The 144,179-nt window shown below is 40.0% G+C and overlaps 2 protein-coding genes and 1 pseudogene across 3 annotated transcripts; 1 reads left to right on the top strand and 2 right to left on the bottom strand.

The window, feature by feature from the left end:
* Positions 1-56,101: 56,101 nt before the first annotated feature.
* Positions 56,102-56,999, top strand: LOC307054195 (inorganic pyrophosphatase 2, mitochondrial-like; annotated as a pseudogene). The gene has a single exon. The product of its transcript is annotated as an inorganic pyrophosphatase 2, mitochondrial-like (transcript).
* A 22,432-nt stretch (positions 57,000-79,431) lies between these two features.
* On the bottom strand, positions 79,432-95,149 carry LOC307054847 (spermatogenesis-associated protein 31D3-like; the record flags this gene model as incomplete). Its single annotated transcript, XM_079706721.1, is given in 15 exon segments — positions 79,432-79,494; positions 79,498-79,674; positions 79,678-80,112; positions 80,116-80,985; positions 80,989-81,534; positions 81,538-81,981; positions 81,985-82,128; positions 82,132-82,383; positions 82,385-82,597; positions 82,601-83,065; positions 83,069-83,844; positions 84,638-84,683; positions 94,419-94,505; positions 94,785-94,889; positions 95,027-95,149. Coding segments are annotated over 15 exon segments (4,746 nt in total).
* A 1,040-nt stretch (positions 95,150-96,189) lies between these two features.
* SPATA31D1 (SPATA31 subfamily D member 1) lies at positions 96,190-143,945 on the bottom strand (the record flags this gene model as incomplete). The annotated part of the gene is given in 11 exon segments (XM_079706720.1): positions 96,190-96,224; positions 96,227-97,394; positions 97,871-99,002; positions 99,004-99,026; positions 99,029-99,593; positions 99,877-99,937; positions 100,514-100,559; positions 101,307-101,458; positions 101,461-101,462; positions 143,851-143,885; positions 143,889-143,945. Coding segments are annotated over 11 exon segments (3,276 nt in total), but the record flags the coding sequence as incomplete, so codon positions are not given.
* Between the last annotated feature and the right edge of the window lie 234 nt (positions 143,946-144,179).

Raw genomic sequence — 144,179 nt, 5'->3', positions numbered from 1 at the left:
GTGGAACTGAAATGTCTTTTAGAATTTTGGTTATATCATTTTAAAACAGGGAGAGGGCTTCCCTGGTGGCGCAGTGGTTGAGAGTCCGCCTGCCGATGCAGGGGACACGGGTTTGTGCCCCGGTCCGGGAAGATCCCACATGCCGCGGAGCAGCTGGGCCCGTAAGCCACGGCCGCTGAGCCTGTGCGTCCGGAGCCTGTGCTCCACGGCGGGAGAGGCCACAGCGATGAGAGGCCCGCGTACCACGAAAAAAAAAAAAAAAAAACAGGGAGAAAGAGTCCTACTTTTAGACCCTTACAGACCATGCTTAATAAGCTTAACTGATTGAAGTCCAACAGGGGCTTTGATAGAAAAAGGAAAAATGGTTTCTTTCCTCCCACCAAAGGAAGCAAGGAAAATCTTTCTCCCACTGCTATGTGTTCTGTCTATCTGAAAGTTCTCATATAAAGGGCTTAGACACCCTTGGTATTCCAGGATTAAGCTCTGGAGAACAAGTGGAAGACCTGGCAGAACCCAGAAATGGTAAATTTCAAGAGAAATAAGTAAGATTCTCCTTTGTAAAAAAAAAAAAAAAAAAAAAAAAGAACATCATGTGACTGCTCTCTAAAGCCCTGTTCTTGTTGGAGCACCATCAGATGAAGGAAGCAAGTAAGTCAATCAGTTCCCTGTTTAAACCTCTTCAAATTGCATTTCTGTCATTTGCAACCTAAAGAGATCTGATAAATACACTGCACAAGAAAGCAGAAGTTAAGAATCATGAAAAATGGAATGGGTGCCCAGAAAGTAAACCAACCAACTAGCTGAGATTAATTTTATGACATTGTAACATGACTGCAAATTCATTTCAGAAAATTAGTAAACAGGAACACAAGAATGATAAGTCATTAATTCAGGGTCATATAAGGCTTTGTGCTCTGGCATCTAAGGTGAATTTACGACCCAGAAATCCTGAAGCCATTTTTCCTAGCCATTATGTATTAACAATGAGTCCTGATTCAAGAAGAAAAAAAAAGAGGAAGCTGATTATGGGCATTACTCCCTTGACATGAAATATTTGAAACAGCCCACTGGTCCCTATTTTTAGATTAAAAACCAATCACTGGAAAAAGCCCATAACCAGCACAGTAATGAGCACATGGCCATTTATTTATAGTTAGCTCTAGCTGATTCATGAGCTGCAACTCAATGTCTGGTACGTGTAATGTGACTCCTGGACTTTATCAACTTATTTATGTGTGGCCGAGACTTCTCTCACAGAGCATGTATATATGCAAACACACTGCCTTATGTGTGGGTATAGAGGAAGGAGAAAGAAATATATGTTCACTAGTGTACAACCTGACTACAATTTATGAATCTGTCCACTCACATTTGGCTTTTCCATAACTTACTTAGACCATCCATGCTGAGTTTACGGCAAGCTGAATGCAAAACTAGCAGTGCAGGCAAGATGGTAATGAGAGCCTAAGAGAGACACATGCATTTTCATATATATTAATAGTTTATATAAGGAAAAAAACTGAAGGATAAAAGAGGCATCAAATACTGCCAGAATGACAGATGAAATGCTGAAATTATAGTCCTTTGAAGGAGGCTCTGGGTAAACTAACTACACAGCACATGGTAAGAAATGTGTGGCAACAGTTGTGGTGGAATTTGTCTTGATTAATGCCCCCCAGTGAAAAGATAAATCTTGCTAAGGAAGTTCTGGAGGTTCAATGAAAGGAAGCCAAATATTCATGCTGCCATTTGAGTTCAAAAAGAGAGGTAAGCCTAATACTAACCTTGCATTTGCATATACAAATCTTCCCTCTAATGCCTGAAGGAAACGTGCATTATGTATCCACCTTCTTTTCATGTTCTTTATGAATGACTGTTCTGTATGTTGCCCATTCCATTCTTGAAGCTAAAGCTTACAAATGTATGTGTTTTATAAAATGTTTGATGTCTATTAGTTCTTATAATGTTTATTACTATAATCAAAAGTCATTTTTCTACAAGATTATTTTTAGAAGATGAGAGGGAGAGAAAAAGTGGTTCTAGAATCATGTCAATGGATTGCAAGAATATCTAGAAGCCAGTAAAAGCTGGTATTTGCTGTAAACAACTGAAAATATTACATTTAACACTTTTATTAAAGAATGTATATGATAACAACTAGAACTCCATCATAATTAGACACTGTACCCAAGAGGTAAAGGATAAATACTCCACTTTGAGGCCAAGTCTCCTAAAAGTGAGTTAGGCTGGGAAACCTGCAAATTCATTGGGCAAGATTCCTCTACTCAGGAAAATTAAAAACATGATCTCCTTTCTTAGGCCTCATCACAGTCAGTAAAATACGGATGGTACTAAATATCTTTCATTTGTATAAGGATTTACAGTATAAAAAATCCATTCTCATTAACTATTATGTTTGATCCTCACTCTTGATCTCATTTTACAGAAAACTAAAGTCGAGTTGTTTGTCCACAACTATACATCTTATAAATGTGGGAGCTAAGGTTAAAATTCATCTTTCACACAGAATATTATTTAAAACTGGAGCAGAAGGAAGATGAAATGCCTGCTATATGTTATACAGTATTCTAGTGGTTCCTCATTAGCTCATGTAATTATCTTAATTACTCTATAAAACAGGAATTATTATTCCCATTCAAAGGTAACAAAACTGATGCTCTGAGTATTATAAAACTCACCCAAAGCCCCATAGGTATTTAAGTGCTGAGAAGGGATGAAAACCTAGTTGTGTCTGATATCAAAAACTACGTTTCTCCCATAACAGACAAACTCATATCTCTAAGGCATGTACAACTTTTATGCAATGACAGACATGAACAAAATTAAGGAGAATAATTTGCTTTCTTTTCATATAATTACTCCATCATCCGGTACTTATTAAGCTAATTAACGCAGCCTCTCTGCACATGGCCCCTGGCTGCCATCTTGGATTGCAGTATCGTTCGCCCCACTTCTGTACACAGCCCGCCTGAGCTGAGGTGTTGGTGGCAGCCATTCTGCACTAGGAACTCCGATCGGAAGAGCCTGGTGCGAGGCCTATGCACATGGCCACCTGTGAGCAAGTGAAACCCAAATAAGCGCAAAGAGGAAAGAAAAGCCATCTCAGAGCTGTGACTATTTTCAAGGCTACTGTTTTTCTCTGTGGAACACTGCCTTTGGGGCAAAACAAGGAAGAAGCAGGTGATTCTAATGTGCAGCACAGACGGACAGCCACTGCAGGCTGCTTCTCCAACTGTGAAGGCACTCCAGTCATGTGGCTGACAGGGTCTTGGTGCTCTGGCTGGGTGTCAGGCCTGAGCCTCTGAGGTGGGAGAGCCGAGTTCAGGACACTGGACCAGCAGAGACCTCCTGCCCCACGTAATATCAATCAGTGAGAGTTCTCCCAGAGACCTCCATCTCAACGCTAAGACCCAGGTGCACCCAATGGCCAGCAAGCTCCAGTGCTGGACGCCCCATGCCAAACAACTAGCAAGACAGGAACACAACCCCACCCCTTAGCAGAGAGGCTGCCTAGAATCACACTAAGTTCATACACACTCCAAAACACACCACCAGACATGGCCCTGCCCACCAGAAAGACAAGAACCAGCCTCATCCACTAGAACACAGGCACCAGTCGCCTCCACCAGGAAGCCTACGCAAGCCACTGAACCAAACTTACCCACTGGGGGAAAACAGCAAAAACAACGGGAACTACGAACCTACAGCCTGCATAAAGGAGACCCCAAACACAGTACGTTAGGCAAAATGAGAAGACAGAGAAATACGGCGCAGATAAAGGAGCAAGGAAAAAACCCACCAGACCAAACAAATGAAAAGTAAATAGGGAGTATACCCGAAAAAGAATTCAGAGTAACGATAGTAAAGATGATCCAAAATCTTGGAAATAGAATGGAGAAAATACAAGAAGCATTTAACAAGGACCTAGAAGAACTAAAGAGCACACAAACAATAATGAACAACACAATAAGTGAAATTAAAAATTCTCTAAAAGGAATCAATAGCAGAGTAACTGAGGGAAAAGAATAAGTGACAAGGAAGATAAAGAGTGGAAATTACTACCGCAGAGCAGATTAAAGAAAAAAGAATGAAAAGAATTATGGACCATCTCAGAGACCTCTGAGACAACATTAAATGCACCAACATTCGAATTACAGGGATCCCAGAAGAAGAAGAGAAAAAGAAAGGGACTGAGAAAATATTTGAAGAGATTATAGTTGAAAACTTCCCTAATATGGGAAAGGAAATAGTCAATCAAGTCCAGGAAGCGAGAAGAGTCCCATACAGGATAAATCCAAGGAGAAACACGCCAAGAAACGTATTAAACGCTCTATGAAAAATTAAATACAAAATTGAAACCAAGATGGCAGAGTAGAAGAACGTGCTCTCACTCACTCTTCAGAGAACACCAGAATAACAGTGTCCAGTCCTAGCTGCTGGACAGTCATCGACAGGAAGACTGGAACTCACCAAAAAAGATACCCCACATCCAAAGACAAAGAAGAAACCACAATGAGATGGTAGTAGGGGCACAATCACAGTAAAATCAAATCCTATAACTGCTGGGTGGGTGACTCACAGACTGGAGAACACTTATACCACAAAAGTCCACCCACTGGAGTGAAAGTTCTGAGCCCCACATCAGGCTTCCCAACCTGGGGGTCTGGCAACAGGAGGAGGAATTCCTAGAGAATCAGACTTTGAAGTAAACTGGGATTTGATTGCAGGACTTCAACAGAACTGGCAGAAACAGAGACTCCACTCTTGGAGAGCACACACAAAGTAGTTTGCGCATCGGAACCAGGGCAAGGAGCAGTGACCCAAGGTGAGACAGAACCAGACCTACCTGCTAGTGTTGGGGGATCTCCTGCAGAGGCAGAGGGTAGCTGTGGCTCACCATGGGGACAAGGACACTGGCAGCAGAAGTTCTGGGAAGTACTCCTTGGCATGAGCCCTCCCAAAGTCCACCATTAGCCCCACCAAAGAGCCCAGGTAGGCTCCAGTGTTGGGTTGCCTCAGGCCAAACAACCAACAGGGAGGGAACCCAGCCCCTCCCATCAGCAGTCAAGGGGATTAAAGTTTACTGAGCTCTGCCCACCAAAGCAACAGTCAGTTCAAACCACCACCAGTCCCTCCCATCAGAAAACTTGCACAAGCCTCTTAGATACCCTCATCCACCAGAGGGCAGACAGCAGAAGCAAGAAGAACTACAATCCTGCAGCCTGTGGAACAAAAACCACATTCACAGAGAGACAGACAAGATGAAAAGGCAGAGGGCTATATACCAGATGAAGGAACAAGATAAAACCCCAGAAAAACAACTAAATGAAGTAGAGATAGGCAACCTTCCAGAAAAGGAATTCAGAATAGTGATAGTGAAGATGATCCAGGACCTTGGAAAAAGAATGGAGGCAAAGATCGAGAAGGTGCAAGAAATGCTTAACAAAGATACAGAAGAATTAAAGAACAAACAAACGGATAAACAATACAATAACTGAAATGAAAACTACACTAGAAGGAATCAATAGCAGAATAACTGAGGCAGAAGAACGGATAAGTGACATGGAAGACAGAATGGTGGAATTCACTGCTGTGGAACAGAATAAAGATAAAAGAATGAAAAGAAATGAAGACAGCCTAAGAGAACTCTGGGACAACATTAAACGCAACAACATTCGCATTATAGCGGTACCAGAAGGAGAAGAGAGAGAGAAAGGACCCGAGAAAATATTTGAAGAGATTATAGTCGAAAACTTCCCTAACATGGGAAAGGAAATAGCCACCCAAGTCAAGGAAGCACAGAGAGTCCCAACTGGTTAAACCCAAAGAGAAACATGCCAAGACACATAGTAATCAAATTGGCAAAAATCATAAAGATCACAGCAGAAATAAATGAAATAGAAACAAAGAAAACAATAGCAAAGATCAATGAAACTAAAAAATGGTTCTTTGAGAAGATAAACAATATTGATAAACCATTAGCCAGGCTCATCAAGAAAAAGAGGGAGAGGACTCAAATCAATAAAGTTCAAAATGAAAAAGGAGAAGTTACAACAGACACCACAGAAATACAAAGCATCCTAAGAGACTACTACAAGCAACTCTATGCCAATAAAAATGAACAACCTCGAAGAAATGGACAATTTCTTAGAAGGGTATAACCTTCCAAGACTGAACCAGAAAGAAATGGAAAATATGAACAGACCAATCACAAGTAATGAAATTGAAACTATAATTAAAAATCTTCCAACAAAAAGAAGTCCAGGACCAGGTGACTTCACAGGAGAATTCTATCCAACATTTAGAGAAGACCTAACACCCATCGTTCTCAAAGTCTTCCAAAAAATTGCAGAGTAAGGAACACTCCCAAACACATTCTGTGAGGCCACAATCATGCTGATACCAAAACTACACAAAAATACAAAAAAAAAGAAATTTGCAAAAAAAAGAAAATTAGAGATCAATATCACTGATGAATACAGATGCAAAAGTCCTCAACAAAATACTAGCAAACTGAATCCAACAACACATTAAAAGCATCATACACCATGATCAAGTGGAATTCACCTCAGGGATGCAAGGATTCTTCAATATACACAAATCAATCAATGTGATACACCATATTAACAAATTGAAGAATAAAAACCATATGATCATCTCAATAGATGCAGAAAAATCTTTCAACATAATTCAACACCGATTTATGATAAAAACTCTCCAGAAAGTGGGCATAGAGGGGACCTACTTCGACATAATAAAAGTCATATATGACAAACCCATTCTCAATGGTGAAAAACTGAAAGCATTTCCTCTAAGATCAGGAACAAGACAAGGATGTCCACCCTCGCCACTATCATTCAACATAGTTTTGGAAGTCCTAGCCACAGCAATCAGAGAAGAAAAAGAAATAAAATGAATACAAATTGGAAAAGAAGAGGTAAAACTGTCACTCTTTGCAGATGACATGGTACTATACATAGAGAATCCTAAAGATGCCACCAGAAAACTACTGGAGCTAATCAATGAATTTGGTAAAGTTGCAGGATACAAAATTTATGCACAGAAATCTTTTGCATTCCTATACTATAATGATGAAAAATCTGAAAGAGAAATTAAGGAAACACTCCCATTTACCATTGCAACAAAAAAAATAAAATACTTAGGAATAAATCTACCTAGGGAGAAAAAAGACCTCTATGCAGAAAACTATAAGACACTGATGAAAGAAATTAAAGATGATACCAACAGTTGGAGAGATATACCATGTTCTGGGATTGGAAGAATCAATATTGTAAAAATGACTATACTACCCAAAGCAATCTACAGATTCAATGCAATCCCTATCAAATTACCAATGGCATTTTGTGTGTGTGTGTGTGGTATGCGGGCCTCTCACTGTTGTGGCCTCTCCCGTTGCTGAGCACAGGCTCCGAACGCGCAGGCTCAGCGGCCATGGCTCAAGGGCCCAGCCGCTCCGCGGCATGTGGGATCCTCCCGGACCAGGGCTCGAACCTGCATCCCCTGCATTCACAGGCAGATTCTTAACCACTGCGCCACCAGGGAAGCCCACCAATGGCATTTTTTACGGAACTAGAACAAAAAAATCTGAAAATTTCTATGGAGACACAAACGACCCGAAATAGCCAAAGCAAACTTAAGGGAAAAAAGTGGAGGTGGAGGAATCAGACTCCCTGACTTCAGACTATACTATAAAGCTACAGTAATCAAGACAATATGGTACTGGCACAAAAACAGAAACATAGATCAATGGAACAAGATAGAAAGCCCAGAGATAAACCCACGCACCTATGGTCAACTGATCTATGACAAAGGAGGCAAGGATATACAGTGGAGAAAAGACACTCTCTTCAATAAGTGGTGATGGAAAAACTGGACAGCTACATGTAAAAGAATGAAATTAGAACACTCCCAAAAACCATACACAAAAATAAACTCAAAATGGATTAGAGACCTAAATGTAAGACTGGACACTATAAAACTCTTAGAGGAAAACATAGGAAGAACACTCTTTGACATAAATCACAGCAAGATCTTTTTTAATCCACCTCCTAGAGTAATGGAAATAAAAACAAAAATAAACAAATGGGACCTAATGAAACTTAAAAGCTTTTGCACAGCAAAGGAAACCATAAACAATACGAAAAGGCAACCCTCAGAATGGAAGAAAATATTTGCAAACGAATCAACGGATAAGGGATTAATCTCCAAAATATATAAACAGCTCATGCAGCTCAATATTAAAAAAACAAACAACCCAATAGAAAAATGGGCAGAAGACCTAAACAGACATTTCTCCAAAGAAGACATACAGATGGCCAAGAAGCACAGGAAAACCTGCTCAAAATCACTAATTATTAGAGAAATGCAAATTAAAACTACAGTGAGCTATCACCTCACACCAGTTAGAATGGGCATCACCAGAAAACCTACAAACAACAAATGCTGGAGAGGGTGTGGAGAAAAAGGAACCCTCTTGCACTGTTGGTGGGAATGTAAATTGATACAGCCGCTATGGAGAACAGTATGGAGGTTCCTTAAAAAACTAAAAAGAGAATTACCATATGACACAGCAATCCCACTACTGGGCATATACCCAGAGAAAACCATAATTCAAAAAGACACATGCACCCCAATGTTCATTGCAGCACTATTTACAATAGCCAGGTCATGGAAGCAACCTAAATGCCCATCAACAGACGAATGTATTAAGGAAATGTGGTACATATCTACAATGCAATATTACTCAGCCATAAAAACGAACGAAATTGGGTCATTTGTTGAGATGTGGATGGATCTAGAGACTGTCATACAGAGCGAAGTAAGTCAGAAAGACAAAAACAAATATCGTATATTAACGCATATATGTGGAACCTAGAAAAATGGTACAGATGAACCGGTTTGCAGGGCAGAAATTGAGACACAGATGTAGAGGACAAACGTATGGACACTGAGAGGGGAAAGTGGCGGGGTGGTGGGGGTGGTGGTGTGATGAATTTGGTGATTGGGATTGACATGTATACACTGATGTGTATAAAACTGATGACTAATAAGAACCTGTTGTATTAAAAAAAATTAAATACAGAGGAAAAATATTAAAAGGAGCAAGGAAAACCAACAAATAGCATACAAGAGAATCCCCATAAGGATAACAGCTGATCTTTCAGCAGAAACTCTGGAAGCCAGAAGGGAGTGTCAGGACATATTTAAAGTGATGAAAGGGAGAGCGACCTTCAAGATGGCAGAGCACTAAGACGTGGAGATCACCTTCCTCCCCACAAATACAGCAAAAATACATCTACATGTGGAACAACTCCTACAGAACACCTACTGAACGCTGGCGAAAGACCTTAGACTTCCCAAAAGGCAACAAACTACCCATGTACCTGACCGTGTGGCTGACAGTGTCTTCATGCTCCGGCCGGGTGTCAGGCCTGTGCCTCTGAGGTGCAAGAGCCGAGTTCAGGACATTGGTCCACCAGAGACTTCCCAGATCCATGTAATATCAAAGGGTGAAAGCTCTCCCAGAGATCTCCATCTCAACGCTAAGACCCAGCTCCACTCAACGACCAGCAAGCTACAGTGCTGGACACCCTATGCCAAACAACTAGTAAGACAGGAACACAACCCCACCCATAAGGAGAGAGGCTACCTAAAATCATATTAAGTTCACACACACCACAAAACACACCACCGGACATGGTCCTGCCCACCAGAAAGACAAGATCCAGCCTCATCCACCAGAATACAAGCACCAGTCCCCTCCACCAGGAAGCCTACACAAACCACTGAACCAACCTTAGCCGATGGGGGCAGACACCAAAAACAATGGGAACTACGAACATGCAGCCTGCAAAAGGAGACCCCAAACACTGTAAGTTAAGCAAAATGAGAAGACAGAGAAACACACAGCAGATGAAGGAGCAAGGTAAAAACCTACCAGAGCAGATAAAGAGGAAATAGGCAGTCTACCTGGAAAAGAATTCAGAGTAATGATAATAAAGATGATCTAAAATCTTGGAAATAGAATGGAGAAAATACAAGAAATGTTTAACGAGGACCTGAAAGAATTAAAGAGCAAACAAACAATGATGAACAACACAATAAATGAAATTTAAAATTCTCCAGAAGGAATGAACAGCAGAATAACTGAGGCAGAAGAATGGATAAGTGACCTGGAAGATAAAATAGTGGAAATAACTACCACAGAGCAAAACAAAGAAAAAAGAATGAAAAGAATTGAGGAAAGTCTCAGAGATCTCTGGGACAACATTAAACGCACCAACATTCAAACTATAGGGGTCACTGAAGAAGAGGAGAAAAAGAAAGGGACTGAGAAAATATTTGAAGACATTATAATTGAAAACTTCCCTAATATTGAAAAGGAAATAGTCAATCAAGTCCAGGAAGCATAGATTGTCCCATACGGGATAAATCCAACGAGCAACACACCAAGACACATATTAATCAAACTATCAAAAATTAAATAAAAGAAAAAATAATAAAAGCAGCAAGGGAAAAACAACAAATGAAATACAAGGGAATCCGCATAAGGTTAACAGCTGATCTTTCAGCAGAAATTCTAGAGTCCAGAAGGGAGTCGCAGGACATATTTAAAGTGAGGAAAGGGAAAAACATACAACCAAGATTACTCTACCCAGCAAGGATCTCATTCAGAATCAATGGAGAAATTAAAACCTTTACAGACAGACAAAAGTTAAGAGAATTCAGCACCACCAAACCAGCTTTACAACATATGCTAAAGGAACTTCTCTAGACAGGAAACACAAAAGAAGGAAAAGACCTACAATAACAAAACCAAAACAATTAAGAAAATTGTAACAGGAACATTTTGATAATTACCTTAAATTTAAATGGATTAAATGCTCCAACCAAAAGACATAGACTGGCTGAACGGATACAAAAACAAGAGCCGTATATATGCTGTCTACAAGAGACCTACTTCAGACCTAGGCACACATACAGACTGAAAGTGAGGGGATGGAAAAAGATATTCTATGCAAATGGAAATCAAAACAAAGCTGGAGTAGCAATTCTCATATCAGACAAAATAGACTCTAAAGACTACTACAAGAGAAAAAGAAGGACACTACATAATGATCAAGGGATCAGTCCAAGAAGAAGATATAACAATTCTAAATATTTATGCACCCAACATGCGAGCACCTCAATACATAAGGCAAATGCTAACAGCCATAAAAGGGGAAATCGACAGTAACACAATAATAGTAGGGACTTTAACACCCCACTTTCACCAATGGACAGATCAACAAAAATGAAAATAAAGAAGGAAACACAGCTTTAAATGTCACATTAAACAAGATGGACTTAATTGATATTTATAGGTCATTCAATCAAAAACAACGGAATACACTTTCTTCTCAAATGCTCATGGAACATTCTCCAGGATAGATCATATCTTGGGTCACAAATCAAGCCTTGTTAAATTTAAGAGAATTAAAATCACATCAAGTATCTTTTCTGACCATAATGCTATGAGACTAGGTATCAATTACAGGAAAAAATTTGGAAAAAATACAAACACATGGAGGCTAAACAATACACGACTAAATAACCAAGAGATCACTGAAGAAATCAAAGAGGAAACCAAAAAATACCTAGAAATAAATGACAATGAAAACACGACAACCCAAAACCTATGGGAGGCAGCAAAAGCAGTTCCAACAGGGAAGTTTATAGCTTACCTCAAGAAACAAGAAAAATCTCAAATAAACAACCCAGCCGTACACCTAAAGCAATTAGAGAAAGAAGAACAAAAAAACCCCAAAGTTAGCAGAAGGAAAGAAATCATAAAGATCAGATCAGAAATAAATGAAAAAGAAATGAAGAAAACAATAGCAAAGATCAATAAAACTAAAAGGTGGTTCTTTGAGAAGATAAACAAAATTGATAAACCATTTGCCAGACTCATCAAGAAAAAAAGGGAGAAGACTCAACTAGAAATGAAAAAGGAGAAGTAACAACTGACACTGCAAAAATACAAAGGATAATGAGAGATTACTACACGCAATGATATGCCAATAAAATGGACAACCTGGAAGAAATGGATCAATTCTTAGAAAAGCACAAACCACTGGAGACTGAACCAGGAAGAAATAGATAATATAAACAGACCAATCACAAGCACTGAAATTGAGACTGTGATTAACAACCCTCCAACAAACAAAAGCCCAGGACCAGGTGGCTTCCCAGGCAACTTCTATCAAACATTTAGAGAAGAGCTTAAACCTATCCTTCTCAAACTCTTCCAAAACATAGCAGAGGGAGGAACACTCCCAAACTCATTCTACGAGGCCAATATCACCCTGATACCAAAACTGCACAAAGAAAGAAAACTACAGGCCAATATCACTGATGAACACAGATGCAAAAATCCTCAACAAAATACTAGCAAACATAATCCAACAGCATGTTAAAAGGATCATACACCATGATCAAGTGGGGTTATTCCCAGCAATGCAAGATGTTTTAAAAAAAAAAAAGCTAATTTAGTGCTTAGCATTGTATTCAGAATTGTGGAAGAAACGAAGCAGCAGAAAACAGGCTTCTTTTTCCCAAGGAGATTTCAAAACAACTTTAAAATGCTAAAAATATGTGTACTATTATACAATAACATTAAGGAGTATTTAACGCAAACAAAACAGGAGAAAAGTATTAGTAAAATAAATAAATCTATCACTCTACTTCACTGAGATTGGGGAAGGAGGAAAAAAACCAAAAATATTATATAAGCTGGCAGATATTCTACATCAGTGGTGTTTAATGAAGGAAGGATAATGTTGATCCATGATGTGGTTTACTACAGGCTAACATTTAACCCCAAATCTGAGGCAGGTACTAGTTGAACTTTGGATTAGTTGTCCATACCCCTCCTTGTGTTTTCTTTCACATTGTAACTGAAAAGGAAAGGGTCAGGTAGCCAACAGTGGGTGGTAGATGAAAAGGCACTATCTCTAGTACTGGAGTTTACTAGAGCAAATGTCTAGTAAATGTCACATCATCACTAAACATCATTACATTTCTCACCCCATTTTTTTTTTATTCTTCCCTAAAACATATGTACTGAGAACCTACCACATGCCAGGCATCAGACTAGGTGCAATGTTTACAGTGGTGATCAAGATTGCAATGGCCCTGGGCAAGACCATTCCAGAGCAATGCTCAGACTTCTCTGGAGTGAACCTGTAAAATCTGAGAGGGAAAACTCAGAATTGGGAATCGAAAGACCTGAGCTTAGTCCCTGATTCAGTATGTGCATGGCCTTGGATGACATATACATGACTCTGAGGCTCAACATCCTCATCATTCATCTATAATGAAATAAAATTATATCTTTTCACATGTTCTGCCCAAGGAAGAATAAAGAAAGCATATGAAAACAACTGTAAACACCAAAAGCCCACACAAGTGTAATGAATTATTACTTTTATGTTATGTGCCCAGTCTCACAATTTTGGCTCCTTTCTCACAGGAAAGTCATATATATGTGCCACTTCTACTCAAAAATATATGCTCCTGCCTGAGCTAGAGCTCAGCTACCTCTGAATATGAGTAGCAGCTGCCTTCTAGTTGTTCACTCCTCTTCCATTACCCTCATCCACCTCACTCCATAGCAGTTGGACTGCCATTACTACTTTCTCTCTTTGTGCATAGTTTTCTTTTGTATTTCAAAAATTCATACCTTCCCACAAGATCCCAACTCAGGTGACCTCATAAACAGTAGCCATGATAACCTCAAACCAAAACGTTTCAGGATTATTATTTGTACTATATAGTCAGTTCCCATAGTACCATAGCCATATCTTAGCTATTTGGCATGAATACCTGTGTCATAACCCCACCCTAGAACCAGCTAGGAACCTGGTGAAGTAGCCTAGCAGTATGCCACACAAGCAGCAAGACTGGAATGAGTTTACTGCTTCTGGCTGAAAGAGGGATGGCCAGGCACTCTCAAGATACCATCCAGTGAAAGCCAACCCAAAGCACTATTCCCTAAGAGGTGTTCTAACTTGTTTCCCAGTTTTCTGTCTAGAATCAATTTACCCATCCCATTCTTATTCTCTTTTATTGGCCTGAAATAAATTTCCCTGGCTAATGCAACCCACTCAAATCCCTTCTCTCTACTGAGCATCTTCAAGATTGTATCTCCCTTTCCTCTTTGCAAGAATTAAAGCCGACAGATCTTTAAAAATGCTCTAGATTAGCCTCATTCCTTCTTGGATTTTATGTTCAATGGTCAGTCCCCTTCTCTGGGGTTCCATTTTTACCCTCATTTTGTCCCATATTCTTCCTGACTTATCTCTAGTGCTGCCTTCTCCTGGCTCATGGCCTCTTCTCTCCCAGCAAGCCAAGCCACATGACTACAGTGTTTCCAACCTTTTGACTGAAGCCAGCAATGACAGTTGCAGAGTAGGAGGAGGTGTGACTCACTCCTCTGAGAATTGGTTGCCACACATGTCAAAGCCCCAACACATTTTCATGCAACATTTTCATGCAAGACGCAAGTATAAGCTCTAGGACTCAGCCAACTCAAGTTATTTTTCCTGAAATGTGATGCCAGCTAACATCTGCCACATTTGATTATCCTGTTTTGCTTAAGGAAGTTTCTCCAGGGTTAAGATCTTTATCTAGGGTGATATAATTTCACCTTGACGTCTAAAGGCTAAAGTATAAAACAAAGAATCACTATCTTGAAGTGCTCCTCACACATTGTCATAGTGATAAGATGATCAGAGATCTGACACTCTTAAAACCTGGGGTAAGTCCCAGATCTACTGCATGACAACTGCGGGACCATAGGTGATCCCCTTAATTTTTCTAGCCTCACTCGAAAGGCAGGAGAGACTTTCCTAGTTGATTACTAAGACACTCACATCTCTAATATTCTTTTCCAAGTTTTCTACCAAAGATAACTGTGGAGTTTAACAAATGAATATGTATAAAATTAATTTCATTTTAAGGCCCAATTTGCCCTTCCTCCTAATAAATTACAGAAAAAATTTCCTTTTTCGGTCTTTAAAATATATAAAATTGAGTAATTCTCCATGGACTGTCAACTCATTTAACCAACAATTATTTATTAAGTGACAGTATCAGGAACAAGACACAGGAGAAACAAAACAAACACGCTCTCTACCTTCATAATATGTACAGTCTAGTAGGAAAACAGGCCCCTGGAGTTAAACAACTAACTAAACAAAACAGGACCTCTCTCATTTATCAATGTGTCTTCAGAGCCCTGCAGAAATGCCTGGTACTAAGTATGCAACAGTAACTGTTTGTGATGGGAGACTGACTGAATGAATATATGAATGAATGTAAGAAATCTACATGACAGAAACTCCAGAGTTTGTTCCAGATGCAAAAATAAATGTAAGGCAAAACCTAATGATCTAATTCTTCACTGCCATTAATATCCCAGTAAGAAATAGCATTAGGTACACAAACACTTGTTGAGAATTGACTTAACATGATCATTGTAAAATTAGCCTTTGGACAAGGAAAGAAAAAATGTCATAGGAAATGATGTCCGGGTGAATAAGAACATCCTGAGAGCAAAGAGACTAGGGACCTAAATGTGTACGTGAGTGAGCATGAGTAGCAGAAGAGGGAGTAAATGAATCTTCACTTACACTGCTTATACCACTCACAAGATTCAAGCTCCCAGTGGTGTGGTACTGTAGGAGAGTATAAGCTCAACTGGTTTACACAAATACAATCTATAAGTTATAGCCCATGTGGCCCTAGCAAACTACAAAGGTGTAAGACTAGTGTCCTAGTTTTTACAAAAATATGGACCAAAAAAATGGTGGACAAATGTTTATCTATGTTTACTGAATTCATGAATACATTGGACATGCTACTTTGAAATTTGCTTCCAAACTCAAAGTTGTTTGAGGTGATTTCTAAAGTACATGTTGCATAACATTTGTAGCACATAATGCTAAGACCCCTTTTGGCACATTCTTATGGTATACTGTCCAAAAAACAGGCAAAGTCATTTTTAATAGCTCTTAGTATAAATCACACACAGTCAGTATAAATCAAAAATATTTTATAAATGAGCTTAATTGGTTATAATTTTTGCAGGAACTTGCTCATCTGCACAGCGACATAGAAAATCTTCTTAGGTCTTGAGTTTACTGAAAAAATGAGATGATTATTAAACCAGGAAAGAAATTTGATTTTCTTTATGAAAAGGTACATTTTCCAATACACTTTCAAATTATTTGCTCTTGAGAAAATTCTAAGAATTTTATATCTATGGCTCTTTACTTAAATTATCATCACAAGTTTTAATCTCACTGTACCTATGGTACTACTAGGTGCTAAGGTATTCATGGAAAGTGAATATTACTCAGAACTAGACCTCAAAGCATTTATACTCTGTAGATTTTACTGGCTTATACTAGCCATTTGAATTCTCAGTACAGCGGATAATTAAAAAATCAACAAATTGTAGCATAAAAGTATATTTAATTAAAGAGCAATGATTTCCAAGAAGGCAGCTCTCAGAGGATGGCTGGAAAAGCTTGACATTTGGCTTATGATAAGGTAATTGGGTATTATCCTGATACTTTAATTAGAAAAGAAATGCATTTGATGTTCTCCTTCAAGACTGAGTTCCAGGATTAGGAAGCAAGATGGCGGAGTAGAAGGACATACTCTCACTCCCTCTTGCAAGAACACCAGAATCACAACTAGCTGCTGGACAATCATTGACAAAAAGACACCGGAATTCACCAAAAAAGATAAGCCACATCCAAAGACAAAGGAGAAGCCACAATGAGATGGTAGGAGGGGCGCAAACACAGCAAAATCAAATCCCATAACTGGTGGGTAGGTGACTCAAAGACTGGAGAACACTTACACCACAAAAGTCCACCCACTGGAGGGGAGGGTCTGAGCCCCACGTCAGGCTTCCCAACCTGGGGGTGCGGCAACGGGAGGAGGCATTCCTAAAGAATCACACTTTGAAGGCTACTGGGATTTGATTGCAGGACTTCGACAGGACTGCGGGAAACAGAGTCTCCAATCTTGGAGGGCACACACAAAGTAGTGTGCGCATCGGGACCCAGGGGAAGGAGCAATGACCCCAGGGGAGACTGAACCAGACCTACCTTCTAGTGTTGGAGGGTCTCCTGCAGAGGCGGGGGGTGGCTGTGGCTCACTGTGGGGACAAGGACACTGGCAGCAGAAGTTCTGGGAAGTACTCCTGGGCGTGAGCCCTCCCAGAGTCTGCCATTAGCCCCACAAAACAGCCCAGGTAGGCTCCAGTGTTCAGTTGCCTCAGGCCAAACAACCAACAGGGAGGGAAGCCAACCATACCCATCAGCAGACAAGCGGATTAAACTTTTACTGAGCTCTGCCCACCAGAGCAACAGTCAGCTCTAACCACCACCGGTCCCTCCCATCAGGAAACTTGCACAAGCCTCTTAGAGAGCCTCATCCACCAGAGGGCAGACAGCAGAAGCAAGAAGAACTACAATCCTGCAGCCTGTGGAACAAAAACCACATTCAGAGAAAGACAGACAAGATGAAAATGCACAGGGTTATGTACCAGATGAAAGAACAAGATAAAACCCATGAAAAAGAACTAAATGAAGTGGAGATAGGCAACCTTACAGAAAAAGAATTCAGAATAATGATAGTGAAGATGATCCAGGACCTCAGAAAAAGAATGGAGGCAAAGATTGAGAAGGTGCAAGAAATGTTTAACAAAGATATAGAAGAACTAAAGAACAAACAAACAGAGATGAACAATACAATAACTGAAATGAGAACTACACTAAAAGGAATCAATAGCAGAATAACTGAGGCAGAAGAACGGATAAGTGACATGGAAGACAGAATGGTGGAATTCACTGCTGTGGAACAGAATAAAGATAAAAGAATGAAAAGAAATGAAGACAGCCTAAGAGACCTCTGGGACAACATTAAACGCAACAACATTCACATTATAGGGGTCCCAGAAGGAGAAGAGAGAGAGAAAGGACCTGAGAAAATATATGAAGAGATTATAGTCAAAAACTTCCCTAACATGGGAAATGAAATAGCCACCCAAGTCCAGGAAGCACAGAGAGTCCCATACAGGATAAACCCAAGGAGAAAAATGCCAAGACACATAGCAATCCAAGTGGCAAAAATTAAAGACACAGAAAAATTATTGACAGCAGCAAGGGAAAAATGACAAATAACATACAAGGGAACTCCCATAAGGTTAACAGCTGATTTCTCAGCAGAAACCCTACAAGCCAGAAGGGAGTGGCATGATACATTTAAAGTGATGAAAGGGAAGAACCTACAACAAAGATTACTCTACCCAGCACGATCTTATTCAGATTCGATGGAGAAGTCCAAAGCTTTACAGACAAGCAAAAGCTAAGAGAATTCAGCACCACCAAACCAGCTCTACAACAAACGCTAAAGGAACTTCTCTAAGTGGCAAACACAAGAGAAAAGGACAAACCCAAACAATTAAGCAAATGGTCATAGGAACATACATATCAATAATTACCTTAAACGTGAATGGATTAAATGCTCCAACCAAAATACACAGGCTTGATGAATGGATACAAAAACAAGACCCATCTATATGCTGTCTACAAGAGACCCACTTCAGACCTGGGGACACATACAGACTGAAAGTGAGAGGATGGAAAAAGATATTCCATGCAAATGGAAATCAAAAGAAAGCTGGAGTAGCTATACTCATATCAGATAAAATAGACTTTAAAATAAAGAATGTGATAACAGACAAGGAAGGACACTACATAATGATCAAGGGATCAATCCAAGAAGAAGATATAACAGTTATAAATATATATGCACCCAACATAGGAGCACTTCAATACATAAGGCAACTGCTATCAGCTATAAAAGAGGAAATCGACAGTAACACAGTAATACTGGGGGACTTTAACACCTCACTTACACCAATGGACAGATCATCCAAAATGAAAACAAATAAGGAAACAGAAACTTTAAACGACATAATAGACCAAATAGATTTAATTGATATTTATAGGACATTCCATCCAAAAACAGCAGATTACACTTTCCTCTCAAGTGAGCACGGAACATTCTACAGGATAGATCACATCTTGGGTCATAAATTAAGCCACAGTAATCTTAAGAAAATTGAAATTATACCAAGCATCTTTTCACAATGCTATGAGTTAGAAATGAAATACAGGGAAAAAAACATAAAAAACACAAACACATGGAGGCTAAACAATACGTTACTAAATAACTAAGAGATCACTGAAGAAATCAAAGAGGAAATCAAAAAATACCTGGAGACAAATGACAATGAAAACACGACAATCCAAAACCTATGGGATGCAGCAAAAGCAGTTCTAAGAGGGAAGTTTATAGCTACACAAGCCTACCTCAAGAAACAAAAAAAATCTCAAATAAACAATCTAACCTTACACCTAGAGGAACTAGACAAAGAAGAACAGACAAAACCTAAAGTTGGCAGAAGGAAAGAAATCATAAAGATCAGAGCACAAATAAATGAAATAGAAACAAAGAAAACAATAGCAAAGATCAATGAAACTAAAAAATGGTTCTTTGAGAAGATAAACGAAATTGCTAACCATTAGCCAGACTTACCAAGAAAAAGAGGGAGAGGACTCAAATCAATAAAATTAGAAATGAAAAAGGAGAAGTTACAACAGACACCACAGAAATACAAAGCATCCTAAGAAACTACTACAAGCAACTCTATGCCAAAAAAATAGATGACCTGGAAGAAATGGACAAATTCTTAGAAAGGTATAACCTTCCAAGATTGAATCAGGAAGAAATAGAAAATATGAACAGATCAATCACAAGTAATGAAATTGAAACTGTGATTAAAAATCTTCCAACAAACAAAAGTCCAGGACCTGATGGCTTCACAGGCGAATTCTATCAAACATTTAGAGAAGAGCTAACACCCATCCTTCTCAAACTCTTCAAAAAATTTGCAGTGGAAGGAACACTCCCAAACTCTTTCCATGAGGCCACCAACACCCTGATACCAAAAGCAGGCAAAGGTACTACAAGAAAAGAAAATTACAGACCAATATCACTGATGAATACAGATGCAAAAATCCTCAACAAAATGCTAGCAAACAGAATCCAACAATACATTAAAAGGATCATACACCATGATCAAGTGGGATTAATCCCAGGGATGCAAGGATTCTTCAATATTCATAAATCAATCAATGTGATACACCATATTAATAAACTGAAGAAGAAAACCCATATGATCATCTCAATAGATGCAGAAAAAGCTTTTGACAAAATTCAACACCCATTTCTGGTAAAAACTCTCCAGAAAGTGGGCATAGAGGGAACCTACCTCAACATAATAAAGGCCATATGACAAAATTCAACACCCATTTCTGGTAAAAACTCTCCAGAAAGTGGGCGTAGAGGGAACCTACCTCAACATAATAAAGGCCATATATGACAAACCCACAGCAAACATCATTCTCAATGGTGAAAAACTGAAAGCATTTCCTCTAAGATCAGGAACAAGACAAGGTTGTCCACTCTCACCACTACTATTCAACATAGTTTTGGAAGTCGTACCCACAGCAATCAGAGAAGAAAAAGAAATAAAAAGAATACAAATTAGAAAAGAAGAAGTAAAACTGCCACTGTTTGCAGATGACATGATATGATACATAGAGAATTCTAAAGATGCCACCAGAAAACTACTAGAGCTAATCAATGAATTTGGTAAAGTTGCAGGATACAAAATTAATGCACAGAAATCTCCTGCATTCCTGTACACTAATGATGAAAAATCTGAAAGAGAAATAAAGGAAACACTCCCATTTACCACTGCAACAAAAAAAATAAAATACCTAGCAATAAACCTACCTAAGGAGACAAAAGACCTGTATGCAGAAAACTACAAGACACTGATGAAAGAAATTAAAGATGATACCAAAAGATGGAGAGATGTACCATGTTCTGGGATTGGAAGAATCAATACTGTAAAAATGACTATACTACCCAAAGCAATCTACAGATTCAATGCAATCCCTATCAAATTTCCAATGGCATTTTTTATGGAACTAGAACAAAAAATCTTAAAAATTTGTATGGAGACACAAAAGACCCTGAATAGCCAAAGCAGTCTTGAGGGAAAAAAAACGGAGCTGGAGGAATCAGACTCCCTGGCTTCAGACTATACTATAAAGCTACAGTAATCAAGACAATACGGTACTGGCACAAAAACTGAAACATAGATCAATGGAACAAGATAGAAAGCCCAGAGATAAACCCACGCACCTATGGTCAACTAATCTATGACAAAGGAGGGAAGGATATACAATGGAGAAAAGACACTCTCTTCAATAAGTGGTGCTGGGAAAACTGGACAGCTACATGTAAAAGAATGAAATTAGAACACTCCCTAACACCATACACAAAAATAAACTCAAAATGGATTAGAGACCTAAATGTAAGACTGGACACTATAAAACTCTTAGAGGAAAACATAGGAAGAACACTCTTTGACATAAATCACAGCAAGATCTTTTTTGATCCACCTCCTAGAGTAATGGAAATAAAAACAAAAATAAACAAATGGGACCTAATGAAACTTGAAAGCTTTTGCACAGCAAAGGAAACCATAAACAAGACGAAAAGACAACCCTAAGAATGGGAAAAAATATTCACAAACGAATCAATGGATAAGGGATTAATCTCCAAAATATATAAACAGCTCATGCAGCTCAATATTAAAGAAACAAACAACCCAATCCAAAAATGGGCAGAAGACCTAAATAGACATATCTCCAAAGAAGACATACAGGTGGCCAAGAAGCACATGAGAACCTGCTCAACATCACTAATTATTAGAGAAATGCAAATCAAAACTACAATGAGCTATCACCTCACACCAGTTAGAATGGGCATCATCAGAAAATCTACAAACAACAAATGCTGGAGAGGGTGTGGAGAAAAGGGAACCTCTTGCACTGTTGGTGGGAATGTAAATTGACACAGCTACTATGGAGAACAGTATGGAGGTTCCTTAAAAAACTAAAAAGAGAATTACCATATGACCCAGCAATCCCACTACTGGGCATATACCCAGAGAAAACCATAATTCAAAAAGACACATGCACCCCAATGTTCATTGCAGCACTATTTAGAATAGTCAGGTCATGGAAGCAACCTAAATGCTCATCGACAGACGAACGGCTAAAGAAGATGTGGTACATATATACGATGGAGTATTACTCAGCCATAAAAACGAACTAAATTGGGTCATTTGTTGAGACGTGGATGGATCTAGGGACTGTCATACAGAGTGAAGTAAGTCAGAAAGAGAAAAACAAATATCATATATTAACGCATATATATGGAACCCAGAAAAATGGTACAGATGAACCAGTTTGCAGGGCAGAAACTGAGACACAGATGTAGAGAACAAACGTATGGACACCAAGGAGGAAAGCGGCGCAGGGGTGGGTGGGGTGGTGTGATGAACTGGGCGATTGGGATTGACATATATACACGGATGTGTATAAAATTGATGACTAATAAGGACCTGCTGTGTAAAATAATAAATAAAATTAAATTTAAAAATTAAAAAAAAAAAGACTGAGTTCCAGCTGAAATATCTGCCACTATAACTGCTACCATAACCATCGCCATGGCTTTTCCAGTTACAAATATTTATCAAGCACAGTTTATACGAACAGTATGGATTGGTGAAAATAGCATGGGTTTCAGAAATGTGTAGATATAATAATTAGGACTTACTATGGGCCAGGAACTGTTCTAAGTGCTTTACCTATATTAACACATATAATACTCTCAACAGCCCGTGAAGTAAGGTAATTTGATTCAAGAAGTGCACACCTTTCCCTCATTTAATAGATAAGAAAACTGAGGTTCAGCGAGGTTAAGTAGTTGCCCAAAAATCAAAGGTGATAGTAGAAATGGGATTTGGACCCACTTCTACTGTGTCTGATCAAAAATCAATCCTCTTAACCACTGAACTAGGCTACCTTAATACTCATATTTGATTTTTTTTAAAACCCATAATCCACTTCTAATTCCTTTGTCCTTTCTTTAAATAAAGAAAAATAGTGGAAAGAATCATAGAATCCTTTATAAGAGCAAGAACTAAATCTTGAGCGACACATAAGAATTCAACAGTGAGACTGGGGGTGGGGAGATTTTCCAAGCTGAGGGAATAGTATTTTTGAGGGTCTAGAGGCATAAAACAACAGGGCATGATTAAGATATTATAAACAATTAAGAATGGATGGACTGCAATGAACAATTGGGAAATGGAATTTTTAAATATATTTAGGAATAAATTTAATAAGTGTAAAACTTATATACTAAAAATTCTAAAACAGTGCTGAAAGATAGTAAAAAAAAAATCTAGGTAAATGGAGAAAATATCCCATGTTCATGAATAGGAAGACTCAACATTGTTAAGATGGTAATACTCCCCAAATTGCTTTACAGGTTCAGTGCAATCCTCATCAGAATCCCAGCTGACTTCTTTGTAAATTGACAAGCTGATTCTAAAATTCATATGGAATTTCATGGTACCCAGGATAGCCAAAATAATCTTAAATAAAAAGAACAAAGTAGGATTTGTGCTTCCTGATTTCAAAACTTACTACAAAGCAACAGTAAATAAGACATTTTGGTACTGGCATAAGAATAAACATATGTATCAATGGAAAAGAACTGAGAGTTCAGAAATGAACCCTTACATTTATGGTCTACTGATCTTCAGCAACAGTGTCAAGAGCATTCAATGGGGAAAGAATAGTCTTTACAAACAAAGGGTGTGGAACAACTGGATAACCACACACAAAAGGATGAAACTGAACCCTTACTTTACATCATATCAAAAAATTAACTCAAAATGGATCAAAGACCTAAATGTAGGAGCTAAAACTATAAAACTCTTAGAAGAAAACATGGGGGTAAAATCTTTATGGCCTTGAATTTGGCAAAGGATTCTTAGATATGACACCAAAAGCATGAGCAATAAAAGAAAAAAAATAGACTGGACTCCATCAAAATCAAAAACAATTATGCTTTAAAGCACACCATCAGGAAAATGAAAAAGCGACCCACAGAAAGAGAGAAAATATATTCTATTCTCATTATTCGCAGTAATTATGTTCTATAAAGTCACCACAATTACTAAATTGGCAAATACTGAACCATTGCCCCTAAGGAAAATACAGGATTAGGTTACTGTGAGCCTCTGGTCACAACATTTTTGTCAACCAATCAACATATAACCTTGTTTTACGTCTGTTATTGCTTAAAGATACCTTATTTAATACATACGGTATTGTTGATTCACTAATGTTGAACTCATGACCAACAGGACTATAACTTATGCCTGAATGAGGCTCACCTAACATATGTATTTTCTCCATAAGGCACATCACAGCCTTCTTGTGCTTAGGGACACTAGACAGCATTTCAGCACTATGCTTGGGAGAATTTTAACAGCAAACTGACCAATGAAAAGCACTTTACAAAAGAACATTCTATCCTACCAAGAGAGTGCTAGTTTTCAATCCTTAGCATAACCACATGAAACCCCCTTTATAACACATTTCCCCCTCCGTGTCCACTTCAGTGAATTTTTTCACTGGTGGTGTTCTCTGTCTGACAAACAGACTCATTTTTGTTTTTTAAAGTCCTTTTGATCTTTATTTTATTATTTGGCAACCCTTACCCACACTCTTGGGCTCCCATTCCTCTCATTTCTTATCACATTTGCCTCTCTTCTTGCACCTTCATTCTTTCCTTCCTTCTAATTTATAATCCACTCCTAGAATTCCCAAACAAGGGATCTCAGGACTGCTATCATCACAAACTATAGTTCTCTTTCTTTTGCTCAACACCTTCACCTACTGAGCTCTATTCACATCCATCCCAGTGTCTGGAATGTCTTCCTACCTCCCATTGGCATCTTCACCTGTTGAAATCCAGCCAGTACTTAGAAGCCCACTTTAAATTGCCACAAAGAAGCCCTCCCGGGACTTCCCTGGTGGCACAGTGGTTAAGAATCCACCTGTCAATGCAGGGGACACAGGTTCGAGACCTGGTCTGGGAAGATCCCACATGCCACAGAGCAACTAAGCCCCTGCACCACAACTACTGAGCCTGCGCTGTAGAGCCCACGAGCCACAACTACTGAGCCCACGTGCCACAACCACTGAAGCCTGCACACCTAGAGCCCGTGCTCCGCAACAAGAGAAGCCACCACAATGAGAAGCCCACGCACCACAACAAAGAGTAGCCCCTGCTTGCTGCAATTAGAGAGAGCCCGCGTGCAGCAATGAAGACCCAATGCAGCCAAAAATAAATAAATAAATAAATAAAATTTATTTTAAAAAAATACAGTGTAAGAAGCCCTCCCAATAACCTTGGTTCTCTGAACTCCTAAAATCTTTGCTTGTAATTTTCTCATGTCATTCGTTACTTTCCATCAGGGGCTTCAGCTATTCATAGTATTCAATTAATATTCATATAAGACAGAAAGCTCTTTGAAATTCAGAATATTTATGAGCAAAAGATAAGTTCACCATAGCCATCCCAGAGTAAACTTCAGTTACATTTATTTGGCCTTTGAGCTCTTCTACTTTTTGCATTTTATATATATAGCACTTCATATTTAAAAACATTTTTCAATGTAATTTCTCATTTAGTCCTCAGAAGAATTCTGAAAGATATTTTTATTTGTTCTATTTTACAGGAACTTAGAGTTAAGGGGCCTGATGAATGTCATACAATGATAACTAGTTGATCCAGTTTGCAAACCCCACTCACTACTTTCTGCTGATGGAGTAATCAATAAAAACTGGGGGCATTCTATGGGATACCTTACTAAGTGGCGGCAAAGCCATGCACTCAGTATTTCTTCCTCATTGTGCTACAGAATTTGACAATATTATAGTCTTTAGCACCCTAGATTTCCCTATTAACAAACCACCTAGTAATATCCTGCACTCTGGTTGGTTGAAATCAGCTCACATTTCCTCAAGTTGACATTTATTTATTTATTTTTTTACTCAAAGAAAGGGAGGTTTATTATTAGGATGCAAAGAGAGCTCATGGAAACTAGGACCAGGAAACAGAACCAGGCCCCGAGAAGGAACTTCCAGATTAGGGACAATTATGAACCATCTCTCGGGATCTGGATCTCTCAGTTCAAATTCTCAAAAGTGAAGATCTGACTAAGTCGACATTTAATATCTACATAATTCTAGTGAGTTGTCTAGTCTATTGATGAATCCATCTCAAAGTCACAGGATGCTGAAAACTAACAAAGAAGAGACAGAGGCAATCTCCAAAAACAAACATCTCTATTTCATGGGCAAAGGTCATACAGACAGGCTGATAATTCCTTGATAATATCCCATCTGATAATGATGGGAAGAGACAAAGAAGGAAGACATGGCAAAACACTATAATGACAGAACAGATTTTTCCTCTAATTTATGAAAACCTATTCAAAATGTGTCATTCTGAGGATCTTGAATACACATATGGCCTCATTTCTATGAGTCCAGCCTGGAATCATGGAATCAACAAATCAACTCTGCGATTCTTAACCCAGATAGGCCTTTATCTTCTTATAAACTTCTCTAAGATTCTAAAGGAACACAAGTTCCCATAAATAGGGTCCTGGTAAGAACAATACCTCCCATTTAAGAAATTCTGTCCTTCTCAGCTATACTTTAAGTTTCCTGTGGTTGGGGACTAGTTTGTAAATCTTCTAATATCTCTCCTTAGCATCTCACTGCCTTGTACAGACAATGCCTAGTGAATGTTCCTTGCCTTGAATTAGATTAATTCAAACAGAAAAGTTGACAAAGAAGACAATTCTACATTCAGCATAGATATGACAATGTACTTACCAAGAAGTTAGGTCTAAACAGTGCTCTGTATTAAAGAGGGAAGATTTGATTCTTGTTCTGATCCCTTCACCTATTCCTGTGTATTTGCAGGTAGCAGATTAACAGAAATCCCTTTCACATATGAGAAAACTAATGCACATGATTTAATTTCAAAAACTTTCATACAGAAAAATATTTAACAGCTTATCAGAATATTAGTTATCCTATACATGGTACATTTAGACTACTTGCTTAATTTGTGACAAATAATTTTTAAATAAGAATTATTCATACATACTTTAAAAAAAGAAATGTTATGTTTTCCTTCTGGGATTTTTAAAAATTATTTAATTTACTAAACAATAAAATGCCCTAATGGTTTAAGCCAAACACTCTTCTTTGGCTCCCAAATGTTTTCAGAAATAACTTTTTCCTCGTTAATTTCTAAATCTTGGCTACATTTCCCACTAATTTCAAACATATGTCATATACGAAATACGTTATTTTTCCAAGCCTAATTTTGGCAGGAGGGGATTTTTGGAACTGGCGTAGAAAGATTCGGGGACAAACAAACAGGACAGCTTGAAGCTGCCACAACTCCATAACGACTTTATGTTTTTCATCTATCTCCAGATCCACAAAGGCAAGGGCAATTATGAGGGGTGAGTGGGCTCTGATAAAATTTCAACATGAGGTAAAACATACCTTGAAGCTTTATATCTTACACTATAACTTGCTTTCCAAAAAGAATCACTCACTCATAGTAATAACTTCTGTAGGATATAAGATGTGAAGTGAACCTAAGACCCTGATAACTAGAGTAACACAATCCTGATATTATCACTCTGGTTCCCTGAGACTTACAGTCAAAAGGAATAAACAGGTAAAGCAATGTAAAAAGTTCTTCTTAACCTTCAAAAGATTCACTAAACTGATATCATTTGGAAAGCAACAGACATTTCCTATTGCATAACATCTATTTACTCTAAAACTGATTTTGTGAAGAACTACTAAGTACTCAATAGATAAAAAGAATGTGAATTCATCAGAACTATCTAGATCAGTACTTGAGGACTAAGACATACCCTAAGGCACAAATGTTTTTTCCCTTATAAACAATGATTCTTCCATACACCAGGTAAGTAGGAAGAAAGCTAGTGTAATAAAAAGAAACCTTGTCTGGAGGCATGAAACAGGGTCCTAGTCCCAATTCCACCCTGTTCTAAAAGAGTTGATTGAGTGCAATGGCCATAATTATACACCCCTCCCTATATCTACAACATTTTAAATGTTACTTTGTATTTCATCAATAGACAGAGTCTATTTTGTCAACCCTTGTGACTTGCTTAGCTAATAAAATGCAAAGGAAGAGACATCTTTGCCAGTTCCAAACCAAGGCCTCCAGAGATATGGGACACTTTCTGTGCTCTGCTCCCCCACACCCGCTTCATCACAAGAACATGCCTGAGCTACTCTGCTGGAGGAGGAGACACATGGAACAGAGGTAAACCAGCGCAGTGACCCAGGTGAGGCCCTAGACACATGAGCGAGCAGGGCCAAGATTAGCAAAGTCAAACAGCCAATTCACAGCTGACCGTAGACATGTGAGTGAGCCTCACCAGGCCCAGTTCAAATCAGCAGGAAACACCAGCTGAGTTACAGACAGCTATTCTAAGCTTCTGGTTGCCGTTCTAAGATTCTAAATTTGAATTTTTTTTAAATGTAGCAATATCTAACTGGCACCTCTAGCCTACTCAAGGGACCCCCTTGCTAAACTGACAGAATAGTGCAGCTAATTAATAGCAAGTATCTTTGAGAAATCTATCTATGTAAATTACTAATAAATCTAAGTTTTAGGAAAGTGTTAAAATAAAAGTCTACAAATGGTTTGTTGCTTATAAAGACCTGCATGTTCTCTATCAGAATTAAGTATTAAATTTAGGCCCAAATGTGAAAACTGGCTCAGTTACAGATCAGCACATGGCATGTATTCAAATACCAAGAGGAGGTTGATTCAAAGATTTGAAAAGGTTTAAAAATTCAAACAATAAAATTATTTTTGTATGTCATTGATTTTTAAATGAAGAGATTATTCTAGCAACTTAATTATTCAATTCAATTTTTTAAAACTTGCTTTCACTTAGACTTATTGTACTTTTAAATTTCCCTTAAGACTTTGTCTGGGAGATTTTAGTTTTAAATGGCATCTAGCTGGCTGCTGCTCCCTTCTCCAAAAATATGTAAAAGGACCCAGAAAAAAAGATTAAAAACAGCAACACTAAAAACTGACTAACTGGGCTTCCCTGGTGGCGCAGTGGTTGAGAGTCTGCCTGCCAATGCAGGGGACACGGGTTCGAGCCCTGGTCTGGGAGGATCCCACATGCCGCGGAGCAACTAAGCCCGTGCGCCACAGCTACTGAGCCTGCGCGTCTGAAGCCTGTGCTCCTCAACAAGAGAAGGCCGCGGCAGTGAGAGGCCTGCGCACCGCAATGAAGAGTGGCCCCCGCTCGCCGCAACTAGAGAAAGCCCTAGCACAGAAACGAAGACCCAACACAGCCAAAAATAAATAAATAAATTTATAAAAAAAAAAAAAAAAAAAAAAAAAACAGATAAAACTGACTAACTATTGCCTAAATTTGGAGGGAATTTCCTTTAACTATTAAACCAATGGAGCTTAAATGAGCAAAGCAGGCAATGACTGATCCATGCATCGCTCTGAAAACAAGGATGACCCACCTAAAGGGTGAAGAATTTTCTTTCTCACCCACTCTCTGACCCTCTGGCTTGGAGAGGCATGCTTATATCCAACCAGAAAAAAATGATTAACTACATCTCAACTGAGTGAAAAAAGATATGATAAAACCATAATACTGTTTCCACTTTCCCTCCTCACACTCCCCAACGTCTTTTTATATCCTGCAACACCCAAAAAATATGAAGACAGAGAAGGCAAAGAGCACATGAGGATCAGAAGTCACACATTATATCTAGGTGGTGTGACCCACCTAGTTTTATCTGGAAGGGAGAAGAGACTAGAAGAACTACTTCTAGTACTACTACTTTTACAAGTTTCATTTAGGGGCTTCTCTGGTGGCGCAGTGGTTGAGAGTCCGCCTGCCGATGCAGGGGACACGGGTTCGTGCCCCGGTCTGGGAAGATCCCACATGCCGCAGAGCGGCTGGGCCCGTGAGCCATGGCCGCTGAGCCTGCATGTCCAGAGCCTGTGCTCTGCAACGGGAGAGGCCACAACAGTGAGAGGCCCGCGTACCGCAAAAAAAAAAAAAGTTTCATCTAGAAGACTAATATATACTTTATTAACTCAGATTGCCAGAGAATCAGACTTGGGGCTAAGAGGTGATACTATCATGATTTAGTTAGAACCAATTTGGTAAATGCCTACCATCTAGACACTAGAATTTACACCAGAACTAAGTATATCTAGCCACCATGTAGTTAAATATGAGTCAGTTAACTCCCAAGTCAACAATAAGAAAATCTATCTTTACATATACTGTATTAACAGATACTAGATTAGATATTATATATCAAGAAGAAATTTTTAAAAAGAAAATAATTATTGAAATAAAGCCAGTAGACTTCCACTTCAGGGAATGTGGAGTAGACGTACTTTTCCCTATTTCTCCGGCTAATAGGTACAAGTAAAATATCCAGGATACGTTTTATACAAAACAAATATAAAAGCACTCGGAAAGAGAAGAGAAAACAAGACAGACCAGCTAGGGACCTCAGGATTGAAGGAAAGACCTGATGGTGAGTGAGCTTCCTTGGTTCTCCTATTGCCTCATATATCCCAAATTTGGAGCTGAAGAATCTGAAAGCCAGAGAATGCCAAAAGAAATCCATACCAAGACAAAACATAGTTAAACTTCTGAAAACTAAAGACAAAACAAAAATCTTCAAAGCAGCTGGGAAATGATACAGCTATAGGAGGGAAACAATTCAAATGACAGTGGTTTTCTTATCAGAAATCATGGAGACCACAAGGAAGTGGCACATTTTTTCAAGAATCAAAATAACATAGTTTTGAAATCAGAATTCTATATTCAGTGAAAATATCTTTCAGGAATGAAGGGAAAATCAATATATTCTCAAAGGAAAGAAAACTAAAAGAATTTGTTGCCAACAGATACACCCTTTAAAAATGGCTAAAAGACATTATCTAAATGAAATCAAATGATTAAAGTAGAAATCATGAAACATCAGGAATGTCTTCTTGAAAATAGACAGTAAGTAAAAATATTGATAAATAGAATTGACTCTCCTTCTCCTCTTGAGTCTCCTAAAGTATGTTTGATGGTTGAAACAAAATTGTAACACTATCTGATGTGGTTTTAAATGTATGTCTCAGAAATATTTAGGCCAACTTTATTATAAATGGTGAAGGGCAAAAGGAGGTAAAGGGAGATAAGGTTTCTACACTTCATGAAAATCGGTTGAATAACCACATCACTAGAATGATAATTATGTCTAGGTAATGTAATAGCTAGAACAACCATTCAAAAGCTATGTAAAAAGATATACTCAAAAGCACTATAAATATCATGTTCACAGCACCAAAAAACAAAATAAAAACACCATAAATAAATCAAAATTAAATTCTCAAAATATTTTAAGTAACCTACAGGAAGACAGGAAAAAGAAAAAGGAGGGGGAAAAAAAAAGAACAATAGAAAAAAAGTAAAATAGCAGACTTAAGTCCTAATATATTAAAATTATATTAATGTGAATGGTCTAAATACATTAATTAAAAGCCAGAGACTAGGATGGTAGATTAAGAAACAATACCCAACTATATGCTATCTACAAGAAATTCACTTCAAATATAACAATGTAGGCAGGTTGAAAGTGAAACGATGGGAAAAGATGTAACAGGCAAATATTAATCTAAAGAAAACAGAGGCGGCTACATTAATATCAGATAAAATAAACTTCAGAGCAAAGGAAATTACCAGAAACAGGGAGGAACATTATATGATATAAGGATCAATCCACCAAGATTAGCAATCTTAAATGTGTATATACCGAACAACAGAGCTGCAATACATGTAAAGCAAAAATTGTTAGAACTGAAAAAGAAATAGAAAAATGTACAATTATAGTTGAAGACTTCAACAATCCTCTCTCAATAATTGACAGAACAACTAGACAGAAAAGCAGCAAGGATACAAAAGAACTCACCAACACCATCAACCAATAGGACCTGATCAACATTTATAGAACATTCCACCCAACCAGAGCAGAATATCCATTCTTTTCAAGTACCCACAGAAAATATACCAAGATAAACTATGTCCAGGACCATAAAATAAACTGCAACAAATTTAAGATAATTGAAATCATACACAGTGTGTTCTCTGATCACAACAGAATCAAACTAGAAATCAATAAAAGATAACAGGAAAATCTCCAAGCACTTAGAATCTAAATAACACACTTCTGAATAAACTGTGGATTAAAAGGAAGTCTCAAAGGGAATGATAAAAAATAAACTGAATGAAAGAAAATAAAAATGTCTAAAAATTTATGAGAGAAAATTAAAGCACTGCTGTGAGGGAAAATGATAGTACTAAATGCACACATCAGAAAAGACAAAAAGTCCAAATCAATTATCTAAGTTCCCAACCCAAGAACCTAGAAAAAGAAGAGCAAAAGAAACCAAAGCAACCATAGGAAGAAAACAATAAAAATAAGAGCAAAAAATCAATGAAATAGAAAACAGAAAAAAAAAATAGAGAAGATCAGTGAAACGAAGAGCTGGTCCTTTGAAAAGATCAATAACATTGCCAATGTACTAACAGGAATGATAAAGAAAAGAAAGATGACACAAATTTTAATATCATTAACGAAACAGAGGACATAAGTACATATCCTATAGATATCAAACAGATAATAAGGAAATACTATAAATAACTCTACACACATAAATATGACAATTTAGATGAATGGACCAGTTCCTCAAAGATCACAAATTATTACAACTTATTCAATATGAAATAATAGATGAATAACCCTATAACTAATAAGGAACTTGAATTATAATTTTTAAATTTCCATAAAAGAAATCTCCAGGCCCAGATGATTGCTCTGGAGAACTCAATAAAACATGTAAAGAAGAATTAATACCAATTCTACACAAGCTTTTACAGAAAACAGCAGAGGAGAGAGCACTTCTCAGTTCACTTTATGAAGCTAGTATTACTCTGATACAAAACCACACAGACCAAGCACACAAAAAGGAAGACTACAGACCAATACCCCTCATGAGTATAGGAGCAAAAATCCTTAACAAAATATTAACAAATAGAATTCAGCAGTTAAGAAAAAAAAAGAATTGTACTTCATGACTAAGTGGGAATTATTCCAAGAATGAAAGCCTGGCTCAATATTTTTAAAATCTATAACAGGCTAATAAAAATCACAGTATCAGATTAGTCAATGCAGAAAAACATTTGACAAAATTCACATCCATTCATGTTTTCAAAAAAAACTCTCAGAAAAACAGACAAATGAGGGAACTTCCTTAACTTGATAAAGAGCATCTCCCAAAAACTACTAACATAACACTTATGGTGAAAGACTAAGATCAGGAGCAAAGGATATCCACATACTTCACTCTTACTCAACATAGTAAAGGAAACTCCAACCAGTGCAGGAAGCAAAAACAGTGAAGAGAGATCAGAAAGAAAGAAAGAAATTATCTATATTTGCAGATGATATGATTGTGTACACAGAAAATCCCAATGAACCAAAAGAAAACTCCTAGAATGAATAAATGAGCTCAGCAAGGTCACAGGATTCAAAATAAACATTTTTTGGTATTTTTACATAAGAGCAGTTAGTATGTGAATCCCAAAATTAAAAGCAGAATTCTACTTACAGTTTCTCAAGAAAAAAATACACGACTTGCAGGCTGAAAACACTGATGAGAGAATTCAAAGAATATCTGAATAAATGAAAAGACATAACATGGAAGCTCACTGTAGTAAAGATGTTATTTCTCTCTGACTTGATGCACTAGTGTAACACAATTCCTATCAAAATCCCAGCAAGATTTCTTATAGACAATATTATTCTAAAATATATATGGAAAAGTAAAAGAACTAGAATAGCTAAAATAATTTTGAAAAAGAAGAAAAAAGTGGTAGGGATCAGTCTACCTGATTGCAAATTTTGTTACACACTTTTACAATTAACCCTTAAACAATGTGGGGGTTAAAGGTGTCGATCCCCATACAGTTGAAAGTCTGCATATAATTTGCAGTTAGCCCTCTGTATCTTTGGTTCTTCATTCTCAGATCTGCAGATCATGTAGTATTGTAGTACATATTTATTGAAAAAATCCATGTATAAGTGGACCAGTGCAATTCAAACTTGTGTTGTTCAAAGATCAACTGTATATATGTATGTATACACACGTGTGTATGTATATACATATATGTGTGTGTGTGTGTGTATGTGTGTATATATATATATATAACCATATACAACATTCAAGACTGTGTGTGGCATTGATGGAGGAAGAAACACACAGATCAATGATGCAGAATAGAGAACCCAGAAATAAACTCACACAAATATGTCCAATTGATTTTGACAAAGTATAAGAACAATTCAGTGGAGTAAAAACAGCCTTTCAACAACAAATGGTGCTGGAACAAGTGGACATTCATGAGTAAAAAAACATAAACAAAACATACAAACCAAAAAAGCAGAACCTTAACATAAGTCTCATACCTTATATAAAACTTACTCAAGGGCTTCCCTGGTGGCGCAGTGGTTGAGAGTCCGCCTGCCGATGCAGGGGACACGGGTTCGTGCCCCGGTCCGGGAAGATCCCACGTGCCGCGGAGCAGCTAGGCCCGTGAGCCCTGGCCGCTGAGCCTGTGCGCCCGGAGCCTGTGCTCCGCAACGGGAGAGGCCACAACAGTGAGAAGCCCACGTACCACAAAAAAAAAAAAAAAAAAACAAAACAAAACTTACTCAAAATGGATCACAGACTTAAAATGTAAAATATACAACTATAGGGACTTCCCTGGTGGTCCAGTGGGTAAGACTCTGTGCTCCCAATGCAGGGGGCCTCGGTTTGATCCCTGGTCAGGGAACTAGATCCCACATGCATGCCACAACTAAGAATCCACATGCTGCAACTATGAAGGCTGCATGCCACCACTAAGAAGCCCACATGTTGGGACTTACCTGGTGGCGCAGTAGTTAAGAATCTGCCTGCCAATGCAGGCAGGGGACATGGGTTCAAGCCCTGGTCTGGGAACTAAGCCCATGCACCACAACTACTGAGCCTGCGCTATAGAGCCCACGAGCCACAACAACTGAAGCTCACATGCCTAGAGCCCATGCTCCACAAGAGAAGCCACCGCAATGAGAAGGCCGCAGGCCACAATGAAGAGAAGTCCCAGCTTACCACAACTAGAGAAAGCCCATGCGCAGCAACAAAGACCCAATGCAGCCAAAAATAAAAATAAATAAATAAATTTATAAAAACAAAAGAAGCCCACATGCCACAACTAAGACCCAGTGCAACCAAAATAAATAAATAAATAATAGATAGATACATAGATAAATAAGTACATAAAATATTTAAATATATATATAAAACTTTTAGGAATAAAAATAGGAGAGTCTTTGGAATCTAAAGATAGGCAAAGAGTTCACACATTTGACATGAAGGGCATGATCAATAACAGAAAAAAAATAAGTTGAACTTCCATTAAAATTAAAAAACTTTTGCTCTGCAAAAGAACCTATTGAAAAGATAAAAAGACAAGGTACAGATAGGATGAAAATATCTACAAACTACATATGTAACACAGAAGTAGTATCTAAAATATATAAAGAACTCAGAAAACTCAACAATAAAAAATTAAATAATCCAATTAGAACATGGGCAAAAGACATGAAGAAACTTTTCACAAAAGAGATATACAGATGGCTAATAAGCATATGAAAAGATGTTCAACATTATTAGTCACTCAAAAAATAAAAATTGAAATCACAATGAGATATCACTATACACCATCAGAGAAAATAGTGACAACATCAAATGCTGACCAGGATGCAGAGGAGGTGGACTAATGCATTGCTGGTGGAAACGTAAAATGGTACAAACACTTTGAAAAAGAAATAACATGCAACTACCATACAACCTAGCAATTGCATTCCTGGGGATTTATCCCAGAGAAATGAAGATTATGTTCACCCAAAAACCTATACACAAATGTTCATAGCAGCTTTATAGCTCAAAACTGGAAACAACCCAAATGTCTTTCAAAAGGTGAACAGATAAGCAATCTGTGATTTATTTACCATGGAATACTATTCAGCAATAAAAAGGATCAAACTACTGATACAACATTTTGGATGAATCTCCATAGAATTAAGATGAGTGAAAAAAAAAAGTCAATCCCAAAAGGTTACATATTATATGACTCCATTTATATAACAGACTTGAAATGACAAAATTACAGAAATTATAGTAGTTGCTAAGAGTTAACAGTGCTGAGCGAGATGGAAGTGGGTATGTATATAAAAGGGCAACCTGAGAGATACTCGTGGTGATGAAAATGATCTGTATATTGAGTGTATCAATGTCAATATCCTGGTTGTGGTACTGTACTATAGTTTTGCAAGATATTATCACTGGGTCAAACTTGGCAAAGTATATACATGGACGATCTGGACACTATAAAACTCTTATAGGAAACATAGGAAGAACACTCTTTGACATAAATCACAGCAAGATCTTTTTTAATCCACCTCCTACAGTAGTGGAAATAAAAACAAAAATAAACAAATGGGACCTAATGAAACTTAAAAGCTTTTGCACAGCAAAGGAAACCATAAACAAGACGAAAAGACAACCCTCAGAATGGGAAGAATATTCTCAAAAAAATTAATGGACAAAGGATTAATCTCCAAAATATATAAACAGCTCATGCCGCTCAATATTAAAAAAATAAACAACCCAATCCAAAAATGGGCAGAAGACCTAAATAGACATTTCTCCAAAGAAGACATACAGATGGCCAAGAAGCACATGAAAAGCTGCTCAACATCACTAATTATTAGAGAAATGAAAATCAAAACTACAATGAGCTATCACCTCACACCAGTTAGAAGGGACATCATCAGAAAATCTACAAACAGCAAATGCTGGAGAGGGTGAGGAGAAAAGGGAACCCTCTTGCACTGTTGGTGGGAATGTAAATTGATACAGCCACTGTGGAGAACAGTATGGAGGTTCCTTACAGAACTTAAAATAGAATTACCATATGACCCAGCAATCCCACTACTGGGCATATACCCAAAGCAAATCATACTTCAAAAAGACACATGCACCACAATGTTCACTGCAGCACTATTTACAATAGCCAGGTCATGGAAACAACATAAATGCCCATCGACAGACAAATGGATAAAGAAGGTATGGTACATATATACAATGCACTATTACTCAGCCATAAAAAGTAATGAAATTGGGTCATTTGTAGAGACGTGGATGCATCTAGAGACTGTCATACAGAGTGAAGTAAGTCAGAAAGACAAAAACAAGTATCGTATATTAACGCATATATGTGGAACCTAGAAAATGGTATAGATGAATCGGTTTTCAGAGCAGAAATTGAGACACAGCAGTAGAGAAAAAACGTATGGACACCAAGGGTGGAAAGCAGCGGTGGGTGGGGATTGTGGTGTGATGAATTGGGAGATCGGGGCTGACATGTATACACTGATGTGCATAAAATGAACGACTAATAAGACAATAAATAAATAAATAAACAAACAAGAAAATTACTGCAAAACCAGATGATTTTACTGTAAATTATTTGAAATGTCTAAGCAATCAGTGATCCCCTTGTAGAAATTATACACAAATATTTTAAGATGCCAAGTGAACCAATTAATCTTATGAAATTAACATTAAAAAGATACAAAATCTAATTTTTAAAAATAGCAAACCATTCAAAACATGCTAAGTAAAAAAAGCCAGTCACAAAGGCCTACACATTGTATGATTCCATTTATATGAAAGGTCTAGAACAGGCAAATATAAAAAGATAGATATTAAATTAGTGGTTGGTGGGTATGAAAGGAGATAGTAGAGTAGGAAAACCCTGAGCTCTTCTCTCACAGGAACACCAAAATTACAACTATTTACAGAGTAACTATTGATGAGAAAGACTGGAATCTACCAGAAAAGTTCTTCTACAACTAAAGATCTAAAGAAGGAACCACAACAAGACAGGTAGAAGGGGTAGAGTCACCCATGCTCCCAGGTGGGCAACCCACAAATGGGAGAATAATTACAACTGCAGAGGTTCTCCCAAAGGAGCAAGGGGTCTGAGCTCCACATTGGGCTTCCCAGCCCGGGGGTCCTGCATCAGGAACACGAGCCCCCAGAACATTTGACTTTGAAGGACAGTGGGGCTTATTTTCAGAAGACCCAGAAAGCTGTGGGAAATAGACTCCACTCTTAAAAGGCACACACAATATCACGCATACTCCAGGATCCAGGGCAGAAGCAGTAAATTGAAAGGGACCTGGTTCAGAACCACCCAACCAGCTGATCTTGGAGAGTCTCATGAAGACGCAGGAGGTAACTGGCGCTCACCCTGGGGACATAGATACTGGCAGCAGATATTTTTAGTGAGCTCCTTCTACCACGTGGACACTGGTGCTGCCAAGCGCCATTTTGGAATCCTCCCTCGAGCATATTAGCCTCAGGACTGAGCCCCGCCCCAGCCCATCAGTCTGTACACACCAGAACTGGAGTGCAGCAGGCCAAGCAACTAGCCAGGCAGGAACATAGCCCCATCCTCAGCAGGTAGGGTCCCTTAAAACATCCTGAGCCCACAGCCACACCTGGACACAGCCCTGTCCACCAGAGGGCTCAGGACTTGGCCCCACACACCACTGTGCAGACACTAGACCCAGGACACTCAGGGCCCTGCATCCATAGATCTCAGGACCCAGCTCCACCCACCAGCGGTCAGACACCAATCCTAAGACACCCTGGTCCTCAGCCCTGCTCACCAGTAAGGTGACTCTAGCCTCAGGAACAGCCTCACCCACCAGTAGGGAGGCACCAGCCTCAGGACAACCTGGCCCTGATCCCACCCACCTAAAGGCCAACACCAGCTCTGAGATACTTTGTGTCCCTCAGCCAGCCATACTGGGATTCGGCCCCACTCACCAGCAGGCAAGCACAAGCTTCAGTACAAGCCAGACCCTGCAGCCAGCTGTGTCATGAAAGCAGCCCCACTCACCAACAGTCCGACACCAGGTCTGGGACCGCTGGGCCCATTTACAATCACGTCAAAAAGAATAAAATACCTAAGAATAAATCTAACTAAGGAAGTGAAACACCTGTACTATGAAAACTAAAAGAAAGTAATGAAAGAAATTGAAGAAGACACAAACAAATGCAAAGACATACCACATTCATGGATAAAAGAATTAATACTGTTAAAATGACCCAAGGCAATCTACAGATTCAATATAACCTCTATCATAATACCAATGGCATTTTTCACAGAACTACAACAAATAATTTGAAATTTTGTATGGAAGACCCCAAATAGCCAAAACTATCTTGAGGATGAAGTACAGAGCTGAAGGTATCACACTCCCTGACTTCAGACTATATTTCAAAGCTACAGTAATCAAAACAGCATGGTACTGGCACAAAAACAAACTCACAGAGCAATGGGACAGAATAGAGAGCCAAGAAATAAACCAGCGCACTTACAGTCAATCTACAAGAAAAGAAGTAAGGATATACAATGGAGAAAAGACAGTCTCTTCAATAAGCGGCACTGGGAAAACTGGACAGCTACATGGAAAAGAATGAAATTAGAACATTTCTCACACATTATACAAAAATAAACTTAAAATGGATTAAAGACCTAAATGCAAGACTGAAAACCATAAAAATCCTGGAAGAAAACATAGAACACACTTTGATATAAATCATAACAATGTTTTTTGGATCTATGTCCTAAGGCAAAGAAAACAAAAGCATAATACCATATGATATCACTTATATATGAAATCTAAAATGTGACACAAATGAACTTATCTGTGAAACAGAAACAGACTCACAAACAAGTGAGTGGTCTCCAAGGGGGAGGGGGATGAGGGAGGGATGGATTGGGAGTTCGGGATTAGCAGATGCAAACTATTCTATAGAGAATGGATAAACAACAAGGTCCTACTGTATAGTACAGGGAACTATATTCAATATCCTGTGATAAACCATAATGGAAAAGAATGTGAAAAAGGATGTGTGTGTGTGTGTGTGCATGTGTGTGTATAACTGAATCACTTTGTTGTACAGCAGAAATTAACAGAACATTGTAAATTAACTATACTCCAATAAAATAAATTGTTTTAAAAACCATAAATTTAAAAATGGGGCCTAATTAAATGTAAAAGCTCTTGCACAACAAAGGAAACCATTGCCAAAAAGAAAAGGCAACCTCATGAATGGGAGAAAATATTCAGTATTTCCAAATGATATGACCAAAAGTGATTAATATCCAACATATATAAACAGCTCATACAACTCAATATGAAAAAACCAAACAACATGATTGAAAAATAGGCAGAAGACTTCAACAGACATTTTTCTAAAGAAGACATACGGATGGCCAACAGGCACATGAAAAGATGCTCAACATCACTAATTATCAGAGAAATGCAAATGACATATCACCTCACACCTGTCACAATGACTGTGACTCAAAATACCACATACAAATAACAAATGTTGGCAAGGGGGTGGAGAAAAGGGAGCCCTTGCACGCTGTTGGTGGAAATGTAAATTGGTGCAGCCACTGTGGAGAACAGTATGGCGATTCCTCAAAAAACTAAAACTGGAGCTACCAAGTGATCCAGCAATTCCACTCCTGGGTATATATCCGAACAAAACAAAAAACACTAATTCAAAAGGACACATACACCCCAATGTTCAGAGCAGCATTATTTATAATAGCCAAGATATGAAAGCAACCTAAGTGTTCACCAACAGATAAATGTATAAAGAAACATGATATATACATGCAATGGAATACTAGTTGGTCATAAAAAAATAAAAGAATGAAATTTTGCCATTTGCAACAACATGGATGGACCTGGGTGGTATTATGATTAGTGAAATACGTCAGAAAGAGAAAGACAAATATTGTATATATCATTTATATGTGGAACCTAAAATATCCAACAAACTAGTGAATAAAACAAAAAAGAAACAGACTCACAGATATAGAGAACAAACTAGTGGTTACCAGTGGGGAGAGAGAGGTGGGGAGGGGCAAGATAGGGGTAGGGGTTAAGAGGTACAAACAATACTGTGTATAAAATAAATAAGCTACAAGGATATATTGTACAGCACAGGAAATATAGCCAATATTTTATAATAACTTTAAATGGAGTATAATCTATAAAAATTTTGAATCACTCTGCTGTACACCTGAAATGAATAGAGTATTATATGTCAACTATACCTCAATTTTAAAAAACAGCAAGATATAATAAGTGTTGGCAAAGATGTGGAGAAAAGGGGAGCCTTGTGCACTGTTGATAGGAATGTAAATTAGTGCAGTCAGTATGGAAAACAGTATGAAGGTTCCTCAAAAAATTTAAAATAAAACTATACCATATGATCCAGCAATCCCACTTCTGGGCACTCATCTGAAGAAAATGACAACACTAACTCAAAAAGATACTTACACCACCATGTTCACTGAAGCATTATTTAGAACAGCCAAGATAGGGAAACAACCTAAGTGTCCACAGGTGGATGAATGGATAAAGAAAATGCACACAAAATGGGCAGATTATATCTTAAATGAATTATATATCAATAAAGCTGCTTAATATATATATGTATATAGATATACAACCGGAGCCCCATAGCCAACTTCTGACTGGAAAGCTCTGCTTAGAGGCATCTAAGAACATTGAACCCCACATGGCAGAAATTAAATCCATCATATTCTCAATGCTGTGTACTCCAGTGTTTCTATGTCACTGAATGGTAGCACCATTACCCAAGTCAGAAACATGGGGGCCATCTGTGACTTCTCTCTCACTGCTTAATCAAGCACCAGGTTAATGGTAAATAAAAGAATTATGTTTCAATTCTGTTCATCTCTCCAACATGACTGCCACCATCCTGAACACATGCCATCACTATCACTCACCTAGACCACTAAAAATGCCTCCAATTTGGATCCATTCTTAATCCCCACAATCTTCTGTAAATGCCAATTCCCCAATTTGTGCCATTCCCCAGCTCAAACCTGTTGTAAATTTTCCCAGGATTCTTAAGACAAAGTCAGAACTTAACAAGGCTTCCAAGACTCTTCGCCTCCAGCCCCTCCCCACACAACTCTGTCCTACTGTCGCACCAAACTCTTTCCAGTGCCTTTAAGGCTCCGGGCTGTCTCTTACTTTTGGATCTTGATACATCCTATTCCCCTGCCCTGGTTCCTTCTCCCTCTCCCCTCAGACTTTACCAGTCAAGTCTTATTTATCTTTCAGACATAAGTTCACAAGGCATTTCCTCTGAGAAACATTCCCTGGTATCCCCAAAAAATTTAGAGCCATATCACACTCGATTTGTATAATCATCTGTCTTCCCAGAGAAATTTCAAGTTATGTGATGGCAGGAAAATAATCAGTCTTATTCTTTTTATCCTCAATGCCTAGTCTAGTGCCTAGTACATAGCAGTGCTGAGTAAATATTTGTTTAAAGAAGGAAAAGATCCTCCTTTATGTGTATCTAAGGCTTATGAAGCTAGGTGAAGACTAAGGCATTTATATTCTTCTCATCACTGAGGTCCCATTCCCAGTTTTACTTATAATTTTTTTACTGGTTAATATTAACATTCATAACAAGAGTAGCTGCTGTCATGGCACAATTCTCAATCACCAAAAGCAGCTATGTTTTGTTTTGTTTTGTTTTTTACATATACAGGTATCTATCCTTTTTCAAATTCTTTTTGCATTTAGGTTATTATAGAATATTGAGCAGAGTTCCCTGTGCTATACAGTAGGTCCTTGTTGGTTATCTATTTTAAATATAGCAGTGTATGCATGTCAATCTCAAACTCCCAATCTATTCCTCCCCACACCCTTCCCCCCTAGCAACCGTAAGTTCATTCTCTAAGTCTGTGAATCTGTTTCTGTTTTGTAAATAAGTTCATTTGTATCATTTTTTTAGATTCTGCATATAAGCAATATCATATGATATTTGTCTTTCTCTGTCCGACTTACTTCACTTAGTATGATAATCTCCAAATCCATCCATGTTGCTGCAAATGGCATTATTTCATTCTTTTTAATGACTAAGTAATATTCCATTGTACCACATCTTCTTTACCCATTCATCTATCGATGGACATTTAGATTGTTTCCAATGTTCACTGCAGCACTGTTTACAACAGTCAAGACATGGAAGTAACCATCTAACTTTCTTGAATAATTTAGATCCTGATTAATTTAGGCCAATCTCTTCCTGCTAGTCAATGATTAGTTCAGAGATAACTAAACTTAAATTTACTAGGAAAGTAAATTTCTTAAGAGAATCACAAGAAGTTGACTTCTCTCATTTGCTCAATGTGAATATGTATGGTGTTATTACTGGAATCCATCATTAGACCATGAGGGAAACCTATCTAAGTATGGAGTGAACAGTATTGATAGGAAAGCAGTGTTTTGTGTTTATGGTGACATAGTTTAATCAGTATGTTGATGTTTCTTTTACTTGCAGCCAAAAACAATCTAACAAATATATTTACCTTACATCGTTAAAAGGAATAATAATAAAAATGTTTTAAACTTAACAATGAACTTATTTAACAATGAGCACTAAAGAGTTCTCTACAAGAATTAGGAGCAAGTATGCTTATTATCAAAGATCACTATTTTAAATTGTTATGGAAACTAACCTGGCATTGAGACATTAAGTAGAAATAAGAGCTACAACTACTGAGCAAGAATGTAAAATAGTATCTAATACAGTTATTAGGTACCAGGAATTAACTGCCTTACATACATTATCTCACTTAATCCATAAAGGAATTCTATGACGTAAATGCTATAATTATCTTCATTTTACAGGTAAAGCAAGGGGAATTCAAGTAACTTAAGTAAAGGCAGAAGTTGGGATTTGCTCCAGGCAGACTGCTTTCAGAGACCATAGCCTTAACATATACACCCTTTTTCATAAACTGTACATGAAATAACTATTTGCCTGCAACACACACACACACACACACACACACACACATGCAAGATAGTAAACTCTAAAAGTCTTAGAATTACAAAGAATGTTTAATAAAAATTCTAGATACGGGATCAAAGGGAAGAGTTAACAGCTGGCTCCTTTCCTCTATCCTCATGGATGGCTACTGCTAGCTCAAGGAATTGTGAGGAGTAGATCTACAATGATTGCAAAATAAATAATAATCTCTAGCTAAGCATTTGTACAAACCAAGCACCTGTACCTCACTGTTGAAATTAGAGTGAGGAATCTATATTGATAAGATGCAGCAGCCCTGGAGAATGGACTCTACTCCTGTATCCCTAAAGAGGTTACTTGATAAGCTATATAAAAGTTGAGATGGTCTACCACATAGCCCCATTTCTTAACACCATGCATATGTCAAGTGTGAAGTAACTGGAACATTGGAATCTGTGCCTGAAAATCATAAACTCTCTTCTATGTTGTTGTTGTGCATGCTGTTCTCTTGTCCATCTGTATCTTTTCCTAATGCTAAATTGACTTAAAGCTGGGTGAAGCCTATTGTGTTTTGTGAGTTTGATTGTTGCTCCAATACCAAGACCACTGCTGGAGAATGGGCACTGCAAAAGAAAATATTAGGGGCTTCCCTGGAGGCGCAGTGGTTAAGAATCCGCCTGCCAATGCAGGGGACACAGGTTCGAGCCCTGGTCTGGGAAGATCCCACATGCTGCAGAGCAGCTAAGCCTGAGTGGCACAACTACTGATCCTGCACTCTAGAGCCCACGAGCCACAACTACTGAGCTCGTGTGCCACAACTACTGAAGCCCTCACACCTACAGCCCGTGCTCTCCAACAAGAAAAGCCACCGCAATGAGAAGCCCACACATCACAACAAAGAGTAGCCCCCACTCGCCGTTAGAGAAAGCCTGTGCACAGCAATGAAGACCCAACACAGCCAAAAATTAATAAATAAAATAAATAAATTTACTAAAAAAGAAGAAAATAACTGATTTCCCATATGCCTGAAATAACTAGTTAGAACTTATACTGCAGAATAGCATCCTTTAACAAAAACACAAGTGTAAAATAATGCTAGCAAGAAATGTACATCAATATTTAATTATGGCAAAAGTGAAATGAGATAAGCATTTTCTAACTCTTCTTTGGCAGGAATCTAACATAATACACCCTTTCTAGGAAAAAATTCAGATTTATGAAACTGAAACTTGAAAATATTCCTGTCTTTTTAGCCACTCATTTCATTTCAAGAATGTATCTTAATGAAATAGGCATGGTTTAGACAAATGTATGTGGACAAAACTACTCATCACAGTGTGGTAATTAAAAAAAAAAAGATTTCTTTAAAGGTAAATAAATATAACTTACAATATTAATAGCCATTAAAACTAATGTTTTTGAAGAATGTTAACTAGCTAAAGGTAAGATTAAAAATAAAAAGCTAAAGGAAAAAGCAGAATCCAAAACTGTATGCAGAATATTATTTCAATTGCACTACACACACACATACACACCCCACTCAAGCACGTATGTTGGAAATACACTAAAATATTAACCTTGTTCTTTCAGAGAGTAGGATTATGGATAATTCTATTTTCTTTTATACCACAAAATTTAATCTGCATGAGAGCAAAAATACATTTGTCTTGTTCATTGCAATCTTTTGAGAATGTCTCATATATTATAGGTGCTAAAGACATATCTTGAATGAATGAACATTTTTTCCCTTTTCTAAAATAAGTATTTATTGCTTTCTAATAGGAAAAATTCAATAATTATTTTAAATGTGTATATGTATATATAATCTGTCCTTGAATAAATTCTATACAGATTTGTAGACAGGCTAATTTCCGTATATGGAAATTTACACATCATATAATTTTAATCCAAAAGAATTTGCTCCCAAACCCAAGTTTGTGCACCCAAACATCAAATTTTTATTAGTTATTTCCTTTTATTAGTTATATGCTCAACAAAGAAATTTTTTTAAGTATAAGTATTTCCAGAATCTTTTTGACTCTACATTTCCCCCTTATTCTCAATTTCCATACCAAAAAATACAGTTAGATAATATAATTCAAGAGGATAAACTTTGTCACTCATTAATGAAATGTTTTAACAAGGATAATGTTTCTTCCTTAATAAAAAAAAAGTTTAGAGTACATTTGAAATGAAGTTCTAAGTGATTATCAGGGTTTCATGAAAATAAGGAAATTCTTAATCAAAATTTCATTCAGCAATACATGTGGAGGTTTGTGATCCTCTAGGAAAAGCACTGGGTCCCAAGAACAAGTGTTTGGCAAACTCTTAGACTGCAGTGGTGGAGGCCAGTTCAAACCAGTTTAATCGAAAAGGAAATTTAGTGATTTACTGAACCAGGAAGTCATAGATACATATGGTGTCTGGCACAGTGAAATCGGGGGGCTCAAACAACATTATCAGAGCTTTCTTTCTCCATTTCATGATTCTATTACTCTACCTAGCTACATTCTGCATGCAGGCTATCACCACATGGTAGACAACATGACTACCGGCAAGACAACTACATCTTTCCTTAACATCCCTAGTTTAACATTTCCAGAAATAGAACTTCCCTATCTGTCTATATATCAATCCTATGCAATGCTCTGCTTGACCATCACCCAAAGTTGGTCAGACTAAAGGTTAAGGGCATAGTCCTCCAGACTGCCAAGTATGCCCAAGACTTCTGACACCAAGTGAAAAATCAGAGGGAACAGTCTCAAGACTGCTCTCATTTCAGACACCAGGCACAAGTTCAGTGTTCCCAAAAGGACACCCTTACTTCAGACCAGCTAGCTAAAAATTCAGGGGAGTTCTCATGACCACCCACAGGTTTGATGGTTCACTAGAACAACTCATAGGACTTTGGAAAACATTAGACTTATCATTATAGTTTTATTATAGCAAAAGGATACAAGTTAGAATCAACCAAAGGAAAACGTGCATAGGGCAAAATCTGGAAGGGTTCCAGATGCAAAGCTTTCACCATCCTCAGAGATGCATTACTCTTCCAGCACCTATACATGACAATACTCTAAGAGTACTCCCAGCTAAGGAGGCTCACCCAAACTTCCATGTCCAGAGTTTTTATGGGGGTTTAATATGTAGGCATGATTGATTGAATAATTACCTGCATGGTTTAGCTCAATCTCCAGCCCACATACTTCCCAGAAGTCAGTCTGACATCACGTGGTCTAAGGAGCCCACAGTTATATATAACTCCAGCCCATAGTTATATATAAAGATATATCTAGTTATATCAAGGGTTACAATTTATGACTAAGATATAAGGAAAGATAGATGGCTATAAACTTGTATATTTAGCAGTATTAATAGCAGAAGTAACCAGTGCCAATCCTGTCAACTGGAATGTTGACACTAGCAGAATATGACAGAATTATGAACACCATTTCTGAACACCCAAGCTCCAAGTTCCATGGGAACAAATTTCTCAGGCCACATAAGATATATTTACTTTCATTATATTATGGATCATATGATCTAAACAATCACTTTTAGCCTAAAAGAGTTAGTAGAATGTCTAAGTTGTGAACAAAGAATAATAAGGAAGACAATCTTCCTTATTAATAATAAGCACCTTCCCTTCTCCAGAAAATGTCAAAGGGTTATGCTAAAATAATTTTCCACACAGTCTGAGCATCATAGTACTTCAAAGAACATTGCTTCAAAGCCAGACTCCCAGCCTGGAAATCTTCAAGCCATCTTTGACTCCTCCATCTCTTACATTCAATCAGTTATTAAATCTCCTGGATTTTTCCTTAAAATTTCTCTCAAGTTTGTTCCTTTAATCTCCATTTTCTCTGCCACCATCACAGTCCATGTCATCACCTTTTGTTAAAACTTTACCTCCTCCAGTTCTTTCTCCCTTGAATACAGCCTATAAAATTCTGCCTCTTTATCTCCCTAAAAATACTATTTATACTTACATCCTGCCATATCCTTGCCCTGGAGCCTGTAATCCAGTCAATCCTTTGATTCCAAGGGAGGAGCTTTTTAAAAAAAGCACTCATGCCAAAGTTCTACCTGAAGAGGTTCTGATTTAATTCATCTGAGTCAGAGCAAGTCATGAATTTTTCTTTAAAAGTTCCTCTGGTGTTTCTAACGTGTAGCCAGATTTGGGAACCACTGTGATGAATCTCTATTGCTTACTAAGTCAAGCTAGAACTCCTGTAGCAGTCACTGCAGGTGCTCTCCCCAGAGGCTTTACCATCCTTCTGACCTTTCTGTGTGTCCATTCCTTGGCTTTGGGGTGATTTGCTTTTAATAATTATCAGCACATACTACTCTCTTCCAATGACTGCCCTGGAGCTACTAGAGCTACTTTGTCCCTGCTCCTGCAAAGAAAACAGGGAGGGCCTGGGAGTTTAGATCCCCTGGGATAACCAGCAGTTGATGCCCAAATAATGTGGGAGTGTGACAGCCTAGCTCCCTTGCCTGGATTTGGACATATTCTGAGGTGTAATTTACACTTCAGAACTCCCTGGCAGGATCAGGCTGAAACTGGGACTTTGCCTAAAAAAACACACACACTTATTTGGCTTCTTCCCCTTCCCTTCACGCCCTTATTCATTTCTCCTGGGAGTACTTCTCTAAGAAATCACTTGCACATGAATCCTCATCACAAGGTCTGCTTATGGAGACCCAAGGCAACCTAAGGCAACATCTTGGTCAAAACAATTCACAACTTGTCACACCGTGTTTTCTACAATTATCCAACATCCACCAGCAATGCTAGTTTTCTCATCCACTGTGCTTTTTCCACACCACTCTTTAAACCTGCTATTTCCCCTCACCCAAGATGCCTCTTCCCTGCCTCTGTGTCCATCAAAACTTCCCACCTTTCAAAAATAAGCTCTAGATATCTCCCCCATCCCATGCAGAGCCCAAGGCCCTACCCACGGTAAGTGCTCAATAAATGTGGGTTGAACTGGTGTTGCCTCCTCCATCAAACTCACCCTGACAATTCCAGCACAGGTAACTCTAGCTGTCTTCTCTAACTTGTATATTTAATGTCAAATCCACGATCAGTCGTTAATTCTTTCAACCAATATTTGTGTGATTACTATGTACCAGGAACTGTGCTCATCACAGGAAGTGAAACAGTGATTGAGGATATTTCTGCCAGCATGGAGCTTACAGTCAAGTTAAGGACGCAGACATTAAGCAAATAATCACACAAATAAATGTTAATTTATAACCATGAACATCTAAGATGAGAAAAATGGTGCTGTAAGAGAATATATGAGTAGTAATGTCCTTATCTAGGATTTCTCTGAATAAATAATGAAGAAAGAACAACCTAAAATTACTGTCCTGTTTTCTATTCTAGGGGTTCTTAGACCCCCTTCCTCTGTAAAATTCCTACAAATTTTATGTAACTATGTATTATTCTATAAACAGATTTTCAAGGAGTCCATGACCCAAAATTTCGCACAATGTTAACCCTGTAGAAAACAATGCCATGTTTATAAACTGATTCCTACATATGCTTTATCTATCTTATCTGTAGGTCCTTGTTTATAGAAATATTAGCATTTTTGTTTTTTATCGTCTATCATTTAGTTTAATGTTAGACACAGGCACATCACTTAACAAATATTTGTTTTCCTCCCCCTGTTTTCAGCCTGAGTATTTCTACAGAACTCAGACCCTCAAAAACAAATTTTAAAAGTGTCTTTATCTTCTTTATTGAGTAAGAGCCCATTTTGAGCAGTTGTGGTTAGAGTGACAATGATTATCTGGGTTTTCTCTGGGTACCAGGAAAACAAGAGCAACAGAACAGGATTTGCATGTTAAAACCTGCCTGTGCTACGCTAGTGCCAAACAATTGTCACTACATTTCTTCAGAGTTCTGTTTCTTCAGGGAGTTAACACTTTCATTCTGGGAACTCCCTGCTGCATCCCCAAACCTTAGCTACCCTAAAAGTATATTACCAGGTAAAAGCAGAAAACATTCATTTCATACACAAAAAGATGAAAGCTGATTACTTAATCAGTTATACTGATCAATTTAAAAGAAAAACAATGAAAAATTAAAATTTCATTTCAAATGCCACTGGAAAATATTTGTGACTATTACACATACACTGAAAATAAGTGTTACATATGTATAAACTAAAAAATACGTGTTTATATATACTAGAAATAAATATGCTTTCAATATGTATATTTAAATATGTTGCAAATAAATTAATGTATATAAAGGCCATAATTTTTAACTGACATCAACAAATACCTGAACATAAAATAATAAATAAGATTATGGCAGATTCCAATATATTGTTAAAAATGTAATAATTTCAACAACTTGTACTTGAATCTCAGGTCCAGAAGACCTGAAATAATGGTGCAAAACATGAAAAACACAGAAACCACAGAAAATATTAAAACAATACAATAATTAAACTGTTTAATCAAAGTACAAAAAAACCTTCAAGTTTATTGTCCTCAACACCTATCAAAGACTGAAAGAGAGAAAAAGACTAATATAATGCCATATTCTCAATTCATGCTTTTCTTAAACTTCAAGCTCTGAGTCTCAAAGATAGGTTGTTACTAGGATATCTGAAGAGATGACACCATATGCACACATCAATATTTTAACAGACTGCCACTCTTGAATGATCCAGGGACCAAACACCAAATTTCTAAAATTTATTTCCTTTTCCCATAGGTTGACAACCCTTGTGCCCCTGTATTCCTGCTTAGCACTTCCATGATAGGTATGCAGATAAAGGAAGAGGAAGTTAGATGCAAATAATGTTGGCGCTTAACAACAATTCAGGTATAAGGTTTGATATAGTAATTGAAATCCATAGTTCAATCTCAAAGCAAGATTGGATTTATAGTTTTCCTTTCTTGTTAGCATATGGGATCAAATGCATGCTAAGTAGTTATACGTTAGAAACCAAGTCTCAAAGATGACTTTAGGAAGGTAGCATCAGGTACAAAATTACTGTCCATACAGGGAATGATGACAAGGAATCAAAGAGTATAAGGCAATCTAATTTTGCCATCTCTTGCTTCTACTTTCTAGGGCTTTGAAGCAAAGATTTGTGTTTCCTAACATTTTGTCCTCCCAGGAATGTAGTACTCCCATAGACATTGTCACAATTCTTCATGCTAACTCTACACTTTCTTTCGCTGCTTCAATGCAAGTAAAGATAAACTGATTTTACTGTAAATACGGATGGTTTTGATTTAGCTCCCCCTTTTTTTCTTTAAAGATGATGTTGGGGGTAGGAGTTTATTAATTTATTTATTTTTGCTGTGTTGGGTCTTCGTTTCTGTGCGAGGGCTTTCTCTAGTTGTGGCAAGCAGGGGCCACTCTTCATCGCGGTGCACAGGCCTCTCACTGTCGCGGCCTCTCTTGTTGCGGAGCACAGGCTCCAAACGCACAGGCTCAGTAGTTGTGGCTCACGGGCCTAGTTGCTCCGCGGCATGTGGGATCCTCCCAGACCAGGGCCCGAACCCGTGTCCCCTGAATTAGCAGGCAGACTCCCAACCACTGTGCCACCAGGGAAGCCCCTAGCTCCCATTTTTAAAGTCATTTATTCTTTTTTTTTTTTTTTTTTCCTGCGAAACGCAGGCCTCTCACTGTTGTGGTCTCTCTGGTTGCAGAGCACAGGCTCCGGACGCACAGGCTCAGTGGCCATGGCCCATGGGCCCAGCCGCTCTGCGGCATGTGGGATCCTTCCGGACCGGGGCACGAACCCACGTGCCCCGCATCGGCAGACGGACTCTCAACCACTGCGCCACCAGGGAAGCCCAAAGTAATTTATTCTTAAATGTCAGCATTTGAATTATTAATGGCAAATGATCTGTTACCCACTTCATGAGTAATGAAGACTGACCAATATGTTGATATCCCAAAGTGGACAGCTGCTGACCATAAACAATTAACACTAACTTGCCTATTCTAACCAAGGAACTAAAGAACTGTGAGATACCTAACACGGCATCCTACAACTGAAAAAAGAAATACTTAGTAGCCATTTAGTCCTGTATTTTGCAACTCCTCTGTCAGGAACTCGCATATGCAATGAAAGACTACCAAATTTTTCTTTCCTTCCCTACTGACACTTTTAGCCAGGGTGAGGGGAATAAAGATGATAGTAACCATAGTAGAAAGGAGATAGGCTAATAAATATGATGGAGGAGGTTTCACGTGTGTATTATATATATAATATGATTGTGGATGAGTGCCATGGAAGAAACAATGTCTAGAGGTCAGGAAAAAGGCAGCCACACTGTGCCCCAAGAAGGGTCACTGGGCTGTCACTGACCAGGAAAGATTCACTAAAAGCAGTGGGATAGGACTTAAATGTTTTTACTTCACTTCACAGTCAGCCAAAGTACTGCATTTTTCAAATTGGATTCATACTTGGGTTGCTTTCACTATGTAAATAAAACAAATGAAGAATTTTTCAATAACAATGGATCTTTTACTTGGCATATTAAACCCCTCCCCCAACACCACCCCCCAACCCCGCCACTACCACCATCCTTAAGCCAAGGCACTCCTCCAATGACTTTGATTGAGCCTTTTGTAGAATTATGAACTTGGAGAGCTTTTTAAAGGAGAAAAGAACGAACTGAACGCCAGGTGGGATTTAGCCAAAGCTGTCACAGCTCTGGTTGTTACCCCTCATAATCCATCTTGCTGAATCAAAAAGCAAACTGTGAACAAACAGCTTAGGCAGTTTGTTTGAAGATACACTCCTGTCTTTCTAGGAGGGATTAAGTCATGGCTACAGTTTGTTTGGAAAATGATTATCCACATGAAAATTATTAAATTCATGTCGCATCTCTTTGAGCCAAAATGTTTTATAACTTTTCGCCTCTGGATCATAGTGACAATGATGCTGTAGTTTTTATACTAAAACACAGGCTCTCTCCACAGTCTTTCAAAAAGTCGTCAATTTTTTTTGCATTTGTCACAAGCATACAGAGATGTTGACTTTCAAACTTTTAAATAATAAGGGTTCAAGCTCTGCCTTTAAAAGGCATCACAGCAATACCAGATGTGGAGAGAAGAGGATTATTTTCAGCTTTTATTCTAAACACTGGATTCCATAAAAGCCACATTCATACCCTGCCGGGGGAGACAGATTAAGTGGCTGAGAGCTTGAGCAAGAAAGGAAGAATAAAGGCAACCCTGTGATACATCAGAAGTAAAGTGTTTTCCCTTAGAGTATAGAATGGAGTGATATTAAATTTTCATTGTGGTAAGCAGATCTAAACCTTGGAATACAGTATAATCTCTAAATATCTAAGCAATCAGCCTCTTTTATATCACCAAATATTGCATTTTTGATACTCAACGTATTTTGGTATGCAGGTAACTCTTGAATTGAGGTGAGAAGAGAGGCTGGGGGAGGAGGGTGCTATTCAACAAACACTAAATGGTTGCTATGTTTCAGGCACCATGGTGGGTCTTGGATAAACAGGCTTAATAAAACACTGGCCCTCTCTTCTTATACTCATAGTCTAGTAAGGGAGACAGACACGTAAACAACAGATTACTAACCATTGTGATAAAGAGCACAATAGAAGGGTAACCATTATGTTGATTAAGCAGAACTCCATAGAATGCAAACAAACGAAAAAAACCCCAAACAAACAACAACTTCATTCATTCCCTTTATACTAGGTCCTTCATAACCAATCTGCAGATTCATTTTTTTCTCTTGTCCTTTGAAGAAAATGTTGGGTAAGGAAAGGTCCCATAATTTTCTTAGACACTCTTCTTTTAAGTTACTTTTAGTGCCAAGAATAATCTAGCTCAGTAATAATAATGTCTAGTCCAGTTTATTAATCAAAACACCAACTTGATTTAAAGTTAAAACTTCTTCCCTCTGCCAACTGGTAGTAGTTTCAACCTGGGACACTTAAAGTGGAGGAGAAGGGTGTGGTCTTCTTTTTCTCTATTTCCTCCCTTGCATTCTTTAACCCATCCAACTCCCATCTCCACACACAAAATTGCTTCTGTTTCCATCAGGGATGGAACTAGGCAAAGAGAGAAGAAAGCATCAGGAAATGTCTTAACTTGACTGGTACTATTAGAATCTGAACAAAGTAAATTCTTTCTCTAATAAGGTAAATTTATTTATTTACTTACCCCATGAATATTAATGGAACACCAATTACATTTTAAAAACTGTTACAAACACTGAGGACACATAATAAAAAAAATCAAAGTCCCTGATTCCATGGACTTTATAGTCTAGTGGGGGCTATAAGTCAACATACATTATACTAAATATATATAATTTATTCAGATAGATTGTATGTAAAATACAATGTTAATTATATTAAAAATGTTAGATGGTGACAAGTGCTATGGAAAAATATTAAACAGGAAAGGGGGATAAGGAGCATGAGAGGTAGGTTAATTTTACTTAGGGCAGTCAGGAAAGCTTTTTCTGATAAGGTGATATCTGAGCAAGAGACCTGAAAAAAACTGAAGAATTTAAGCCAAGAAAATATCAGATTAAAGAGCATTCCGGCCTGAGAGAATAATAACTGCAAAGGCCCTGAGGTAGGCAAATGTTTAGTATGCTCAAAGAACAGCAAGAAGGCCAGTAGTACGGCTAGAGTAGAACAAGAAAAGGAAAGAATGTTGGAGATGAGGCCAAAGAAGTAGAAAAAACTTAGATCGAATGTAAGGTATGCAGAGGCCATTGGGCTTTTTTCTGAGTTAAAGAGAGAAGCTCCTGGAAGTTTTGAGCAGAGAAGTAAAATGATATAATGTATGTTTTTAAGATATCAGTCTGGCTTCAAGGTGGAGAACAGATGGTAAGGCAAACATGGAAGCAGGAAGACAATTCGGAGGCTACCAGAAGAATTTAGACAAGAGATGACGGTAGCTTGAATCACTATGACTGAGTAGGAAGCAGGTAGAGAGCATTAGACAGATCTGAATATACTATAAAAGGTTTAATGATGGACCAATTATGGGTATGAGAGTGAGAAAAAAGTCAAAGCTAACTGCAAAAATTTTTTTTTTTTTTTTTTGCGACACGCAGGCCTCTCACTGTTGCGACCTCTCCCGCTGCGGAGCACAGGCTCCGGACACGCAGGCTCAGCGACCGTGGCTCACGGGCCCAGCCACTCCGTGGCATGTGGGATCCTCCTGGACCGGGGCACGAACCCGCATCCCCTGCAACGGCAGGTGGACTCCCAACCACTGCGCCACCAGGGAAGCCCACTGCAAAATTTCTGACCTCAGAAACTCAAAGAAGGATGTTGCTACTTATAGAAATAGGGGAATATGTGAGAAGGTAAGGTTTGACTTAAAAAACAAACAAGCAAAGGAAATAAAAGCAAATAAACAAATGGGACTACATCAAACTAAAAAATACAGCAAAGAAAACTACCAACAAAACGAAAAGGCCACCAGTTGAATGGGAGAAGAAATCTGCAAACAATGTATCCAATAAGGAGTTAACATCAAAGTATACAAAGAACTCATATAACTTAATGTCAAAAAAACAAACAATCCAATTAAAAAATGGGCAGAGGAACTGAACTGATATTTTTCCAAAGAAAATGGCCAGCAGGCACATGAAAAGATGCTTAACATCACTAATCATCAGGGAAATACAAATCAAAACCACAATGAGATCTCACCGCACACATGTAAGAATAGTTATTATCAAACAGACAACAGACCAGCTGGGTCTGGCGCGTTGGCGCCCCCCCTGCCACCACCACCGCCGCCACTGCTGCCCACCTGCCACAGGGAGTGAGCTCAGGGTCCCGGCCGTGTTGCACCATGGCCCTGTACCACACAGAGGAGCACAGCCAGCCCCACTCCTGGTTATCACCTCTTTTTCAAGAATGTAGCTGGTCACTACATTTCCCCTTTCATATTCCTCTGAAGAGGAAAATGGCATTCCTACAAAGAGAGCACGAAATGATGAATATGAGAATTTGTTTAATATGGTTGTAGAAGTACCTCCGTGGACAAATGCTAAAATGGAGATTGCCACAGAGGAGTCATTGAATCCCATTAAACAAGATGTAAAGGATGGCAAGCTTCCCTATGTGGCAATTATCTTTCCTCACAAGGGTTATATATGGAATTATGGTGCCCTCCCTCAGACTTGGGAAGATCCCCATCAAAAAGATAAGAGCACAGACTGTTGTGGAGATAATAATCCTATTGATGTTTGTGAGATACGCTCAAAGGTTCTTTCTTGTGGAGATGTTGTTCATGTGAAGATCCCTGGAATTCTGGCTCTTATAGATCAGGGTGAAACAGATTGGAAATTAATTGCTATCAATGTGAATGATCCTGAAGCCTCCAAGTTTCATGATATTGAAGATGTTAAGAAGTACAAACCTGGTTACTTAGAAGCTACGCTTAATTTAATTGGTTTAGATTTTATAAGATACCAGAGGGAAAACTGGAAAACCAGTTTGCTTTTAATGGAGAATTCAAGAACAAGGTTTTTGCTCTTAAAGTTATTAAATCTACTCATGAATGTTGCAAAGCATTGCTTATGGAGAAGTGTGATGGAGGAGTTATAAATTGGACAAATGTGCAGGTATGTGATAGCCCTTTCCATTGCTCTCAAGAGGAAGCTAGATCATTAGTTGAATCAGTGTCATTTTCACTGAATAAAGGAAGTAATGAAGAAGATCAAGTATGGCACTTCCTTGGCAAGTGATGAGAACATTTGAAGTTCTGCCATCAGGATTCCAGTCTCTAAGAACTACAAGACTCCCATCTCCCCCAAGTGCTAGAAACAGGCAGATCTATGAGAATTTGCTAACTTCCTGTTGAAACTTTTTTTTTCAAACTTTTTGATATGCAATGTGTAAATAAACATTGAAATTTTTGAAAAAAAAGACAACAAATGACAAGTGTTTGCAAGGACGTGAAAAAAAGAAAGAAAAAGGAACCCTCATGCACTGTTGGTGGGAATGTAAATTGGTGAGGCCACTATAGAAAACAGTATGGAGGTTCCTCAAAAAACTAGAAACAGAACTACCACATGATCCAGAAATCTCACTCCTGGGTATATATCTGGAAAAAAATGAAAGCACTAATTTGAAAAGATACATGCACGCCAATGTTCACAGCAGCTCTATTTATAATAGCCAAGATATGGAAGCAACCCAAGTGCCCATCAACAGATGAATGACTAAAGATGTGGTGTACATATATATATATATATATATATATATATATACACACAATGGAATATTACTCAGACATAAAAAAAGAATGAAATTCTGCCATTTGCAACAACATGGATGGACCCAGACTGTATTGTGCAAAGTGAAATAAGTCACAGAGAAAGACAAAAAGACATAATGTATGATTTCTATTATGTGTGGATTCTAAAAAAACAACAAATGAACAAACATAACAAAACAGAAACAGAGTCATAGATACAGAGAATAGCTTGGGAAGGAGGGTGGGGGATGAGCAAAATAGGTGAGGGAGATTAAGAGGTACAAAATTCCAATTACAAAAATAAATGAGTCATGGGGATGAAGTGTACAGTGTAGAGAATAGTCAATAATAATGTAATATCTTTGTTTGGTGACAGTAACTAGTATAGTGGTGATCATTTTGTAACACACAGAAATACTGAAACACTATGTTTCACTATGTGAAACTAACATAGTGTTGTAGGTCAATTATACTTCAAAAACAAACAAACTCAGAAAAGGAGATCAGATTTTGTGGTTACCCAAGGTGGAGGTGGAGGGAGGCAGAATTGAATAAAAGTGGTCAAAAGATACAAACTTCCAGTTATAAAATAAGTAAGCACTAGGGATGTAATATACAACATGATTAATATAATTAAGACTGCTGTATGTATGAAAACTGTTAGGAAAGTAAATCCTAAGAGTTCTCATCGCAAGGAAAAAATGCTTTTTCTTTTTATTTTGAATCTATATGTGATGATGGATGTTCACTAAATTTATTGTGGTAATGATTTCATGATGTATGTAAGTCAAATCATTATGCTGTGCACCTTAAACTTAGCGCTGTATGTCATTTATATCTCAATAAAACTGAAAGGAAAACAAAAACAAAAACAGGGGTTTTGTTTTGTTCATGTTGAGTTTAAGCTTCCTATTTAACAGCTAAAATCAATCTCCAAAACTGGAGATTAGAGAAGCCCAGCCTAGTAAGCAGTACTTAAAGACATGAAAAGGGAACTGTGTGGGTGGTAAAGCGATCCCAGGCCAAAGATCTGAAAAAGAATAGCTGATACCACATTTAAGATACTTATAATTATTAGAAGAAATACATTACCATTAATGAATCAAATATCACCCTTAATTAAAGATTCCTTAATTTTAAAACATGCAAATGTGAAAAAGTATAACATTTTATACCTGACTCTAATGATAACCATAAATTTTAGAAAATAAAATGGTAGCTGGCAGGTTATAAAATTATCAAAAGGTTTTCCAACTAAAAAGAAACTTTTTTTTTTTTTTTTTTTTTTTGCAGTACGCGGGCCTCTCACTGTGTGGCCTCTCCCGTTGCAGAGCACAGGCTCTGGACACGCAGGCTCAGCAGCCATGGCTCACGGGCCCAGCCACTCCGCAGCATGTGGGATCTTCCCGGACCGGGGCACGAACCCACGTCCCCTGCATCGGCAGGCGGACTCTCAACCACTGCGCCACCAGGGAAGCCCAGAAACATTTTTAAATAAATGTTTTAAATAAACTCAGAGATTTCCTCATAGCTGCAACTTGGAATCAGTTGTTTTTATTTCCACTAAAGACATAAAGTCAGGAAATTTTTTATAAAGACAATTACATATCATATAATTCATTTCCCTCATTTACAGTATGACAGTATGATCATCTCCTGAGATATCAAACTAAGATTTTGCTTCTCTTGGCAGTGATAACATAGTATAAATACCTACAAATGTAAAATTAGAGATTCTACTCTATTCAATATTTTCAAAGATTAAATTATCAAATGCAGATTAAACTATCAAACAAAACTCTATTATCCATGTTTTCACGTTGCATAATTACTGTCCCATGTAGACCCCAAGTTGAGAGAGGAAGAATTAATATTGGTCTACCAAACATCACAAGTGTTTCCTCTTTTAAGAAGAGTGGGAGACAGATTTCTCACTACTGGAGAAGGAAGTTACAGATACGGAGAGGAAGAAAACTACAATGAATCCTGCAGTGTTGGATATTTAACTGGAATTGGAGGTATTAGTGTGAACTCACAGCTTTCAATATATACAGACACAAAAAATATATAGATGCATATTATATGTACATTATAATATGTATTACACATTATATAAACACACACATATATATGTATATATGTGTATATATATATATATACACATACACACACACACACACATATATATGTGTGTCCACTGAGAAGACATGGAGCAGTAACACCCCAATAGCAATGAACATACTTACCACAGTTAGAACCTACATAATGGCTTCTAAATACCATATTCCAGCAAATTAAACCAGGGCATTCTGGAGAAATGGCTGATTCTAGGACTGGTTGCCAGAAAATATAAGATGCTCCTGACACATGTTGTATGATAAAGTAAGAAAATGTTCAAAGAATGATAGAGGGGCTTCCCTGGTGGCGCAGTGGTTGAGAGTCCGCCTGCCGATGCAGGGGACACGGGTTCGTGCCCCAGTCTGGGAAGATCCCACATGCCGCGGAGCGGCTAGGCCCGTGTGCCATGGCCGCTGAGCCTGCGCGTCCGGAGCCTGTGCTCCACAACGGGAGAGGCCACAACAGTGAGAGGCCCGCATACCACAAAAAAAAAAAAAAAAAAGAATGATAGAGATATGTCAAAAGGATCCAGAAGCCAGTTTGAAGGGGCTCCCACTGTCCAAACCTGAGACAACATAAACATCAAAATAAATATTGATTACATGGGAATTCCCTGGTGGTCCAGTGGTTAGGACTCTGTGCTTTCACTGCAGGGAGCCCAGGTTTGATCCCTGCTTGGGGAGCTAAAATCCCACAAGTCACTCAGCACAGCCAAAGAAAAAAGAAAAATAAATAAATAAATATTGATTACAGACTATAATTAACCAAATAAAATAGAAAACCATGAGCCCATGTGAATATAAATGAATGAATGAATGAATGAAAAGTGTGATGAATAGAAAGATATATACAGAGTCTCAAAATACCTCTACTCAAAAAAAAAAAGGAAAGCTTTATAGTATAAAAGTCTAGCAGACAGACAACACCTTAACCAAATGATTAAATTGAACATCATCAGTAACGGGATTAATGAAAATCATGCATCACCTGATAGGATAAAATAAGAAACCAGCCTCGCTTGTGTGCTATTCCTACCAAAGACATATAACCTAAAACTAACATGAGGAAACATCAGACAAACCCAAATTGAAGACATACTACAAAATAACTGGCTTGTAGTATTTAACATTTATAAAAGTCAAGCATCAATAAAGAACTGTTCCAGAATAAAAGAGATTACTTCTCATATCACAACTTTTCAATGATTTTTCACCATGTGCATTTACTTCCTATTCAAAAAGTTTATTCATTAAATGTTTTAAATAAATACATACATGTTTTTAAAAATATGAACAGGGCTTCCCTGGTGGCGCAGTGGTTGAGAGTCCACCTGCCGATGCAGGGGACACGGGTTCGTGCCCCGGTCCAGGAAGATCCCACATGCTGTGGAGCGGCTGGGCCTGTGAGCCATGGCTGCTGAGCCTGCGTGTCCGGAGCCTGTGCTCTGCAATGGGAGAGGCCACAACAGTGAAAGGCCCGCGTACCGCAAAAAAAAAAAAAAAAATGAACAGCCTGACCCAGAAATTCCATTTCTAGGTATACACTCTAGAGAAGCACTTGCAAATATGCACAGTGAGGCAAACAGAAAGTGGTTCATGGCAGCACTGTTTATAATAATGAAAAATAGGAAACAAATGTGCAGCAATCCAAAAAAAAGATGATTACCCATTTAAAGAACTATTATGCAGCAGTTAAAAGGAGTGAGGTACATCTATATAAGCTTTACAGGTAAACTGACAAGACACATGGTGAATAAAAGAACCATGCTGTAAAGCAACATATACAATATGATACATTTTTATAACTATACATATTCTAGGTCAATGCATAGCATATCAAACTGATAATAGTAATTGAGTGTTTACCTCCTAGGAAAGGCTGATCAGTGGGAGTCTTTAGACTTATGGAGACTGTTTTAATTTTTTAACTCAGATAATTTAATAATGCATTACTTACATAAGTAAAAATAATTTTAAAAAATACTCCTGACCATGAGTTTACAGTCTATTTTGGGAGTACAGCAGACAATGAGAATGCTAGTGTTTCTCTGTCAACCATACTTTTCCATCCAATTCATCTGATATTTGAGAATGATATTCCCACTTCATGTTATCATGGGGGGAAATCAACCTAGTCCCTTTCTGATCACAAAGGTGAGCCCACAAAAGTTTGTGGGAGAGCAGCCAAGATGGCAGAGTAAAAAGACCCTGAGCTCACCTCCTCTCATAAGCACACCAAAATCATAACTATCTGCAGAATAACCATAGGTAAAAAAAAGATTGGAGCCTACCAGAAAAGATCTTCTACAGCTAGAGACATAAAGAAGGAACCACAGCGAGACCAGTAGGAGGGGTGGACTCTTGATATAATCAAATCCCATACCCCTCCCTGGGTGCGTGACCCACAAACTAGATAATAATTATATTGCAGAGATTCTCCCACAGGAGCGAGAGTTCTGAGCCCCACGTTAGGCTCCCCAGCCAGGGGGTCTGGCACTGGGAAGATGAACTCCCAGAGCATTTGGCTTTGAAGTCCAGCAGGGCGTAATTGCAGGAGCCCCACAGGACTGGGAAAAATAGAGACCTCACTCTTCAAGGGCGCATAAAAATCACACGTACACTGGGACTCAGGACAAAAGAATTAATTTGATAGGAGCTTGGGCCAGACCTACCTGCTAGTCTGGGAGAGTCTCCTGTTTGGGGGGTGGGGGGAGCTGCGGCTCACCCTGGGGACATAGACACTGGTGGCAGATATATTAGGGAACATTGCTGATGGCTGACATCTTGGCTCATTAGTTCCAAGACGTGGACCAACCAAACAGCCTGCAGGCGACACTCCTGAGACACCTCAGACAAACAACAAAATGGGACACAGCCCCATCCATCAGTAGACAGGCTAACTAAAGACTAAAGAGCTCACAGCCACCTCTGGGTTTGTCCCTAGACATGGCCCAGCCCACCAGAGGGCCAATACCCAGATCCACTCACTAGTGGACAGGCACCAGCCCCTCCTACCAGGAAGCCAGACCAAGCTACTAGACCAGCCTCATCCACCAAAGGGCAGACACCAGAACCATGAACACTATGATCCCACAGCTCAGGCCATACACCGTACTTAGTACCAGCTGGGCCCTGGCCTGGCCCACTAGCAGGGACACCGAGACCCCATACCCAAGTGTGTCAGGAACTGACACCCCTCCCAGTTATTTGATGGACACCCATCAAATGGACACCCATCAAATAAGCTCTGATTTCCCTGGGGCCTGCAGCCAGACTCCAGGAAACCAGTTCTGCCTGCCAGTGGACCAGCACTAACCCCAGGATCTGGCTTCATCTGCCAGTGTGTAGGCAACAGACCCAGAGCCTTCAGGACCCTGATTCCACCCACCACTGAGCCAGCACTAGCCTCAAGGACCCCCTAAGATTCCACAGCCAGCCACGTCATGACCAGACCCCACTAAACAGCAGCCAGCAGCATCTGCACAAGGCAGCCTGGCAACCAACTAGACCTGGGGCCTACCAGACCACCCACATAGTTAGTCCGCCACAACAGAAGGACCCATGTAGCCCTCTTAGGGTATACCTCTAAAGCATATAGCTTGGGTGACGAGAGGGGAGTGCACTGCTGGGACACATAGGACACCTACTACAGAGGGCCACTTCTCCAAGGTGAAGAAACGTAACTAACTTACCACTTACATAAAAATATAAATAGCAACTTAGACAAAATTAGAACATAAAAATATAAATAGCAACTTAGACAAAATTAGGCAGCAGAGGAATATGTTCCAGACAAAGGAACAAGATAAAACCCCAGAAGAAGAACTAAGTGAAGTGGAGATAGGAAATCTACCTGAGCAAGAGTTCAGAGTAGTGATGATAAAGATGATCAAAGACTTGGAGGAGAATGGATGCACAGAACAAGAAGTTAGAAGTTTTTAACAAAGAGTTAAAAAATATAAAGAATGACCAAACAGAGATGAAGAATACAATAACTGAAATTTAAAATACACTGGAAGGAATCAATAGTAGACTAAATGATTCAGAAGAACAAATCAGTAACCTGTAAGACTAGTGGAAATCATTGCCATTGAACAAAAAAAAGAAAAAAAAAAAGAATGAAAAGAAGACACATAAGAGACCTCTGGGACAACATCAGGTGTGCTAATATTTGCATTATGGGGGCCCCAGAAGGAGAAGAGAGAGAGAAAGAACCTGAGAAAATATTTGAAGAAATAATAGCTGAAAACTTCCCTAACCTGGGAAAGGAAATAGTCACCCAAGTCCAGGAAGCACAAAGAGTCCCACACAGGATTAACCCAAAGAGGAACACACCAAGATATTGTCATCAAAAGGACAAAAAGTAAAGATAAAGAGAGAATACTAAAAGCAGCAAGGTTAAAAAAAAAAAAAAACAAGTAACATACAAGGGAACTTGTTCAGCAGAAACTCAGCAAGCCAGAAGGGAGTATCACAATATATTTCAAATTCTTTTCCTATCTAGGTTGTTACATAATATTGAGCAGAGTTCCCTATTCTATACAGTAGGTCCTTGTTGGTTATCCATTTTAAATACAGCAGTGTGTACATGTCAATCCCAAACTCCCTATCTATCCCTCCCACCACCCTTCCCTCCTGGTAACCTTAAGTTCGTTATCTAAGCCTGTGAGTCTGTTTCTGTTTTGTAAAAAAGTTCATTTGTATCTTTTTTTTTAGATTCCACATATAAGCGATATCATACAATATTTCTCTTTCTCTGTCTGACTTACTTCACTCAGTATGACAATCTCTAGGTCCATCCATGTTGCTGCAAATGGCATTATTTCATTCTTTTTAATGGCTGAGTAAGAATTTGAAAAAGAATGGGTACATGTATATGTATAACTGAATCACTTTGCTGTATACCTGAAATTAACATGCCATTATTAATCAACTATAGTCCAATATAAAATAAAAAGTTAAAAAAAATAAAGTGATGAAAAGGAAAAACCTACAACCAAGAATACTCTACCCAGAAAGGCTCTCAATTGAGATTTGAGGAGAAATCAAAAGCTTTATAGACAAGCAAAAGCTAAAAGAATTCAACACCACCAAACCAGCTTTACAACAAATATGAAAGGAACTTCTCTAGGTGAGAAGGAAAAGGCCACAAGAAACAAGAAAAGAAACAAGAAAGAAACAAGAAAATTACAGAATGAAAAAGCTAACCAGTAAAAACAAACATACAGTAAAGGTAGGAAATCATCCACGCACAAAGCTAGTAGGGAGGTGAAAAGATGAAAGTATTGATATTAAAATCATCTTGTAATAAGCAGTTAAGAGATACACAAAACAATTAGATGTAAAATAAGATATCAAAAACAGTAATTGTGAGGGAAGAAGAGTACAAATGCAGGGTACTTAAAATGCAGAGAGTACAAATGCAAGGTCTGAAACAAACAGATCAACAAGTTAGAACAATCATGTATATAAACAGACCACTATGCAAAAACATCAAGGCAACCACAAACCAAAAGTCTATAATAGATAATACACACAAAAAAGAAAAAGGAATCCAAACAACACTAAAGATAGTCCTCAAGTCACAAGAGAAGAGAACAAAAGAAGAAAAGGGGGGAAAAAAGACCTACAAAAACAAATCCAAAACAATTAACAAAATGGCAATAAGAACATACATATCAACAATTACCTTAAATGTAAATGGATTAAATGCTCCAACCAAAATACAAAGACTGGCTGAATGGATACAAAAATAAGACCCATATATCTGCTGTCTACCACAGACCCTTCAGATCTAGAGATGCATACAGACTGAAAGTGAGGGGATGGAAAAAGGTATTCCATGCAAATGGAAATCAAAAGAAAGCTGGAGGAGCAATTCTCATATCAGACAAAACAGACTTTAAAATAAAGACTGTCATAAGAGACAAAACAGGACGCTACAAAATGATCAAGGGATCAATCCAAGAAGAAGATATAACAACCGTAAATATATTTGCAACCAACATAGAAGCACCTCAATATATAAGGCAAATGTTACAGACATAAAAGGAGAAATTGACAGTAACACAATAACAGTGGGGGAATTTAACACCCCACTTACATCAATGGAGAGATCATCCAGATGGCAAATCAATAAGGAAACACTGGCCTTAAATGACACATTAGACCAAGTGGACTTAATTGATATTTATAGAGCATTCCATCTTGAAAGCAGCAGAATACACTTTCCTTTCAAGTGCACATGGCACGTTCTCTGGGAGAGATCACATGCTGGGTCACAAAACAAGCCTTGGTAAATTTAAGAAAACTGAAATCATATCAAGCATCTTTTCCAACCACAATGCTATGAGATCAGAGATCAACTACAAGAAAAAACTGCAAAAAACACAAACATGTGGAGGCTAAACAATATGCTACTAAACAACCAATGGATCACTGAAGAAATCAAAGAGGAAATCAAAAAATACCTAGACATAAATGAAAACAAAAACACAATGATCCAAAACCTATGGGAGACAGCAAAAGCAGTTCTAAGAGGGAAGTTTATACTGATCAAAGTTTACTTCAGGAAACAAGAAAAATCTCAAATAAACAACCTAAACTTACACCTAAATCAACTAGAGAAAGAAGAAGAAACAAAACCCAAAATTAGTAGAAGGAAAGAAATCATAAAGATCAGCATAGAAATAAATGAAATAGAGAAAAAGAAAACATTAGAAAAGATCAATGAAACTAAAAGCTGGTTCTTTGAAAAGATAAACAAAATTGATAAACCTTTAGCCAGATTCATCAAGAAAAAAAGGGAGAGAGCCCAGATCAATAAAATCAGAAATGTAAAGGCAGTTACAACCAACACCACGGAAATACAAAAAATCATTAAGAGACTACTAAGAGCTACTATATGCCAATAAAATGGACAACCTAGAAGAAATGGACAAATTCTTAGAAAGGTACAATCTCCAAAGACTGAACCAGGAAGAAACAGAAAATATGAACAGAGTAATTACCAGTAATGAAATTGAATCAGTAATTTAAAAACTCCCAACAAACAAAAGTCCAGGACCAGATGGTTTCACAGGCAAATTCTATCAAACATTTCGAGAGGAGTTAACCCCTATTCTTCTGAAACTATTCCAAAAAACTGCAGAGGAAGGAATACTCCCAAACTCATTCTATGAGGCCACCATCACTCTGATACCAAAACCAGGCAAAGATACCACCCACCCACACACACACACACACAAATTACAGGCCAATATCACTGATGAACATAGACGCAAAAATCCTCAAAAAAATACTAGCAATCTGAATCCAACCATACATGAAAAGGATCACACACCATGATCAAGTGGGATTTATTCCAGGGATGTAAGGATTTTCAAATATCCACAAATCAGTCAATGTGATACACCATATTAACAAACTGAAGAACAAAACCACATGATCATCTCAGTAGATACAGAAAAAGCTTTTGATAAAATTCAACATCCATTTATGATAAAACTCTCCAGAAAGTGGAGAGGGGCATAGAGGGACATATCTCAACATAATAAAGGCCATATATGACAAACACACAGCTAGCATCATACTCAATGGTAAAAAGCTGAAAGCATTTCCTTTAGGATGAGGAAAAAGACAAGGGTGTCCACTCTCACCACTTTTATTCAACACAGTTTTGGAAGTCCTAGTAGCCACAGCAACCAGAGAAGAAAAACAAATGAAAGGAATCCAAATTGGAAAGCAAGAAGTAAATCTGTCACTGCAGATGACATAATACCACACACAGAAAATCCTAAAGATGCCACCAGAAAAGTACTAGAGCTCATCAATGAATTCAGTAAAGTTGCAGGATACAAAATTAATATACAGAAATCTGTTGCATTGCTATACAACAACAATGAAGTATCAGAAAGAGATATTAAGGAACCAATGTCATTTACCATCACATTGAAAAGAATAAAACACCTAGGAATAAACCTACCTAAGGAGGCAAAAGACCTGTACTCCTAAAACTATAAGACACTGATGAAAGAAATTGAAGATGACAGAAACAGATGGAACAACGTACTGTGTTCTTAGATTGGAAGAATCAATATTGTTAAAATGACCATACTACCCAAGGCAATCTATAAATTCAGTGCAATCCCTATCAAAACAACAATGGCATTTTCCACAGAACTAGAACAAAAAATTTTTAAATCTGTATAAAAACACAAAAGACCCTGAATAGCCAAAACAATCTTGAGAAAGAAGAACACAAGTGGAGGAATCACGCTCTCTGACTTCAGACAATACTACAAAGATACAGTCATCAAAACAGTATGGAACTGTCACAAAAACAGACACATAGAACAATGGAAACAAGATAGAGAACCCAGAAATAAACCCACGCATTTATGGCCAGTTAATATACAACAAAGGAGGCAAGAATATACAATGGAGAAAAGACAGTCTCTTCAGTAAGTTGTGATAGGAAAACTGGAGAGTTACATGTAATAGAATAAAATTGCAACATTCTCTAACACCATATTCAAAAATAAACTCAAAATGGATTAAAAACCTAAATGTAAGGCAGGATATGATAAAACTCCTAGAGGAAAAGATAGAACACTCTTTGACATAAATCATAGCAAGATGTTTTTGGATCCATCTCCTAAAGTAAAGGAAATAAAAGCAAAAATAAACAAATGGGACCTAATTAAACTCAAAAGCTTTTGCACAGCAAAAGAAACCATAAACAAAATGAAAAGATAACCTACTGCATGGGAGAATATATTTACAAATGATATGACCAATAAGGGGATTAATATCCAACACATATAAACAGCTCATATAACTCAACATCAAAAGAATAAACAACCCAGTTAAAAAAGAGGCAGAACTGAACATTTTTCCAAAGAGGAAATACAAATGGCCAACAGGCACATGAAAAGATGCTCAACGTCACTAATCATCAGAGAAATGTAAATCAAAACGACAATGACACATCATCTCATACCTGTCAGAACAGCTATCTTCAAAAAAGAACACAAATAACAAATGTTGGGGAGGATGTGAAGAAAAGGGAACCCTCCTACACTGTTGGTGGGAATGCAAATTAGTGCAGCCATTATGGAAAACAGTATGGAGGTTTCTCAAAAAACTAAAAATAGAACTACCATATGGCCCAGCAATTCCATTCCTGGATATATATGCAAAAAGACCCCAAAAACACCAATTTGAAAAGATACATGCACCCCAATGTTCATAGCAGCATTATTCACAATTGCCAATACAGATGAACCGGTTTGCAGGGCAGAAGTTGAGACACAGATGTAGAGAACAAATGTATGAACACCAAGGGGGGAAAACTGTGGTGGGGTGGGGGGAAAAAAAAACAATTGCCAAGATATGGAAGCAACCTAAGTGTCCATCAGCAGATGAATGGTTAAAGGAGATGTGGTATATACATATATATATAATGGAATACTACTCAGCCATAAAAAAGCCATGAAATTTTGCCATTTGAAGCAGCATGGATTGTCTTGGAAGGCATTACGCTAAGTGAAATAAGTCAGACAGAGAAAGACAAATACTGTATGATATGACTTATATGTGGAATATAAAAAATACAACAAAGTAGTGAACACAAAAAAGAAAGAGACTCACAGATATAGAGAACAAACTAGTGGTTACCAGTGGGGAGCAGGGGGAGGGGCAATATAGGGGTTGGGAAGTGGGAGATACAAACTATTGGGTATAAGACAGGCTCAAGGATGTATTGTACAACATGGGGAACATAGCCAATATTTTGGAGTAACTATAAATGGAAAGTAACCTTTAAAAATTGTATGAAAAGTTTTTAATTAAAAAAAAATCAGTAGGAGGTATTGGTGAAGTTCTATTCCTTAGGTGGTGGGATGGGTACCTCACTGCTTTTCAGTGATTCACTGCAACGTACCTATACATCAAATGTACTCTTTATTATTATTAATTAATTAACTAAAGTTTGGCTGTGTTGGGTAAAAAAAAAGAAAGAAGGAAATCCCCACAGGACATTTTCTCCAGTTGATGATTTTTGACTCTATTCAGCTTTCTTAGTGTATGTTACTATATAGCAAATATTGGCTGCTTCCCTGTTGGATACAATGTGAAAGGAGAAAGTGGAAAATTAAATCAAGGCAAAAGGCAGCCAGCAGGTTGAAGAGGAGTGTATGCCCTTGCATGTAGATTTTAGATGCAACCCGGTGTGCTTCTAGAATCTCTCCTTTCTCACTGTGTTCAGAAGGGAATTGACCCTTTTCAGTTTGGCAATCAGATATACCAGTTTGTCTCCTTCCTGACCCTGTGCCCAGCCAGTCTCATCTGCTCCCTCCTCACCACTGTCTTCTTTACCCTGCATGAGGCAGAGTCCTTAGCCTGCCTCAGATCCAGTACAAAGCTCCACGTTCTCCACTCCACCCCGTACTGTGTCCGCCTTCCCTAGGCTCCGGCCTCATTCATTCATTAATGCAGGATCTGTTGCTGGTCAGATTTCTGGGTGCTGCAAGGGATGTGGAGACTGATAGGGTAACTGGAAAGATAAAACATCCACAAAAAACTCAGTATATAGAGCTTCAGATAAAATGTGGCATGGGAAGGATTTCTTGTGGTTGAATCATTCAGAGCAGGCTTCATGGAGGAGGCGACTTTTGAGAGAGCCTTGACTGATGTGCAGAGTTTGATTTCTAGATAGGAGTTACAGAAAGTTTTGGTTTTGATCAGAGAGTAAGATTAAAATATTCTTTGACTAGGGAGAGATAAAGGTGTTTCCCAACTCTTTTCAGTCTCAAAAATTGAAGAAAAAAACGTTAAGGAATGGGATAATTTTGAAATCAACCAAGATAACATATTTGTCTCCTTTTTTTGAAATTTTATGTCTTATGTGTTGGGCACTGTGCAAAATATTTGAGGACAGTGAGCACCTAAGAGTGTTTAGAAGATGGGATGTTTGAAGGAAATGAGATAGGAAAGTAGAGTGGCTGTAAAACTCGTTCTCCAAACCAGAATTTTCCTATGAATAAAATGAGAACTAATATACTTTAAAAATATATATTAATAAAAAAAATTAAAAATTAAAAATTTTTAATTAAGGCAGAAAAGAAAGTAAATAAACTGAAATTTTGACATGGAATGAAATATTTGTTTTTGTTTTGGAATGGGATATTTAAATTAATTGCAAAAATGCAGTTCATGACCTGATGGATTTTACAATCCATTTGGAGGGGATGTAGTTCACTGTGAGAACTCTAGGATTTCTCTGTCCAGCATATTTTATCAGTTCATCCACGTAGTAGCTCACTAGTAACGGGGAAAATGAAGAGAGAGGAGTACAGAATGGCTCTTGTGTGTCTTGTTTGAGTGTCCAGATGCTACTAATTGATATGGGGAAGATAAGAGGGAGGGAACAAAGATTGGGACCAATGGAAGACACTGGGTTAAGTTTAGAAGATTTTACATTGAGGATGTTTAGCAAGCAGTTTAGCAAGCAGTTGTTTTCACTGGCTTGACACTAGCACTGAAATAGCTTACCACTCATTGAAAGAAGCTGGAGAAAGAAAAAAGCATTCAGCCCAGGGCACAGCCCTGGGTTAATCAGACATTTAGGAAAAGCTTTATGCTGTTTGTAATAGGACAGTTTATAAGCAAGTACAATTATGACCAAACATGGAGAGCAAAATATTAAAATTTTTAAAAATTATAAACTACCCAAATGTCAACAAAAAGTAGAATTTAATACTGTAGCACTTAGGATGTCATCATTAAAAATGTCACTTCTGAAAGTTTATAATAACATTAAAATGTTTATGATAGTGGGTGTTTTTCTTTTAAAGTACATATTATTTAAGCAATGTACAATTAGGCACAGCAAAATGTGGGAAGAGATGCATCAAAAAGTTAACAGTAATTATTTTGAAGGTGGGAATCTATGAGATTCTTCCTTCTACTATTCCATATCCTTCAAATTCACTAAATAATATTTTCTAATAGGGAAAACAGTCACAAAAAAAGGATTCTCTTCCCTTTTATTAACATAAACATGGCTACAGCTCCTAATTAATACAGAACCTGGACACACAGTAGGCCCTCAATAATCCATGACTGTATCAATACCTGCAATTGAAGACATTTACCTGAGATTTTCTGCCCTGTAAAAAGCCTAACCCTTTCTGCGGGACAGCCTCATGTCCTGCCGTCCTGGATCTTGCAAAGCGTGAAAAATGGCTCTGCCTCTACCCTCTCTGTCCATTGACACTAACGCCTTGATAGGCCTTCACCTGGGGTTCCCACGAACTACTGCTCACTGATGGGTCCCTGGGGAAATGAAAGCACTTTGGGCTCACCTGAAAACCACCACCAGAGGATTGTCAGCATCCTCCTTATACTCACTGGTCCTGCAGAGAATCAGAGATGACTTCTTAACTTAGTGTATGGACTGGCACCTTGAAGTCTCGCCGTCCTTCTGACCTGTGCAGGCACTTCCACGGCACTGGCCTCTCTGGGGGCTGGCAAGGCTCACAGGGTAACTGCATTAGGGCCCCCAGCCCATTCCTTAACATCGACCCTTAACAGTGTTCAAAGCTCTTCACTTGTCCATTCCAGTTCTCAAGGCCAACCCCATTAGCTCATATTAGTATCTCCGCACATCATGGATGAGATCTGAGACTTAGGTCACCTGTGCAAGGCCGGGGCAAGGTGTCGACTTAGCAGAAGTCAATGCTGTTACTGCATTTGTGGCTAAGATCACCCCCGTGGAGTTCCCTTGAGTGTCCACCGTGCGAAGGGGGCGGGTGTCCCGCAGGCGCAGCCCCACCTCCAGGGCTTCTGAGGCAGTGGCTTGGGGTGGGGGTTCAGGGACTGAGAAGCCTCGAAGCCCACCGGCTGGGATGGAAATGACGGACGATTCTTCAGACAGGGCAAGGGGGAAGCTCACGCAGGCGTCCAGAAACCTTGCTCAGATCCTGTCTTTGAGTTTAAATCTCAACTTTTGTCTTCCAGAAGCGATGGAAACAGGACCCAAAGCCTGAGGTAAGACGTCTTGCCAAACAGCCGGGAGCAGTCGCCATTACGAAACCAAACGCCGCAGCCCCTCAGGCCCCGCCTCTAAACGTGGCCTCGCCTCTGAACGTGGCCTCGCCCCTGAGCGTGACCCCACCCCCAGAGCACACTGGGCGGGCCTCCGTGTAGAAATCGCTCTCTTTTCCGTTTTCTGCAGAGGTTTCTGAGCTCTGCTACGTACGACCGCCGCTTTGATAAGGTAAATGTGGTCTCTGTCCTCTGAGAAGGTAGATAACTAAGCCAGAAGTGTTCCACAGCGTGTGAAAGTGTTGTGAATTGGAAAACAAGGACAGATCCCAGCGTGGGAGGATCAAGGAAAGCATCTGAGGGAAACCTTTCAGTATAATAGGGAGGAAAGAGGAAAGAAAGGATGAGGGTTCGTGATTTGGTTTTGTTGTTGTTGTTTTGGAGTTTTTAATGATGAAAAGTTCCCATTTCATGACTTCCCATTCCCCTGTGGTGGTCCAGCACATATGCTCAACGAGTGAGGAGTGTGGCTAAGTTGTAGGAAAGTGAAATAGTTTTGAGTACTTAGGCAAGAGAACTGACTAAGAAAACAATCATATGAGCACCACCAAGACAGGGAACTTTGTTTCCTTCATTGGTGTGTCCTAAGTGCCAAGTACGTAGTAAACATGGGAAGAATGAATGGATTATTTTCAGGCAATGTTGAAGCTGACCATTAGTTGTAGAACATAAATTTGTGGTGGTACCAACATACTTAACCGTGTGATTTTATCAAAGAGGAATCAGCCCTTTATTAGAAGGCAGGTCTAGAGAAGGTGGAGTTAAATTTTGCCAGGCAGGACATGAAAGGAGAATGGGGAAGGCTCTTTAGAGTAGAGCTATTTAGGTGTGGGGTTAAGTGATGGACCATGAAGTTTTTCCTTGGAGAAGGAGGGAATGAAGACAGAATGTTGTCAGATGAACTACAAGTGGCTTGTACTTCCTGAACAGGGTGAGGAATTGACAAACCCAGGGCATAAACTGAAAGAATGAAGGGAGGAATGTCCCGGGCTTCCCTGGTGGCGCAGTGGTTGAGAGTCCGCCTGCCGATGCAGGGGACACGGGTTTGTGCCCCGGTCCGGGAATATCCCACATGCCACGGAGCGGCTGGGCCTGTGAGCCATGGCTGCTGAGCCTGCGCGTCTGGAGCCTGTGCTCCGCAACGGCAGAGGCCACAACAGTGAGAGGCCTGCGTACGGCAAAAAAAAAAAAAAGGAATGTCCGACTGTATTTTTTCAGAACGAAAAAATATTCCTGGTGATGAGTTCTAGAATATGGCCGTAACTGAACTGGAATGGAGGTAAAGGGCTCTAGGATGACAGTGAGAGGCCAGATTATTGGATGGTCTATCCACATGAATATTAGGCCTCTCCCACTATTGATAATATTAGGCCTCCTCCCACTTTGAGTTCCTTTCCTGGGACTTTTTCCTGTCCCAAGGTCTCCATGGAATTGGTATTTCCTGCAACTCTAACCTTCAGTCAGTGGCATGACTCTGGACAGGGAGGTAAACATGGGGCAGTGAGAGAGGGCTATGACAGACATCTGTTTTGTTTTTGTTTTTAGTTTGACACTCAGCCTTCACTCACCTTCTGGAAGCAGTTCTTCTCTTGCCCTCTGGGAAACTAAGCCCATTCTCAGTCTCAGTCCGTGTGCAAGTGGAGTAGTTGTTCCCCGACTCTCCTACTTTAAGGATGGCTATACCACTCGGGCTTGGCCAAAAAGATTGTTCCATGATTTTGGCAACAGTGATTGGTGAGAGATGGGCATAGGACCCAGCTAGAGACAGTAAGTCACAATAGGACTTTTGAAGGGACTAGTGGAAGAGATAACCCATTTTTAGTTGCACTTGAAGCTTGGAAGATATAGCTTTGAAGTTGCCACCAGAAAGTCTCACAATGAAGCCCGTCCAGAATATAAAGCCAAGAAATGGCTAGAAACAATACTGATAACATCAGCTGAGCCCCAGTATGAACCCTCTTGCCTAAGGCTAGCCTTGCTCCTAGGGTCTTTCAGGTAGCTTAGCAACGGTCTCTTTTTTAAGTCAGCTGAATTGTATTTGCTGTCATTTACATCCAAATAATTCCTCACACTGTAAGGGAGCTCTCTCTCCCTGGCTCCTTCTTCCATGCTAGCATACTAAATGTATATTACCTTCTCTGTCCTTCAGGTTGCTTTCTATAAAAGGGGATAGAGAAACCTGATTCAAAGAGTTGTAAAGATTAAACAGGATAATATACATAAAAGCATAAATTTGTTTCACAGCATTGAAGTACAATAACAAGCAGTACTTAATTTTTCTAAATTAGACTAAATCTGGCTCAAAGCCCCCATTTTAAAGTGTAGAAAGATATTCAGTATTAGTCATTACTTGGGGCCTTTTGCCTATTTAGTTTAGTATTCACTGTCAAACAAACATATAGGAAAGAGCCTCTGATTTAAGTCCACCATGGTGGGACTGGGATATTCATTGTCCAGGCCCATTTGGTCCATTAAAAGGCCAAATTAATGGCCTTGGCTTCACAGCCTCTATGCTAAGTATGGGCAGTGCAGTATTTTACTGAAGCTGCCAAAATAATGGCACTTGATGATTAGTCATCTCACCAAACATTATTTCATCGCGTAAAAAATCGTGCTATCTCCTAGAGGACTTCCACACAAAAGCCATCCACATAAGGAACTCATCTTTACATCCTTATTATGGAGTCATTGGAGCCACTGCTACCTTTAGTCAACTCTCCTTCTTTCAACCCAGCACTTATATCAACCCCCATCTCCTCTCTCCTGGGAACACCCAGGTAAATTCTCCTCCCACATGAGAATCTGGACCGGACTGTACAATAGGTATCTCACAATTTCTGTTTGGGGTCAGGAAACATGAAAGCCATTAATAACCCCTTAGACCAGAAGCCCAGAACTTCCTGTGAAACAGAAGGGGAAAGTTAGCTTTTATTCCTTTTGGAGTCCCCTCTGGCAGGGAGTGGAAACAGCAATCCATAGCTTGGGAAATTATCCTGCCTCAAATGAAGGATGCCTAAAGCTGGGCAAGCATTGCTACAGAGGAAAATTACCCACCCTTGTCATTGTCAGCCCAACCTCCATCCCGCAGTGAAGCACTGCTAAACTTGCATAATAATCAGTTCCTTCCCTGCCTGCCCACCCCCACCCCACCTCATAGAAGGAAAGAATAAACCCTGAGTTTCCTGGGAGAGATAAGGAGGCAGCCTCCACAAGTCTTTGAACTGTCTCTTGGCCTCCCTAATGAAGACCAAACATGTACTTGTGTCCCCAGGAAAATAACAGCCTAATTTAGGCTCTAATCCAGGACCAAATAGAAGTTCTAGAAGAAAGGCCTCAGAGAAGAGTCTGATCTCATAGCCTGGACCTCTTCATTGAGACTGCACATTGGGGCACAGTTCTCAGTGTTAATCCCTGTGAAGGCTGCCTAAAGGAATCTGATCCTCTTAGGTAGCACCTGGCACCAAAGAAATTCATGATGCCTGAACCTGTGATCTGGGGTTCCTGTGCCCAATCCACGTCAAGGTACCAGTTGATTCATCCATTTTGTTTGCCCTGGTATTAGGTTTGGAGTGTGGGCTTGCGGTTGTAAAAATTCAGATAGACCATTCCTGTCACATTCTATGTCAGTGACCATTTCTTCAGGCACCACAAAATATCATGTGTATGAGACCCCTCCTGAAACTGCCCAGCACTGTGATCCTGAGTGTGGGCACAAAGCACATGAAATCTTTTTCTAGAGAAATTGATCCTCATCTCTCCAGTCATTGTTCAGCTAATATACTTTCCTGCCTTTTATGACAGTCCTTTCCCATAGGAACAGGAGTCTGGGAAAAAGGAAAATAGTCCTAGAAGCAGAACAAGAGTATGGGATCACTCTTGGATGGTGCTGCCACCTCATTTGGACAGGTCACTTTATAGATGTTCTGAAGGTGTAAACTCAGCCTCGTTTCCTCATGTAATGTTTCTCTGAATGGAAGCAAACATCTGGGCACCGGGTATGACTTGTTATGTGACCCCACGCCAGTAACTCATCTTTTAAGCCACCACCTGTCCCTTGGTTAAAAGTCCTCGGGCCATGGTTACATACAAAATATCCCAGGATGGGAGTTAAATGCTGTGAGTTCCCTAGTACCAGCTTTTCCACCAATTGGGTGACTCATTTTCTCTGATGTTTCAGCTGTGAGAAGCACATTTGAAATGATGGATGTGCTATATTAAATATATTGATAAGAGCAGAAACTAAACCTTGCAATCTGTAGGGTTTGCTTCCTCTGTAAGTGTGGCTGTCTCTACAGGAGCTGAAGGTTGCTTCTTTAGCCCTATGGTCTGAAAGCTAGGGCAGAGGGGAGAGACTGGGGGAGCCAGCATGAGCTATATTGCACCTAATTTTTTCTCTCTCCCAAGTCTGAAAACTGGCAATGGTGAGTCATGTGGTTCTAAGGCCTCCTTTCACTTGATTATTCATGGTGACCCCACACCACCTTTACCTGCATGCCACCTTTCCCTCCTTCTTTGGATGCTCCAACCTCTTTGTTTTTCTTACCAGCTACCACTCTACTTAGCCATTGAACAGCTTTGACCTTGATGATATGAATGTGAATGAGGGCAAGGATACCTCTGGCCACTTTTGCTGCAGTGAACTGAGTGGGGTGTCCAAGAAGAAACCCTTGTCTTAGGAAGACTTCTAAGATGGTTCCAATGATCCCCACGTCCTGTTAGTCACACCCTTGTGTCATTACTCCTCTCCTTGAGTGTAGGCTGGACTTAGTAATTTGCTTCTAATAGAATAAGGAAAAGGTGAGGGGATATCATTTCCATTATTAGTTTACAAAAGATTGTAACTTCTGTCTTGCTAGCAGACTGTCTCCTGACATTGATGAAGCAAGCTGACATGTTGGAGAGGCCCACATGACAAGGAACTGGGGGGGGACTCCAGCCGACTCTAGCCAACAACCAACAAAGAATTGAGGATCTCAGTCCAACAGGCTTTGAGGAACTTCATCCTGCCAACAGTTGTATAAGTGAGCACAGAAGTGAGTCCTTCCACAGTCAAGCCTTCAGATGAGACCCCAGCCCCAACTGACACCTTAATTGCAGCCTTGTGAGAGACCTTGAAGCAGAGAACCCAGGTAGGCCTTGCCTGGATTCCTACCCACAAAAACTGTGAGATAATAAATATGTGCTTTTTTAAGCCACTAAATTTGGGGGTGTCCATTATACAGCAATAGATAACTAATACACCCCTAAATTACTGTAATCTTGGTGAAAAATGTAGCATGACTAGGAGGGCAGGCACCGAATAGCACAACATCTCCCTGATGACATCCCTGGGAATACTATCTTCATGCTCAAAGATTATCCAATATACTCTTATGCTAAAATGGTATCATTGTGCTCTACAGAGCCCTGATTAGTATCCAGGAGGTACTGGAGGCATAGGTAGGGTTGTGTTGGGTGGAATGGATGGCCAGTATGGGATCACGAGTAGTGATGATGATGTCATTCTTTCCCCTTCTCATTTTTTTCTTCCTTTCCCATTCATTCCACCATTACATTTTCTTTACTCTCTTTCTCCTTTTCCCCAAAATTCTGGGTGACTGCCTGATGACCATTCCTGTAAATGACGCTATCAAGCTACATATCCTGAAGAAATTTCCTTGAGGAGCAGCTCTTCCTGTTCCTCAAGGTGTTCTCACAAGCACAGAGACCTCATTGTCAAGCTCAAAATGTGCTTTCCAGACAGATTAACACCCCATGTGTAGCAGATTGTTAAGCCGGACCCACCCAGTTCCTAGACGCTGCCCTGGCCAATCCAGTGTCCACAATCACAAAGCCCATTTATATACACTCCACTCAATGACCACCTACCTATGAGATACTCTGGAATCAGCAGCTTTTTCTAAATGAAAGTAAGTCACCATCTTCAGAAAAATATTCATATCCCTTGTCCTTTTCAGAGCTGCAAATTCAGTCTTCCCTACTGCTCCAGTAAGGGTAGAGGAAGGGGAAAAGGTGAACTGCTACCCATTTTCATTAGGGTAAGGTTAAGGGGTGGGGAACATGGCCCATCACTACAAACTTCATGAAGGAGAGAAGGGCTCTCAGTTGCAGGTGACATTTAATCCTCACCAAGAGATCTAAGAGGAAGATTTCTGTCTTCCACTAACCTCAGGGCCTAAACACTCTCCAAAACTTTCTGCAGGAACAAGGGTTAATTCTGGCTACATTATGCCAGAGTAACTTACCCGACTATAGCTGTATACAGTTCAGGATAGTCTGAGAGCAGATAAGAAGACAGTTTGAGCCAAGTTCTGGACTTTAAGGGGTTTTCTCACTTTGGAAAAGCCTGAAAGTTTCTAGAGTAAACTTTTTGTACTTTTTTATAGAAAAATAAAGTTTTTTAAGTAGGGGACATTTGAGCAGGATCAAATAAAGGACCCCAGGATGAAACTGAGGAGGCTGCTATCAGGCTCCCTGCAAGGAACTGGTCATCTCTTAGACGCCAAGAGAGGAAATCAGTATGAGCTGAACTACTCCTTCCTTTCTCTACAAACAAGTTCCAGGATACCCAAAAACCCATGCCCCCAGTGCAGTACACAGAGAGCACTAATGTTTCTCTATTAGAAGAAACATTTATTGAGGAGGATCAGTATTCTCAGTTGTACTAAAGAAAGATTGTTTTCATCAGAGGATGTGTTATCGTGAAAACCGCAAGGTTTTCTCAACAACGACTGAGTTCTTTGGAGAAATTTTTTCTCCCTAGAAATGCTGGAGAAGCAATTTCTGTTTGAATAGAAGAGTCAAATCCCTGAACACAGTGCCTTCGTCAGGGGTGAGGGTGGCCAGAGGTACCTGGCATTCTTGATGCACGCAGGTGGGGCTTGGATTGGGTACAAGCTCCCTGGAGGACATGGAAGAGAGTTGACTCTGGCATAATACCTAGTCCTCAAAGGCCACAACTTTCTGGTGATGTCTGATCCTGTCTCTGTTCTGTCTAACACTTGTAAGACAACTCTGGTCAACAGAAACAGCTTCTTGATTTGAGGACTTGGTACATGCCTGTTCCTCTTGCTGTGGGTCAGAGAGAGCCCCAAAGTTGGTGGGATGTCCCTTGTCAGGCTGTACCTGGGTCTGCAGTTTCTTCTTGTGCTGACTTAACTCCAAGGCCTCAGATTTGTACCTACATGCCAGCTTCTCCTCTAGGATCTTCCCAATGGCTGTCATGAGCTCCTGAGCTTCAGGAGGCCCATAACTCACAAAGATAGCTGCACTTTCAACTGAGTCTTGGTACTGCACAAAGGTTGACATGAATTTGGCTTTTTGCTGGGGACTTTCCTGGTCTTTGATTTTCCTCTTGGAGTCAATCCACTGAAAATATCACCTCATCTTTTTTCTGAAGTAACTTTCTGGAGGAAGCTGTTCATTCTGTGACAGAGGTGGGGAAGTGTCCTTTAATTCTCTTTCCTCAACAGGGTGGCTCTTCTTTCTGCCTGTAGACATCCCTAGTCCTGAATCCTCACTTCTGTATTCTCCTGCTTTGGAGCCCGGAGGTCTCACTCTCTTTGCAACAGGTGGGAAATTCTTATCCTGGCAGTTCCATGAGACATGCTTAGAGGGATCCTCCCTCTGCTCCATGCTGATCCCACTGTCCTCCAAGTGGACATGTAGCACCTGGGAAGCTGCCATGTCCCCAGTGGAGACACTGTGGACATGAGTCAGTGAAGACTTGGAAGGCAACCTACCTGAAATCAGCGGCATGTCAGTGGGACAGTGTACAGCCTGGCTATGCTCCTTACCCTCGAATTTAAACTTTAACTCACTAAGGAGCTGGTTTTGAAGGTCTGATAGTTTAGAATCTTGGGGAACAGTTATTTTTGGTGAGAGACATTGGGTGGTCAGGGTAGTTTCTATTTTATCCATATTAACATATGCCATTTGGGAGCTTTCCAACTCGCTGGTTGTCAAGATGTCACAATATTGTGATTTAAGAGCACACAGCTCCTTGGCCTTGAATATCTCCCTGGACACATTGGACATGAAAGAATGTTCTAAATTCTTCCCCACTATCTTTTGGCCCTGAATCATTTCTACTCTATCACTGGAGTTCATGTTCTCATCCCTTGGCTCATGTCCATCCCCAGCTTGCCTTATGGGCACCTCTGGGCTGCATCTGTGGTCGAGTAGAGTCTCACTCTGACTCACTTTGTCTTTGTTTCTGTGTGTGAGCAGCTGAAAAGTCGGTCTGCCATGCTAAATTGTCTGAACGTCCTCTGCAAGCCTTTGGTCAATATCAGAGTGTGATGGTTGAGAGGCCCGCTGTCCTTCTTTGTCCACAGATGAGATAACAGGAAGAGGATGATCTAGCACCAGGAATGAATTTGTAGCTCTCACCTTGTTTCCCTGAGAAGTTTTAGAACTTCCTTCAAGGGGCTTGGAAACCTTACCTTTGGAATCGACTCCAGAAATATGGGTGGTTGAGGAGGGAAAGTCAAATTGAGGAAGAGGCCATGTTTTGGCTTCTCTCAACATACAGAATTTTATGGATTCAAGAACCTTGAGGGGTAGACCCCATCTCTGAGTCACACGAAACCTTAAAATATCGGCTTCTAGCACCTTTCGGGTGTTAGGATCAAGAAAAGAAAGCTCTAGAGTACTAATCTGGTGGTAGACTTTACCTACCATTGCGCTTTTTGAATCTGCGTCTTCCATATTGGTCTGGAAACTCCCAGAAGGAGGCAAAGTATTGTCGTCAGCCAGCCATGAACGACACACACCTATAGGAATCCTACCTGCACTGATCTACCAAGACTTCGTGCTCACGTGTAATCTAAGAATGGTTTTTATTTGATTCCAATCTATGTCCTTCCTTGAGACATTTAATAATTCATTCCCTGAGTGATTCCTTGAGTGACACACACAGTTAGTTTTTGTCTCCAAAGCAGCCCTCAGACCCTGCACTAGGTAACATTCTGAGACCTCTTGTGGACTGTCTTCTGCGCTCTTCTCTAGCATATAGCCAAGATTCTTCCTCATGTCATCCCTTAGCTGAAACTTTGTTGGGGCCCTCTCATGGAAATTTGCTGGGAGACCCAATTCAGTCTTCCCTATATCCTTGCTATCCTTGCCCTGAAGCTCAGAGATTTGTAAGTGAACATGTGTGCCTCTCTGCTGAGGTACTTCTGTTAATTTATACTGAGGCTCCATCAGTGCTGGGGACTCTAGATTCCTACAAGCTTGGAGGCACCATCATGGAATTAGCCTGCTTGGAACGTGGAGCTCCAGTTTCTCCTGGGGTTCACTGGTGATATGAAAATGGCCAAGGACTGAGACTGGTACATAGGCATGGGACGACCGGTTGACCAATGGGAGGTTAAGAGCTTGAGGACAAGTGGCTTATTGAGATTTTTGGAGCACGGGAACTAAACCCCACAAACTTTCCTGTTGTTTCTGCAACACGTGCCATTCCAGGTGTTGATTTCCAGTCGCGATATGAAAGTCTGACTCATTCTGGAATCTATGGAAAGACACTCCATGGTCCCTAAACTGGGATGGAGAAGAAGATGGTAGAATTGGGAGTTGGAATTGAAGGTGGGCCTGGGGCTGGACCTGAGTGAAAGGTAGGGGCTGGGATTGGGGTTTGAGGCAAGGGTTGTGGATGTACATGAGGGAGCAGAAGGGGATGGGAATAAAGAAGTGGTGGAGATTCTTGATCCCGTATTTTGAATGCAGAAGCATTACAGATTCCATTGAATAAAACAGAGTGAGACTCTAGTGGGGAACTACTACTAGAAGCCAGGAGAGTAGCCACTAGGGGCTCACTGTGCAAAGAGGGAAGACCCCAGAAGAGCTGGCTATACTTCTGCTACAAGTTTTCCCCCAAAGTCATGTCATATAGGAGCTGCTGACAAATGCGCAGCTGCTCTGGTTTGCTTTCACTGTTCCAGCCAGTTTGGGGGGCTCTAGTGTCCTTTACATCAAGTGACTGCAATGAATTCCCGGAAGATGTCCGTTGGTATTCTGACATTTGTTTTGAAAATGGTCCCTCTTCCTGTTGTTTCTTCTCTAAACTCTGGAAAGCCATTTTCTTTTTTATTTGTCTCTCCAAGAGTCCCTGGATGTTAAAGCCAAAGAAAGAATGGCTATTGGCCTCCACGTGCTTGGTAACAGAGTCTCCCCAGAGACAGGTGTCTGGTAGATGGAAGGAAACATTGTCTCTCTGAAAATCAGAGTGTGATAATGTGGGGAGGAACACGTTCTTGGCATTAGCTTGCCATGAGGAGAAGTCTGAAATTGACAGGCTTGAATGCTCAGTGCCTCTGAGTGTTGAAACTCAAGTGGACAACCCACCAGAGCTATCTGGAGATAAGTTCTCCAGAACAGGCTTCAGTAAGATGGAAGTTGATTTAGGTTGAGTCACAGATAGAGTGCAGTCTGGCTGTGGTGAAACAGACAGAGCTGGTGGTGCATGATGGCAAGCAAAAGAATCAGGGTGATTCACTTCCTGGGACAAATCTGATAAGGGATTGATATCTTGGGAAAGGGTGGGGTCAAGAGAGAAAATGGTATCTGGAGACAAAGTGGCCTCTCGTGGGAGAACAGGACCTGCTGTCTGAGTGTCATGTGGTAGGAGACGGGGAAAGGCAAGGGGTTGGGGTGGGGAATAGTCCACAGGGAATTCGGAATTCAAGGAAGGAAAAGGCTCTGGTGCCAGAGAGTGACCCAGTGGTGAGGGTGAAGAAAAGTCAACTAAGGGAGTCATTGGGTTAGGGGAGAGAATGGAGGGGAGCAGTGGGGAAGGCTCAGGCAGAGAGGCTGGTGTGAGGTCTCTTGAAGGGACTGTTGAGAAGGCAGGGGACAGAGTAAATGATGACTCAGTCACAGGAGCTGTGGAAGCCAAAGGGAACACAGAGGAAGTAGAATCTTCCAGGGCCTCTGGGAGTAGCAGCCAATTGACCTCAGCAGTTGCATTATTACACACCTCACAGAAGGGGTCTGGACATAAGAGTTGACGAAAGCGGGTGGTGTCATCGTGCCGGCCCAGGGGGCTGCAGAAGACAGGAAGTACAAAGATGCAACCAGGACCAGAACAAACATGAGACCCTGGCAGGTCTGGCAAAAGTATGGCTGCCCAATGTATACTATCCTTTCACATTCTTTTACTTCCTTAATCTCACAATAAATCTTTTATCCCCCTCCCCAAGGCTTTCACATTCTGAATCTGAGGATTTTCCCTCCCATGTCAATACCAGGCTTCACTGAGGCCCTAGAAATTCAAAGACTCCACTAAAAAGTGGGATACAGGAAAGAAGGTAATGTTCAGTCACCTTTGCAGAAGAGAAAGCACCTTCCTTGCCTCCTCTACTTTGCTCTGGCAAGCTCTCCAACCTGGGAAACCAGGAGAGTGATGAAGGTAGAAACAAGGAGACCTTATAGGAGGCTTAGTAGAATGTCCTTTAGTGGTACCTCAAGTATATGTTGCTTTATCATTCACAAAGGGCTTTCATATGTATTCTCCCATGTGATATTCAGAACCACCCTCTGAGGAATATAGGTCAATGGTTATTTACCTCAAAGAGGAATCTGATCATCCAGGAAGTCAAAGGACTTTTACAGAGTCAGGACACAGAAGTTCTGACTCTTGACATCTCACCTGGCCACCTGTTGGGAAACACCCATTGCCCAGGTCCATCACTGCTTCATGCCCAGCAATGAGCAGAGCAGGGAATCTGAGAAGTCTCAGGCTCTGACTGCCTTCCCACAAACCTCTCCTCTGAGAACTCTGGTCTCTGAGAGAAACTGTACCTAGCAGTTGACATCCTCAGAGATCAGGGACCTTGGATCTCATGGAAAAGGCAGGAAGGGTCACCCTTGGAGAGTTCAGGTGGGATAGGCAGAACCTTACCTTTTGGTGTTCCACCTTTCCTTCTCCCCTCGGCTCTGCCCTGATGCTGAGAACAAAAGAAAAGAATGAAGGGCTGGGGCTCATTTCTCTCACTCTTCTCTAGGAAACTCAGATATTCATTATCCATGAATAATATGAATCTATTTTAATTAACAGAACTTTATGTTCCTTTTTATCAATTTTAAAGGTTTAAAATGCTTTCAATTTTTTTCTTCTTTGACAAACTCAAAGAAGGACTTTCGACTATGAGGTCCACACTTGATATTCTCAGTCAGAAGTCATCTGCCCAAGGAGGGCCTAGCATCTGAGGCCAACAGTCACGTCCATGTCCCTCAGATAGGACCCTGTATCCTGGAGCTCAGGCTCCAGGCTCTGCTCAGAGGCTCAGCATTGCTGCTCTGATCAGCCCAGCACAAAGGAAGGCTCTGTCAAGAGAGGCCTGATGTGAGAAGTGAGGCATGATCAAGCAATGGGGAACTCTGTTCTCCTGCAGAGATCCCAAACTCTCTAAATAGCCCAACCCAGGGCCAGAAAGTTACTGAAAAGTTATTGCTTGGGATTTTATCCTGGAATCTCCAAACACTCAGATGGGCCATGGGCTTCAATTGGAAGCCTTAGTCCCCCCAGAACTACTGACCCTGCCTGGCCTATGATGTTCTATCCTCTCCTTGAACTTCCTATCTTAGGTGTCTCTCTGACCCAACCAATCTCACTGAGAAATGTGAGCAGGGGAACAAGAAAATAAAGAATCATTCTTTGAGAGGCAACTTTTGGTTCCAGCTCCAACACTTAAAGAGCTTGAGTGCCATTACTCCAGTCTTCAGAAGAAGCAAAATCTGAACCAATTGAAAGTCAGTGACTTTTCTTGTAGCATTAGAGAATTAAGGTCACAGAGCAAATCACTCCAAAATCTTCATAGAGGGTGAATGCAGAGAATCACAGTTGAGGTCCGCTTACCTCAAGCAGAGGCCACTGGAGCTAGAAATTGATAGGAACACTTAAAAGGACACTTTGACAAATTGCTAGAGGATGCACATGGGCTAACATGAGAGCGAGAAACTCCTAGGGTCATTATCTTAGGGGGGCCTCCACCTATTCATGGGTTTCACCTATGGGAACCCCACCAGGTTCTCACAGTGAAGAGCCATGAAAAATTCTGATGTTTCTGGTGGAGGAGTGTGGGAATGGGAAGAAAAGTAACAATTTTGAAAACATTCTGAAATATCCCCTGAATGTTCTCCATAACAGAAGCTTACTCAGCAGAGGAAAAGACTACCAGAGACTTATCCCACATGGGAGAAGGGAAATTATCCAACTCCATTTCCCTCTAGCTTTCTTATCTCTTCTAAAAAGTGAAAAGAAAGAAAGAGAGAAAAGTGTTAGAAACATCTGTGAATAACCCAGGGACACAGGACCACTAAAAGACAGATTTGATCATATCCCCTCCCCCCCAGCACCTTACTACCACATCCAGTATGGTAACAGAGGATCATAGCCGAAAGAGCTGCAAGGCATAGGCTCTATATAAGGAAGAGACTTAGGGAAGTCTGAAGACACCAAGGACACTATAGGAAATTGAAGTCTCTGACATATACAGCTACAGTAAATATTAAACACAACCAACACCTACCCGGATTAACATAAAACTTCACACTAAGGTCTATTTACTTCAGTTCCTATTACCCAACATTATGTCTGGCTTTTCAACAAAAAATTACAAGGTATGATAAAAAGGCAAGAAAAAACAGTCTGAATAGATAAAGCAAGCATCAGATCCACATTCAGATATGACAGAGATTTTTGAATTGTCATACATGGAATCCAAAATAACCATCGTTTCATGTTAAGGGCTCTAATGGAAAAAGCAGAAACATGCAAGAACAGATGAGCAATAAGCAGAGAGAGGGAAACTCTAAGAAAGAATCAAAAGGAAATGTTGGAAACCAAAAACACTATAACAGAAATGAAGAATGCTTTTAATTGGCTCATCTGTATATTGCCTATGGCCAGGGAAAGAATAAGTGAGTTTGAAAATATGTCAGTAGAAACTTTTCAAACTGAAATGCAAAGAGAAAAAGAATTTTTTAAAAAAACTTTAACTCAGAATATCCAAGAGCTGTGAGACAGTTTCAAAATGTGTAATATACATGTAATTGAAATACCAAAAGGAGAAGAAAGAGAGAAGAGAGAATAAGAAATATTTGAAGAAATAACAGCCCAGGATTTTCCAAAATTAATGACGGATTAACCATAGATTGTGGGAGCTCAGAGAACACCAAGCATATAAATATGAAGAAAGTCTGTACCTGGACATATTTTATTAAAACTGTAGGAAGCTGAAAGATAAAATCTTGAAAGAATACAGAAGAAAGTAATATCCTACCTCTAAAGGAACAAGGATAAGAATTATGGGCTTATCACAAACCATGCAAGCAAGAAGAGAATTGAGTGAAATATTTAAAGTGTTGCAAGAAAAAAAATCACCCTAGAACTTTGTGTCTAGTGAAATTATCCTTCAAAAGTGAAGGAGAAATGAAAACTTTCTCAAACAAAAACTGAGATACTCATCAGCAGCAGATTTGCCCTGGAATAAATGTTTAAAAAGTTCTTCAAGGAGAAGGAAAAGGACAACTCAGATCTACATAAAGGAAGGGAAAAGAAGGAATAAATGAAGGTAAAACAAAACTTTTATTTTTCTTATTCTCAGTTGACCTAATAATACTAATGATAGTGTATTGGGTGATTATAGTATATGGATAAGTGAAATAAATGACATCAGTGGTACAAGGGACAGGAGGGAGGAATTGGGAACTCTGTTATAATGGAACCTGCACTACCTATGAAGTGGTATAATGTTATATATAAAAGAGGCCTTAGATTAGTTGTAAATGTATATTACAAATTCATGGGCAACCATGAAAATATATATATATTTTTTTGTTTGTTTGTTTGTTTTTGTTTTTTTTTTTGGTATGCGGCCCTCTCACTGTTGTGGCCTCTCCCATTGCGGAGCACAGGCTCCGGATGCGCAGGCTCAGCGGCCATGGCTCATGGGCCTAGTTGCTCCGTGGCATGGGGGATCTTCCCGGACCGGGGCACGAACCCGTGTCCCCTGCATCGGCAGGCGGACTCTCAACCACTGCGCCACCAGGGAAGCCCATGAAAATATTTTTTAAAGAAGAATACTTGACATGCTAAGAGAAGAGAGAAATGGAATCATATAAAGTGCTTGTTTAAAATCAGAAAAGGCAGAAAAAGAGAAGAAGAAAAAAAGAATACACATAATAAATACTAAACAGTTACAGATATGGCAGATATTAATCCAACTATATAAAAAAATCACTAAATGTAAGTGTTCTAAATTCACCAATTAAAAGACAGACTGTCAGTGGATAAAACAAGATCCAATTATATGTTGTCTACAAAACACCCACTTTAAATATAAAGACACAGATGATTAAAAGTAAAGGGAAAGAGAAAACTGTACCATGTTAACACTGATGAAAGAAAGCAGGAGGAACTATATTAATTTCAGACAAAGCAGGCTTCAGAACAAGGAAAGTTATGAGGGATAAAGACGGGCAATACATAACAACAAAGGGGTCAACTCTCCAAAAAGACACAACAATCCTTAACATGTGTACAATCTAACAACAGACTGTCAAAATATGTGAGGCAAAAACTGGTCCAACTGCAAGGAGAATTAGGTGAATCCACTGTTATTTTTGGAGACTTCAACACCCCTCTATGAGAAATGGACAGATTCAGCAGGCGGAAAATCAGTAAGGATATAGTTGACCTAAACAGCACCATCAATCAACTTGATCTAATTGACATTTGTAGAATACTTCATCCAACAACAGAATATGCATTCTTCTCAAGCACACATGGAGCACTGACCAAAATAAACCACATTTTGGGCCACAAAACACACCTTAACAAATATAAAATAGAAATCATACAAAGTATATTTTCAGACCATAATGGACTTAAACTAGCAATCAATTACAGAAAAACAGCTGGAAATGCCAAAATGTTTGGAGAGTAAACAACATGCTACTAAAACATGGGTCAAGGAAGAAATACCAAGAGAAAAAAATATTTTAAACTAAATGAAAATTAAAATACAACTTGTCAAAATTTGTGAGCTGCAGAAAAAGCAGTACTTAGAGGGAAACTGATACCATTGAATGCATCTATTTGAAAAGATTTAATATCTTTGAGGGACTCTGCTTTGCTGACCTGATCGATTTCTCCCTGTTTCCAAAATATTGGGAAACATGAATTCCTCCTTAGGTAGCACAGTGACAGAAGAAGGAGCCCCACCCAATACACAAAGGCAAGGATGGGAAAACCTAGGAAGTTGAGCTGGAGCTCAGCCATGGTGCAGTAAGGCTCCTCAGACAAAGAAGATGGTCCAGATCATCAGAAGTGCATTGCTGCCTCAAGCATCTGGGCATTGAAAGTGCACATTCTAGACTAGAGTTCTAGAGTTCTTCACCCCAGATACCTAATTCTCTCCCTCCCCTATGAGGAGGATACTAGTAATGACAGCTCCTTTCTTTACCTGTCTTCTCCTGCATCTACAGCTCCACTGTTGTCTCTACCCACATTACAGAGGTTAAGCGTAAACACCAAAGGTTCTTGAGGGTGGGGGAGGGGACAACACAAGAGAGATAAACCCACAATCCTTCCCCCACCATCCAACCCAGCAGATCTATCCATCCCTCCAGGGCCCTTTAGATACCTCTAACCCACCTTCCAACCCACACATTTACATACCATATATTTACCTTAGTGAAAATTTCTATTCCACACGTTACCCAGATATTACCTGAGACCCTTTTACTGCTTGGTGATCTACCTTTGGACCCCACATAATATTTAAAACTCTTCTATGCCAAGGGATTTTTACCTCCAAGCCTTCAACTACAGCTTCTCATACATAATGTGTTCTCACCTGTATGAAGCCAGAAACATACTCAGAAGAAATATACGCCCCCATATCTCCTCAAAAGAATTCACATTCACCAAAAAGTGTAAGAGTGCAGAGTAGCCTGTACCAGTGGACAGGAAGCATGACAAAAAGGGAAACAAGGGCATGGCACACCCATGAACCTATGGCAAACAACTTAAAAATCTTTAGTAGTTCTTTTTTTCCTAAAATCCCTCATAAGCTAATTAGCCCCCTAAGGTTCTCAAATCTAGCCTCCTCCACCCATACAGTGTCTCATCCTGCTGCTTGCTCCCTCTTCTGAAAAATCCCTTCTCAAAACATTTAAAATTTTTTTCTTTATTTTACAGAACACAACCCGAAGGACCAAACACACCCTGATTTAAGGAGTGGGCTTCTCTTTAACATAACTTCTAATGAGCACAATATTTAGCAATACGTTTTAGCTTTTTTGAATCACACTCATGGTTACTTCTTCTATGAAAATTTTATGATTTTTTTCCCCCATCTACTTTCTTACTTGCCACCAAAATTCCTGTTGGCATCTCCATACCTTTTTAAACAATGATGTCATTTTTGTTGATGTGTATATGTATTTATTTCATCTCCCCGTGCTAGTCATTTAATAGTTGTAGCCCTTATACCTTCATTATTTAGATTATAAACTGCTGAAATTAAGCTGTGTCATTTCCTTACTTTGCTTGCCTGTATTCCCTCGTTGAGTCTGATGAATCAGTCTTCACCCCAGATACCTAATTCTCTCCCTCCCCTATGAGGAGGATACTAGTAATGACAGCTCCTTTCTTTACCTGTCTTCTCCTGCATCCACAGCTCCACTGTTGTCTCTACCCAAAAGGAGGGTCCATTTCAAGCCCACTCCATCTCACATACCTTCCTCCCTTGACTGCAGGAGGTGTATCTGTTCAGAAAAACCCCTCCACATATCTTTGTATCTCTGGTATTTTTTTTTTTTTATAGAAAGTTTGGTCCTGACTGTCCCTGAGGTCCCTAGGATTCACAACTGTAAAAACATCCTCTGAAGTCTGAGCAATATAAGCTCCACCAAAAGAATTTCCAGGATAGAAGGGGTCATAAAAATGACACATCAAATATATTCTTCAAAAAGTGGCTTTGTCATAAAAAAAGAAAGACTGAGAAACACTGATCCAGATTAAAGGAGACTAAAAACACATGACAACTAAATGCAGTCTGTGATTCTGAATCCTGTAATGGAGGTTTTGAAAAAAAGCCACAAAGGACATTACTCAATAAATTGACAAAAATGGAATATGAATGGGAGATTAGTTAAAAGTTTTATGTCATTGTTAAATTTACTGAAGGGGATAACTAACTGTACTGTATGTAAGAGAATCTTCTTTTTCTTAAATACACAATGAAATATTCAAGGAGAAGGTGCATGGTGCATGAAATGTATTTTCAAATATTCAGAAATGTATGCATATTTTTCATATATGTGTGTGTGTGTGCGTATTCATATATAGAGAGAGTGGAGGCAGGAAGGGAAGGAGACAGAGACAGAGCGAGGAGAGAGATCTCAAATGGGTCAAAATGTTAGTAGGTAAGTCTGGATAAAGGGTACATAGTTTTTACCATCCATGCATCTTTTCCACAAGTTTAGTTATTTTCAAATAAATACATTTAAAAAATGGACTATTGCCTGCTGTCCTGGATTTTACCTAAACTTTGAGATTTCTGCCTTTGATTCTTGCAGCTACCACCATCACCATACCCAAACCCCAGAAATGTGTAATGCCAGCTTCAAAAGTTATCTCACATTCTGTCCCAGGCAAGAAACCTGGGACCCTCTGCACATTTCAACAGGATTTTACAAAATGCTGAAGAAGAGCACCACACCCTCCCAACCAACAAATTTTTTTAAATTAAACACAATACAAAAAAAAAAAAGAAGGAAAAAAATCAACATGTTTACAGCATGGAACCCCTAATTTTTCTGATCTGGTGCCACCAGGTCATCCGTCTTCTGGCGTTTTGTGGTGTGAATTGGTTTGCCAGCACTTCGTCTGCTCTGCTCGCCAGTTACCATTCCTCCACCAGATTTCCACCTTCCAAAAATGTGTTGACATCTTTTGTTGTATCCTCTCTCCTTCTAGTCATCCTTAAGCACTTATTCTAAATCCTTTGAATAGTTTTATTGAAATATAGTTCACATACCATACAATTTACTCATTTAAAGTGTGTAATACCATGATTTTTACTATACTCACAGATATGTGCATCACAATTTTAAAAACATTTTCATGACTTCAGAAAGAACCCCGTAACCTTTAGCTATTACCCGCCACCCTTCATCTCCCAGCTCTAAGCAACCATTAATCTACTTTCTGTCCTCTCTTGGTTTCCCTATTCTGAATATTTCACATGAATGGAATCATACGTGGTTATTTGTGACTGGCTTCTTTCACTTAGCATAATGTTTTCAAGGTTCAGCCATGTTGTAGCATGTATCAGTGCTTTTTAATGCCAAAAATATTACACTACATGGATATACCATATTTTATTTACCCATTCATCAGTTGATGGACATTTGGGTTGTTTCTGCCTTTTAACTCTTATGAATAATACTGCTATGAACATTTGTTTACAAGTTTTTGTGTGGACATATGTTTTCATTTCTCTTGAGTATATACCTAGAAGTGGAGTTGCTGGGTCACATAGTAATTCTATGTTTAACATTTTGAAGCGATGCCAGACTGTTTTCCCAAACAGCTGCACCATTTTTCATTCCCACAAGCAGTGTATCAGGGTTCCAGTTTCTCCGCATTCTCACCAACACTTGTTTTAATCTTTGTGTTTCTAGTCATTCTTGTGTGTGTGAAGTGTTATATCATAGTGGCTTTGGTTTTTCATTTCCCTGATGGCTAGAGATGTTGAACCTCTTTTCACCTACTCTTACTTTTTTTTTTTCATCTACTCTTGCTTTTAATGGCATTTGGGGAAAGAGAGAAGATAAACAAGTGTGTTTTATCTACTGTGTTTAACTCGAAACACAATAGCTCATTTTAACTATGTGACAGGAAAAATATTTTCTTGTAAATATTTGAAAACACATATAGTAATGTCAAGTCTTTATCAACATGCACAGTTTACTACTTCTATTCCTTCTGCATGTTATAGTTACTGTGTGATTAAGGGAAAGCAATATTGTGCACTGAATTTGACCTGTAAGATTACTTCTTTTTTTTTTTTTTTTTTTTTTTTTTTTTTTGCGGTAGGCGGGCCTCTCACTGTTGTGGCCTCTCCCCTTGCGGAGCACAGGCTCCGGAGCACAGGCTCAGTGGCCATGGCTCACGGGCCCAGCCGCTCCGCGGCATGTGGGATCTTCCCAGACCGGGGCACGAACCCGTGTCCCCTGCATCGGCAGGCGGACTCTCAACCACTGCGCCACCAGGGAAGCCCAAGATTACTTCTTATATGGGGTTGAGGGAGGAATTCATTCAAATGACTCCTTAGGGTTGACTAAAAGGCAGAGCAGAACGGATTGCCAGAGCCTCTAAAGCACAATGCTTTTTTGTCACCAATGCTGTGTACATCTGTTGTGAATAACTGTGTACCACAGGTGATAAGTATCAAAGAAATGTGAGAGCTCTGACATGGGCACATAGCATATGTCTTAAGAGATAGATGACAAGATGTTTAAATGGGCTTTTACACTTTAATCATAGTGTAAAAGATGGGATGTATCACACATGCCAAATGATAACTGTGAAAGCTGGGTGAGGGGTGTATGGGAGGTTACATTGTTCTGTCTGCTTTCGTGCATGTTTAAACATTTTTGTACTAAAAAGCTTTAAAAATAATAAAAGATGTAGAGTGACTCATAAGGAGAGGGAGGGAGTAAAAGGATACCTGGCCAGGGTGATCAGTCCATCAAGACTAGAGTTTAGCTATCTCTCAATAAGGAAATTTCAGGAAGTGTAATTCCTTTGACGTTGGGAAAGAAACTTCTTTCCATATAACAGGAAGGAAGAAGGAAAGGAGGAATGGGAAATTTTTTTTTTTTTAAGGATTTTGATGAAAATTTCCCATCTCATGACTTCTAGTTCCTCTGTGAATGGTGGTTTGGCACATCTGCTGAGCAAGTGGAGATGGCCTAAATTTGAGAAAAGTGAAGGAGATTTGAAATAGATTTGAGTAGCACTGGAGAGAAAATGGACTAAGGAAACAGTGACCTAAGTTCCATTTGTTTTGTTCACGTTAGTAAGCATGGAATAAGAATTTGTGGAATGGATGCATTATTTCCAGGTAGCATGAGGGCTGAATTTATCATAGCATCAGTAGACTTGATTGTGAGATTTAATCCAGTAGTCATCAGCTACTTATGGGAAGGTATTTCTGGAAAAGGCAGAGATAGGGGATTTTGCCAGACAGGAAGGATTAAAGGTGATTGGATGGGGCCTATTTGTAGTGGAGCTTTTTAAATGTTGCTTACCTGATAGACCACCAAGCCTACCTTGGAGAGAGAGAAAAAGAAGACAAGAGCTTGGTGGACAGAGGAAGAGTAAGTGGAAAAACGACCTAAAGTTGAAAAATTAACTAGTAGTATATAAGCTGGAAGGATGGAGGATGAGGCCAAAGGGTGGAATGTCAGACTGTATTATTCCAGATGGCAGAAGTGTTCCTGGTAATAAGCTCTACAGTGTGGCAGTGACTGCACTGGAATGGAAGTAAAAATGAGATGAAGTAGGAACAGGGAAGCTGGGTTACTGACAGGTCTATCCACGTGGAGGTTAGAGCCCTCCACCACTCCTCACCTCTTCATGTTCCCCACCCTGGGCCCCCTCCCACCTTTTGTCCCTCTCCCGGGGGCTCCACGGAATCTGCCTTCTCTGTGTGACCATAAGCTTCAGATATTGTAGGATCAATGTCATAACTCTGGATAAGAAAATAAAAGTAGTGAGAGAAGGCTGTAGTGGACATCTATTTTTGTTTTTTTGTTTTAACACCCAGTATCCATAAGTCTTTCTGGAAAAACTACCTCAAGTGCTCTCTAGGATACTCACCCTATTTTTGAGTCCCAGTCTGTACAAGTAGAGTTGCCTTCCCTCTAGACCTCATTGTAAGGGTGGGTATGTGTGCAGCCTTGGCCAAAAAAAGGAGGTCCGTGGTAAGCCCCCAAATGTCTGATACCCCAGTGCATAGTCTAGGACTCACCTCTGGTTCATGAGCTGCAGGTATCCTGGGGAGGTGTACCACGGCTCCACCAAGGCTATTAATATCAGTGGTGGCACCTTCATCTTGATTGGTGAACTGTACACACTAAGGGCAATATCTTGTATATTCCCATCAAGCATAGATGGAAGGAAAGCACCATGATCACCTTCCCCAAAGAGGGGGATGCCATCTTGATGACATCCTTGGAGATACTGTTTTAGTACTCAAAGACACCCCCATGCCTTTTTGATATAAGGCATCAGTGTGCCGTGCAGTTCTCTGGTCAGCCTCAAGGACATGGTGCTTGGATCAGATTGAGGAATGGGGGAGCAGGACACGGTCAGAATATGGGAATGAGGAGGCATGAACTTTGTTCCACCAGTAAGGACATTCTTTCCCTTCACTTTTTCTTACTTTCCCGCTCACTTTAAGACATCTTTTGCTTACTCTCAGCTGTATTTTACCCTGGGAGGTAGGTGGCTGCCTGGTCAACATTCCTACCACTGACAGCTGAGTGGTGCTTTTCCTCTGCAAAATAAAAAAAAAACAAAAAAAAAACAGTCATCAATTGAGCAGCCTGAAAAAATACCCCGGGAGGGGAACCACTTCCCCAGGGTGCCTTTCTAGTAAGGAAACCTCCATGTGAAGTTTAAAGTATGCTCTCCCGATACATTAACATGACCCACATAACAGATTCTTAAGCAGCTGCTGTGCTGTTCCTGGACCCTACGGCAAGTAGCCCAGGGTCCAGTAGAGCAACACCTCCGCCCAAATAGTGCCATTCAGGGTTCAGCCCCCTGTGGGAGCCTCTGGTCACTGAGTTCTAAATAATGATTAAGCTGTTGTTTCTTCTTCAGCATTATTTTCAGAAAGTATACCTGCACTTAACGCTCCTCAGGTATAAAAGACCTATCTCCCCTACTTCTCTAAAGGACATAAAACATTCAGTGAGGGGGGAGATGTGGGCTGCTATACATTTTCATTAAGGCTAAGCTAAGCGGCAGAAGACAAAGCCCATCTCCTCAAATTTCATCAGGGAGGAAATGGGCTTTGGGGCGGGGCGGGGTGGTGGCGGGAGTGGAAGGGGCACAATATCTATTTCTCAGCAAGAACTCCAGAGGACTGGTCACCTTTTAGCCAAAGCCAAAGGAAGCAATCAGTAAGAGCTGAACTGTCTCCTTCCTTTCCCTTACACATAAGCCCTGAGTTACCCAAAACCCATGCCCCCAACACAGTACACAGTACACAGAAAAGATACACTATTATTAGATAAATATTTATTGGGGAGAATCAATAATCTCTACAAGGAAGGAGTTATTTCTGGATGGGAAGTCTTCATCCCTGGAAATTCTGGGGAAGTGTTTTCTGTCTAGACAGTAGAGACAGATGTCTGAACACAGGGCCTTCAGCAGTGCTGAGCGCAGTGGTGGGTGCCTGGCCAGCTTGACGCCTGCGGGTGGGGCTTGGATGGGGCACAGGCTCCCTGTGGGACACTGGTGGGGGATGTTTGTGACACAGTCGCTGGTCCTTGAATGCCACAACTTTCTGGGGGTGTCTCTTCTTATCTCTGATCTGTCTTGTACTACTTGGAGGATAACTCTGGCCAGCAAAGATAGCTTCTTGATGGCAGGACTTGATATTTGTCAGTTTACAGGAGGGAGCCCTGTGGTTGAAAGGATGCCCCTGGACAGGCTCTGTCCAGACCTGCACTTGCGCCTTTTGCTGAGTTTTCCTAAACTGCACTGGGGAAGGAAGGGGCTTTTGAGAGTAGGTGACATCCATTGCATACTGACACCCCAGTTTCTCATCTAGGAACTTCCTGATGTCTGTCGCGATTTTCTGAGCTTCAGTTGTCCCAGTAAAGGCAGCTCTACTTTTAACTAGGCCTCTGTTCTGCACAGTTGATATGGGGCTGCCCTTTTCCTGGGCATCTTCTTGCCTTTTGTATTTTATCCCAGAAAAAAGCCATTGCAAGAAGTGCTTCATTCTTTTTCTGATATGGCCTTCAGGAAGAGGCTGTCCCTTCTGTGATAGGATCTGGGAAGACTTGCTCGCAAGTGTCTTCTCTAGTACCATCTCCTGAGTAGGGAAACTCTTCCTCCTAAGTTGGGATGTCCCAAACCCTTTATCCCCTCGATCAAGCTCTTCTGCCTTGGGCTCCAGAGGGCTCACTCTCTTTGCAGTTGGTGGGAAATTCTTATCCTGGCACCACCTTAAGGCATGCTTAGGGACCCAAGGTTCCTGCTGCTGCTCCATCCTGATTCCTCTGTCCTCCAAATGGACATGCAGCACCTGGGAAGCTCCCATGTCCCCACCTGAGACACCCTGGGCATGAGTCAGTGAGGCCTCATAAGTCAAGTTATCTGAAGCAAGGGATGTGTCAGTGGGTTGGCCTTGAGCCTGGCTATGCTCCCTGTTCTCCAGTTTAAAGTTTAACTCACTGAACAGTTGTTCTTTAAGGTCTAATGATTTAGGATCTTGGGGAACTGGTAATTTGGGTGGGGGGCTTCCAGTGGTCACGGTAGTTTCTACTTTATTCTCATTCACATTTATCATTTGGGAGCTCCCTGGCTTGCTAGTTGCCAACATGTCACTAGTTTTTTTTTTTTTTTTTTGCGGTACGCGGGCCTCTCACCATTGTGGCCTCTTCCGTTGCGGGGCACAGGCTCTGGACGCGCAGGCTCAGCGGCCATGGCTCACGGGCCCAGCCGCTCCACGGCATGCGGGATCTTCCCGGACCGGGGCACAAACCCGCGTCCCCTGCATCGGCAGGCGGACTCTCAACCACTGCACCACCAGGGAAGCCCTGTCACTAGTTTTTTTTTTTTTTTTTTTTTTTTTTTTATATATATATATATATTTTTTTATTAGTTTCTGCTTTATAACAAAGTGGATCAGTCATACATACACATCTGTTCCCACATCCCTTCCCTATTGCGTCTCCCTCCCTCCCACCCTCCCTATCCCACCCCTCCAGGCGGTCACAAAGCACCGAGCTGATCTCCCTGTGCTCTGCGGCTGCTTCCCACTATCTATCTGTCACTAGTTTTTAATTGAAGAGTATCAAGCTCCTCAGCCGTGAATACCTCCCTAGACCATCTGGGCATTGAAACAGGTTCTAACTTCTCCACCTTTTTGCCCTGTTGCATTTCTCCTTTATCGCTGGAACTCACACTCTTATGCTTTGGCTCATATCTGGCCCCAGCTTGCTTTGCAAGCAGCTTTTGGGGATATCTGTTGGCTAGTTGAGTCTGTCTATGACCTGCTTTCCCTGTGATGCAGAGGGAGACAGGCAGACGAGTGTGTCTGGCATCCTTAATTCTCTGAACACCCTCTGCCAGCCCATGGTTGACATCAGAGCGTGGTTGTCTCAGGACCCTCTGTCCTCCTTTGCCCACAGGTGAGGTGGCAGGGAGAGAACGATCCAGGACAGGGGCTGAATTTGTTGTTCCCACTTTGTCTCCATGGAGAGATTTAGAGCTTCCTCTAAAGGACTTGAAGCTCCCAGATTTGGAGTCTGCCTCAGAAATCACATTGGTTGAGGAGGGCAAGTTGGCATGAGACAAGGACTGGTATGAGGCATCTTTCAATTTAAAGATCTGTATGGATTCAAGGACCTTGCGGGGAAGGGCCCACAACATCCTCATATGAAACCTTTTAATATGGGCTTCCAGCATCTGTTGTGGACTGGAATCAACAAAAGTCAGGTCCTGGAAGGTATTCAGGGGGTAGGCCTCACCCACTGATGATGGCAAACTTCTCTGTTTTGTTTGGGTGTGGGATTTCACAGAAAGAAGCGATGTTTGCTTGATAGCATGCCATGAATTACGCACAGTCTCAGGGAGCCGACCCTCATTTATTTCCTCCAACTTCTTGCTCAAATGTACTTTTAGGACATTTTCAAGTTGTCTCCGACTTAGACTCTTTGCTGACACCCTTGAATTTTTCTCTGAGAGACTCACCATCTGACTGTTTAGGTCTTTCTCAGAGTCATACCCCAGATCCTTACCTGAAGAGCTCTTTGGGTCATTCAACAGGTGATCTTTTGGGCCATTCTCTAGGCTGTGTCCCAGATCTTTCCCCACATCTTCCTCTAGCTGGAACATTACACAAGGGCTTTCTGGAAGTGAGTTCTCAGGAACAGGCTTCAGTAAGATGGCAATTGATTTAGATTGAGTGACAGATAAAGTGCAGTCTGGCTGTGGTGAAACAGAGAGCTGGTGGTGCATGATGACAAGCAAAAAAGAATCGGGGTGATTCATTGCCTGGGACAAATCTGATAAGGGGTTGATATCTTGGGAAAGGGTGGGGTCAAGAGAGAAAATGGTATCCGGAGACAGAGTGGCCTCTCGTGGGAGAACAGGACCTGCTGTCTGAGTGTCATGTGGTAGGAGACGGGGAAAGGCAAGGGGTTGGGGTAGGGAATAGTCCACAGGGAATTTGGAATCCAAGGAAGGAAAAGGCTCTGGTGCCAGAGAATGACCCAATGGGGAGGGTGAAAAAGAGTCAACTAAGGGGGTCATTGGGTTAGGGGAGAGAACGGAGGGGGGCAGTGGGGAAGGCTCAGGCAGAGAGGCTGGTGTGAGGTCTCTTGAAGGGACTGTTGAGAAGGCAGGGGACAGAGTAAACGATGACTCAGTCACAGGAGCTGTGGAAGCCAAAGGGAACACAGAGGAAGTAGAATCTTCCAGGGCCTCTGGGAGTAGCAGCCGACTGACCTCAGCAGTTGCATTATTACACACCTCACAGAAGGGGTCTGGACATAAGAGTTGACGCAAGTGGGTGGTGTCATCGTGCCGGCCCAGGGGGCTGCAGAAGACAGGAAGTACAAAGATGCAACCAGGACCAGAACAAGGAAAGGGGGACCTGCTGGCCTGGCAGGGGTGGGGGGTCACTGGAAGCCTGCTGCCCCTTCACATTGCTCCTCCACATCCATGAGTTCACAACATGCTCAATAGCCCTCACCTCAAGGCCTTCATCACATACTCATTCCTATGCTGCCCCCTGCCATGACTACAGCAGGTTGCACTGAATCCCTGGAATTGCATAGAACATGCTAAGGGGGGATCAGGAAAGAAGGGGGAAGAGTCACCTTTTCAGAATAGAAATCAGCTGCGTTTTCTCCTCTGTTTCTGTCTGGTGACATCTCCAACCCAAGAAACCAGGAGAGTGGGTTATATGTAATGAAGGTAGAAGCATAGGTATAATAAAGGAGTCCCCTTATGGGAAACCCTTGGGATATTAGACTCTGAAAGGCCCAAGAATTAGTAGATGAGGTCAAATGGTCAATGATATTAACATGTGTATGTTGCTTCTTGTAAAGTACTTTCACATGCATTTTATCTCATGTGATGCTCAAAACCACCATGTGAAGCCCAGAGATCAGTGTTGCCTTAGAGAGGGATCTGATCATCCAGGAAGTCAAAGGACTTTTACAGAGTCAGGACACAGAAGTTCTGACTCTTGACATCTCACCTGGCCACCTGTTGGGAAACACCCATTGCCCAGGTCCATCACTGCTTCATGCCCAGCGATGAGCAGAGCAGGGAATCTGAGAAGTGTCTCAGGCTCTGACTGCCTTCCCACAAGCCTCTCCTCTGAGAACTCTGGTCTCTGAGAGAAACTGTATCTAGCAGTTGACATCCGCAGAGATCAGGGACCTTGGGTCTCATGGAAAAGGCAGGAAGGGTCACCCTTGGAGAGTTCAGGTGGGATAGGCAGAACCTTACCTTTTGGTGTTCCACCTTTCCTTCTCCTCTTGGCTCTGCCCTGATGCTGAGAACAAAAGAAAAGAATGAAGGGCTGGGGCTCATTTCTCTCACTCTTCTCTAGGAAACTCAGATATTCATTATCCATGAATAATATGAATCTATTTTAATTAACAGAACTTTATGTTCCTTCTTTTTATCAATTTTAAAGGTTTAAAATGCTTTCGATTTTTTTCTTCTTTGACAAACTCAAAGAAGGACTTTCGACTATGAGGTCCACACTTGATATTCTCAGTCAGAAGTCATCTGCCCAAGGAGGGTCTAGCATCTGAGGCCAACAGTCACGTCCATGTCCCTCAGATAGGACCCTGTATCCTGGAGCTCAGGCTCCAGGCTCTGCTCAGAGGCTCAGCATTGCTGCTCTGATCAGCCCAGCACAAAGAAAGGCTTTGTCGAGTGATGCCTGACGTGAGAATGTGAGGCATGATCAAGCAATGGGGAACTCTGTTCTCCTGCAGAGATCCCAAACTCTCTAAATAACCCAACCCAGGGCCACAGAATTACTGTTTGGGATTTTATCCTGGAGTCCTCCAAACACTCAGATGGGACATGGGCTTCAACTGGAAGCCTTGGTCCCCCGTGAACCCCTAGCCCTGCCTGGCTTCTTTCCCTAGGAGGGTGATGTTCTCTCCTCTCCTTGAACTTCCCATCTTAGGTGTCTCTCTGAGCCAACCAAACTCATTTTAAAATCTGGGAATAGAAATGGAAACAACAATAAAGAATCTCCGTTGGGGGCTCACCCAGGGCTGCTTACCTTTCGGATGTCTTTGGTTTTACTAAAGATAGATGAAAATGGCAAGCGCACCAGGTACCACAGGAACAGAAGAAGCAACCCCAACCCGCACGGGACGACGAGGTTTTGGTCAATATCCAAGGATGTTGAGTCACAGCTCAGACATGGGTCAGTAAGCTGTTCAAAAATGAGAGAGCGTTCCATTTTCTGAATTCCGTTTTCTGAATCACAAGGTTGCTTGAAGTTACTGAAGTTATTGAGCAGTCCCAGGCCTGCATCACAGAGCACTGAAGAGTCACAAAGGGTTTCTGAGTGTGGGGGAGGGGACAACATGGAGAGGGTGTGTCCACAGCCCCTCCCCCACCCACCAGTCCAGCAACCCCTTCCGCCCCTGCTGGGCCTTCCAGGTCCCTCTGCCCTACCCTGCCATCCTATTTTCCAACTCCATCCTTTCATGGTTTCATATATTTACAGTAATGAAATTTTCTGCTTGTCCCATCTGTAAACCAGATACTACCTGGGTCCCCTCTACTGTTTGATAGAAACTTGACTTGGGTCTCACCAATTCCACTGCCTTAAGTGTCTGAAATACTGTCTGGAATTTTTGCTTGTACCCACACATTTATACTCAGGATCATATATGTCCTTAAATCCATCTTTCCTATAGAATCTTTTCACTATGCAAACCCAGTTCTAAAGAACTTAAAAGTTCTTTTATCCAGTTTTGTGAATGTTGAATAGGGAATTTTGCTTTTTCTTGCAGTCAGCCGTTACCATCTTCAGTCAGAGGGGCTGACTCAAATAATTAAAATGAAGAATTCATTATTCAACATTCACAAAACTAAAGTTACTATAAAATAAATGTAAATAATTAAACTTTCACGAGATCTTGAGGATAAGTCTGTAGCACTTATTTTTCTGAGGTTAGTGAAGCTTAAACTGCATAAAGACTTTTAGGACATGCTACACACACACACACACACCCCCTTTGACAAACCAATCTGGTATTTTCAAATCTAAGAATAAAGTGTTTTCTCATTTTATTCCAATCTTCCATCTTTTGTTTTGACCCTACTTCTTCCTACTCTACCTAAAATACAGACAGTCCCTGACTAGGGAACATCAATTTTCTAACATGTGCACAAATCCCTGTCCTAGTCAGTTTGGGCTGCCGTAACAAAACACCATAGACTGGGTGCTTAAACAACAAACACTTATTTCTCATAGTTCTGGAGGCTGGGAAGTCCGAAATGAAGGCAACAGAAGATTCTGTGTCTGGTGAGACCTACTTCCTGGTTCGTAAACAGCTGTCTTCTCCCAGCAACCCTGCAGAAAAAGTGGGTGAGAGAGCTCTGTGAGGTCTCTTCTATAAGAGCATTAATTCCATTCATGAAGGCTCCACTGTTATGACCTAATCACCTCCCAAAGGCCCCATCTCCTAATACTATGATATCATATTGGCCTTAGGGTTTCAACATATGAGTTTGGTAGGACACAAATATTCTGTCCATAACACTACCCAAAGGCTGTGCTAAGTCCTCTGGTGGCACGGTGGGACCTAGGAATGTCAAAGCCTTAGAGAAGAATCGAGTCTTGAGCAGCCTTACCTGATTATCCTTGTGGGCCCTGTAAATATAATCTTTTCTTAAGTGTGCCTTGCCACAAAGGTTGAGAAGCTCTGCTCTATATAATCATCCCCATAAATGTTTGAAAATCAACTACCTGCCATGCTTTTTTTCAGGCTCCTCTTGTCAGGTTTAAATAATCCCAGTATTTCCCTCCCCTCTTCCTACATCTTCCTTTCTAAACTCTTTATCTTCATGATAGCTGTTCTCTGAACTGTCTCCTAATTTCTCATGTCTTTCTTAAACTGTGATGCCCTTTATTTGACACCCATGGCCTAGCACAGTTACTTGATCTCCTGTGAAAGGGTTAAACAGCCTTCAAACCCACAGAGTCTTCTTTCAATTATGCAGGAACAGGTAACCTACCCTGAGGATAAAATCTGCCAAGAGGCACCACTTCCTCCTGACCTTGATATGCAGCCTCAGCCAAGGTTTCATTTAATAAATATTTACTGCTGGAAACTAGGAGACACAAGTACCTGTAAGTCGCAGGCTCTGTCCTTAAGGACCTCGTGGTGCAGTTTTAGGGGAAAGCCCTACACAGGTCAAGAGTTACATAACCGCACAGGAGAGGTCCCCCATGGCATTTGTGAATTGGCAAGTGATCTCTGGAATAGATCAGAGAAGGGACAGATGCTATGGGTGATAACTGCTCAGACATTTTATGCTCCTTAGGAAGGTATCCCTGCATGCCTCTCCAATTTTCTGATACAAATTAATGATTCTTGGAGAAGATGGTTAAAGAAGAGCTTTTCTCTTTTAAAAGGGCACATGTTGGCTAGATATCCTTACATACATGTGTGTGCCTTGCGTGTAAAACTTACAAGAAGTTTCAATAAAAAGGCTTTTCCCAAAATGTTAATAAGATTCCTTTTCAGAACCTGGTAGAGCTCCTTCAAAATTGAAAGAAACAAAGGGCTAAATGTACAGCACTTTTTTCGCTTTTTTTTTTCTTTTTGTACCAACCACAAATAAACTCCATTGGTATTTAGTAGGAGAAGTTCACAGCACTTATCCTTCCTAGACTAACATCAATGATAAATTATAAATTTATTTGTCTAATTTATAAACATTTTGCTTTCAGCGATCTCAGTGGATTTTCACAAACATCCTGTGATGTAAACAGTACAGGTATTATTGTGCCCATTTTATCAGTAAATAAAACTGAAGCTCAGAGACGGGAAGAAACTTCCTTAGATCGTTCAGCAAGTAAGTAGTAGAGCCCTGCCTACTAAATTCCTCACATTCTCAATGTTACTATTTTAAACAATATAAATAAGTGACTTCTTAAAAAGTATGCCCTGGTACTAAAATTAAAGTGGTTATGTGATTGAGAATATTCACTTTATCCATTAAATGAGGCCAAATTTGGGAAGTAAAGAAAAGCTATTTTTGGCATCCTATCACCTCTTAGGTACCTTTTCCTTTTCATTCTCAGCACCAGTATCTTGATAAGTTTTCTCTATTGCCCTCTTAAAACCTACTTTCAAGAACTCTATTACATATGATTCTCAGTAAGGTATAAATGAATAATAAAAGTTTAAAATGTCATCCCTCCCAGGAACACATGTCACACATTTTACATATATCTAACCCCAAAGCCTTGTAATAAAGCTCTCACCAGAGCATTTCAGGCAGCCATCCTGAGGTGGCAGTGGTGGCTTTCAGTAGAGTGAGATCTTCTCCTCTCCGCCCAATGACATCTTCCCAGTTGACCTTCATCACTACACAGAAGTCTGGTCCCAGATTTCAGGCTGCACATGGTTAGATTATCCCCAAGAAAGAGTATTTTCCAAAAGCTCTACTAGAATAGTACGCTGCCTATTGGAGGAGACTCAGTAGGGATAAGTCGTTCGTCTAGGATTGTCACATGTCCTCAGTGCTCTCGCTCACATCCTGGCCACGGTCCCAGGGATGAGCCACGTAGAGGGAGCTTTTTTTAGGTTACCAAAAAGCCTGAAGAACAACAGATTCTAGAGTAGAATCCTTTAAAACTGAACTTAACACTGCCGCTTTAAGATGTTCTTCGTTCATACACACACCACACTTCCATTGAACTCTACCATGTAGTATTCCTAGTAGAAATATCAAGAAAATAAGGCATTGCCTCTGCCCTCAGGCAGGTCATAGTTCAGTAAGTAAGGCCTGCAAACAACTATAATAAAGTGATATGAACTATAAAAGAAGTAGGAATAAGAACACAATGAAAACACAGATAAAAGAGCAATTAATTCTTCCGCCAGGAGGGAGACGAGAGAGAGGCAGGGAAAATTTCAGACGTGGTGCCAACTGAGATGGGCCTTGTGAGGTCACCCCCTCCTCCTCTCCGTCCTTGCCCTGGCCCTCTTCCTGTTCCTCACCCCCTTCCTCCTCACCCTCCTTTGCTTCTTTCTTTAGACTTTAATTTTTAGAGCAGTTGAAGGTTCACAGCAAAACTGAGCAGAAAACACAGAGCTCCCATATGCCATCTGACGCCCCCAACACCCCTCCACACACACACACAACCTCTCCCACTATCAACATCCAGCACCAGGACTTCCCTGGTGGTGCAGTGGTTACGCCTGCCAATGCAGGGGACATGGGTTCGATCCCTGGTCCGGGAAGACCCTACATGCCACGGAGCAGCTAAGCCTGTGCACCACAACTACTGAGGCAGTGCTCTAGAGCCTGTGAGCCACAACTGCTGAGCCCGCAAGCCATAACTACTGGAGCCCACGCACCTAGAGCCCGTGCCCTGCAACAAGAGAAGCCACTGCAATGAGAAGCCCATGCACTGCAACGAAGGGTAGCCCCCGCTCACTGCAACTAGAGAAAGCCTGCGTGCAGCAAAGAAGACCCAACACAGCAGAAAGGAAGGAAAGGAAAGGAAAGGAAAGAAGGGAAGGAGGGAGGGAGGGAGGGAAGGAGGGAGGGAGGGAGGAAGGAAATTAAAAAAAAAATCCAGCACCAGAGTGGGACATTTGTTACAATCATACCTACATGAACACATCATTATCACCCAGAGCCCATAGTTTACATGAGTTAGACAAGTGTATAGTGACATGTATCCACCATTGTTGTATCATCCAGAGTAGTTTCGCTGCCCTGGAAATCCTCTGTGCTCTGCCTCTTCACTGCATCCTCCACCCTAACCCCTGGCAACCACCAATCTTTTTACTCTCTCCAGTGTTTTGCCTTTTCCAGAATGTCATATAGTTGAAATCACACAGTGTGTAGGTAGCCTTTTCAGATTGGCTTCTTTCACTTAGTAATATGCATTTAAGGTTCCTGCGTGTATTTTCATGGCTTAATAGCTCATTTTTTCAGTGCTGAATAAATACTATTCAGTTGTTTGGATGTACCACAGTTGATTTATCCATTCACCTTAGACATCTTGTTGCTTCCCAGTTTTGGTACCTATGAATAAAGCTCCTATAAACTCTTTTTCTTAAAAAAACACGTTGTTGAGGCATAATTCACATACCATATAATTCAACCATTAAAAGTGTACAGTTCAGGGGCTTCCCTGGTGGTGCAGTGGTTGAGAGTCCGCCTGCCGATGCAGGGGACACAGGTTCGTGCCCCGGTCCGGGAGGATCCCACATGCCACGGAGCGGCTGGGCCCGTGAGCCATGGCTGCTGAGCCTGCGCGTCCGGAGCCTGTGCTCCGCAACGGGAGAGGTCACAACAGTGAGAGGCTCGCGTACCGCAAAAAAAAAAAAAAAAAAAAGTGTACAGTTCAATGACTTTTAGTATATTCACAATGTTGTTCATCCATCATTACAATCAATTTGGGAACATTTTCATCACTCTAGAAAAGAAACTCTGTTCCCCCTAGCCTTCACCCTTCGATCTCATCACTCTCCCCAGCCCTAGGTTACCACTAATCGACTTTCTCTATAGATTTGTCAATTCCAGACATTCATATAAATGGAATTATACAATATGTGGCCTTTTATATCTGGCTTCTTTCACTTAGCATAATGTTTTCAAGGTTAGTCCATGTTGTTACATGTATCAGTACTTCACTTCTTTTCATGGCAAGTAATATTTCATTTTATGGATATACCACATTTTGTTTATACACTGATCAGCTGATGAACATTTGGTTTGTTTCCACTTTCAGCTATTATGAATAAAGCTGGTATGAACATTTGTGTACACATTTTGGTGCAGACATATGTTTTCATTTCTTGCTTATTCATTTTTGCAATAACTTAAAGTCACACTTTGTCTAAGTTTGTTGTTTTCTGAGATTTTGGTAATATAACCATATCAGACTCCCTATGAAATGAAAGCTTTGGAGTCTAAATGCAGTTTCTGTCAAATGTCTGGGTGCATCAATTTGCCCTCCTGCCAACACTCTCAAAATTAGCCCTTGAGTCAGCAGGAATGATGGTGATGCATAATGCTTAACATTTAAAAGTAATGAACACCTTATGTTCTCAAGTTCCTATTCTTAGAAAATCAGAGGAGAGTGTGGGAAGAGAAAGTGCAATCCAGCCAAAGTGAACATGAGCAAACCTATAACATATATAAAAGTGCATGTGTGGTCACACTAAAGCATTGGGCATGTGTCTGAGGATGAGAGGAGCAAAAAAAATTAGGCTGAGAAAGAAGGGGACTCAACTGTGAATGACTTTGAATGACAGTTTAAGAAGCCTGAACTCTGGACCAAGGGAGTGGGAAGCTAAGGTTTTCATAACCAGAAGAATGGCATTCCCAGATCTCTGTTTTGGAAAGATGACTGGCAAGGTGGCTGAGAGTTAGGGGGAAACATGCAAATTATATCACATAGGACTCTTTCTCTTGCAGATGATAGAAAACCTAATGAATTCTAGCTTGAGCAAAATTTTTAATTTATTGGCTTCTATTTCTCTATAACACAGGAGCAGATTCAGTTTCTGACTTACTACCTCTTGGTTCTGCTTTCTTGGTGTTGACTCATTCTCAAGCCACTTCTCTTATAGTCCCAAGGTGGCATCCAGCCAGGAAAAACAGAATTGTTGTCCCAGTTTCTCAATCAAAGTCCCAACATTCAAGTGACTGGGACCAGCTCAGGTCATAAGAACACCCATGAAATAATTACTGGGAACCAGAGAATACTACTGGCCTAGTCTAGGTCAGTGCTACTCAAAGTGTGGTCCATGGCCCAATGCCTGTTTCCACATTTTTGTTACCATCTGCAACAAGATAAGTTTAGACAATGGAATATTACTTAGCCATAAAAATAAATGAAATTGAGTTATTTGTAGTGAGGTGGATGGACCTAGAGTCTGTCATACGGAGTGAAGTCAGTCAGAAAGAGAAAAACAAATACCATATGCTAACACATAGATATGGAATCTAAACAAACAGAAATGGTTCTGAAGAACCTAGGGGCAGGACAGGAATAAAGACACAGAGAATGGACTTAAGGACATGGGGAGGGGGAAGGGTAAGCTGGGACGAAGTGAGAGAGTGGCATGGACATATATACACTACCAAATGTAAAATAGATAGCTAGTGGGAAACAGCCACATAGCACAGGGAGATCAGCTCGGTGCTTTGCGGCCACCTAGAGGGTTGGGATAGGGAGGGTGGGAGGGAGATGCCAGAGGGAGGAGATATGGGGATATATGTATATGTATAGCTGATTCACTTTGTTATACAGCAGAAACTAACACACCATTGTAAAGCAATTATACTCCAATAAAGATGTTTAAAAAAAAAGGTAAGTATAGAAACTGAGGATGGTTAGAAACTTGTACTGCAATTTGAGAGAGTAATTAAATTTAATAATAAAAACTGAGGCTTATATTTTGTATGTCAGAGTTCATGTGTCATTTTTCCAGTGATTCATTTTTACTATATTTTATACAAGTACCAGTCCACAGTGGATGGGGGTGTGGGAGATGAAGCAAACTGGTCCTTCACCACAGATAGTCTGAGAAACCGTGGTCTCATATACATGGTCCACTGTGAAGCCTGCGGGTGAATCAACATTCTGGAAGCACACAGGGAGACTTTGGGGAGCTCTTTCCCCCTCGCCATGAAAGAAGGCAAAAATAAATGTCCACTATAATCGGGATCTTAGTTGGAGAGAGGAAGGACATTCCCAGACTTACTTTAGCTCTCTTATTTTCTCATGCTTTTTTCCACGTTGACCTGCCCTTATTCAGAGTCCCTAGTAAGAATTTACTCTGCATAAGCTTTGGATATGGCCAGTTTAATAGGCTAAACATTACATGGGCATTCACCTACCTTGCCCATTAAAACTTTTATTACTAGAATCAAAGCATTTGAATGGCTCTCTTAAGCCATTAAGAGAAAAACAACTTTGAGCTAGACTAACACAAGGTAATTACTAAGCTGAGCAAAATTCCTCTGCCATGCTCTTGGCACTGAGGTATGGAAACTCTACAGCCCTATAAGAAGTCTGAAGGAAAAAAATGTTTTATACAAATTTCAGGGGTCTAAGTTTCTCATTAAAAGTACATTTTAGAAAGTTGTTTTAAGTTAACTTGCTAGGGCAGTTGTACGGCAAGGAGACGGATGTAGCAATTTGTCAAACTGCAGCTTTCATCTCTCTTTTAAAATAATATGGAAACAATAAAAACACAATTAAAACTAAAATTAAAAAAGCATAATCTGAAAGAGTATTTTGATTTTTTTCTAATTAAAGCTCTGCAATTAAAGTTTTGCTGGAGAACAACCTGTGTTTTTAATCTCACAAAGGGCTAATAAATGCACAGAATTTGAGATGTCTGCTAAAACTCAGAGCTGGAAGTGACCTTGGAGAACCTTCTAGTCTGGCTTTCTCATTTTACAAATTGGAAACTGAGGCCAGAGCAGGTTTATTTCTTTTTTCCTTAATCCTTTCTTTCGTGTGTGTGCATGTGTGTGTTTTCTCTTGGTGTCTGCACATAATTTAGTCACTCAATATAGGACTTTCTTCTTTCCAGTATGAAGACAAGGACTCAGCAAACACCAAATTTTATGCAGTACTACCTTGAAATCTGCAATTTTTGCCTAAGTGAACTTCACAAACCATTGAGATAGTAATGCATTTTTGTGAAAACCAAATGGAAATACAGCATGTGCCTTCATGCCTTCTGCAATAAAATAAGCTGAATGTAACTTCAATATTCTTTGGTGACCCCAGCTTAGTCTAATAAACAGCTGTGATACTGCAGAGCAGCAGGTGTAGGCGGTCTGGGACATGGACACAAATGTGCATTGTCTCCAGCAGTGCCCCACAAACCTGCTATCATTTTAAAAATCCATCACCTGTATTTTAGGAGTTTACCTCTTTTTCATATAAACACAACAATTGTTTGTCAAATATACATACGCAGTGCAAAACCGACCTATGACAAAACTGCCTTTAGCAGGTCACAGGGCTACCCTAAAGAGTTAATGAAGTTTGGATCACTTTTATCCCCTCAGGGGGTGAGGGAACGACAGGAAGGAAATGGAATATAACAAATAATATAAGATTTGGTGGGTACTTAATTTGTACCCCAAACTTTCACTCATTTCATTTCTTAACTATCTTGTGAGAGAAGAAATATTTCTCTCACTTCACAGATAACAAGACTGAGCCCCAGAAAGATTAAATAACTTTCCCAAGGCCATAAGAGCTAAAAAGTGAAAAAGTAAGGATTTGAACCAAGCTTGCTTTGGTCCCAGACGTGCGTCTTCAGTCCACACAATACTGTCTCAGAGAGCAGAGTCACTGGGTGTTGATCACTGACTTCATTTTAACATGCCAGGAGCTGTATTTTGCTGTATAACAAACCACCCCAAAAATTAGTGGCTTAAAATAATGAACATTTTATTTGCTCATAATTCTGCAATCTGGGTTGGGCTTGGCTGGGTGACCCTTCTGTTGATCTTACTGATGGCTACTCACGTGGATTCATCCAGCTGGCAGGTCAGCAGGGGCCTGGGCTTGACTGAGACACTGGGATGGCCAGGCTTGTCTCTCAGGGCCTCTCCCTCTTATGTGGCTTTTCTGACAGCCTCTCCACATAGCTCTAGCAGGCTAACAGAATTCTTATAAAGCAGATCATGGCTCTGAAGAGAACGAAAGCAGAACTTCTTAAGGCTTGGAACAAGAACTGATAGAGCATCACTCTGCCACTTCCAGTTAATTAAAATAAGTCATACTCCCAACTCAGGTTCTAAGAAAGAGGACTACACAGAGGCAAATACTGGGAGATCATGGGGGGCCAACAATGTAACAGTGGTCGCTATACTCTTCTTGAACTGTGGTACAATCAACTGTAAAAGTTGCTGTTTCTTCTATATCTTCCATTTTTCTTTTTCCAGTTTTTCACTCTTTTCCTGTTTGTTTCTCCACTTTCTCCTACCATTTCTTAGCTTTTCTGCATTGTAACTGGCCTTCCCTAGGCAGCCACAAATAAAGGATGCCTCTCCTTCAGAGCAGTGAACTGACCAATCGCATCTTGTCAACCCTATTCTTCAGGTCATCAGTCTTTGCTAAAGTGTTCTACTGACAGAGGTTTCTTTGTCTAGGTTTTTGTTTCATTTTGCTTTGCTTTATAAACTGGGTTCAAAGCTGGAAGTCTAATTTGAAGGAAATAGGACATTACTGCCTCAAGAAGCAACTTAAGTGAGTACATTTAAAAGCTACACCCTTATAAATAAAATTTAGAATCTATCATACTCCTCTTCAGTTTTACCTGCAAGAAGGCAACATGTCCAGTTCAATGGCCAAGGCAACAAATCAATGTTTATCATGTTTTACATGCTTTAAATTCCTCTAGCAGTCATTCACCAGGGCAGAGAAGGAAGAGAGGCCTGTAGGAATCAGATAATTTCCAGCATTACAATTCTAGTTCACAGCAGGTTGCTTCTTACATGTAGCTAAAATGAGATCAGATTAAATTTCCATTGAATCATTCAACCTGTCTGATCACTGCTTTCTGCTGTCAGGAGAGTTTCAAGAGTACTAAGAATTAGGGCCAGGAGAACTTGCTGTACAGATACCACAAGCATGAAGAGGGCAAAGGAAGTAAGAGAAAAAAATTGTAAACACCCAAGGTGAAAATTCTTGCAGAAGGGGATCATGGGTTTCCATTTGAAATACTGAGGAATTAAAATGAAAGTTAAAATAAAAGTTGAAACGTGAATTACCCTTCAAGTGTTTCCAAATCCATTCACTGACAATGTTTATCATTGTGTCTTTTATTCTGCTCCCTGAGGCCAGTCACTGGATCCTTGATTGTTGGATTACATCTCCACCAGACATTTAGGTGCAAAAATGAAAGGGGATTAAATTTAATTTGGCTATGAATTGCTCAAGTGAAGGAGGCAACTGAGATAAAATGTCTATTACTATTTTAGACTAATTCATTGACTCTACTCTGTGTTCTGTCATCACAAACATCAAAAGTTGATTGAAAATGGGTGTAAATTCATACATAAATAATACACAGACTCATTACCACCCTCATAATGATTTACAAAGTCCAATAAATATTGTATGAAAATTTGGAGAATCTGACTAGATTCTGATGTTCTCAGGAAGAAAAAATTGATAAGTTTATCAAAGAAATTTTTGAATGAAGAATATGAACGGCAGCCACACTAGATATTTAAATACAGCATAAAGCTGAGCTGGAGGGAGTGGTGCCCACCAGCACCAGTGTCCACATGGTGGGGAGAGCTCCAACGGTGGCTGCCGCCAGTTGACTCTGTCCCCAGGGTGAACAGCAGTCGTCACCATCCCTCACCCCATGCCTCTCTGGGAAACTCTCCAAGACCAGTAAGCATTTTTTGTGAGAAGTCTCTTTTAAAACTGCTTTTGCTATATCCCATAAATTTTGGCATCAACATGTCTCACGGTCTGCCTGAAGGACAGGGCCTGGATCTGACCCCATCTCTTCATCACAACCTCCAATTCTCCCCCTGGACCAGCCTTCACCACCCTCAGCCTCAAGTCACCCGTCATGGTCTCCCACACGAGCTCCACGCTTTTTACCCTTTTGCTCACATGTTAGCTTCTGCCCTTTTATATGGAAAATAAACTCTCTATGGTAAAAAAAAAATAAGGCTATGATAATTAAAATAAGACACTACAGAAAGAAGGAAAAATATAAAGATATAGAACACACACTAGACAGTCCAGAACTGATTTTTTTCCATACAAGAATTTGCTAGAAAACAAAAGTGACATCACCAGAAAGGAAGAACTATTCATTAACTTGTGCAGGAATAACTGGGTAGGAATTTAAGGGAAATAAAATTAATTTAGACCCATCTTTCATAGTGTATAACAAAATAAATCCCAGATATATTAAAAAGTTAAATATTTTTAAAACATCCTTTTCCAAATGCCCACTCAAACAAGGTATTAGATCTGTGAATTTAAAACCAAGGATGACTACCTAAGCTTAAAATCCTTTTAAGAAATCATAAAACAAAAGACCAACTGTTCAGACTACATAAAATTTGAAACTTCTATTTGTAAAAAAAAAAAAAAGAAAAAAAGAGTAGCAAAACCAATTTTTTAAAAAAGAACAACAGCAGATTGAGAAAATGCATTATTTTACTATTATAGCAAAAGAAAACATTTTCACATTTATTTTTACTTTTTAAAAAAATTTTTGTTTATCTTTGGCTGCGTTGGGTCTCCATTGCTGCGTGCGGGCTTTTCTTTAGTTGCGGCGAGTGGGGGCTACTCTTCATTGTGGGACACGGGCTTCTCATTGCGGTGGCTTCTCGTTGCAGAGCACAGGCTCTAGGCGTGCGGGCTTCATTAGTTGCAGCACGCAGGCTCAGTAGTTGTGGCTCACGGGCTCTAGAGCGCAGGCTCAGTAGTTGTGCTGCAGGGGCTTAGCTGCTTCGCGGCATGTGGGATCTTCCTGGACCAGGGCTTGAACCCGTGTGCCCTGCATTGGCAGGCAGATTCTTAACCACTGTGCCACCAGGGAAGTCTCCACATTTATTATTTGTTGATGAATTTTTTTTCTATATGTGGTCTTTGTTCAGGGCAACAGAATTAATATTCCTAAAACCCCATTTCCTTATGACATTTCTTTGCAGGAGTATAGCAATTCTCTGTTGTTTACCATTCTCTAATGTCAGTCATTTTCAGTACAACCTTCACATACTCACCATATCCATAGGCCATCTCTACCCAATATTTATTTAATAATTTTTGTTAAATCAACTGTTTTACTTAAATAAATTTACCTTTGTTCCAACCAATAATTTCTATGAAATCAGAAGTTTTATGTAAATGAGATTTAAATGTATAATACAAATTTAAAACACAAATATGTCTACCATTGAAAATTACCTATGCTGACTGTGATGATTAATTTTAATGTCAACTTGGCTAGGATGTGGTGTCCCACTGTTTGGTCAAACATCAGTCAATGTTACAGTTATAGTGGTTTTTTAAGATGTGATTACCATTTAAATCTGAAGACTCTGAGTAAAGCTGATGGCTTTCCATAATGTGTGTGGGCCGCATCCAATCAGTTGAAAGACTTGAGATAAAAGACTGAGGTCCCCCAAAGAAGAGGGAATTTGGCCTCCAGACTGCCTTCAGATTCAAGACTTCAACATCAACTCCTGCTGGAATTTCTAGTCTGCTGGCCTGCACTGCAGTTTTTGAACTTGAAAGCTTCCACAATCACATGAGCTAATTCTTTAAAATAAATCCTCACCCTGTCTATCTGTGTGTGTGTGTGTGTGTGTGTGTGTGTGTGTATACACTCATACACTCTATCCTATTGGTTCTATTTCTCTGGAGAACCTTGGCCATCCTTTGGGAACACTGACTTTACAAATCACATTCAAGAGTCTTGGCCTGGATGCCAATGTCCACCTAAATCTGGCTTCTCCTTGCTGTTCCAAATTCATTTCATGTGACTTTCCACTGCACACTCTGCTTTATCCATCTGGTCACCTCACACCTTTGTTTGTGCTCTGTACTCTGCTGAGAATGCTTTGATTTGCCAGGCCTCCCCAGTTACTACCTTCAAGGCCTGGAACAATTACCACATGGGGAGCTAAGGAAGAAATCAGATTCTCACATTTTGACATATATAAAACCAACTTTGGAAAATAAGTTTCCATCTCATATGCCAATTCTGGCTAAGTGGTGGTAGCTTCTTGGAACATGTTAAGGAGGATTCTGAGGCTTGGAAAGAACACAGTGATCTGTTAGTGATATCTAACAGCAGAAGGGTGAGAAGGGGTCAGACTGGTAATAAACTCATTTGCTCTCTGGTGTGATTATTAAGAAAACTAGCCAGAAGTATTTTCCTGAGCCCTTTCCAATGCCTACTCAAACAAGATATCAGATCTATGAATTTTTTTAAAAAACCAATTTACTTTCTAGTCATTTCCCTGATTTACCTATATAGGGACGTCAATCAAGAGCATTCAAACAAAGGTAGAAAGAGAACAGAGAGCAACCTACATTTGCTTCCCCAAAACCTGCTTTTTCACATAATACCAAACATCGAAACAGAATCTACCTACTGGAATGAGTGAGTGGGGAATACAAATATCCCCAGCATGACCACTTAGCTTTTCCGTGGCCAAGCTGCCCAGCACCTGACACTGGGACATCCTTATAAATATTTGGGGAAATCACTAGGTATGAAAATTCTCTTGGAGCTGAAAAGTTGCATTGGTCCTTCCCTCACATCCCTGCCTTCCCGTCCCTGGATTGCTAGAATGAGAAAAGAAGCAACCCCTTGCAGCACACCAAGATCTGAGTTTGCCTGATTGATACAGATTTTCCTGAAAAGCAACCTAAAATTGTCCTGACAGGAAATCATCCTATGCCTGGTTTTCAATAGTTCTTGCCTGTGTTCTTTAAGATTGGGAGTAGCAGGGTGGCATGAGTATTATACAGATGGATTAGGTTACTTTCATTTATTCTGAACTTGAGCACTTCCTTCCATCACAACAATGTGACAGGCACTGAAGAGACAAAGAAAAATCATATTTGGTTTGTGTTTTCAAGGAGCTTGTAGCTTAATGACAGTCAAAGAACATATAGAAACATATCTTAAACCAGGGTCGGCAAACTTTGTTTTATGAAAGACCAGATAGTGAATGTTTTCAGCTCTGTGGGCCATATATTTTCTGCTGCAACTACTCAACTCTGCTGTTGAAGCACAAAAGCAGCATAGACAATACTTAAATAGATGGGTGTGGCTATGTTCTAATAAAAATGTATTTACAGGAAAAGGCTATTGGTCAGGTGTGGCCTCTAATTTGCTGATCCCTGACTTAGACTCTACTAGATGTATTAGGACCTGAGATGAGCACCTCTCAGAGGAAGAGTTTAAAAAACAAAGGGGGGTGGGGGTGGGGATCAGTCTTTGGTTAGTGTGGTCGCTTGAATAATCACAACCTTATCCGTTGATGGTGATTTTTAAATTTATTAAAAATCTCACGGGGGCCTCCCTGGTGGCGCAGCGGTTGAGAGTCCGCCTGCCGATGCAGGGGATACGGGTTCGTGCCCCGGTCCGGGAGGATACCACATGCTGCAGAGCGGCTGGGCCCGTGAGCCATGGCCGCTGAGCCTGCGCGTCCAGAGCCTGTGCTCCGCAACGGGAGAGGCCACAACAGTGAGAGGCCCGCGTACCGCAAAAAATTAAAAAAAAAATCTCACGGGACCTCCCTGGTGATGCAGTGGTTAAGAATCCACCTGCCAATACAGGAGACAAGGGTTCGAGCCCTGGTCCGGGATGATCCCACATGCTGCAGAGCAACTAAGCCCGTGTGCCACAACTACTGAGCCCACGGGCTGCAACTACTGAAGCCCGCATGCCCTAGAGCCCATGCTCCTCAACAAGAGAAGCCACTGCAATGAGCAGCCCACACACCATAACGAAGAGTAGCCCCCACTCGACACAACTTGAGAAAGCCCGCACGCAGCAACAAAGGCCCAACACAGCCATAAATAAATAAATAAATAAATAAATAAATTTATTTATTTTTAAAAATAAAAAATATATAACTCTCAGTAAGATCTATGGCATTTCTTATGAATATGTGAGGAAATATAGCAGTTATATTGAATAATAGAATGACTTTATTCATTTTAAAATATTTTTAATACAAGATTTTCTATAGTCATAATTCATTCAATGAGGAGCAACTGCTAAATATGAAAATGATGTTGTAGAAACCTACAGGGCAGAGCGGAGAAAGCCCTAGAGGGAAATAAGAAGAGTCTTACAGAACGTGTTCAGTGGAAATATGCCCCTGTCATGCACAGAGTTCCTAATTTTTCAAATCATCATGAAATATTCTGGAAAAACCATCCTCACCCCAAAATCTCAACAAAGGCTCTCTTTTTTTAAAAATTAATTAATTTTTTTGACATGTTTATTCGAGTATAATTGCTTTACAATGGGGTTTTATTTTCTGCTTTATAACAAAGTGAATCAGCTATACATATACATACGTTCCCATATCTCCTCCCTCTTGCAACTCCCTCACACTTTCCCTATCCCACCCCTCTAGGTGGTCACAAAGCACCAAGTTGATCTCCCAGTGCTATGTGGCTGCTTCCCACTAGCTATCTATTTTACATTTGGTAGTGTATATATGTCCATGCCTCTCTCTCACTTCATCCCAGCTTACCCTTTCCACTCCCTTTGTCCTCAAGTCCATTCTATACATCTGCATCTTTATTCCTGTCCCGCCCCTAGGTTCTTCAGAACCTTTTTTTTTTTTTACATTCCATATATATGTGTTAACATATGGTATTTGTTTTTCTCTTTCTGACTTACTTCACTCTCTATGACAGACTCTAGGTCCATCCACCTCACTACAAATAACTCAATTTCATTTCTTTTTATGGCTAAGTAATATTCCATTGTACATATGTGCCACATCTTCTTTATCCTTTCATCTGTCGATGGACACTTAGGTTGCGTCCATGTCCTGGCTATTGTAAATACAGATGCAGTGAACATTGTGGTACATGACTCTTTTTGAGTTATGGTTTTCTCAGGGTATATGCCCAGTAGTGGGATTGCTGGGTCGTATGGTAGTTCTATTTTTAGTTTTTTGAGGAACCTCCGTACTGTTCTCCGTAGTGGCTGTATCAGTTTACATTCCCACCAACAGTGCAAGAGGGTTCGCTTTTCTCTACACCCTCCCCAGCATTTATTGTTTGTAGATTTTTTGGTGATGGCCATTCTGACCGGTGTGAGGTGATACCTCATTGTAGTTTTGATTTGCATTTCTCTAATGATTAGTGATGTTGAGCATCCTTTCATGTGTTTGTTGGCAATCTGTGTAACTTCTTTGGAGAAATGTCTATTTAGGTCTTCTGCCCATTTTTGGATTGGGTTGTTTATTTGATATTGAGCTGCAAGGGCTGCTTGTATATTTTGGAGATTAATCCTTTGTCAATTGCTTCACTTGCAAATATTTTCTCCCATTCTGAGGGCTGTCTTTTTGCCTCATTTATGGTTTCCTTTGCTGTGCAAAAGCTTTGAAGTTTCATTAGGACCCATTTGTTTATTTTTGTTTTCATTTCCATTTCTCTAGGAGGTGGGTCAAAAAGGATCTTGCTGTGATTTATGTCATAGAGTGTTCTGCCTATGTTTTCCTCTAAGAGTTTTATAATGTCCGGCCTTACATTTAGGTCTTTAATCCATTTTGAGCTTATTTTTGTGTATGGTGTTAGGGAGTGTTCTAATTTCAATCTCTTACATGTAGTTGTCCAGTTTTCACAGCAACACTTATTGAAGAAGCTGTCTTTTCTCCATTGTATATTCTTGTCTCCTTTAACAAAAATAAGGTGACCATATGTGCATACGTTTATCTCTGGGCTTTCTATCTTGTTCCATTGATCTATATCTCTGTTTTTGTGCCAGTACCATATTGTCTTGATTATTGTAGCTTTGTAGTATAGTCTGAAGTCTGGGAGCCTGATTCCTACAGCTCCAGTTTTTCTTTCTCAAGATTGCTTTGGCTATTCAGGGTCTTTTGTGTTTCCATATAAACTGTGAAATTTTTTGTTCTAGTTCTGTGAAAAATGCCATTGGTAGTTTGATAAGGATTGCATTGACTCTGTAGATTGCCTTGGGTAGTATAGTCATTTTCACAATGTTGATTCTTCCAATCCAAGACCATGGTATATTTCTCTGCCTGCTTCTATCATCTTTAATTTCTTTAATCAGTGTCTTATAGTTTTCTGCATACAGGTCTCTTGTCTCCTTAGATAGGTTTATTCCTAGGTATTTTATTCTTTTTGTTGCAATGGTAAATTGGACTGTTTCCTTAATTTTTCTTTCAAATTTTTCATTATTAGTGTATAGGAATGCAAGAGATTTCTGTGCATTAATTTTGTATCCTGCTACTTTACCAAATTCATTGATTAGCTCTAGTAGTTTTCTGGTAGCATCTTTAGGATTCTCTATGCATAGTATCATGTCATCTGCAAACAGAGACAGCTTGACTTCTTCTTTTCCTATTTGGATTCCTTTTATTTCTTTTTCTTCTTTGATTGCTGTGGCTAAAACTTCCAAAGCTATGTTGAATAATAGTGGTGAGAGTGGACAACCTTGTCTTGTTCCTGATCTTAGAGGAAATGGTTTAAGTTTTTCACCATTGAGAATGATGTTGGCTGTGGGGTTGTCATATATGGCCTTTATTATGTTGAGGTAAGTTCCCTCTATGCCTACTTTCTGGAGGGTTTTTATGATAAATGGGTGTTGAATTTTGTCAAAAGCTTTTTCTGCATCTATTGAGATGATCATATGGTTTTTATCCTTCAGTTTGTTAATATGGTGTATCACACTGATTGATTTGCATATATTGAAGAATCCTTGTATTCCTGGGATAACCCCACTTGATCATGGTGTATGATCCTTTTCATGTGCTGTTGGATTCTGTTTGCTAGTATTCTGTTGAGGAGTTTTGCATCTATGTTCATCAGTGATATTGGCCTGTAGTTTTCTTTCTTTGTGACATCTTTGTGTGGTTTTGGTATCAGGGTGATGGTGGCCTCATAGAATGAGTTTGGGAGTATTCCTCCCTCTGCTATATTTTGGGAGAGTTTGAGAAGGATAGGTGTTAGCTCTTCTCTAAATGTTTGATAGAATTCGCCTCTGAAGCCATCTGGTCCTGGGCTTTTGTTTGTTGGAAGATTTTTAATCACAGTTTCAATTTCAGTGTTTGTGATTGGTCTGTTTCTATTTTCTATTTCTATATCTTCCTGGTTCAGTCTCAGAAGGTTGTGCTTTTCTAAGAATTGGTCCATTTCTTCCAGGTCTAATGGTTTATCAATTTTGTTCTCAAAGAATCAGCTTTTAGTTTTATTGATCTTTGCTGTTGCTTCCTTCATTTCTTTTCCATTTATTTCTGATCTGATCTTTATGATTTCTTTCCTTCTGCTAACTTTGGAGGTTTCTTGGTTCTTCTTTCTCTAATTGCTTTAGGTGTAAGGTTAGGTTGTTTATTTGAGAACAAAGGCTCTCTTTTTCATTCATGCTCCCTCCAGCAACTAGAAATTCATTGAGCAGTGGGGCAAATAAAAAGTCTGGAAAATCTGATGGAAGATCAGAAAGCACTATCTTACTATTAGAGACACTGATGTTCTAAGGAAATTCTGGCCTTGCAAAAAGAACTTGTTTCTGAAAAGTTGATTTCAGAAGTCCACTGAAACACAAAGACTTCGGGTAGGTACCGCCACTGACTCAGCTTGCATGACAGAGCAACTTATCTCCCAAAGTTCATTGCACTGTCCCTCATGATATCATTAAACTTCAGTGTCCTAGAGGTTATGGGGGAAACTACTCCCTGTCTCATTGTGAAATCAAAGTCCAGATAGATGAAGCTACAGTGAGTAGCACAATCACTGCCATCATTCACAAAATGACTAAATTTCTGGAGGCGACAGTGGAAGCAAAACTGAGGGACTGGCCATCTGGCAAACTTCACTTCCACATCACTGATGCCCCTCCTCTATCCCCAATACATATAGTTCCTTTATATTTGAATCCCCATCAAAATATCCCAAAGACAGCAGTTGATAAATATTGATATATCTCTTACTCCCAATTGGGTATTTACATTTTTAAAGAGGACTCTTAAAGACCAAAAAGTAATGGTAAAACTTCCAGCATCATGAGTGATAAAATAACTTTATTGGAAATGGGAAGAACCCTGACTATCGGTTTCCCAAACCACTTAAAAAACAGGCTTTGTTGATTAAGATAGTAGTGGATAATCAGCTGTCCATTCACCATATCAAACATGTTTTTCACAATTTTAAGACAAATCATTATGTCGTGATAAGCTATCCAATGGATTTGGTTAACTAAGTTTCTTTCTAAGTATGTTTACATAATGTCTCACTCTCAAGAATCTGAAATAAGGGGCTTCCCTGGTGGCGCAGTGGTTGAGAGTCCGCCTGCCGATGCAGGGGACACGGGTTCGTGCCCCGGTCTGGGAAGATCCCACGTGCCGCGGAGCGGCTGGGCCCGTGAGCCATGGCCGCTGGGCCTGTGCGTCCGGAGCCTGTGCTCCGCAACGGGAGAGGCCACAACAGTGAGAGGCCCACATAACGCAAAAAAAAAAAAAAAAAAAAAAAAAAAAGAATCTGAAATAAGAAACAAACATCACTTGGTTACCCACTCTATTGTATAGTGCTAGATTCTGGGAATACTAAGAAATACAAGACATGCTTCCTGTTCTGAAGAATTCTGCATAGTCAAAATAAATAGTAAAGCAGATCATCATTTGGCCAGTACAAATCCCCACAAAAGTGCAATAACACACTTACCAAAATCACTGTTTTTCTACTGGTTTCCCACTGCATTTAAAATAAAGACAAAACTTCTTAACAGGCCCATGAAAACCCATATGCTCTAGGTGACAGCCTCTTCTCTGGCCATAAGCCCACTTTCCCTCTCTGCTCCAGACATACCATCCATCTTTCAGTCCCTCATTCTTACCACTCTCCCTCCTTCCCCAGGGCCTTTGAACAGGCTTTTTCCTGAGCCTGGAAAAGTCTTCAATCTGCTTTCTCCCTAGACAATTCCTTTCACTATCAGCACTCAGATCCATTGTAACCACCACCCTCCATTATAGGCTTTCATTGCCCCCACGTGCCTATCCCCATATTTTTCACAGTAGCAAATCTTTTATTCATTACATAGTTATTTTATTAATATATTTCTCTCTACTCAAAGCTCCATGAAGGCAAAGATCATGTCTATTTTCTGCTTATCACTGAATCACTAGTGCTTAGCATATAATAGTGGTTCAATAGATACTTGTCTAGATGAATGGATGAATGAATGAATACCTGGACTTCTATAAATAAATTCATTTATATCTCTTTTGCTTGATAATAATAATTTCACATATAGTTATTAAAAGTCTAAAGTTCATTCAGCAAATATTTATAAAATTCCTACTATGTACCTGGCACTCTGCTCAGCACTGTAATACAAAGATAAAGACATTGTCCCTATCCATGCTGCCTACTGAAGCAGATGAGTAAACAAATAATTACAACACAACATTCATTATAGATAAGAGAAATCCAAAGTGCTATGAGAGCACAGAGGCAAGAATTAACTCTGCTTGGGGAAGCTGAAGAAGACTTCGAAGGAATTGACATTTGAGTTCTTCAAGAAGAAATAAAAGTGCAAAGGGCAAAATAGTGAGAGAAGGCATCCTATGGAGAAAACGGAATGGGAAAAAAGTCAAAAGGTTTGAAGAGCTTAGGATAGGTATGGAAAAGCAAATAGTTCTGTACCACTGTGACTGAGAGTGCATGGAAAGGGAATGACTTGACATGGGATGGAAATTGTAGGCTGACATGGAGCGATGAGGACATGTTAAATCTAAGGTAGGAACAACCCACGCACATGGGACTGAATGGCAGTTAGTGGGAGGTACAGAACAAAGGTTTGGGAAAGTACTAAGAAAGAGAGAAATACCCTCATGGAAATGATATGGGATATTTGGGAATCAGGGACTCCCTGTCTCTGATCACTTTTTCAAAATCATACTTGATAGGACAGTGTTTCCCACACTTCCCTAATGGCAAGAATCGCACGGCTGTTAAAGTACATATTCTAGGGACATATCCCAACCCTTCTGAATCAGCGTTCCCAAAGGAGAAAGCAGGAATTCTGAATGTTTAACCAACAGTCTAGGTAATTTTTATTATCAGGGGAACATGAGAAACATTTTCAAAAGGAACTCCTATTCTACCTTCAGTTAGGCTCACCATCCTTTTCTTCAGCACTGTCCATTGGCCTGTCAAGAATGTGGCTGTCCAAGAAAATATCAACTTCAATTAGCAATTAACATTGCTAATCGCCTGACTCTTATTTCCAATAAAGTGATAAAATATGACTGTGCTAGCACAGGGAAAATACAAGCGTAATCAGCATATCACTGGGAGAACTGCATACACTACTGGAGGAAAATTTCAACTAATTATGCTCAAATATAAACTAGACTCTGTGTAGAAGGAAGAAAGCCCATGAACTTCTTCCATTAGTGAGGTGGCTGATTTCTTAGGTCTGCAGATCCATTTGCTTCTCCTCAAGTGACTAACTATCAATTAAATCATCTGTTGAGTTCCCACGAGCTGTGTGGTTGACTACAAAACAACTGAAATGATTTCAATGCTTAGTCGTTGAGGTTTTCACTGACAGAGAATGGAGAAAGGATATACACTATGTAACACAGCCCAGTCTGTGTTTATCACACACCCCCAATCCCCCGTACTGGAAAAAACTCTTACTGTGCTATTGAGGTATTAGTGTTCAGAATCTGAGTTGGCCATACTGTAATCATTTGAATAGCAGCCATTCATTTAGCCTACACATTTCCTGTGACCAGCTGGACCATCGCCTGACTATCCACAATTGTAGATGCACATATAAACTTGGGTGTTGTAAGCCTGAACCACTTCTTCTTTTTTTTTTTAAATAAATTTATTTATTTTTATTTTATTTATCTATTTTTGGCTGCGTTGGGTCTTCGTTGCTGCATGCGGGCTTTTCTCTGGTTGTGGCAAGCAGGGGCTACCCTTCATTGCGGTGCACGGGCTTCTCATTGCGGTGGCTTCATTTGTTGTGGAGCACAGGCTCTAGGTGCATGGGCTTCAGCAGTTGTGGCACGCGGGCTCAGTAGTTGTGGCTCATGGGCTTAGCTGCTCCATGGTATGTGGGATCTTCCCAGACCAGGGCTCGAACCCGTGTCCTCTGCATTGGCAGGCGGATTCTTAACCACTGCGCCACCAGGGAAGCCCCCTGAACCACTTCTAATGGGAAGCTTTTGCCCTTCTTGGGGATCCAGCTGGGTAACTGCCTTGAACCTTGGAACTCACTGAAAAGCAATACAGTGGAATCTGGGTTGTTTATACAATTTCCTTCATGGTTTTAGCTAAATAATTTCATATCTCTATGCCTCAGTTTCCTCACCTGCAATTCATCATAAACGCTGTCTTTTTAGCCTGTATCATATAGTACTATAAAAAGAAAAGATGGTTTTAAGAGTTTGCTTGACAGGATATCAAAATTACATGTTGGCATCAAATCAAATTTAAAGGGAAGCCTTATGTTTCAGTGGGCAAATATGTATAATCTGTTGTTTTTCTCATTTATAAATCAAATTAAATGAAGCTAAATTTACAATAGGCACCCTATCTGAGGCAACAGAAAATTGCTGTGAGGGGTAAAATTTTGTTCAAAAGCAGAACACCTGAGAGGTAAATACTACTATGTCTATATTTTATCTTTCTTTCCTAATGACATTTGAATGTAAAATAAGATGCTCTTAATAAAAGATAACTTTTGAAGACACAAAGTTGAAGGTGATCAATTGGAGTAGTGAGGGCAGAGGGCAAATAACAGTGGTTAAAGATTAAATGGGAAATGAAGAGCATGTAACATTGTTATAGATGGGAAGAGAAAGGAGAGTAGCTGGGGGCAAAACAGGACTGCTACTTTGTTTTCAGATAATATAATCATGGTTGCCTTATAGTTTTCAGCTTTTCAAAATGAGGATTATGGGCTGATCATTCAAGAAATGTAATGTATGTTTTCAAGAAATGTAATACATGTTTTCAGATACATTAAAACGTATGTATATTAAATTTAATATTAATTTTAAAAATTTTATTGGAGTATAGTTGATTTACAATGTTGTGTTAGTTTCAGGTGTACAGCAAAGTGATTCAGTTATCATATACATATATTCATTCTTTTTCAGATTCTTTTCCCATATAGGTTATTACAGAATACTGAGTAGAGTTCCCTGTGCTATACAGTAGGGCCTTGTTGGTTATCTAGTTTATATATAGTAGTGTGTGTATGTTAATCCCAAGTTCCTAATTTGTCCCTCCTCTCCATGTTTCCCCTTTGGTAACCATAAGTTTGTTTTCGAAATTTGTGAGTCTTTTTCTGTTTTGTCAATAAGTTAATTTATATCATTTTAAATTAGATTCCACATATGAGGGATATCATATGATATTTGTCTTTCTCTATCTGATTTACTTAGTATGATAATCTCTAGGTCCATACATGTTGCTGCAAATGGCATTATTTTGTTCTTTTTTATGACTGGGTAGTATTCCATTGTATATATGTACTACATCTTTTGTCCATTCCACTGTTGATGGACATTTAGGTTGCTTCCATGTCTTAGCTATTGTAAATAGTGCTGCAGTAAACATTGGAGTGCATGTATCTTTTCAAATTATGGTTTTCTCCAGATAAATGCCCAGGAGTGGGATTGCTGGATGATGTGGTAGTTCTATTTTTTGTTTTTTAAGGAACCTCCACACTGATCTCCACAGTGGCTGTACCAATTTACATTCTCACCAACAGTGCAACAGGGTTCCCTTTTCTCTACACCCTCTCCAGCATTTATTGTTTGTAGGCTTTTCTTTAAAAATATTTATTTATTTATTTGGCTGTGCCGGGCCTTAGTTGCCACATGCAGGATCTTCCTTACGGTATACGGGATCTTTTAGTTGCAGTGTGCAGGATCTTTTAGTTGCGGCATGCAGGCTCTTAGTTGCAGCATGCGGGATCTAGTTCCCTGATCAGGGATTGAACCGAGGTCCCCTGCATTGGGAGCACAAGTCTTAACCACTGGGCCACCAGGGAAGTCCCTGTTTGCAGACTTTTGGTGATGGCCATTCTGACCAGTGTGAGGTGATACCTCACTGTAGTTTTGATTTGCATTTCTCTGATAATTAGTGATGTTGAGCATCTTTTCATGTACTTTTTGGCCATCTGTATGTCTTCTTTGGAGAAATGTCTATTTAGATCTTCTGCCCATTTTTTAATTAGGTTGTTTGTCGGGTTTTGTTTTTTTTTTTTTTACATAGAGCTGCATGAGCTGTTCGTAAATTTTGGAGATTAATCCCTTGTCAGTTGGATCATTTGTAAATATTTTCTCCCATTCTGTGGGTTGTCTTTTCATTTTGTTTATGGTTTCCTTTGCCATGCAGAAGTTTTTAAGTTGAATTAGGTCCCATTTGTTTATTTTTATTTTTATTTTCATTGCTCTAGGAGGTGGATCAAAAAAGATATTGTTGTGATTTATGTAAAAGAGTGTTCTATGTTTTCCTCTAAGAGTTTTATAGTGTCTGGCCTTACATTTAGGCCTTTGATTCATTTTGAGTTTATTTTTGTGTGTGGTGTTAGAGAATGTTCTAATTTCTTTCTTTCTTTCTTTCTTTCTTTCTTTGTTCACATGGCATGGCTTTCAGGATCTTAGTTCCATGACCAGGGATTGAACCCGGGCCCTGTGACTGAAAGTGTTGAGTCCTAACCACTGGACTGCCAGGGAATTCCCCTAATTTCTTTATTTTACATGTAGCTGTCCAGTTTTCCCAGCACCATTTATTAAAGAGACTGTCTTTTCTCCATTGTATAGTCTTGTCTCCTTTGTTGTAGACTAATTGACCATAGGTGCATGAGTTTCTTTCTGGGCTTTCTATCCTGTTCCATTTAACTATATATCTGTTTTTGTGCCAGTACCATACTGTTTTGATGACTGTACCTTTGTAGTATAGTCTGAAGTCAGGGAGCCTGACTTCAGCTCCATTTTTCTTTCTCAGGATTGCTTTGGCTATTTGGGGTCTTTTGTGTTTCCATACAAATTTTAATTTTTAAAAAAAGATGACTTCTTTCCCAAATGTTGTAATGCTTATTTGGTAAAAGAGGTCTTGGGGAGTGAGAGCTACAAATATGGAGAGGGAAAAAGAGTAATTCCTGAGTGTTACTGAACTGTAGACAGATTTCTAAAAATACTAGAAATTGTACTTGGTAGACCAAATAGATACATTTAAATGAGGATTCCAGGAAATGCTGGGCATTGCTTTGCAAATGGCCATCTCTAAATTTTACAGATATTGTGTCCAGTCACAAAAAGATCCATGAGGTTTTCCAATGTTTCTTACCCTTTGGTCTACAGTGTAATTTCTCCAAGAGTGTTTACAATGGATGATAAGAATTATACAGAAAAAAATAAAACAGGAGGGTCATGTTCAGAACCCATATATATGGACACTTGATTTATGACAAAAATGAAACTACAAGAAGTGAGGAAAGAATGGCCATTACAATAAATAATGCTGGAAAAACAAGACAGCCACAAGGGGGAAAATTATGTTAAATCAAAGACATTAGATAAAAAAGAATAATTCACACTGTGTATTTGACATCTCATAGTACAAAGCAGTGTTTCTCAAAGTGTGGCCCATGGGCCACTTGCATCCAAGTCACCTGGGTGATACTTAAAGATATAGATACTTGAGCCTACCTTAGACTTGTTGGTTCTCTAGTAGTAAGACCTAAGAATCTGTATTTTTGTCAAACTCCCCTAGATGTTTTTTAGTACAATAAAGCTTGAGATTCAACAGCAAATCATTTTGCAGTTAGAAAAACAACTATCTGAACCCCAGCTCTGCAAATTTATGGGCTAATTAATTAATTAGTCTAATGTAAGTTTTCTTCCCAGTAAAGTGGTGATAATAATAACCTCATAGGTAAGTTGTGATGACTGAAGGAGATATTGCATATACAGTGCTTACCATAGTCCTGGTTCATAATAGACACTCCATAAATGTTCAAATTACTCTCCATATCCAGTAAACCTACTAAAAATGATGTGTTTTCAATCATAAACAAAAAATTTCCATTGTAAAATTATAATTTTGTACTAGTATTACTGTATATAAAGGACAGTACCTTTGTCGAGCATACTGACATGTAAGTGGAGAGTATTTGATCTTGTGAGCTTGTTTGGAGGTAATATCTAGACAATATAGCTATTCATTCATACACTTGCACCAAAAAAATTGTTGTCCCATCTAAAAGATGCAACCTTACGGGACTTCCCTGGTGGTGCAGTGGTTAAGAATCCACCTGCCAGGGCTTCCCTGGTGGCGCAGTGGTTGAGAGTCCGCCTGCCGATGCAGGGGACACGGGTTCGTGCCCCGGTCTGGGAAGATCCCACATGCCGCGGAGCGGCTGGGCCCGTGAGCCATGGCCACTGAGCCTGTGCTCCGGAGCCTGTGCTCCGCAAGGGGAGAGGCCACAACAGTGAGAGGCCCGCCTACCGCAAAAAAAAAAAAAAAAAAGAATCCACCTGCCAATGCAGGGGACACGGGTTCGAGCCCTGGTCCAGGAAGATCCCACATGCTGCGGAGCAACTAAGCCCGTGCACCATAACTATTGAGCCTGTGCTCTAGAGCCCGCGAGCCACAACTACTGAGCCTGTGTGCCACAACTGCTGAAGCCTGTGCGCCTACAGTCTGTGCTCCACAACAAGAGAAGCCACCGCAATGAGAAGCCCACACACCACAATGAAGAGTAGCCCTCACTCGCCTCAACTAGAGAAAGCCTGTTCGCAGCAATGAAGACCCAACACAGCCAAAAATAAATAATAAATAAATAAATAAATTTATCACACACACAAAAAAAGATGCAACCTTAGGTCTTGTGCATGTGATGCAATGAGGGACATCTGCCCCATGACCCCAATGAGCTAAATCACCTTGGGAATGAATGTATGGCAGATTAATTCATTCAGAAAACATTTACTGGAGGATTATGATGTTCCAGGTACTGTGCCAGACTCTGAGCACTAAGAAGAGAAAGATGTGGCCCCTCCCCTCCAGTAGCACATAGTTTATGAGATGTTGCAGCATGTTATCTTCACATTTACATGTATTACACATGTAACAATTTTTTTACACATTAATTACACATTAAGTTTTTTGTTAAATGGCTAGGAAACTGGGAAAGCCTGTTTTTTTTTTTTTTTTTTTTGGACAGGCTTTTTGGAATTAGGGATAAAAGAAAAATATTAAACAGTACATTTACTGTACCTAGCTTCCTTTCCTCCTCCTGCCCCCCAAAGCGAACATTTTTCTTTGAAACTTTGAAAACAATGCTCCCTTTTCTTCCAGCACCCAGCACTGCTGAAAGTAAGTGTGATACAATGAGTAAATGAAGGAAACTGCCCGGTGAAACAAAAGCTACCTTAGCAACTTATCTGGTCTGTCCACTCATCTCCTTGCTCTTCAGTACTCAGGGACTAACTATCAGTGCTGGAAAGTGGACAGCTACTTCAGAAAGTAATGGGGAAAAGAGGTGATGAATCAGGGCCTGACTGTGCCCACTCATAACCAGGAACACCTGAGATTCAGGTGAGACATTCTACAGAGACTGTCTACACCAGATTCCTAGGATTACCGTAACTAAGTTCCACCATGACACAGTTGGGTGGCTAAAACAACATAAATTTATTCTTTTGCAGTCTGGAGACCAGAAATTCAACAGCAAGGTGTCAGCAGGGCCAGGCTCCCTCTAAGGGCTCTAGGGAAGAATCTGTTCCATGCCTCTCGCCTAGCTTCTGATAACTGCAGGCAATTCTTGGTATTCCTTGTCTTGTAGCTGCATTGTTCTAATCTCTGCCTCAAACATCACATGGCCTTCCTCTCTCTGTGTCATCTCTTCTTATAAGAACACCAGTCCTTGGATTATAGGCTCAATCTATTCTAAGATGTTCACGTGAATTTGACTAATTACATCTGAAAAGATCCTATTTCTAAATAATGACATTCTAAGGTTCTGAGTGGATTTGAATTTGGGGGAGACACTATCCAACCCAGTCCAGTCTCAGGAGAGCATGGTCTTAGGGGAAGGCGGTGATAAGGGTTAGTTGAAATGCAGGCAGGCAGCAGATGGGAGCAAAGGCCAGGAGACAGAAACAGCTGCACACTTAGCATCCAGCAGCACTGATCTATTCAGGATTGCCTTCTCACATGTTCCTTCCTTCACTGACAGGGCCCACACGTCCATTTAGGCATAAGAAGCACAGGGTCAAGGTACCTTTAGGGGACTATGAAAATGTTTCAATCTCTTTTAGAATCTAAAGAAAAAATAAATATAATCCAACCTGGATTATACTGATATTTATATCAGTATAGTCATAACATACAATTTTTAATATTTTTTATGGAGGAGGGGGCTCAGGAGAGGCTAAAGTGCTTAAGGCACACAAAAGTCGTAATGCAGCCCTATTTACCAATGTTCATGCTCATGCTCTCTGGTGGAAATTTCCTCCCTCTTCCATCAACCATCTTATTACCCTTCAGGCCTCAATTTATGAATCATTTGTCTTGGGGAAATTTTCCTTGAGCGAATTTTCTCCTCCATCTCACCCCTATTCCATCCCCCCACGTACTCACACCTAGCTTGGTTTATGTGCTCCTTACGTGCATAGCTCTATCACTCCATCTCCACGTTGTTTTACAATGACCCATTTCTATGGAGTCACTCAGAGACTCAATATCAGGTATCACTGTGATGCAGATACCATTGATGCTCCACCTAGATCCACTTTGTCATTATAGTGTCTCAGATGTCATGAGTGCATGGCTCACACTCCAAGCCTCCCAGAGAAACTGTCCTTGCCTGACAGAACTGTCTGGCGGTGCTTGCGAGCTCACATTAGCCTCTACTCATACCCACCTCCAAGGGTGGTCCATAGCCAACCAGTGACCGATAGCAGGGTTGTAACAGCCCAGCCCCCTTGCCAATGGGGAGAATAACTTGTATGGTACCATTCACTCTCCAGAGTGTCCCATGAAATCACATCATAGCTTAGCTTCTCCCCCTGCCCTATTCTGTTTCCCCACCACATTTACAACATTCCCTCAGGATTAAATGGCTTGCTAAGAATACCCACATCAATCTCTGCTTCTAGGGAGCATGACCTGAGACATTTTGAATCGCCATGACCAGCATTAACAAACTGGCAAAAACTGTCTAATAAATGAACATATTGAATGAATGAGTGAGTGGACAAATGAAGGAATAAATGTTAGAGAGACATGGAAGCAAGCATCAAAGACCTACACAGGCCTTTACAAGGGCTGAACTGATAATAAAGAACTTCAGCCCTTGCTAAACTAACAGGTTGAGCACAGGGAGAAAAGATAGGCATGTAGGCTCTAGAACAATGGCGTAAGACAGGTTTACTCACAAAAACTGGGGAAGAGTCTGACAATTAGACCTGAAGGACAATGCCTGCTGTGTGCCCGGTTAGTCACTTCCACAAATACCAACAGACTAAGATGATATTAAGCCATCAAAACTGATGGAGGGCTTCCCTGGTGGCGCAGTGGTTGAGAGTCCGCCTGCTGATGCAGGGGACACGGGTTCGTGCCCCGGTCCGGGAAGATCCCACATGCCGCGGAGCAGCTGGGCCCGTGAGCCATGGCCGCTGAGCCTGCGCGTCCGGATAGGCCACAACAGTGAGAGGCCCGCGTACCGCAAAAAAAAAAAAAAAAAAAAACTGATGGAGATTTCCTTAAATTCTCTCAGACCTGTTTGGCCCAGAGCTGGGGACAAGATGAGTTTGCAAGTTTGGATTATGAGGTTAGTTCCAATGAATATTTGGAAACGATCATCTGTTGATGAAAGGCTGCCTTTGAAGACCTGACACCTTGCGATAGTACCCTGGTGATCCTAAAAGTGTGGTCCTCTGGAGCCAGTGTCAGACAAGCTGGGAAAATAAGAGAAGATTTCATGGCATGGAATTTCTATCATAGATATGATTCTTTGTAATTTAAGCAGATCCTCTCAACCTTTGCAGCAGTTTTGGAGCTGAGCAGATGGTAGGGGAAGGCTTGACTAAGTGGTGAAGTTTCAGCTGCAAAAGGCAATTCCTAGAATGACAATTCAGAAACTCATTTCCCCCAACACTTATCATATTGGCAGAGGGTTCATGAATCTTTTTAGGAAAACGAGAAGGAAGCAGTGCATCAGAATAAGGCATCCTATGTTTGGTTAGGTTATATGGAAGCAAACACTACTGAATCCAATTCTTCCTTTGTGTTTGCTATTCCCAAGGCAGAGGGCTAGACTTGTTTGTAAATTAAATAATACCAAAAAAGCTAAAGCTCAGGGTCTGCAATCTAAAAGACCTCTGGCACACAAAGCAACTACTAAATGCATTCTAAGTTGCTCCAACCCTGGCTGGCATTACAGACCCCTGTAGTTTCCAGCTATATCTTATAAAGCCCCAACCCCCGGGCCATGGACCAGTACCGGTCCGTGGCCTGTTAGGAACCAGGCCACACAGCAGGAGGAGAGAGGCGGGCGAGTGAGCAAAGCTTCATCTGTATTTACAGCCGCTCCCCATGGCTCGCATTACTGCCTGAGCTCCGCCTCCTGTCAGATCAGTGGCAGCATTAGATTCTCATAGGAGCTCAAACCCTGCTGTGAACTACACATGTGAGGGATCTAGGTTGCCCGCTCCGTATGAGAATCTAACACCTGATGATCTGAGGTGGAGCTGAGGCAGTGATGCTAGCGTTGGGGAGTGGCTGCAAATACAGATTTTCATTAGCAGAGAGGTTTGACTGCACAGAGACCATGATAAATCAATTGCTTGCAGACTCATATCAAAACCCTATCAGTGCAGACGGGCGCGATCCGCAGCTGAAAGCACGGACCCCAGAGATGGGCGTGGGACGCTGGGGCTGCTGCCGCCGCCACGAGGCCTGTGTGCGAGCGCAAGTCACTGTCCACGCCCCCCTTCCGGGGAGCCTGTGTAGCCCATCACTGCCAGGGTCCCGGGATCCACGGACGGCTTCCCTGGGAGAACGCACGGCGCGCCTCGGGCTGGTGCAACGTCACGCTGGCCTCTTCCGCCGCAGGCTCGCCCCGCACTCCGTACCCCTCCCTCCCCCGCGGCCTGAGTGAGCCAGAGTCCCCAAAGCGGCTGCTCCTTTAACCCTGTCCTGTCTGAGTGAAGAACAGACGCCCTCCGGCGACCTACACGGAGAGACGGGGCCAAATCCAAAGCTGAGACCCGGGAGCTGTGAGAACAAAGAAGAGAAAGGGAAATCTCTCCCAGCAGCCTCAGAAGCAGCAGATTAAAGCTCCACAATCAACTTGATGTACCCTGCATCTGTGGAATACATGAATAGACAACGAATGATCCCAAATTGAGGAGCCGTGTGGATGAAAGGTTCTTGGCACTGCAGCCAGGAGTCAGTGCTGTGCCTCTGAGGTGGGAGAGCCAACTTCAGGACACTGGTCCACAAGAGACCTCCAAGCTACACATAATATCAAATGGCGAAAATCTTCCAGAGATCTCCATCTCAACACCAGCACCCAGCTTCACTCAACGACCAGCAAGCTACATTGCTAGACACCCTATGCCAAACAACTACCAAGACAGGAACACAACGCCACGCACTAGCAGAGAGGCTGCCTAAAATCATAAAAAGTCCACAGACACCCCAAAACACACCACCAGACATGGACTTGCCCACCAGAAAGACAAGATCCAGGCTCATCCACCAGAACACAGGCACTAGTCCCCTCCACCAGGAAGCCTACACAACCCACTGAACCAGCCTTAGCCACTGGGGACAGACACCAAAAACAATGGGAACTACGAACCTGCAGCCTGCAAAAAGGAGACCCCAAACACAGTAAGATAAGTAAAATGAGAAGACAGTAAAACACACAGCAGGAGAAGGAGCAAGATAAAAACCCACCAGACCTAACAAATGAAGAGGAAATAGGCCGTCAACCTGAAAAATAATTCAGAATAATGATAGTAAAGATGATCCAAAATCTTGGAAATAGAATAGACAAAATGCAAGAAACAGTTAACAAGGACCTAGAAGAACAAAAGATGAATCAAGCAACGATTAAAAACACAATAAATGAAATGAAAAATACTCTAGATGGGATCAATAGCAGAATAACTGAGGCAGAAGAATGGATAAGAGATGTGGAAGATAAAATAGTGGAAATAACTGATGCAGAGCAAAATAAAGAAAAAAGAATGAAAAGAACAGAGGACAGTCTCAGAGACCTCTGGGACAACATTAAACGCACCAACATTCGAATTATAGGGGTTCCAGAAGAAGAAGAGAAAAAGAAAGGGACTGAGAAAATATTTGAAGAGATTATAGTTGAAAACTTCCCTAATATGGGAAAGGAAATAGTCAGTCAAGTCCAGGAGGCACAGAGAGTCCCATACAGGATAAATCCAAGGAGAAATACGCCAAGACACATATTAATCAAACTGTCAAAAATTAAATACAAAGAAAACATATTAAAAGCAGCAAGGGAAAAACAACAAATAACACACAAGGGAATCCCCATACGGTTAACAGCTGACCTTTCAGCAGAAACTCTGCAAGCCAAAGGGACTGGCAGGACATATTTAAAGTGATGAAGGAGAGAAACCTGCAACCAAGATTACTCTACCCAGCAAGGATCTCATTCAGATTTGATGGAGAAATTAAAACGTTTACAGACAAGCAAAAGCTGAGAGAGTTCAGCACCACCAAACCAGCTTTACAACAAATGCTAAAGGAACTTCTCTAGGCAAGAAACACAACAGAAGGAAAAGACCTACAATAACGAACCCAAAACAATTAAGAAAATAGGAATAGGAACATACATATCGTTAATTACCCTAAATGTAAATGGACTAAATGCTCCCACCAAAAGACACATATTGGCTGAATGGATACAAAAACAAGACCCATATATATGCTGTCTACAAGAGACCCACTTCAGACCTAGAGACACATACAGACTGAAAGTAAGGAGATGGAAAAAGATATTCCATGCAAATGGAAACCAAAAGAAAGCTGGAGTAGCAATTCTCATATCAGACAAAATAGACTTTAAAATAAAGACTACTAGAAGAGACAAAGAAGGACACTACATAATGATCAAGGGATCGATCCAAGAAGAAGATATAACAATTGTAAATATTTATGCACCCAACACAGGAGCACCTCAATACATAAGGCAAATACTAACAGCCATAAAAGGGGAAATCGACAGTAACACATTCATAATAGGGGACTTTAACACCCCACTTTCACCAATGGACAGATCATCCAAAATGAAAATAAATAAGGAAACACAAGCTTTAAATGATACATTAAACAAGATGGACTTAATTGATATTTATAGGACATTCCATCCAAAAACAACAGAACACACATTTTTCTCAAGTGCTCATGGAACATTCTCCAGGATAGATCATAACTTGGGTCACAAATCAAGCCTTGGTAAATTTAAGAAAATTGAAATTGTATCAAGTATCTTTTCCAACCACAATGCTATGAGACTAGATATCAATTACAGGAAAAGATCTGTAAAAAAATACAAACACATGGATGCTAAACAATACACTACTTAATAACGAAGTGATCACTGAAGAAATCAAAGAGGAAATTTAAAAATACCTAGAAACAAATGACAATGGAGACATGATGAACCAAAACCTATGGGATGCAGCAAAAGCAGTTCTAAGAGGGAAGTTTATAGCAATACAAACCCACCTTAAGAAACAGGAAACATCTTGAATAAACAACCTAACCTTGCACCTAAAGCAATTAGAGAAAGAAGAACAAAAACACCTCAAAATTAGCAGAAGGAAAGAAATCATAAAAATCAGATCGGAAATAAATGAAAAAGAAATGAAGGAAACGATAGCAAAGATCAATAAAACTAAAAGCTGGTTCTTCGAGAAGATAAACAACATTGATAAACCATTAGCCAGACTCATCAAGAAAAAAAGGGAGAAGACTCAAATCAATAGAATTAGAAATGAAAAAGGAGAAGTAACAACTGACACTGCAGAAATACAAAAGATCATGAGAGATTACTACAAGCAACTCTATGCCAATAAAATGGACAACCTGGAAGAAATGGACAAATTCTTAGAAATGCACAACCTGCCAAGACTGAATCAGGAAGAAATAGAAAATATGAACAGACCAATCACAAGCACTGAAATTGAAACTGTGATAAAAAATCTTCCAACAAACAAAAGCCCAGGACCAGATGGCTTCACAGGCGAATTCTATCAAACATTTAGAGAAGACCTAACACCTATCCTTCTCAAACTCTTCCAAAATATAGCAGAGGAAGGAACACTCCCAAACTCATTCTACGAGGCCACCATCACCTTGATACCAAAACCAGACAAGGATGTCACAAAGAAAGAAAAGTACAGGCCAATATCACTGATGAACATAGATGCAAAAATCCTCAACAAAATACAAGCAAACAGAATCCAACAGCACATTAAAAGGATCATACACCATGATCAATTGGGGTTTATTCCAGGAATGCAAGGATTTTTCTATATACGCAAATCAATCAACGTGATACACCATATTAACAAATTGAAGGAGAAAAACCATATGATCATCTCAATAGATGCAGAGAAAGCTTTCGACAAAATTCAACACCCATTTATGATAAAAACCCTGCAGAAAGTATGCATAGAGGGAACTTTCCTCAACATAATAAAGGCCATATATGACAAACCCACAGCCAACATCGTCCTCAATGGTGAAAAACTGAAACCATTTCCACTAAGATCACGAACAAGACAAGGCTGCCCACTTTCACCACTCTTATTCAACATAGTTTTGGAAGTTTTAGCAACAGCAATCAGAGAAGAAAAGGAAATAAAAGGAATCCAAATCGGAAAAGAAGAAGTAAAGCTGTCACTGTTTGCAGATGACATGATACTATACATAGAGAATCCTAAAGATGCTACCAGAAAACTACTAGAGCTAATCAATGAATTTGGTAAAGTAGCAGGATACAAAATTAATGCACAGAAATCTCTGGCACTCCTATATATTAATGATGAAAAATCTGAAAGTGAAATCAAGGAAACACTCCCATTTACCATTGCAACAAAAAGAATAAAATATCTAGGAATAAACCTACCTAAGGAGACAAAAGACCTGTATGCAGAAAATTATAAGACACTGATGAAAGAAATTAAAGATGATACAAATAGATGGAGAGATATACCATGTTCTTGGATTGGAAGAATCAACATTGTGAAAATGACTATACTACCCAAAGCAATCTACAGATTCAATGCAATCCCTATCAAACTACCACTGGCATTTTCCACAGAACTAGAACAAAAGATTTCACAATTTGTATGGAAACACAAAAGACCCCGAATAGCCAAAGTAATCTTGAGAACGAAAAATGGAGCTGGAGGAATCAGGCTCCCTGACTTCAGACTATACTAGAAAGCTACAGTAATCAAGACAGTATGGTACTGGCACAAAAACAGAAAGATAGATCAGTGGAACAGGATAGAAAGCCCAGAGATAAACCCACGCACATATGGTCGCCTTATCTTTGATAAAGGAGGCAGGAATATACAGTGGAGAAAGGACAGTCTCTTCAATAAGTGGTGCTGGAAAAACTGGACAGAGACATGTAAACGTATGAGATTAGATCACTCCCTAACACCATACACAAAAATAAGCTCAAAATGGATTAAAGACCTAAATGTAAGGCCAGACACTATCAAACTCTTAGAGGAAAACATAGGCAGAACACTCTATGACATAAATCACAGCAAGATCCTTTTGGACCCACCTCCTAGAGAAATGGAAATAAAGACAAAAATAAACACATGGGACCTAATGAAACTTAAAAGCTTTTGCACAGCAAAGGAAACCACAAACAAGACCAAAAGACAACCCTTAGAATGGGAGAAAATATTTGCAAATGAAGCAACTGACAAAGGATTAAGCTCCAAAATTTATAAGCAGCTCATGCAGCTCAATAGCAAAAAAACAAACAATCCAATCCAAAAATGGGCAGAAGACCTAAATAGACATTTCTCCACAGAAGATATACAGACTGCCAACAAACACATGAAAGAATGCTCAACATCTTTAATCATTAGAGAAATGCAAATCAAAACTACAATGAGATATCATCTCACACCAGTCAGAATGGCCATCATCAAAAAATGTAGAAACAATAAATGTTGGAGAGGGTGTGGAAAAAAGGGAACACTCTTGCACTGCTCGTGGGAATGTGAATTGGTACAGCCACTATGGAGAACAGTATGGAGGTTCCTTAAAAAACTACAAATAGAACTACCATATGACCCAGCAATCCCACTACTAGGCATATACCCTGAGAAAACCATAATTCAAAAAGAGTCATGTACCAAAATGTTCATAGCAGCCCTATTTACAATAGCCCAGAGATGGAAACAACCTAAGTGTCCATCATCGGATGAATGGATAAAGAAGATGTGGCACATATATACAGTGGAATATTACTCAGCCATAAAAAGAAACGAAATTGAGCTATTTGTAATGAGGTGGATGGACCTAGAGTCTGTCATACAGAGTGAAGTAAGTCAGAAACAGAAAGACAAATACTGTATGCTGACACATATATATGGAATTTAAGAAAAAAAAATGTCCTGAAGAACATAGGGGTAAGACAGGAATAAAGACACAGACCTACTAGAGAATGGACTTGAGGATATGGGGAGGGGGAAGGGTAAGCTGGGACGAAGTGAGAGAGTGGCATGGTCATATATACACTACCAAACGTAAAATAGATAGCTAGTGGGAAGCAGCCGCATAGCACAGGGAGATCAGCTCGGTGCTTTGTGACCGCCTGGAGGGGTGGGATAGGGAGGGTGGGAGGGAGACGCATGAGTGAGGGGATATGGGGAAAAACAAACAAACAAACAAACAAGAAAAAAAACGCTATCAGTGAGTGGCAAGTGAAAACAAGCTCAGGGCTCCCACTGATTCTGCATTATGGTGAGTTGTATAATTACTTCATTATATATTACAATGAAATAAAGTGCACATAAATGTAATGCGCTTGAATCATCCTGAAACCATCCCCCACCCCGGGGTCCATGGAAAAATTGCCTTCCATGAAACCAGTCCCTGGTGCCAAAAAGGTTAGGGACCGCTGTTATAAAGAAACAGCGAGTTTGTAGAAAGAACATAATCTGGACTCAAATCCTGCCTCTGATACTAAAGAACTATATTATCTTGAACAAATTGCTTTTCCTTTCCGAGCCTGTTTCCACAAATGTAACATGGGGATGGAGGTGGGGGAGGGGATAATAGCAATCTCAAAGGATTATTGTAAAAATTCAGTGCGATAATGTTTATGAAAGTAACTGGCAAACAGTAGACTTTAAACTCATATCAGTTTTTCTTCATTTCTATTCTGCCTAGGTTGGCAGAAGTTTATGTCAAAATAGCTGCGTTCTTTCAAACCATTTCAGCTCTGGCTCATCTATAATTTTTCCTTTATCTTCAAGTAACTTTAATATTAAAGTTTGTGTTCCTTGAAATTCCATAGCCCTTATTCTGTGTGAATGAAGCAATGAGGTCCAGCTTTTGGGATTTTTGTTTCAATCCTTTGCATTGCGTATGTAACAAACTATAAATGCATTCGATATTCAGAAACTATAAATGTATACTGTCTTTTAGTGAGGACTGAGGACTGGTTGTTTTCATTCAGTTTAAATTAATCAAATGCAACAAAAGTGTTATCAACTGAGATTATTTCTGTGGCAAATAACAGAAAAGCTATTCAACTGGCTTTAAAAATTCAGGGAATTTACTAGCTCCTGTAACTGAAAAGCCCATAGGACTTTCCATGGGTTGGTCCCAGGCATGGTTTGGTCTAGGCTCTGGCTCAATTTTTCTGCAGTTACCTCAGTTCCGTCTGCCTTCAAATGTTGGCTTTGTTCTTGGGCTGGCCTCATAAAATGACTGCCAGCAGCACTTATGGTGGTTCCGCAGTCACATCCAAGGGTAGAGCAAAGGCCAAAGCCAGTTTTTGGAAACATCATCATACAAAAGTCCCAGGCTTCACTCTTACTGGACTACTCCAACACAGTGTCTGTAGGATGGGAACTGCTATGCTCTGACTGGCTTAAACCTGTATCAATCACTATGACAAGGAACTGGGATTATTCTGAGAGGCTTAGATCAAGCAGGACCCTCCTCTGGATCTGAAGATAAGGTTCATTCCTCCTAAAGTCCATGGTTGTCACTCAAGGAAGCTGAAATGGATGGTAAAGGAACAAATTCAATGTCTGCTAGAATTAAAAACTAAATTTTAGCAATTTAGCACAGTGTTCCTAAATGTCTGGTTTTTTCTTTTTGAAATTATCACTTATTTCACTACACTGAACTCTTTCCAAATAAAATATCACACTTTAGCATCCAAGGGCAATGTTACACTGAGAGTCAACTAATACAAGGCAAGACTTCAGGACATCAAGATGAGAGCTCTTCTTTCTTGTTTTTTCTCTCTCCACTTTCCCTTATTGTTGTCTCCCTCTATTTTTTCATGAATTTTTTTTCTCACTTTCTTCCATCTACATTCTTCTTTTTCTTTTCTATTTTATCGTTTTATTTTATTTATTTATTTTTAACATCTTTATTGGAGTATAATTGCTTTACAATGGTGTGTTAGTTTCTGCTTTATAACAAAGTGAATCAGCTATACATATACATATATCCCCATATCTCCTCCCTTGTGCGTCTCCCTCCCACCCTCCCTGTCCCACCCCTCTAGGTGGTCACAAAGCACCAAGTTGATCTCCCTGTGCTATGTGGCTGCTTCCCACTAGCTATCTATTTTACGTTTGGTAGTGTATATATGTCCATGCCACTCTCTCGCTTTGTCACAGCTTACCCTTCCCCCTCCCCATATCCTCAAGTCCATTCTCAAGTAGGTCTGCATCTTTATTCCCCTCTTGCCCCTAGGTTCTTCATGACCATTTTTTTTCTTAGATTCCATATATATGTGTTAGCATATGGTATTTGCTTTTCTCTTTCTGACATACTTCACTCTGTAAGATAGACTCTAGGTCCAACCACCTCACTACAAATAACTCAATTTCGTTTCTTTTTATGGCTAATATTCCATTGCATATATGTGTCACATCTTCTTTATCCATTCATCTCTTGATGGACACTTAGGTTGCTTCCATGTCCTGGCTATTGTAAACAGAGATGCAATGAACATTGTGGTACATGACTCTTTTTGAATTATGGTTTTCTCAGAGTATATGCCCAGTAGTGGGATTGCTGGGTCATATGGTAGTTCTATTTTTAGCTTTCTAAGGAACCTCCATACTGTTCTCCATAGTGGCTGTATCAGTCTACATTCCCACCAACAGTGCAAGAGGGTTTCCTTTTCTCCACACCCTCTTCAGCATTTATTGTCTGTAGATTTTTTGATGATGGCCTAAATAGACATTTCTCTAAAGAAGATATACGGATAGCCAACAAACACATGAAAGAATGCTCAACATCACTAATCATTAGAGAAATGCAAATCAAAACTACACACCAGTCAGAATGGCCATCATCTTTTTCTTTTCTTAATATGCCTTTTAAAATATGCAAACATAACAGGATGTGAGATTAGACATTTCTTGATGTCTAACCAGGAAATTTTAGCTAAAGCCTCAAAGCTATCGAAACAGATCATCATCTATCATCTAGGGACACGTCCTCTCAGAAATTATTAAAAGAGGCCAAAGTCATCCATTGCTCACCTCCCCAGCAGCATATGAAAGAGAAAACTAGAGATTCATCAGAAAAAAAGTTCTTCAAAGGTGAATTTATATGTAGAGATGAGAAAGGGATGTTTTCACCCAGCCTGGAGCCAACTGAAGAAGCTTTCAAGTGAATCACTCAGAAAAGCCAGAGCTTGTCAGATAAGGGAGGCTGGTATCTTACTTACTTTAAGCTGGATATTTTAAAAATTCCAGGGGAATTCCCTGGCAGTCCAGTGGTGAGGACTCTGTGCTTTCAGTGCCAGGGCCCAGGTTGGATCCCTGGTCGGGGAACTAAGATTCCGCAAGCCATGTAGCACGGCCAAAGGGAAAAAAAAAAAAAAATCCATAATACTGGAGTTTGGTGGGACAGGGTAGAAAAGAAAAGAATGAAAGTACAGATAATGCCCATCTTTCCCACTGCCAAACCCCAAGCTTTGAGTCAGAATTAAGCTGAGGAGAGAGCAAAGAACTTGGGCGAAACTTTTAAACTGTATGCAGGATGGAGAGTCATTGTGTGTGTGTTTTTTTTTAAGATTCAACTAGGCTCTCTAATACTTGAAAATATAACTCAATAATAATAACCAAACATGATTCTGCCTGAGCTGTTTTCAAGAGGTGAGGAAGCAAAAGTCCTAAAGCATGTTGTTAGTTGTAGGAATGTTTTTAAAATGTTTTGCCTTACATTTTAATGTAAAGAAAAAAGTTGTTTCCTAATTGTACCCCCACTAAATTTAGTTTATGTAATAAACGTACTATATGAATGCAAATTATCATATATGCATCTTCAATATACTTTCTCTGAGCATACCTAAATAATGCATCAGTGGGGTCCTCCAGGAAATGCGAAATTTTCATACAGAGCAATTGAGGAGTTTACAAAGATGTGGGGCAGTGGGAGGCTAAGGTCAGCAAAGGGAGGAAGGATGGAGAAACACCAGAGGGAGCCTTAGCATCCCCAGGCCTGCAGAGAGAAGGGGAGGGAGTGGTCACCCAAGCCCAAAGAGGGATGGAGCTGAGCTTCTCTCTGATGTGCTGATGCCTTGGATAGCAGAAGGCAAGGAAGCCCAGCCGGTGCTGGGCACAGAGCAGGATGGAGACCAGTGAAAAGCTCAGTGGGATTGGCAAATAGCGAATATTCAGCACATATATTTCATTCTCTAAATTCTAACAAATATCATTGTAATTGATACAGAATACTCAAAGTACTTAAAACTGGTGATAAAGTAGAATTTCCCCATTGAGTCTCTTAGCAAAAACAGAATTACATTCCTCAAGGAGAAAACATTAACCACAGGCCAATGAAATTGGCCTAAAGAGTATACAAAATGTATTTAAATACAAATGTTATTCACCTAAAATTCACCTAAACATGTGACAAAAGTTAATCACCAAAACAAATCTGGAAATAAAAAAGCTGAAAATGAAAACCAAAGAAACAGTGACCCTATGTAAGATCACAAATGACAAAAGCCGAAGGCCCACTTCGCCCACGCTGACCTGGCAGCACAGACTATTAAAGCACCATCTCTTTCAACATCTTTGCTCAGACAGGCCCTCAATGGCATATTTTCTGACACATAGGCAGTCTAAAATCATGATAAAATCACCTGTATTCCTAGGAATACAGAAAGCTTTGTCATTCTTAGCATCTCAAAAGATCACTTTTTCCCTTTGCATCATTTTTCCATTACTCCCTGCATTCTTATCTTTGTGAACTTAGAGCAGGGCACCTAATTTTTCCACATCTTTGTTTTTTCTCACTGATGAAATAAGGACGCAAGATTTGTTCAACTCATTCTTTCCCCAACATATCCCTTCAGTTGGTTCCCACATTCCAACCATACAACACACAGTCTTTCTCTTTCTGAACTCAACTACGTGCAGACAAACACACACACACACACACCCTTCCACTGCTCCACCATCCAAGGAAATCCCTCAAGGTCCAGTTTAAATGTTATCTCTTCTCTCAACCCCCCACTAATCTTGCCCCATTCCACACCCCCAAGCCCAATATGATCAATAGAGTTGAATATCCCCTCTCCTCTGCTCACCTGGTACTTAGTCCCCTTAGAATGGTCTTTATTACCTACATCACAATTAGCTCTTTTGGTGACCATCTTCCCATTAGACTGATAGATCTTGGAGGCAGAAATCATTCCATTTATCTCTGTATCTCCAGTGGCAGAGGGAGAAGGTTTATGCCTAAAGAAAAAAAGAAAAAATATCTGAAAAGGTTTTCAAGATCTTTTTAAGGTTTTGTAAGCAATAGAAATAACCCCTGTGCACTCCCCTCTGCTCTACTGGTACATTAGGGCCAGGGCTACAAGGAGATAGATGGTGGGCATGGACACTGGCTTCCCCTTTGACCAGAAATCAGGTC

This window comes from Hyperoodon ampullatus, assembly GCF_949752795.1.
Source record: "Hyperoodon ampullatus genome assembly, chromosome: 6".
Taxonomy (NCBI): domain Eukaryota; kingdom Metazoa; phylum Chordata; class Mammalia; order Artiodactyla; family Ziphiidae; genus Hyperoodon; species Hyperoodon ampullatus.
Note: the sequence above shows the minus strand (reverse complement) of the source record. Positions and strands in the feature narration are given on the sequence as shown.